The sequence below is a fragment of the Syngnathoides biaculeatus genome, chromosome 10 (genome assembly GCF_019802595.1).
Source record: "Syngnathoides biaculeatus isolate LvHL_M chromosome 10, ASM1980259v1, whole genome shotgun sequence".
In the NCBI taxonomy this organism is placed as follows: domain Eukaryota; kingdom Metazoa; phylum Chordata; class Actinopteri; order Syngnathiformes; family Syngnathidae; genus Syngnathoides; species Syngnathoides biaculeatus.
In genome coordinates, this window is record NC_084649.1 from 11,695,814 (window position 1) to 11,832,500 (window position 136,687).

General features: G+C 42.1%; 1 protein-coding gene across 2 annotated transcripts; it reads right to left on the reverse strand.

Annotated features, from left to right (window-relative positions):
• Window positions 1-7,632: 7,632 nt before the first annotated feature.
• foxp4 (forkhead box P4) lies at window positions 7,633-104,757 on the reverse strand. 2 transcript variants are annotated; one of them, XM_061832964.1, is made up of 18 exons: window positions 104,257-104,757; window positions 73,625-73,804; window positions 56,073-56,162; window positions 44,237-44,359; window positions 39,013-39,156; window positions 33,743-33,878; window positions 30,972-31,173; window positions 29,300-29,398; window positions 28,079-28,177; window positions 25,301-25,388; window positions 23,100-23,183; window positions 21,025-21,250; window positions 20,811-20,887; window positions 20,620-20,721; window positions 17,658-17,779; window positions 17,048-17,114; window positions 14,984-15,156; window positions 7,633-12,404 (listed from the first exon to the last, which is right to left on the reverse strand). In XM_061832964.1, exons 2-18 carry the CDS (start codon window positions 73,793-73,795, stop codon window positions 12,257-12,259), a joined length of 2,151 nt encoding a protein of 716 aa, XP_061688948.1. In that variant the 5' UTR covers window positions 73,796-73,804; window positions 104,257-104,757; the 3' UTR covers window positions 7,633-12,256. The 2 variants fall into 2 exon arrangements, with proteins under 2 accessions (XP_061688948.1, XP_061688947.1); XM_061832963.1 differs by having other exon boundaries at window positions 33,743-33,881.
• Between the last annotated feature and the right edge of the window lie 31,930 nt (window positions 104,758-136,687).

Sequence of the window (136,687 nt, forward strand, 5' to 3'; positions counted from 1 at the left end):
GTTTCCCCCGGCCACTCCGGTTTCCTCCCACATCCCAAAAACGTGCAACATGAATTGAACACTCTAAATTGCCCCTAGGTGTGATTGGGAGTGTGACTATTCTCTGACTCCATGTGTCCTTTGATTGCCTGGAAAATTGTAGGTGAGAAGAACCCCAGGAACATTATGCATCCACTGTCGTGCAGTTCTGTTATACCAACACAACTGATGTTGTTCACGTTTATCATGGCATACATTTTGACCATTGGTGAAGTAAACAATAAAGTCAGTCCCAGTCACTGTAATGGTGTAGGCTCTCTCTTTGAAATTAACATGTTGTTGTAATCCCCTTTGGGAGTCTTCCTCTCTTGTTCCAGTAAGAGGCCGTAAACAATGGTAGGTTCCAGAAGATTACTCAGCATTTGTCTCCACTGAGTCAGACTGTATTTTGTTTACATTACTAAAGGTCAGCGCTGACAGTTGCTCTGAACCAAAAACACATAAAGCAAAATTACTCCTGGCAGATGTTTTAGGCATTCCGAATAACACTACAATAAAATAGAACCCTATATGTGATGGAAATCAACAAAGCTGCTCTGTCTTTTTGAAAACCAAAAAGAACGACTGTTAGTGATTGTTTTCAAAACCGATTTGGTTGCATTTGCTGATCAGGGGCAGGCCACCTCCTGGATGGCAAGAGGACCGTTCATCGTGTTCATGGGTGAGCTGAAAACGGTACCAAATAATTTTGGGCAAGAGTGGCAAGACGGTAACAGTCATGATCAAATCTGCCAAAGAAGAAAAGGACTTCTACTACCAACTGTGGGGGAAAAGGTGGAGAGCTACAGTATATTTTGTTTGCCCGTCTGTATTTTAGCATTTACCATTGTGGTTGATGGAGAACAATTTAAGATGGACTACAATTACATGCACTGTGGAGAATTGGGAACATCTTCAATTTGACATGAGCACTTCTGGTATGCACCATTCCTATGTTGAGCCTTTTTTCTAGCCATTTTGCTCACATCCGGCAAGATGGCAGCACCTGCAATCAAAAGAATCCCTCCTGCGCTTTTTTTTTTTTCTGCTTAGTGGAGGCAAACAAATTGTTCAGTTTAAATGGAGATCAGTGACTTCAAAGAGGGGTTGGGAAACAATCCAGTTTGTCTGCAAATTCTGATTTATGAGTTACAAATATATTTGTGTTCATCTTTTTCTGACAGTGATGTGCAGTGACAGGCAGAACAATTAATTCAAATTCTTCCCAGTTGGCCGTCTTGTTTTTGTCCTGTTTAGATTAAAAACGAATGGGCCTTTTTTCCTGATAGACAGCATAGAGACGTCAGTCACATTATGAAAAAGATGGCCTGAAAACTAAAAAACAGACATTCTCGGCTTTCTACTGTTGATGGCGGGGAGAGTACAATCTGCAAACATGTTGCATATAATTGCAGTGTTTCGCACAAGCTTGCACAGGACATCAAACAAAAGAAGCAAGTCGTAGTTGCAGGCCAACCCAGCGCGCGACAGCCGGCTCATGTCGGCTCCTTGAGGTTGCAGCTGTGGAGTGTCCGCCGTTTGGTTGATGTCCGAAGGCGCGCGTGTGGCAACGTGCTGCAGCAAATCTTCGCAGGCCTTTCAGGCAGCATCCATTTTTTTTTTTTTTTTTTTTGTTGCTAACCCGATGGCCCACTTTTAAGTTTGGGCTCTCGACGGTGAGCTCTTTGAAAAGCCTTTTGACAAGTTTGTTTCTTTTTTCCATTGACGAACTGATCCACACAGCTTTTTTGGGTTCAGTATAATTGGACAGAACATCTCTTAGTTCTAAACACAGGTTTAATTTGAGATAAAGACAATTTGGAACAATACGGGAAAGTTAGATGCAATGCATGGGGGGGAGACCATTCACTTTCACTTAATTTGTCCCATGATGATTTATTTACTGCAAATAATGTATCTCGGTCCAACTATCTACAGACTAGAGCTTTGTTATTTCTGCCAAGTCAAATCTGCAGCCCAGTCATCTCTTTCTCATAAATTCAACAACGCAACTGCCATGTCAACATTTTAATCTCAAAACACATGTCAACAAAGACTTCCTGTGATGTTTGCTTCATTCAGGGCGTGAGAAAGTTGTGGTGGGACAACTTGTGGCTTCTTCATCACGACAACGCGGCTCAGCCGCTCACAACAGCCTGAATATCCAAGAGTGCCGGGCCAAGGGGAACATGCCGGAGCAAGCTCCTTACTCACCAGATCTGGGATCTGTGTGATGTTTCAAGAGGAGACATTTTTAAGACGTGGACGACATGATGATGGCCGTGACTACAAAGCTGCAAAGGATTCCAGAAGATTCCTTCCAGGAGTGCTTGAAGGCCTGACAGAAGGCTTGGAAAGTGCATTACACTCAAAGGGGAAAACCAGCAGGTTTCACTTAGGATTCGAACTATAGCTTTTGTAACACCAGTCCTGGAACTTTTCTGACTCACCTCGCATTCAAGTGTGGAATGTTTGCACAGGAGTTCTTCTTCGTCGGACACGCTGCTTGTAAAGATGTGGAACGCAATCCGATCCACCATATTGTTTGATGTTGGTATTTAAAGACATTAGACTTGGGGGTGTTGTACTCCAGTGTGAACGCCTTGTGTTGCAGGGGGGGCAACTTTTGGTCTGGTTCAGAGGCAAACAGAGCTGAGCTGTCCTGCGCCTGACTGCACCAAGCAAGCAAATATAACAGCGTCGTTACACATTCCTCACTTCCATCACTATCAAATCAATTAAGAACCAGCAGCAGCTACTTGTAGCACAAATATTATTTTAGTATTTTACAAAATGCAACACATAGTATGTGGATTGTGTGCCAAGAGCAAAGAGCTATAAACGAGGAAGTTTAACTTAATCGAGTAGCTTAGTATGAAGATTTACAGTAAAGTGAAGTAGCTCGGCGGCACGGTGAAGAACCTGGTTAGAGCGTTGGCCTCACAGTTCTGAGGACCGGGATTCGAATCCCGGCCCTGCCTGTGTGGAGATTGCATGCTTTCCCCATGCCTGTGTGGGTTTTCTCCGGCCACTCCGGTTACCTCCCACATCCCAAAAAGGTGTATTAATTGGAGACTCTAAATTGCCCCTAGATGTGATTTTGATTGTGATGGTTGTCTGTCTCCATGTGCCCTGCAATTGGCTGGCAACGAGTTCAGGGTGACAATGACAGCTGGGCTCCGGCACTCCCGCGACCTTCGTGAGGATAAGCGACTCAGAAAATGGACGGCTGGATTCATCTGAAGGTAGTATTTGAGAATCCGACTGGTTTTGATGTAGATAAAACTGACTTGTGATCTCCCTCCCGTGCCAGTTTTGACTTCAATTAGCATTTGTCAGTGAGTAAAACCAACCCTTGCTGAGCACTTGCTATCAAGTACAAAATACATATTAAAGAGAAGATGTTGCGTTGCCTACTGTGCACAAGGGCACGTTGTCCTCACAAAGGGAGCCCCGCCATGCTCGGGAACATTTAAAGCAATTCTACCTGCCGCGTAGGACGCAGACATGCTCGTTGTTTGGCTTGGGACTCTGAGGCTTCTGCTGAGGCTTTCCACTGTGCTGAGAGCCAGCACAGTGAAAGAAAGAAAGAGAGAGAGAGAGAGAGAGAGAGGAGAGAGAGAGAGAGAGAGAGAGAGAGCAAGAGAGAGAAAGAGACAGCAAGTTCACCTCACCAGGAGGGGAAGTGAAGGAGAGAACTGCTCCACTGCCCTACTACTTCTACTTCTACTTCAACTTCACCAGCGCAGGGACTGACTGACACGCGAGAAGAGAGAAAGTTTGTTCGTGCGAGAGCAAGTCAAACCAGACCCACATGCACGCACGCAAAATGATTATAAACTTTAGACGTGGATTGTCCGAGTCGTTCAGAGGTCTGATGGGAGAGAGGAGGAGAAGGAGAAGGAGGAGGAGGTTGAAAATGTGGTTCCAATCACTCACAAAGATGCTTTTGTTCTGCAGATGTGGTCTTCTCTCTCTCCCTCTCAGAAATAGTCAATGTGTATTCGCAAGAATCAGTTCTCTCCTTGTCTTGACCTCTCTTAAGTATGGTTTTTGTTTTTGCTGCAAACGCTTGCATTAAAAACCTTTACAAGAACCAGGTAAAATTATTCATCTTCCACACCCCTGCTATATCGCACATTTTTAAGCGATTGTTTTCTATGGGTTTGAATTTAGAGTTGCGCAATTTTGGTGTCGCATATATTCTCTTCTGACGTAAAAAGTGCAACATAATTAAGACAGAGAAGAAGAAGAAGCTGCCCCTTCAGTGCCAGACACGGCCACATTTTGCCTTTTAGCATTGTTGTTCCCACTGTGTAGAAGAGAATATTCTGTAAGGCTGTGAGTTTGTATGTCTTGCTCCTCCGTGTGTTCAAGCATTAGTTACTTGAAGGTTCATAATTATTGATGCTAATTTCCATTAATCCGCCTATGGCCTTTCACATCAGATGCATTATAAAAGCCAGTTTTCGTAAGACAATATGATGTGGTTTGCATGAACTTTTTAGTTTAAAATATACAATGTTTGGTTCTCATTAGGTTTATGCGTCAGTTTTACAGTCCACTTCTACTGCAAGGGAGAAATATGCAGCTTGAAGGAAGCACACTGTGCCTCTTCTTTGGAGAACTGGAACAAGTGAGTGGCTTCTTTTTTCCCCCTCAATGTGACGTTTCTTAACTAGCAAGGGAGTGAGAACATGTACGCTAAGGAATTATTTCAGAAACAAGTTTGAATCACTTTGTGTTTTAATACATTTAAATATTGTGGGAGGAGGAAAAAAATTTTTTTTTAATGATTTTTTTTTCAACATAGTCTCTCAATGTCCCAAATTCTCACCTATTATGAGTCAACCTTGAAGGTATGCTCCATAATAAATGGCCGTCCACGGCATTTCATTTTCTGTCTCTTTCTCTCTCCCTCCTTGTCTTGCTCTTTGAAGGTATTCACAGAGAAAACTAACATATTCGTAAAATCTATACAAATAAATTAAAAAAACACCTTGCAGGAGAGAGTCTTCGCATTGTTACCTTGTTTTTCTTCTTCTTCTTGGAGCACATTATTGTAAAATACAGTGTGAGGTGAGGAAGTTATTGATAATGTCTGAGCTACGTGAATGTCATTTATGAAAGGCATTGTGTGAACACGGCGAATTTGAAATGATTGCGTATCCTCCACTGATGGCCTCTAGCAGCAAAGCGTGGACCTTGCCACTGAAGAAGGAAACAAGAAACACAATCATTAGTAAACCCTTTCTTTGCTCTAACCCGCTGGATTCTTTTTCTGAACGCGGGTTTGTTCTCCTTCCATTCTACTGAGTCTGCCCTGGAGAACACAGTCTTCCTAAAAAAACAGCTTTATTCCTAAAAAAATCAAACATCAACACATGGCTGAATAAGAAACATTTTGCTAAATGAAATGTGACTGACAAAACATACACCGGCATGCATCTTTTTGGAAGGGCAAACCTGAGAATACATAGTTGAAATCTTCATCAACACGCATCCTTAAAATTGCCTCTACTTGAGCGTTAAATCTTGTCTTTTCCTACTGTAACTATTTTGTTTCTATCATGCAAAATATGCGTCCAAAAATAACAACAGTGGATTCCCTCTCCTGCTCAATTGCTGATACTGTTTTCTAATATTTAATATATCAGAATGAGGGCAGGACGATGAACTAGTGGTTCATTTAACACGTCTTCATCCCAGTTCAGATGTTTTAGGGTTGAATCTTGAACCTCGTGTGTGACGTGAGCATGTTCTTCTTGTCCTTGAGTGGGATTTCTCTGGGTACTCCAGCTTCTAAAAACATGCAGGTTAGCATACGTAAAGACTCTAAATTGTCCATAGGTGTGAATGTGAGTGCAAATTTCAGGGTGTACCCTGTCTCTCACCTTCAGTTTAGCTGGGATGGGCGTTAGCATGTTTGCAACCCTTGTGAGGATAAGCACAACAGAAAATGGGTGGCTGCATTGAACGGTGAGTGAAGTGACACTTGATCAGAGAGGGAGACGTGTGGACGCTTGCAGGCGTAGTTCTGCTTGGCATGTTGTGTTGTTTTTAGTGAGTCAACATTCTGTTTGGAGGACAGCCCACTGTGGCGGGCCACAGACATGGGGTGACGATGGTGCGGGGGGGGCGGTGGGCGTTGAAAGGAGTGGATGACAGGGTAACTAAAAGGGGGGGGGGGAGTGATGTTAGCAGGGCTCTACAGTATTACACTAAATGTATTTAGTGACTCATAGGGTCTGCCTGGACCTCAGTGCTCTGCATGATGCTGGGCCCTTCTCACACAGTCATGCATATGCAGTCAGCATTGAACAGGCAAGCTGATGTGTAGAAAATGCATAAAACTGCGCAAGCAGGACTAATAAAGTCAAAACTCAGCCATACCCACACACCTAATATTTGCTCAGTCCAGATGAGCATTGAGAAAGAAAGGCAGAGCAAAACTGCCAAACAGCACGATCACACGCCAAGAACAACCTCTTTATGTTGCTTTGCACCCTGGCTCACCTTGTGCAAGCACATATCCTCATAACGTATGGTATACATGCCACTGTATATTTGCACGCAAGTCTCCAACAGACTTCTCCCTAAAGCAAAAGTCACCTGAATTTCAATGCCAGGAGTGACTCAGTTTCCTCCCAAATGACTGAGAGAAGTTCCCTAAAAGCAAAAGATTAAAGAATGTTTCAACTCCTGCCCCCCCCACCCCCCAAAAATAGATACAGAATGGTAAAAAAAAACCAAAAAAAAAAACATGCAGCCAATTCCAACACCATTCCCAGTGTGCCGACTGCAAGCGCTGAGATTCAAAGATAAGCTGGAGGGCATGTGCCAAACCTGCAGCAAGAAAAAGCACAAGGAACGGAAGTGTCGAGCAAGGTGACAAGAACTGCAGTAGTTTGAAGCAGCTGGCAAGCTCCATCAGTGTTTCTTGCCTGCTTGACTGTCACTCCATCAGATAGCGTGGAGCACCCTCACCGTTGTGAACTCTGTGGCTCACCCTGTTGGCAGCATCGTGTCAGCGGCTGTTTGTCCCACTCTGCATGTTTGTGACATTCTGCTTGTGTTGTCCGGTTTGTTTACTCCTCCTGGTGGCTGCTCTCTGTATCACAACACGCCTCCAGAGTATTTAACTGCGTCGCCATTACCGTCTCCTTCCAAGACATTTTTCATCATAAAAATGACTTGATATAAATGGACAGGTCGACACTTCAGGCGGAAGAATTCTGACTAAAGACCTCACAGCAGTCACAGAAAACTGCTCCAAGCCAAATGATAAGTACACAAGAACGATATTGCGGAGTTAGTACCTCTTTGATATGTTCACTATCTTTTCAGAAGACGACCTATTGATATAACTCTTTTGACTCAGGGTTACAGACCAAATAAAATCATACACCTTGTAATCTTGTATGAGCCATTTTTGGTTCCATAATAGTTTTCCATGATAGTACAGTAGCTACATTAATTTGAATAGCCTTTCAATATTTAATAAATGCAAGAATCATGCTATACTACTTCCACAACCATTACTAACAATGTATTTTCATTCTGATATATAAAAATTCCTGAAGCAACAAGGACACAAAATGGGACAGTGTAATAAGTATTTTATTGCATTTTATAATGCCATTGTCAATAATTAGTACAGATTACATGCAACTAGACCTACTGTACAGTTTTTTATTGTCTGCATGGACAGACACAAGAAGTTTCAGGTTACAAATACACAGATATATGCATGTGTGTGTATGTGTGTGTGTATTTGTGTTTTATACAGCATGAAATAAAGGGCAGTGACTGGCATCAACATGGCTACGCAGCATGGAGGCTCCACTCTGTGTCTTAAAGCCACCACCCAGCCCCCCCCCCCCAGCCTCTAACTCAGGTGACACTTGCAAACAACAAGAAATAGCAACAAAGTAAGCAAAGCAATAAAGTGAAATTAAGTAACAATGCACTGAAGAATCACTGCTGAAAATGTACACGTATTCCTAAGGTTTAACCCGAGGAGAGCTGAAGTGGTCATTGGGACGTGTTTATTACCGTCAATGCTTCACTTTGACAGTCCCTTCTCCCCTTTAAAAGACGCCTGAGAACCGTCCAATCACAGGTCCCGATCGGGGTGGGGTTCTCACCACTGAGGCGGCCCGGTCCTACGAGGCCATCCGTCGCACACACGTACAAGAGATAACAGCTATCAGTGAAGGTGATCTGTGATGTCAATGGAGACTTTTGGAAGTAGCTCGCTTTCGGTTTGGTTAAGGTATCAGTTTGGTTATAAGTTCAGGAGTTTGGACTTTGGTAGTCAGACGAAAAGCTGCATCTCGGAGCGCCAGTCCACATTTTGGTACCACGACCACGCAAAAAAAAAAGAAAAAAAAAGATGAGCGTCAACAATGCAAGCATTTGATCTGCCCCTATGAGATTAAGAGAGGAACTGCGTGACCAGTCGCACCCCATCCCGCCCGCGAATGATTGACACCTCTGCAGGCCAGAGGTCAGATAAGGAATGACAAAGGGTCAGGGGTCAGAGGGACTCAATATTGGCACCTGAAAGGACCAACAGACAGTCCGAATTTGTGTAAAGCAGGAAAGAGGCTGAATATCCTTACACTCGTTTTTGTTTCAGAGGTTTTGGTCCTGTCATTGAGAGAAAGAAAAAGTCCTTCTGAGGTATCAATACATGATGAAGGACATTTTTAGTTCATCCATTTGTGTTTTTTCTCCTTAAAAACGCATAAATGCAGTAGAGACAAAAAAGTATCAAAATAGACCTAGCTAAGATAAATATACAAACAGATCTTACCTAAAACCACTGATCTAACTTTTCTTCTTTAAACTTTTTTTTTTTGATAATACACTTAAAAAAAAAATCAGCGTCCCAGACGTTTTGATGAAGAACTGAAAACATGGAAACAAAAGAAAACTATCAAAACCAAGATACCTGCAGTACTTAATATGATAAATACATATAGTTCAGCATTAGCAGTACAGTATAGGAACCAGCGCTGCAAGCTTTACAATACCTAAACAGGTGCAGAAAACACACACACGCACAAAAAAAAACAAAAAACAAAAGCAGAAATGAAAGGAAAGAATGCCCTGGAGAGATAAGTCAATCATTAATATACAAGAATACATCATGTTATGCCAAGAAATGTTACGCGGTGACCTGTGAACAATCTTTATAAAAGCGACTCGTTTACAGGTGTACCTTAAAGCACAAGTTCATCTACATACTCGACTGAATGCAGCAGTTCCTCTTGTGTGGACTGAAGGAGCCATGATGAGTGTGTATTTGTGTGTGTCTTCTTGGGGAGTGGTTACTGCTTTTGGGGGTGGGGTGGGGGTCTTTGGATATTTGGTCAGAGCCTCTGTTTGCACGAACCCATGTAGCCCTGCTTCAATGCTTCTGTGCCACCCTTGTGTGTGTGTGTGAGATCAATTCTGCCACTCATCACACCTGATCAGAGTTTCCCTGCAACAGCACATTTTGGCCCAATCGTCTCCATCACGCTTCTCCATCCTGGTTCACTCGAGTGAGACTTTGAGCTGCAGAGCACGCTTCAGGTCGCAGCTAAGGCGAGGTAGACTTCACAGTTCATCATGTTTGTTTTTGGGCTGAAGCACACGCGTCAAGGAGTCCACATATTGTTATTATTGAGGAAGGATGTCGAGGGGAAAATATTGAAGAGAGTTCCAAAAGGAGGTAGTGTTCTTTTTGGTCTGTCTTTTTGCTTCTCTTTTTTTTGTTGTTTTTGTAAGAAATATGTTGCTATGTGAATGCAACGCTTCTTCAATTAAATAAGAAAATGGTGCGAAGTGCAAAAGTTAAGAATGATGCTTTTTTTTTTATACATGACGTCCCTTGGTTGTTGTCCTCTTCCATTGGTATCATTTTAGTATTTCGTATTTGTTCCCTCTTTCTGGAAAGATTCCTCACTACACGCATTTGGAATGACTTAGTCCTCGGATTGTGTTTGGAACACACTTCAGCCTGAGCACGGCAGAAACATGCTTTCACCTCTAAGTGCTTTTGCCTTAGTAAGAGGAACTGTGCATGTTTAATACTTATTTGTACCAAGGAGTATTAGGGCCACATTGAAATTAGAGAAAAATATACTACGAGAACAAATCACAATGTTACGAGGGAAAAAAAAAAACGTTGCAATTTAGTATACGTTTGACAAACAATGCAGTGAATTGTCATACGAGTTTAAATTTTGTGTCTGTTCCCGAGAAAGAACTTAACACAAGGAAAAGATTTTTTTCAGTTATCAAGTAGTGCATTAACAAATATTAAATAATGCATGAATATGGCATCTAATTGATGAAATTACATTGCTCTACCTGGAATATGACTGAATTTGATCCCCCCCCCCCACTTACTTTCGTGTAACCTTAATACTCCTTTGTATATTTGGCCTCATACCAAATAGGAGCAGTTTGTATTTGAAAAAAGCTTTCAATTCAAATTTGTAGCTTGCTTCTCACACTTTGGTTCGCGGGATTGGTCAGCACTGTAATTCCTTTTTTACTTTAAAACAATACTTAAAAACAACACAAAAAAATATATAAAAACAGATCAAACTACTGATTTGTTGTCTTTTGAACACTTCTTTAAGAATAAAAAGGAAACTGAAAAAAAAAAACGAGGGTGAAACAAAACTACAGGGTTTTTGGTTTTCTAAATACTTCTTTGGTTACCTGTAACAAAAATAAGATGGGAGTAAGAAGCAGATAATAGATTTTAAAAAAACCCCAAAACAAAACAAATGTTAAATTTGGTATGGCAGAGTGGAAAAATCAATGCTTTGTTGCTCATGGAACAAAATAAAACCATTAAAAAAAATCTCACGTGATATTCCTTTAACACATCCTGACACACTGACTCATAGACAACGTTGACACGGTAACTAATCACGAGCACAGAGCTTTGAATCGAGTCACGTTTTGGTATCCCATGCAAAGAAGACCCCTTGTCCTTGATGAAATTGGAACCTTTGTGGGATGAGGTATTCTCCGACTGCAATAATATATATTTATATATCTTTTTTTAAAGCATTACTATATCTCTCAACTAAATAAATCGAAATAACAGAATGAGACAAAATGTAAAAAAAAAAAAAAAAAAAAAGAATCCTTTTAAATAATTTGCTTGAATAATGGTCATTTTTAAGTGCTATTTCCAAATTTCTAGGCTGCTACACCTGGGAGTGAAAAAGAGGGTGGGGTGGGGTACTGCGCTTTCTCTTTTTTTTCAGACTCGGAATGCTGTGGAAAACAGACAAACAAATCAAATGCAAAAATAAATCAGCGTCGGCAGAAACGATACATCGAAACAGAAACACCACTGCAGAAATAATGCTCCTAAAAATAAAGAACGAAAATAACACCAAATTTAAAAAAAGGAAACGATAAAGCTACCACGTTTTTTTTTCCATGTCGCTGACAGGTTCCTTTTTTTGTTTTAAAAGTCACAATATTTCTATCGACACTTCCCGGCTGTTTTCATCTATGAGTGTTCCAAATGCATCCCTCCATCCCAAACAAAGGAGAAGAGATAGCACTGGATATTCTTTTTCTTGCAGTCTTTTTGGGTGGCTGGGAAAATGTCTCCTTTTTAAATTTTTTTTTAATATCTCACAAGCAAAGAGGTGCCACACCTCACAGGGATTTGGAGACGGGAGCGCTCCAGATGTGTTTTGCAGTCCGAGGTCTTCTTTGAAAGCATCTTCCTGTCTTCCCATCCTGAAGCCCAAACGTTGGGTTTGGGTGTGATGGAGAAGACTTGAAAGTGTGTAGGGAGATGGAACGAGATACTGCACAGACTCCTGGCGATTGCTCCAAATCTATATACACATCGTTGCACACGCGTGGCTAACCAGCAGCCTGAGTGAGGAGGAAAAGAAGTTACATCCAAACCTCGTCGGGTCTCCACAGAGAGGCTGAAGGAGTGCACCAGTGTGGCTGCATGTGTGTGCACGTGTGTGTTTGTGGAAAGAGACGTGAAGTTAAAGCAGTGCTCCACACACTTAAAGTAACGGAGGTCTTGAAACCCAGTTTGGAGTTTCTCAATGTCGTCCTTGGTTGCTCGCTCATAACGACAAATAAAAATAAAAAACGTTCTCAATTTTTTTTCTATTCGCTCGTTTCGCTCAAGTGTAGCTATCGTTTCTTCTGCCGACTAAGCCCCGCCCCTCCAATCCCGCCTGTCGGCTCTGTCTTACTCCAGCTCATCGGCGGGGAGGTCGTCCTCCAGGTCACGGTCGTCGCTCGGCAACGGCAGGTTGTGGCCGATCCCGGCCAGGAGGGAGACGGGCCGGCAATCCTCCTCGATCTCGGTGGGCTCCTCCTTGACGTGGACCGCGTGGCTGCAGGAGGAATGGGCACACGATTATGAATGACAGCAACACTCTCTCCTTATTCGCCACGCTGGAATGGCGTCATAACAACAAGTTTGAATTCTTCTTAATGTTGAAATGTAGAAAATCTGCGTCCGCCAGGTTCTTTCCATTGCCGCCCAAAATGTGGACTTCATTATATTTGTGCTCAGAGCTGCCTCTTCTGTAAATATTTTTTAAAAGAAGTTCTAAAACTACATTGTAAGTAAGTCCATTAAGACATGATTTTTATTAACTGCATAATGTTTTGTTTTGTTTTTTTTTCAAAACAATGAAAAGCACTTGGTGAGGCCGCTCTAATTTATGTGCATACTATTATGTATGGGTGAGTACTGATAACAGGTATTTGTATTGGGCATATGGTGGCCTTATTTCTAGGTATTAAGTAGTAAATAAAAGCAGACAATACCAGCCACTGATACTTAAGGCAATAAAATCTGAGAACAAGTAAGTACTCCTTGCCAATAAAAACTGCATTTTGACATATCAAAAGATCACGTGTATCAGGAAGAAAGACAAGTCTTCATTTGCAATTACATGTAACTGAAATTTTATGTATCAAGAGTACAAATGGCTGCAATTGGCTGGGACCAGTTCAGGTTGTTCCCCGCCCAGTGATGCCGTTCACGCGTTATTCGGAAATACCATTTTGAGTAACGACCAAAACCATGCATTATTTTTCCTGGGAAAGTAGTCAGACTACAGTTACTTCTTTATAAGAAATATTACTTTTGAACCATCTTTTTTGCCAAGTTTGAATTTACAGTTGGTGTTTAAAGGAGTTTGGGAAATGATTGTTTATTCTACAGTTTCAGTGACCATGCAGAACCATAACAGTGCAAATAAATGCGCAATTTCACTGTCCTCACACTATTTTTATTTTCCTTACTAAAAAGTGTATTTGATTGGTGTTAGTTTTTTATTCACCCATTAAGAAAAAAGTTGCCCGGCGTGTTAATTGTCCCATGCATTGTGGATTCATTATTCATACCGAAGTGTAATACATTTTCATACAATTAGGACTGACTCACAGAAGGACTTGCAATAATTATCTAAACAATATTGACAAAAAGTAAGAACTTTATACTTGGTCTGTAGTCCAGACTGTGACCTGGATTACGCGGTGCACGGTTGACGTCACGTCAAGCAAGGAAGTGCTCCCCTTTATCTATCTATCTATCTATCTATCTATCTATCTATCTATCTATCTATCTATCTATCTATCTATCTATCTATCTATCTATCTATCTATCTATCTCTATCTATCTATCTATCTATCTATCTATCTATCTATCTATCTATCTATCTATCTATCTATCTATCTATCTATCTATCTATCTATCTATCTATCTATCTTTGGAGAAGTGTACTGAGACCGGTGTGATTGTTAACTGTATTTGGCACGTGAAGTCTGCAGTAATTTGCTGATTTAATGTGGTTTCAAAACTAATATTTACGTTATTGGTTCATATTAATGACATCGTTCTGTAACTTGTGTGGCATACATTACCAAGTAATAGGTTAAGTTTAAAATAATGTTTTTTTGTACTGTAGATAAGTGACATTCATGCCACTTGACAGATGCCGAAAGTAACTGAAAAGAAAAAAAACCTTTTTTCCCACTTAGTTACTTTTGAAATCATGTAATCAGTTAGTTTCAAGCTGATGTAATCAGTAAAGTAACAAAGTAATTTTTTTGGTATTGGTGGCAATACTGACGACGCCTCTCGGCCAGAGTCAGCTGGGATAGGTTCCAGCATACACGTGACCCTACCCTGCTAATTTTTTTTTTATAGAAATTCGATAGAAATCTATAGAATTCTACAGAATTTGTACAGAACATACTTGTTCTATGGAACGTTGGCTGTGATTTGCTACAGAATTTCTACAGAACAATAGAATTTCTACAGGACTTGGGTTCTAAAGTTCTATAGTTCTGTAGAAATGTTCTATCGAAAATTTTTTGCAGGGTAGTAAGGATAAGCGGTGTGGAAAAATGGATGGCTGGAATACAAGTGGTACAGGTACTCGGTGTCGGTTTGTAGTCAAGAGTGTATTCTCATATTGGTTTGAAAAAAGTGGTATCTAACATCCCTACTTAGTATGACTGTTTCCTAAAATATCAGTGTGAAAGCATGCATTTACATCTTCGGAAGTTCAACTCAAAAATGACAGTGCTCAGAAACTTTTTTTTTTTTTTTTTTAATATACCTGAATCACGATTTCCCAAACTTTTTCAGGTCAAGACAAACAAACATTAATGGGGGGGAAAAAAAGACGTGTCCCTAATTGATGATTGGATTGTCAAGACACACAATTATACGATGTTACTGGAGGGTTATGTTATCTTAGTTTATGGTTTAATGTAGGATGATGCAAAAAAAAAAAAACATTGTTCAGTAGTTATTAGTTGAGTGCAATTGTTGTAAATTAACTAAACATAAATAAACAAAATTCTCTCAGATAGGCAGCCTCTCCAAAAGTCGCATACAGTGTAAATGTAAAATTCGTAAAACAACAGGACACCGTGTGTGTGTGTGTGTGTGTACCTGTACTGCTGAGGGCTGAGTGTGGGACTGCAGCTGCCGTTGCTGTTGACCTGCTCCACGGTGGAGCTGACATCATCGTGGCCCACGTGCAGCATGTTGAGGCTGGCTGCAGATGGAGGGGTCACCAAGGGGGGGCTGTTGAGCAGGGACAGACTACTCTCTGCCAGGGCAGCCTAGACGAACACACATCATCTTACATGTCATCCACATAGCTTTTATTTCTTCAAGATATAGGAGGGATTCATTCACAGGTCACTATTAATATGCTCGATCTGGTGTGTCAGAACCACGGCCATTTCTGGCTTGTCTGTTTTTTAAGCAACCCGTGGCTTGGACTTAAATTAACACTTGACACGCTCCACACTCTTTGTCTGGATTGCACGATTTACTTTCAACGCTGAGCGGCAAGGCAAGAAAAGAGAAAAGGTGTGTTCTCTTCCCTCATTTCCACCAATCAGAGATAATCTGGTAAAATGTGCTGTTCGGTCCATCGGATATGACTATTCAGCGCACTACTTTTGTGCATTTAATGTAGATTTTGCAATTACGGTGATGTGTCTAAAAAAGGGGGTGGAGGAGCAGCATGACAAGTGCGTGTGTCAAAACCTTTCATCAAGTTACTTACCCTTACTAGTACTAATTTTACAACTACTAATAATGATGATAATACTGCACTGGTGTTACCGTTGCTGAGAATGAATAGTATGGAAAATGGATAGAGGGATGAATATACATCTAATACATGGAGGCCTATAAAACAAAAGCAATATATAATTTTTAGTATAGTATAGAGAATTTTCGTGGGCAGCGTTCCATTTTTGGGACATCATGATTTTCACGCATTATATCCTTCATTATATCAAAATATGTTTTTATCGGAAGCCATAATTTGGCATCAGGAGAGGATGACTCATCGGTCAAAGTTAGCACAGAGTTATTTCCCTTTCCTTCCTGACCCAACATGGCTGCCTCAAGTACACATGGAGTGTTTTCCAAGAGCAGAAAGGGAGAAAGGTCAGTAAGCAACCAAGTTTGTCTTCAAAATGCTAATCCATCAGTATTATTAAAGCGTAAGTGTTATTCTAGAATAAGAATTAATTAATAAACATATCTCTACATACATAACATACCTGTCCCAGTTCTTGGGATGCTGCCCGCGAGAGGGTACACCTTTTTTTTTTTTACCTTTGTTTTATACGTTAAATGAAAAAGTGTTAAAAAGTGTCATTTCCTTGGGTTAATTATTAGTGATTGTACAACTACAATGATGGATTGATTGTAACATTAAATGAATTACAGGGGACAACTTTCCAAATGTGTCATTTAGAAGCAGATGTTCGGACACCCCCGTGCGAGATCATCTCTGAACGAGGCTTTTATGCTTTTGAGGCTACGACTTTGCAAACCACTAGGGGGCACTTATACACAGTACATTCCAGATTGTCGTGTGCACGCACATGGAAGAGGCTGTCAAAAGTCTGAGCGTTCACCCGAAAGCCTCAACAGGCATGTTGAGGGAGACGGAGCCACAACCGCAATATGAACACACACGCAAACACGTGAAGCGTCAACTTCAGGGAGAGGAAACAAGTGCCCCAACGGAGGGCAGCTTCTGTCACCGCTCCAAACACACTGGCATCCAGCTGCTGGTGGAGGAGACAGACTGGATAATCGCATCCACCCTCCTGCCCTCTTATGTTCCTAAAAAACAAAAGCCAACAATATGGGGAAGTCTCATTGGCTTAGGGATGTTGTCGTTATTTTTTTTGCTGGCAGGGGCCATGATTTTATGCAGTAACCTTAATTGACAACTACTTAACGCCTCGTGGCAAATTGCATGTGGCTGCGTGTGTGGAAGCGCGGGCGGCGCCTGTGTATGAGGGAGCTGGGAGGTGAGGTTCATGTGGGAGAAGAGGGAGGTGGTGCAAACGTCGTTAGGGAATCTGCTAATTATAAAAGGGAATTGATATTAGTGTCCTTGATTGTGATTGGCTAGTGTGTGTGCACGCTTGCGTGCGTGTGGCAAAGAGAGAGAGAAAGATGGAGTAGGAGGGCATTTCTTACCTGGTAGCTGGCGTTTAGGGATCCAAAGCCTAGGCCTGAAATCATGTTTTTCACCAGAGTGGGACTCCTACACACACACACACAGACACACAACGGAAAAGAAAGAGAGAATAGGAGAGCAGTGAGGATGCCATATTGGGCACATATGTGAAAATGTCAGGTCATCATCAAGCTTAAAATAAATCTCACAAATATGTTGCTATAAGTAGAAACACACACAGACTGTAAACAGATGCTTAAACACATACAATAGCAGACCGTCTGATAGCTGATGTGCAATTGTGTGTGTGTGTACGTGTGCAATTAATTAACCCCAGTTTTTCTGGCAACTGGAAGGAACATCTGGTTGCATTCACTAACAAGGTTTATCCCTCCTGTGCATCTCACACAGCTGCTTGATAATGGTGTTGACTAACAGGGAACACACACACACACACACACAGACACACACACAGTCGACCCCCCCCCCCCACACACACAGACAACATAAGAACAGTAAATGTAGGTCTATTTAGGAAATCATCCTGCCAGCAGCCATAAGCTCATACTCAGAGTGTGTAAAGGACACCTACGTGCACAAGAGTGTATGTGCGTGTTTGTATTTGTGTACCCGGTCATCTTTGGTGGTCTCCTCTTTTGGTATTCAACTTCATCCACAGTCCAAACGGCCCCCTTCACGTTTTCGACACGAACAAAGCACTTGTGCAGGCTCAGGTTGTGGCGCACTGCATTCTGGGAAAGGAGAACAGGAGGAGATGTAGCTCATTTTGTTTCAGTTAAAACTGTTTTCTCTTCATACAAGTAAAAAATCTAAAATGACAAAACCATAAACAACAATTTAATTGGACCTCAATGATCAAAGTTTGAACCGGAATGTTTTTTTTCCAGGTAAAAAGGCCAAACCTTGCACTCCACAAATTTCAGTATTCCAAAGTGGTTTACTGTATTCCGAAACTTGCAGTGTATTAAAAAATGAATCAAAGCCTTTTCTGCGATGAAAAATTAAATTGTTTACATTAATTGCACTGTAAGCTATTTCAAGATATGAAGTATTAGTGCTACATTGAACAAAAATCCCGCTTTTATGAGAATTATATAGTGTACTTCATTTTAATGGAATATAGTTACAGAGGAGAAGAGCTATTTTTTGAAGAATTTCAAAACATTTTCCAGAATCGAGTATAATTCTTAGGTGAAAGAAGTCCTTATGCAGGTGGCATTTTAGTCCCATTATTAGCATGATTATGATGATGCTGGGAATACATTGCATTATTACGGGGAAAAAACAATGATAGTAATGAATAAAATCACAGTATATATAAATAATATTGTGTGTATATTAAAATATTGTGTGTGCCAGGCAGCATTATTTTATCTCACTCTTTTTTTTTAATCTGTCATCAAGCACACACACACACACACACACACACACACACACACACACACACACACACACACACACACACACCGCTATCTTGCCCCCCACCCCCAAGCCCCCCCCGGGACAGGCCTCCCTTTTCATCTGCCATTTGTAGTGTGTTCATGCCCAATTTCATTACCAATTTTAATTCGTCTATAATTAAATCCTGCATATTCTCTCTGACATGCTGTTCTAAGCCGAGAGGGAGGGACAGGCCAGGCATGCATCACTCGTTGCCATAATTACACACACATTCGCACACACATTCACACAAACACACGTAATTACACAAGCCATAATCAGCGGCGGAATCCTCTCGCCCCCGCATCCCTTCAACCCCTGAGCCGCGATGCTAAGTTTTGTAAATGAGTCTGACCCCAATCTCCGCCTGCCACCCTGACGACGCACTCTCACTCAAACACACACACAGGCGTGCGCAAGGAAAGACACAAAAACACACGCACTCGACAGGCCAGCGCTCTGAAGGCGTTATTTGCATTTGTCTCCGTGATGAAAGCCTGATTCTCCCAGTTAAAATATTAGGAGTCATTTACAGAGGGTCATAACACTCATGTCACTCACCCATCCTGCTCAGAAGGCCCAATTGAAAAAACAACAACATTTAATTGTCTACGATACAAAAAAAGGAATCTGGGTGGAAAAAAAAAAACTGACCTAAAAAAAACCGTATGAATCCTGATCCTATATGTCTTGGCTTTGTGATTACTTTAGTAATATGTAACGGAACAGGCTTCTATTTCAAATCCCGACCTGGCAAAAAGTAAAATGGCAGCATCTTCAATTACGTTTTAAAAAACATCTTTACTGTTTGGGGTCAAAATGCAACAGTTATGGAATAAAACCAATTCTCTTTGGGCTTGAATTCGTACTGGAACGGCTCGTATCATTCCTCTCATCGCCACTCACTTTCCCCTCTTTTTCGAGTTCCCTTTCTCCGGTCCTGCCATTTTCTGATCAATGTCTTCCACTCACTTGACACCTCAGCACTCCTCATGAAATTTAACAGCTTATTATGGGGCAAACATCTCCATGGCCCTATTTGACTCACTGGGCTGCTGTATAAATACATGAGGCCAAAGCAGCGTCATATTTTAAGGCCTATATATTTATACAGTAAAGTTATATTTAAAGATGAGGATTTATCTAGATATTCCAGGCTGTGCCCATCTCTTTACCCTTTCTGTGCCCCCATCACTTGCTCCCTCTCGCCTCCGTTTTGGTCGTATAAGGAAGGAGGTCAGGGCCTCTCCGCAGCCCTTTTTCTCCACGTTCGTACTCTCACTCTCTCTTGGGGAGCTGCCGCTCACATCAGTGAGAGGTTTCTGCTGAAATGGGTCAGCACCTACAATGGTGGAGATGTGTGCGTGCGTGCGTGCGTGTGTGTAATGAGCCACTCACTGGATGTGCAACGTGAGGTGAGACGATGGCAGAGACCTGAGAGGACAACTTGGATGAAAACGTGAGCGTGAAGTGTCTCATGAAAGGCTGAAAGAGCCAATAACTGTCCAATCGGTCATGTCTTTGAGGAGCCGAGCTACATTTGCGCCAAAGTGCCTATTGTATAATTTACTACCATGAATAGAATCAATATGCGCTTTAAATTAGGGCTTAAAAAGTGCATTTTGACCATTTCTCATGTTTCAATAACACTAGATGCTGCACTTGGACGAGGATTTATTCACTGCGGTCCAACATTTTTCCATTATTTTGACCCTTTTTCTATTTTACATATTAGAGCTGATAAAAAATCTTGCAACCGCACCCCATTGCTAGATTTCAAAATAACGAGATTTATGCCGCAATGTATAATTTGGAAATTGAGTTAAAAGTGTCAGACGACAAAATTATAATTTTATGTAAATAAAGTCATGTGAAAATAAATTTTATTGAATGGTGAGTGAGGTAAAAGCATGACAAGAATGTTGTAATAAATCTGTGAGGATAAACATGTTATAGGATTGAACTTGAGAATTTACAGGAATATAGTTGTCATTTTGACGCTTTATTAGAACTTTCTTCCAATAACTGTTTTGAGTCAACATTTCATGATTGTTTTCTTTTCAGTGCGCTGATAATACGCCGCTACATTGAGTTAGAGAAAGTGTAATGTGTGCGTTTCATGATCCCTTACCTTCCATGTGGCCGTGTTTCTCCTAAAGTAGGCAAACTTTCGCGTAAACCAGTTATAGATCTCGTTCAAAGTCAACTGTCTGTCAGGAGACTCCAGAATGGCCTGTAGGCATGGAAAGACAAGTGCAAATTAAGTGGAGAAAACAGTCCGAGATGGAGGCACACAGGAGGAGGAGGAGTGAGGAGACTTACATGACGGATAAGAGAGGCGTAGGTAAAAGGAGGCCTGACATCAGCGTTCTTGTAGAACTCACAGTTCTGAGCCAGCTCTGAATTCATAAGACCCCCCCCCCAAAAAAAAATACATTAGAATTTGTCTCAATACATACAATCGAACACCTCTTAAAGACGTAAACATGCACATGACAAGTCAACCAACCAAAGATAGTGGAGGGTGTCAGCCTACCTGAGGCGATGGGGGTGCAGTATTTGTCGGAGTTGCGCCTCCGAATGGGCCCGACACCGTGTGTGTGGGAGTGGGAGTGTGTGTGAAGGCTGGAGGAGCTGATGACCGAGGGTCCCTGGCGGAGTGGAGTGATGGGGGTGGCAGCTGAGGTGGGGGGGTGGGGAAGACCCTCTGGGTAGACGTCACTATCCCGCTTTAACAGGGAGCCACTGGAAGCCAGGTTCAGCTGAGTCGACACAGACATGTGGGTCATTTCAATAAGAAATCAATCAGGACTCGGGCAAGCTGAATTCATTCATTCATTCTCTCTGTATCTTAGATCTTTTAAAATATTACTAAAACCTTTACGACAATGCGGTGGGAACAGTTTAGAGGACACACTCCCCCAACTCCCCTCCCTCCCACCATGAGTTTACACCTGTGCAGGCATGCTTGGATGAGTTTGGTGTGGAAGAACATGCACAGAATCCTGACCTCAAACCAGTCAAACAACTTTGGTTTTGCTAGAAATTCTGACGATGGCGAACCAGCCGGCAAGCAGGAGCAGGACAAACTCTTGAACCTGAATACGTCGACTGTAAGTTGAGTATTTGGGTGAGCACCCGTTTACTGCACAGTGACAAAAAAGGTACCTTGGACATGATTAAAATGAGGTAAACTGATGCCATGTTCATTCTTTTCCTTCTCATGTTAGTTAAACATATTTCAGTCATGTGCAACCAATGTACACGTTGGAATTAAGTTTATTCAAAGGACTGTTTTCACTATATCTAATTGAAGCTTCCTCTATTTGTTTTAAATCCCAACACACACATACACTACATTCACATATATTTATACACAAAACACCCCTGCAATTAACCCCGCTTGCAAAAACAAAACCGCACGACAGCATCTTTGTAGGAACACAAACACAAGCACTCTGTGGTGGCAAATTCTTCACGGAGGAATACGGCCCAATTAGGGCCTTGCGTGCACACGGACATACACAAACACACATATAACCACTGCTCGCGGTCTCTCTGGGACAGAGGTTAGGACGACTAGTTTAGGACTAATTAAAACCTCTGTGCGCACGTATGTGTGCGTGGAAATTGCCTCGGCTTTGCTCCGTTCCCACTTGCCACCATTTCAGCTGACTCGAGGGGGCGGGACTGTTTAACAGGTACTTCATTAACGCTCCAACCCTGCCAAATCACCACGGCAACAGTCGATCCCTGTTAATTGAGGCCAAGCTTTGTTTCCATTCTGGGGCCCCGCCCTCGCCCCTCCTCCTCCAATCCCTGACACAGAGGCTCGTCTCTAGTGGTGACAATACACGCCTCTTACTGATTTCCCATTAAATGGTGATGGCGAGAGATCCCCCCCTGCCAACAACACATCAGCCACACACACACACACACACACACACACACACACACACACACACGCCACTCAGCTGCACCATTTACATCAGCTCAAATTATGACACCCTTCCTTTAATTGACAATTAATTTCAACATCTTCATATTTTAATAGGACTCTTCGTAAAACTGAATAATGAAATATTCATTAGACAGATGACTAATAACAAGCTCGGCAAGCACTATGGTCAAATGTGCGAGGACACACATACACACACACGCACAAGCACACACACACGCACACACACACACACACACACACACACACACACACACACACACACACACACACACACACACACACACACACACACACACACACATTTTCAAAACCATTACAGCTAATTTTGAGGCCTCATCAACCTGTCTTGGCATTTCTCTCTCACAGCAGATGAGAAATTGTACTCTTTAAACATCGGATAAAAATAAATGTAAAACCCTACTTGAGATGTGGGGGAAAAAGAAAAAAAAAAAAAGAGAACGTAAAAGAAGTAGTTGACCTCTATAGTCAATAGAGGGCGCAGATGACAAGCTACATACTATATAACAGAGGCCCGGCGTTTGGATTCTCAAGCTTGAGGGAGGAAACTCACATTTTCAATTCGTTTATTGGTGAATGATAGGTGGTGAAAATGTCATAATCATAAAATAGGAGTGCCAGTGGGAACTCACAGGTTGGTTAAAAGGCTTTGGCTCTGAGGGGCGCATGTGCAGGTGGGTCATCATTGCTTGGAGTCGCTCGCTCTCCTTTGCCAACTGCAAAAAAAAAAAAAAAAAAAAAAAAGGATGTAGCCTACGGTCATGTAGGTCTCTCTCAGATAAACAGAATGTTATACTGACATAGTAGTTCAAGTGTAAGTACACTTTGGGCCGAGAGAAGAGCACCCGCAGCATTCTCACATATTCACACTAGCCTGGAGAAACACTTACTGTATTCCCATTTGACCTCACTGACTGCTTTTAAATGGGTACCAATGTAGCCTGTGGATATTTTTTCTGAGTCTGTGTGTGTGTGTGTGCATTTGTCCACGTATAAGCTTCTGGATGTATCTTTAGCTTTATTAACAACACACAGCAATGACGTGTCGTAATATTAAATGTAAACATTGCCGCAAAGCATGTGTGTGTGTATGAGTGTGCGAATGTGGTGGGTGACTGTTGAGCTTGGAAGTGACACGTCAGTGAGCTAAAGATGGACATCCCGATGTGATGTGACGCCCCCTTCTCCTCTGTCACTTTGGATTTCCTTGCGGAGGTCTCAGTGTCCCAAATAAATGATGTTTACCACCAGTGTCAGAAGGTACCTTTTCCATTTTCTGTACCACAGTTATATAAGGCATTACTAATGAAGTGTGTATTATATTGTGTTGTTTATTGTTATTATTTAATAACCAATTTACATCTTAATCTCATTAAGTGGAGAATGTAAAATGCCCCTAGGTGTGATCGTGAGTGCAGCTGTTGTCTGTCTCCATGTGCCCTACAATTGGCTGGCAAACAGTTTAAGGTGTACCCTGCCTCCTGCCCGATGACAGTTGGGATAGGCTCTCCGACCCTTGTGAGGATAAGTGGCTTAGAAAACGGATGGATGGATGTTTTGGTTTTGCTGTATTGTTCACGAGAATAAAGCACTGAAGTTAAGTTTCATAATTATTTGCATTTGTTCTGCTTTAAGTTCCCCTTAAATACTTAAATAGCATAAAGCATTGCATTTCAGATAGAATAATATGAGCGAGAAAATCCTTTTAATTGACAGAAAATAGTAAGAAACAGTTTAATGTCATCGACCTTTTTGAGGTTGAGGGCTACTTCGCAAGCACCAATCGTATAAAGGGCTACATGACCTGCTTGCAGCTAACTTCCAAAATAACAAAACTCCATATATATTTGATAAATATATAAATGCTTAATATGATACGACATTATTTAAAAAAATCATTTATCAAAGCAATTCATATTCAAAATTTAAAGCAAAAAAAATAATAATAATAATAATTTTTGACGTGCGGTCCTCGCGAGCGATCATGTGCCCGCGGGCACCGTGTTGTGACCCCTGGTATAATGTGTCGCATTGTGGACTTAGTGCCATCGCAGCTAACGGACATATACAAATAATACTCACACATAGCATAAGTAATTAAGTAATAATTAATAAGTAGTGAATGAGTAATAAGTAGGTAATTAATCAATTCATCAGAGGTTGGTCTTAGACTGCAGCGAAACCGCTGAATCTCAAAATTTGGGGAATTAAATCTTTCCAACTTATTGAAAACTGTTTGGCGAATGCCTTATCTGCTCCTTCAAGGTATGCTTGGATGACTTTATAGTGAAAGAACCACATCAAATAGCTTCTGGATAAGCTAGAAAAAAATACCTGAAAAGGGCACTGGAACGTGACATTTTCTTTCTTTTTCAATTTATGAAGACCGCATGCTTCTATATATTTGGCCATATAGTACACATGTGAAAAAGAATGGCTATGACAAGTTGTGTGTTTCAGCCTTTGCTGGAGTATTCAGAAGTTACAAGAGTGTGGCATAAATGAACCACTTTGAGGCGGGTAGAGGCCACGCAGCATGCCCCTTTGCTTTCCTGCTCATGTCTCTTTTTTCCCCATTTCTTCTTTTCCTTCCTTCCCTTCACCGCCTCTCTCGCCGGTGACCAGAGCAGCTTCATAATTGGAGCGGCGATGGCAGCTTCCCCGCCGACTGCTCCTTTTAAATTACAAGCTCCACTGCTCTGCATAAACACGGCTGCTCAGCCTCAGACGAGTTAGTGCCATTGAAGGGCTTCATAAGCATCAGCTCGGGCCTTTGTTTGGGAGGCGGTGACAATCGAGTGCGTGCGACGGCGTGTGCGTGCGAGCGGCCTACCTGTATCTCCAGTTGCTGAACCACCTGCATCTGGACTCGGCACTGAGCAGTGCTGCGGTCATCTAGGGCGTGCTCGTTGTTCAAGTGCCTAAAGAACATTGTACGGTCACAGGGTTAAGTCATTTCTGGAATGGACGCAAAAGCCAACTCTTCATCGCTGATGACTTTGGAGAGCTCACACTTTATTTAGCCACGAGTTACGAACTGTCTCAGAAATGTACTCTTGGTTTATTTTGTCTAGCGAAGGACGCAGCAGCTGTGTTTTGTGTGTGTGTATACTTCACTGGTGCTAAGTGAGCCATGTTCCAAGACAACCACCTGGATATGAGCTCATGTGTTATCGCCTAAAAGCTTATCTTCATTCGCGCTTTCTTGCTAAACTTCACTCCACTTCATATGAATGTGTGTTTTTATGCAAGTGAGTAGCAGGGCTGTTTGTTTCCTCCACTGTGGGAGGACCTGGGACCTTCTGATCTTTCCCAGTGTACCCCTCCCTGTCTCCCTTCCTCCATCCCTTTCTCTCCTCTGTCATCACCAAGGTTATTCACAGGTTGCTGCTGCCCGCCCACTGTGTGCTTGTGCCAGTGCATATCCGTAAAATGTGTGTGCCAGTGTTCCGGAGGGACTTTTTATGATATCATGTGGTGTTAATCCAAAGGAAGCACTCTTCTCACTGTTTTTGGGCAAGTGAAAGTTGCACATGAAAGTGCCTGCCTGCATGTGTGTGTCCGTGTGCGTGCGTGTGTGTGTGTGTGGCACAAAAGTCTTCGACTTGGACCTCGGAAAGTTAGGCAATATCAGAGTGAGGCTTGAAATGAAACAAAAACAATGATGTCATGGCATGGCTAATCCATGGCTCAACACAAGTGCACGATAATAATAACAAAAACATGATCTCACTCCTCGCTCCCTTTATACTCTCCTCACTCTTCCGTCCACTCTCCCCCTTCCCGCTTCTCCCTAAATGCCCATGAATCACTCTCATCCCTAGCAAAAAAACTTCCCGTCTGTCGGTAGATGGGACATAAACAGTAGCAGGTTTTCTTTTTGGACGTGGCCCACAATGAGGCTCTGTTTACTCCTCTGAGTGCTGGCAGACAAGACTTTAACCCACATCATACCCAAGCCCTTCAACCACAGCCTGAATGTTATACCAGAGGACTTTGACAAGGGGGAGGCAAGGGGAGTGGGGTGGGAGTGGGATGGGGCTGAAATAGTGGAGCGTCTTCCAACTCGGCTCTTGCCTTGCCGCTACCCTCATGGGGCGATGACAAAAGCTGGCTGGAACGGGGGAGCATTGTTGGACTTACGGGCATTATCTGTCACTCCCTCTTTTTTCCCATCTTCAACTCTCTCTCTCTCTCTCTCTCTCTCTCTCCTCTCTCTCTCTCTCTCTCTCTCTCTCTCGCACACTTTCACTCTGCCCCCCCCCCGCCCTCCCCTTCCATCTGCCTGGGGCTACGTGAAATGAGACACCAAACAACAGCTTTCCTCCCCAAACTTTCCCAGCCTGCTCGCAAGCTTTGATGTGCTTGTCCGATGCCATCACAATCACCAAGCACACTTTCATGATAAAGCCAATTTCATCACCTTGGCTAATTAATATCCCTCCTGCCTTTTCAAATAGCTTAATAGTTCCATAAAAACATAATGATGGCGAGTTTGTTCTGGGGGCTTCATTATAAGCTTGTGAAGCCGTCGTTAGCAGCCACGGTGCTACGGGAAGGCTGCTCTGTGTGCAAGTGTGACAGAGCAGGGAGCAACGCTGTATCAAGGCCGGACTCGACATCCTCAATTGACTTGGCTAATAACAAACAGATTGAGACGTGGACAGGAAGGATTGGAACACAACTATTCAAACACAATTATTCTATTAATGTTGGCATACACACCGATGCTACTGTGTTATTCACATTCACAGTTCCACTACTGTATGTCAAAAATATTTTTCTTGTGTGAATGCTAATAAGTATTTATCCCATTTTTTTCCCCTCTATTGTGTGTGAGTGAACTTTGATAATTTTTCACATTATTACTTTTATCAATCAAACATAGCCTCTGTATTTTCGGGGTTCTGAGAGAGAACTTTAATCAGAATGCCTTTTTCAGATTTATGTGGAACATTATCACATTGTGTGGCATTAAAAAGGAATTCCCATTTCCTCCACCACTTCGATCAACTGCTGCAACTGCGCTTATATTCACCCATAAAGCGTGAGCAATTTCAAAAGATTTCTGGGGTCGCATTGTGGTCTTTTATGACCACACATTTATTATTTTCTATACTGTTTCTATCGACTGCCAGCAATGCGTGTTAGCTGAGTGAATGCTAGAGGTGTGATTGTATATATGAGTGTAGCAGGTGTGCAAAGACTGCAAGTGAATATGATGCAACCAATGGCAAGTGATGACTTGAAGAGGTGCTAAAATACATCAGTGACTGACATTCTACTTGACAATAAAGTTTTACTTCATCTTCCTACAAGCGATCTCAATCATATAAATTATAATTTTGCTTTTAATACAGGTGTGAAATTGGGTTCCTGAGGCTTTTAAATGGCAGGCAATGTGTTACAATTCAAAATGGAACTGAAGACTGTTTTGATGTGGTCTTAAACAACATTTGTGGTTGATGAGAAAAGAAGCGAGGAACTGACTAATTTTAAGGTAACAATCAAGAACACTTGGAAAGAGACGTCCGTTGTGGCTGAAACTTGGATTAACACCCGTAGGTGCTCTAACGAAAAATGTGGGTCAACATGAAATCCAAACACTTACTTGATGAACTGTCCCATGTCCTCACACAGTGCTTCACAGCCAGGCCACTTGCACTCTCCATGGCCATAGAGAGGATGGGAGCCGGCATGCTCCTCGTGACTGCGAGGAGAGAGACCGGTTAGGGCTCGCAACGCAATCCGCGGTCAATAAAAGCAAGAAGAGAGAGCAGCAAAGTGTCAATCGACCACACAATCACACACATGAATAACTGTTTGCAGCAGTAGCAACAACACAGCCATCTGAGTGTGGTTAGCTCGTGCCGCTTTCCAAGCCAAGTACAGCGAAAGGATGATAGAGCAGAGTGGGGTCAGTTACAGAAGCCAGGCCAATAAGGGGATCACTCCAGCAACCTCAGAAGCGCATTTTCAAGTCCATGACATGTCTTCTTGTCCTTGGCATGCATGTGGTGCACGTGTGTGTGCGCCTTCATTTTGCTGTCGGCTCTTGTGTTTCATGCCTTTATGCAGAGTCGGCGCGGCACCAACTCCTTCCAAGACTGATTAGCAGCGGCCGCCATCATACGATGGTAATTCTGGTGAGGGTAAGCTTACTGTGTGTGCGTGTGTGTGTGTTTGCATGTGTATGCAACTGGGCCAGCTTGGCTTGCGCTGATGGTAAAACAAACACTTTATACTGCACGAGTAGAATATGTATGTATAAGGGTGTGTAGTAGGTCCAGTAGCAGATGTGGATCTAAACTTTCTCTGGCAACTGCTGTCTCCACATCGATGTAACAGTACATGATTGTGTGTTGCGTGGGTGTGTGTGAGGACTGGATCGAGGATCCTGCCAAATCAATATCATAAGGTCGTCTAACAAAAAACATTTGTTTTGCAGATGGAAACGTCTCACTCCGTCTCCCGTTTTTTTCTTTTTCACCTCTTCCTGATCTAATGTGCATGCTGAGGTTCAGGGCAGTGTGTGTGCATGGGCGTGCGTGCGTGTGTGTGTGTGTGTGTTGGCTGCGGTTGAGTCAACTCAGAAGCAGCTAAGACAGCAGCCGTGACAAACTGCTGGCAACCACATTTTCCTCCACATCAGCCATGCATTAGCTTAGCAGGCTAACGCACTAATGCCGTCTGCTTTTGCATCTAGTGTTGAGGATGCATTGATAGCATTTCCTTGAGCCCACTCATCTCGATCAGTCTTGGAATATTGTACCATCCAAAGTGACTAAGTAGGAGCGGGGCCATGTGTAGTATGAGTGTGCATGCTACTCACTGGCTGGTGGGGGGCTGGCTGCCTTTGGAGTATGGGGGTCCATGGTCATCGCCACTGTCTGCCTTGGTGAAGGAGGATATCCACTCAAACAGTCTGGCTCTTGAAAATGGAGAAAAGCCCATGAGCAGCTTGTACAGCCATAGGACCACATCGGCTTGATATCATGTACAGTATACATTGTATTTGTAGCGTGTGTGCACTGTGAATACGACTAGGTTCAAGACACTACCATCAAAATAAAAGCTGTCAATGTCAATATTTAAACCTTTCTTCCTTCCATTCATCCTCCCCTGTATATCATATTAGCGCGTGGTTGACAGCATAGTGGGACTGCATACATAACTCAACTGACACGCTCTATCAAATGACTTAACATACTGGTGCTGTGTGGTGTGTTGCGCGCGAATGTTGCTTTTGTCGTAAGGGAGGAATGGCAAAAAAGTGAAAAGGAAGGCAGAAAAATTGAAAGAAACACAGTGGAAGGACACAAACACTGACCAACCGCAACATTCGATACACCTGCCCAATATAATTTTGGATGCCTTTGCTATAATGGCAACCACAATAATCAAGATGTTCTGAAATGAAATCTTTGACACAGTCAATCAAAACTGGGATTTATTATGCTGCCAAAAGAAAGCACAACATAAATGCATTTATGTATGCTTGTTTGGTTATTTGTTACCAGTGTCATTGTCAAGATTTAGAACATGATCTTATGCATTGTAATTCAAAAAGTCCCACTAAATGCTAAAGATATAACACATTAATTGACAACGATTCAAACATCAAGTTATTATCAATTACTGGTAAGGATGGTTCGGTGATGAATGTTTAGCACATCTGTCTCACACTTCTGAGGATTGGGGTTCAAATCCCAGCCCTGCCTAAGTGGACTTTGCATGTCTCCCCGTGCCTGCATGAGTTTTCTCCAGTTTCCTCCCACATCTCCAAAATAAACATGATTGGTAAACTGAAAACGCTGAGTTTCCCGTGGGTGTGAATGTGAGCATGAATGTTTGTTTGTTTAAATGTGCCCTGTGATTGGTTTGTGACCAGTTCAGGGTGTACCCCGCCTCTCCCTCAAGATAGCTGGAAAATGGTCCAGCATGGCTGTGATCCTTGTGAGGATAAGCAGTACAGAAAATGGATAGATAGAATTACAGCCATTGTTTACCTAAATCTTGTCCTCTCTCCATCAAATATTCTCAGATTTCTGTTGTTCTTTCTTCATGAATGCGGACTGATCATCTTTTGTGTTAAATCAAATGAGACATTTGCAGACACTTTGCACTTTTACTTTGGAAAACAATGATAAACGCTTTTGCCCATTTTCTGACAAGATGTTACAGACGAAACCAGTCACAAAAAAAAACTTCAATTATTGTGAAATTATCCTTATTTACAGCCACGGTATGAATAACCTGCATTTGACGTGAACCAATCTCAGAAGTGTAAATAAAACTAGCAGCCCTTCGCTTTAATCAGTGGCTAAGAAGTATGGTAGTGCTCACTAATATTTTGAATTGTTTGTAATTCTTGTCTAATTTTATTTGTTGTTTAGAATCATTAAACAATACCAAATGAGTAAACAGTTTTTGTATTGGATCTGATTATACAGTGCAGGTGTATCAAAGGTTGCAGCCGGTGAGTGAGTAAATGGTGCCAGTACCTGTCTCTCTTTGGGGTGTGGCTCTGTCCATTGGGCAGGCTGTGCAGTGGCATGTGGGCGCTGGCCGCTTTGGGGAAGGCTGAGGTAGAATTAGAGCTGTTGGTACTCAAGTCCAGGCCTTCGGCTTGTTTCAAGGCCTCGTCGCTGCTCGGCACCCCCGACACCTCCTTCCACAGCTGCTGGAGGTCCGACGGACACATCGCTGCATATACAGACGCACCCCAGAAGGATGTAGGAAAGATGATCAAAATGAGGGCATTTAATGTAATGTATGCTTATGAGAACTAAATTGAGAAGAAATGCAGTTAATATAATATTGATGATCTCTACTAATTAAAATCACAATGCAACTGCTAGGGGCCCCTGGGATTTATTACAAGAGGACAATAGCACCAGCTGAGGCTAACCCAAAGTTAACTTATACATGCGTTACAAACACTAATGGCGATAGCTGCAGTCCAGAAGCACTGTGGCGGCTGTCACTGGCACTATTTTTCTCAAGTGGGTCAGGGTATACTTTGAGCACAGCTTTGTTATTTCTGCTCCAATTTCAAAGCAAGAGAGATGCCTTAAATGCCACAGCGCACACAAATGTATCTTAGTGCACACATAGTTTTGCCTGCGTGCAGCTGTACGCGTCCACACATACACACCCAGCGACCTTGCAGCAATACAAATATTATGTCTGCTTTGACTGCATTCTCCAGTGGTCCCGCCAAAACAAAAGTTCTCAAAGTTGAGGAATGAGGCTTCTTGCTGGTATAGGGTTCTATGTGTGTGCACTTATTAGCCAAGAAACCTGATCAATCTATGGCTACACCCACACAGTAAAAATGTGAAGACTTTCCTCCTGTTTAACTTATCAGGCTGGCTTAAAACTTTAAACAACCACTTAATGAAAATAAAAAACATTCCAGTGAGCAATTGATGAGTGAAGAGCAAGTTAACGCAGTCAATGCTGAGGCCTGAGCACATTTGTAAAAATATGATTAGAATGACTTCTTAAAAAAGATCAGAAAGCAGTATGCTTTCCATCAGGTGGGCTGGGACAGCACAAATATAACGTCATACTCATGAAAACACATATACAAAGAGGAGGACATTTGTTGTTGTTTTTCCTGGAAAACGTAATAATTATGTGTTTTGTTTTTTTTTTTTACTGATATAACAAATTGTGCAAAACCATTTCATCATTTTTCAGATTAAAAAAGAATATTGTGCATATGTGCTTTCCATTGGACTGCAAAGATCAGAGAGCGCTACACCGTAGCAGATAATCTCCTAAATCTTCATCCAATTTTCCGAAGCAACATTCTTATGACTTTTATTTGTGAACTCCATATTTTGTAAAGCGAATAAAAAAATTCCCTAAGGTTAGGGTTAGACCTTTAGTGTCACGGAGATGGCTGAATATTCATCTGAGATGACACGCTGTGGCGACCCCGAAAGGGACAAGCCGAAAGAAACTTACTATTCTTTAATACGAATAACATTTTACGACAACCCATCATATGTATTCTCTCATGATTCCACAAAAAATGCATATGCTTACTGTAGCTGGATTTAGTCCTTTTAGTTCTGCATACATTGAAGTGAGCGATGCCAATTGCTGGGTACAAATGCAAATGAATTTCAATGAGATATACTATCATATATTGCCATATTTTAAAATGTATAGTTAATTGTAATTTATTTTAACATTATGAGAGATAATAAAAATAAAGTGCTGTAAATTAATTCAATATTACTGCATTCTGTGAAGGGCTTGTGTCGATGCGGAGGACCTAGTTGGCTTCATCGGAAAGTGTTCAGCGTATTTGTTGAACATTTACACTGGTGAGACATCTGAGGAGCTTTTCTATCTTATTACAGCTCTCGGCGGTGCCCTCTTGACACCCCCCCGTCCTCCTACACCACCACCACTTACCAGCCGGACACAACAGCCTGTTGAAGCAGTTCTCTAGTGTGTTTCATTTTGTGTGTTGTTGTGTGTGAGTGTTTAATTATGCGCATTTGTGCGCAAGTGTTTCTCTGTGTGAAAGTGTGTATACGTGTGCGTGTTGTGTGTGTGTGTGTGTGCGTGTGTGTGTGCATGTGTTTGTGTGGCATGGCTGGTCCGAGGAATGCTCCGGTTCACGCCTGGCTGCGCCATCACAATAGGCCGGCTCTTTCACACTGCAGGGAAATTCCACTTGGATACAGAGAGAGAGCACAAGAGAGGAAGATACCCAGTGTCCAGCCCAGTGTCGTAAAAATTATTCTCTCTTTAGCACAAAGTGTCTCTCGCACCATGTTTTTTTTTTTTTTCTCGTCAATCAAGTTGTAACATTTAGTTTCTGCCTCTGAGATTAAAAGCAGCAAAAACTTGCAATAGTGAGATATTTTGGACGGCAAGGTAAGAAGTCTTCATTTGTGAGTAAACCATAAACAATTGAATGAACAAATGAATGTGTCAGTGTGGGCGGCGCAGTCGACTTCTGTCGAGGAACCCATCAGATAAATAAAATGGATTGTGGTGGACTATAAATATGCAGTGCGCTGATGATTTTCTCCACCGTGGCTAATTGTAAGGAGACAGGCACACACCTCCAACTTGGGAATTAGGGGCACATTTTATCCATTATCTCAATGATAATCTTCCTCAATCTCACCAATAGGCTTTTCTTTAATCTTTTTTTGATGAATTTAACAGGCAACATGTGACATTGGGTGCAGGAGGCCTTCCGTTATGACCTTGTGTAGACAGTAAGATTGCTTACAAGTGTGCGTACCTTGCTGCAGGGACTGCATGGCGGCGGTAGGCTGCAGGGGAACCAGGCCTTGTCTCTGGAGGTTGAGGATGTGCTGCTGCTGAAGCTGCTGCATCTGGATCAGCTGTTGCTGGAAGGCTAGCTGCTTGCTGCCGAGCTGCTGCATGTCAAAGGAAGCGGGGTGGGGGGGTGGGGGGGTAACACCAAAGGAAAAAAAGAAATTAGCTTCTTGGTCTGTTTTTACGAGGATTTTGTAGTAATAATCACATCCAACTTCTTCTTTGGAATCAATTTATGGAAAGCAATGTTAAGCCAAGGCAGATTATATCTGTCATGTTATATTTGTACACCCTTCTTGTGATACACAGTGACATTGTACATATTCTGGAAATAATGCCTCTTGAATTGAACACAACTTCTTCATAAGAGCTCAGTTGAGAGACTATTAGATATTTTAATCAAACTTTGTGACTTTGTGAGCTTTTTGAAACAAATTTGACAAAAGAAAGGCAAATTTCAAGCTGTCTTAAAAAGAATATAAGCGGAAGGTTGTACAGTAAAATTCAAAGCAAAAAGATGCCCGCATCGGCACTTTAGAGGTGCGATGATTAATCGATTCATCTACAACTAATTGATTATCAAATTAATAAACAACTAATTGGCTAATCATTTAGAGACTGAAAATTTTCCAAATCATCGATTTTCAGCCTCGCAACAGTAAATATTGTCTAATTTCTGTAGTCTTCAATTATATCTTTTGTGTTGAACAGATTAGGTTGCGCTTCTACTTACGAAAAATTCACGTTACAAATTGACTTCCGGAAAGGATTAATTTTCGTAAGTAGAGGTACAACTGTATTTGGCAAAACAAAAAGCATTCTACATAGAGCCAAACTTGCTTCCACACAAACCACATTTTCGTCTATTAGCGCATAAAATAAATAAATTGCCTGCTTTAAAGTTTGAAACTAAATGTCTCACTTGCAACACATTGCTTGGGATTTGTTTTTCATTTGTGCAGCCATTACTTTTTTCACAGCCAATAAACTCAAGGGCAAAGTCACACGTTTAAACCAAAGAATGACAGTAAAATATGATTTTACTGTCATTAAAGGGCTATCACGATGACGAACAGAAAGGACTGAGAGAAAGGTCTCATGCCACGTTTGTGTGTGCACACGTGCATGTGTGCGTGTGTGTGTGTGCAATGATGATAAATGCCCTCTTTCCTCCTCTCCCAGGCTAGACTAGAGCAGGACTGTTCTGAGTTGTTTGAAGTCCCTGCAGGCTAACCCCAGAGAGATGAGCTTTATCTCTTAGAGATAACTTGTGAGGAGGGAAAAAAAAAATGACTCGAGGACCTGCTTATTGTGTGTCCATGAGAGAGAGAGAGAGAGAGAGAGAGAGAGAGAAAGAGAGACAGAGAGAGGGAGAGATGGCAGCATGAAACCCTTTGAACAGGGACCAACCCACAGGAAGGGCAGCGAGGTCACTTCCTTTCAGACTGAATGTGTGGTGGCAGTGCAGACTGGATGTGAATGGCTGAAGTAGGTAAGTGAAAGGACAACAGGAAACGCACAATGCTGTGGAGTCAACGGGATTCATACTTCATCCTTTAGCCTCTATCAGGGGAAAATGTTAGTCTGCTTTTCAATATTTATGCTCATTGTTTTGGTTGAAGAGATGGCAGTAGATGTCCAACACTGTCAAAAAGTTTACCTTTTTACTAAAATGGCAACATTTCGATGTGGATACCATGATAGCAGGAATCCATCTGTTATAGTAGCATATCTTGCATAGTGCAAATGCAAAGAGGAATATGACACACAATTCACTGGAATTTGGAAAATTCTATTTTTAGTACAGTAGAAGTTTTTTTTGTCAAGCCATTCATCTGTGACAAAGGAGTTGGAACTCGGAAGCACTTATTCTTCACAGCTCATGAAAGCAACTTGCAAGATAGAGTATGTCAACAATGTCTACATTAACTTTAGAAGCAGTAAGTTTGGATGCATCTAAAAACTTTTCAAATATTTTCAAGCTTTTTTTATATTCATTTAGAGTAACTTTGTACTGTAGTGGGTGTTATAGGTAGTAAAAAGTGTGTAAAAAATTAGATTTGTACTTTACAGTAATACAGGTGCATAAGCCTCCAGAAAAAGTGTACTGTACTGTATATATTTATACTCGCATGCATGCAGATATAGCATACAATGAAAAGTATTGAAGAAAGGTATGTTGAAAATGATTTCTATGGTTACAACATTTTAGACTTGGAAAATGGGAACTCATGAGTGTATGGGAATTTGGAGGAATTAAAATTTGCTCAGTTATAGATCATTCCATGACAGAGCTCAAATGCTTTTTATTGGAGGGGGGGGGGCAATACATGCAGCATAATCCTCCTCAAACCAACAATTTTATGCAAATTCAGTTGTGGTTCTAGCATGCAGAGTTACTTTACTTTACTTTACTTTAGAGTTACTCCTAGTCACACCCTCTATGGAGAGTCATAGGGGGTGTCCAAGTTGGAATATTTCCAAAATTCTCTCTCATTAAGCTTCCCATGGAAAGTTTCTGGAAGGTTTCCAGAAATTCACTGACAATTTTACACCCCCGTTGCAACCCTAACAGTGCATGACAGAGTTAATCATTTTTACGAATTACATAAAATTAAGGAACCCCCCTCTTGATGTCCATTCCCTGCCCGCAACCCAAAAAAAGAAAGAAATAGAGCTTAAGGTTGCCTCTTTAAAAGCTAATTGCATTGAAACCTATATGATACACCTTTTCATGGTTTTGTACACATTATTGCTTTGTAATAAATTGGGCAGATGTTCATATTTAGTTCATATATTTGATGTCGCCATTGTTTTTTTTTTCATAAGCAAACTCCTCTCTGTCCAGCCCTACTATCACTCTTTTTCTTCGATGTCTGTGTATTTCATTTTCACCCCCCCCCACCCCCACCCCCAACCCCTTGTGTCCCTCAGTCTCTCCTGAGATATGTCCTTCTTTAAAGCGCCCGATGCATGCGTGCGCGTTGGTGTGTGCCTGTATTCTGTTTACATTAGCTGTGGCTGAGTGGCCAAAGCTAGCGCTGTAACAGGCTGTCAATGTGATTTATGAGCACATCACACACTGTCTGAGCCTGCCAGTCACACAAATGCACACACACACACACACGCACAAGCACGAAATGGACAGTCGCCGACAGACACACGCGTGCACACATCTCTTGCGATGCTCAGAGTCACTTCATTAAGCTGACTCCTGACCAGTCCCAAATGTGTGCTCACACACATACCATACACAGAAACACTGACACTTTCATAGTGTTGCAATGCTCCACTTCCACGCAAAAAAGCGACAGGAGAAAATGGGGAAAAGGTCAAGAAGTCACAGCCACTTGAGCACAAAACTCTGCAGTGATTAAAGGTTGTACCCTCCCTCTGCTTGCGCTTTTCTTCCTCCTACTGTCTTCTTGTTAGCTTTTAAAAATCCCTCTTCCACATGTATGCCATGATCTGAAAATCAATGCTGTTACATAACATTGATTATTTAATAGACCTAAACCTCACAACCGATGGAAACACACCCTGTTTCAACCTTTGGAAGCAGGATATTGTAGCAAAGATGTGTTCTTTGAAACATTTACCACAGTACAAGCTTCATGCAGATCCGCAGGGAGCTAAATTCCCCCAAGTAAGCGGTTGCGCAGTGACCCACCACACATCAACCGTCTGTGTGTCGTTGTTGGACCAGTGATTGCACTTGTCTACTTGTTACAGGACAACAAAAAACCTGAAAAGTGGAACAGTGGCAGACAGGAGGGAGGGAAAGGGAAAATGATTCAGATCGGTCTGCAACATGGCAGGCGAAATGCAACTGCTTTGCTTTGGTCACGGTCGACGTGGTCTGCTGCTCTCGGCGAGGGTGTGCTAGTCCGGCTCCTCTGGGAGACGAGTTGGAATGGAGGATGTGTCTGCTTGTGCTTTTGGCAAAAAGTCTCAGGTTAACTGATGACTCGTTGGTGCTTTTTTCTTTTTAGTGAATGAACAAGTTTAGCAAGCAGCGCGGTGCTTTGCATGCTGTCTCACAGTTTTTGAATCTGAGCTGTGCCTTCCCATCTGGAGGTTCCATATTCTCCCCATGCTTGGGTAGGATTTTGTGCTGGTATATTTTATGTTTTCCAAAAACCTGCAAGTGTAATACTTTATATTGTTTTTCTGACTGTGATCGTGACTGGCCGTTGACGACGGGACCAGCCCACGGTATACTTCGCCTCTTGTCCAAAGTCAGTCAAGAGCGGTTCTAATTAAGAGGTACACCAAATGGATAGTGAATGCTACAACACAATCAGTTAAAAGATGCTAGTCAGTATCTTTATTAAATGCAAATCTATTCATAATCCCCATGTTTTAGCAATCATAAAACATTTTGCATTATTTAATGTCAAGCTCAAATTTTCGTTTGTGTAAAACACTAGCGATAATAGCCAATCCTAAGAATAGCAAAATATTTTCATGGCCCTGATCATGTTTTCCCTCTTTGCCATCACTCTTACTTTTTTGCTTCGTTGTGTAAGGAATAGTATCACGGAAAGAAAAAGGGAAAAAGTCCAACAGTTTGGGCTCTGGATTTTTGCGGGGATGTATCGTACGTTGCTCAAGAATATTTGGAACAATTGTTAGATCTGCAAACATGGGCAAAGAGAAGGCTAACGAGTCCAACATGTGCGTCCATTGGTTAGGACAATCTCGTTGCAGTGACAAGCAACCTCTTTAATTGGGCTATGACGAAACCCTCAGGAGTGATTTGGAGTTGTAGTTTAAACAGTGCATTTGTATTTATCTTGGCAGTAAAAAAAAGAGAAAGCTGGAGAGGCCTCAAGCTCTTGGCGAGGTTAATTGACAATTAAAGGAGAGGAAGACCCCTCCTACGTCGAAATCTCACCTCAGCCCCACAGTTGAAGGCATGTAAATGAGGGCTTTGGCAAGGTAGCGAACGGCTTGGAAGTGCACTGCTTCAACATGGCGGGCTTGTGGAGAAAATGACAGTGTGCGCTCACTAATGCTCGTCTCCAGATGAGCTGACCACAAACCACAAAGGAAGACGAGGAAAGTAGAAGACGGCCAACATATGTATCGCACATTCAATACTTTGGACACTTGATGGATTTTTTTTTTCCTTCTGTGAGCTCTGATGTCAACCACATTTTGTATGCATTTAAGAGCACTTGTAAATTTCAAAGTGTACTTGAACTAAATGAGTGTGTACTTTATGTTCACCTCTTTTGCTGCTTGCTTTCCAGCTTGCTGCTGCTGCTGCTGCTGCTGCTGCTGTTGCTGCTGCTGCTGCTGCTGCTGTTGCTGCTGCTGAGTCAGAAGCTGCAGATGCAACTGCTCCTGCTGTTTCTTGTAGTACTCCTGGAGCTGCACGGAGGTGAACAATACGACATACGAGCGAATCAGAACTTTGTATCAATGATGCAAGAAAAATTGGGATGCCAAGGTTGCCTTCCTTAATTGTTGTGGCAGCATGTGGTCCATTGACAAACCGCACACAACAAGCCATGGCAGGCTAATGAGTAATATTATGAACCGACTCTTAAGTAATTTATGTTGACTTGTTGAAAGGAAATTGTAAATGTCAGAGCAATAGGAAGCAATTAAACACTGCATCCAAGGTTCTGACCGAAAATGCACCTGCACACACACCACTGTGAGGGCAAAATGACATGAGGGGGGCAGATGTCTCTCATTCTTCACATACATCCAGAGGGTCTGTAACACTGAGCTGGACCACATCCCTCCGAGGGAATAACTCACAGAAAGTCATTATCTCCACCACTTATTCATAAGATCACCGCAGGGGGCTGTAGTCGATCCCAGCTGACATTGAGTGAGGGCCTCTGGTAAGACTGCAACACACGTTTACTTAAGCACTGTACTCCAAGCCCAAGTGTCATCCCTATAAACATTCTAAAATCGATATTGTGATGAGAAATACATATAACATTGTTCACTTCAATGTCTATGCGAAAAAATAAATATGAGCGGAGAGCACGTCATCCATGCGCAAAGTTGCAGAAGTGTCATTTGACATCCAAGTGGTCACATCTCCTGCCCATGACGTCACCCCAGACAGTCACCATTGAAAACACGCTGTGGCCCCTACTGTGGGAGACGAACACGCCCCTTCTGACATGGAAGCTCTTTTCGAAGAAGAGAACATCTCACAACCGAGTGAAGTTACTGGGGCAATATTACCCTATTGTTGCAAGCCATATTTAGATGATATGCGGATCGCGGCCAAACCACATCCCCGCCCGATCCACCTCCGAGCGGCGGTGATAAAAAATATGCCGCCCGCAAGCGACGACGCCGCCGCAGCCAAACTGCCTACCCGTCCGATCCACTTCCATGGCGGAGATGAGCCACCGCGTCCTGGCGCCGTGACGAGCAACCCCGGTTGACAAGGCTGGCGGCCAGCTCGGCTTTGTCGACAAGGCTACTGGCGATTCACAAGTCTGGGTCGGCCTTGTCAACAAGGCCGGTGGCGATCCACAAGGCCTGCAAAGGCCGTCCTTCAGCGGCTGCTGCACGGACGCCTTCCGATGCGCACATCGACACATTTATCACGCCTGACTTACAGATTACGCCCCCCCCCAACTATTGTTTTTTTTTATTGGCTCTATACACACCTACCTATCATTTGGAACCCACAAAGCTCTCATCCTTTGCACTGTGCAATCCATTTTTTACAACGAACCGGATCTTTTAGAAAAGTATGAACAACGAATCCATCCCCCTGAGTGTTCGAGCAATATCCACCAATACAACAAGCCGGCATTTTGGCTAACACGAAGGAACAACGAGCTACCTTCCAGCAGGTAAAACTAGTATAAACAGACAAGACCACTTGAGTGCGCTACTGCCCTGTACGTCACTTCCTGCTTCTTCTTGAAAACAAATCCCTCTGAGAGGATTTTCCTGGTGGGAGTTACTAAGAGCCTTATACGTCAAAATCATGTTTTGTGGTGAAAAAAACTGCTGGGTCTATACCGATGGTCGTTTTTTTTTCTTAATAACATACTAAAAATCATGCATTTCCTGACAGTGGACCTTTCAGGATCCTATATGCACTGTACTTCCATTCGACAGTGCTGTTGGGGAAATATTGAGTGCCACTACAGCTGTACACTGAAGTAATAAAAGTGACACAGTTCTTTGGATTTGGAAACTATTTGGACAATCACGGCATGTTTGTGGTTAATATATAATGCAAGTAAAAACAGTGTGAGTTTCCCATCTGTGGCGTTAAAAAAGTGGAACGCCTTAAAGTCAAAGTTAATGAATTCAAAAGTCATATAAAAACCTTATGAGTAGGATGATTTGCTTGCGTCTAAGAATTATCACTGCTTAACCACGAACATAATCCAAGGTGACTCTATCACGTCATGCCATCATTTATTGTACAGGACAGAAACAAGGTGTCTAAAACGCAAAAATAGTAAAGTCATTCAAAAGGGAAATCTGTTAACCAAACGGTCAGTTGAGAACATCCAGACGACACTGTGCGGGAATTGAGCCCACGGCAGCTGCGCAAAAGTGAGCTCTGTGAACCACTACACCACCCCCGGCCTCCCCGCTGGGGCTATTCTTTCATTGAAAGGCACAACACAACGCAAACAGCCGAGCAGTGTCTCCTGTGACCGACCACAGCCTGTCTGTGCGTTTGTGTTAGCAATCATTCATTTAAGCGGCCGGCTCCATTAAGATTGCAATCTCGCACACACGAGGAGCAACGCAGGCAGGGAAACTCTGACCACAGCGTGTGCACAAGTGTGCAGGGGAGGTTATCCTCTTGAGACGTGTGTGCGCCTCTGCAGTTTGTCTTTGTTTCATGGTGCATCAAATGTTCAAAGAGGCTTCTCAGAAGGGAATGACTTCACAGAGCAGCAGTTGCTGCAGTCTCTCATCCGTCTGACCCGAGAGCCAGTCGACTAGACACCAGTGAACATCCTAACTGAGCAGTAAAATGCTCCTGCTCCCTTTGTGCAGTACGCCATTTTACATTTCCAGCTTCAATCTTATCCTGGCCATAGCTTGAATTTTGCATATTTTCATATTTTACTTTGCATTTCAACAATGACAGACTTTCTTATCTTTAATTTGTCTGAATGGAAGACGCAGTCCTATTTTGGACTTTCTTTCATTCCCATCTGCCTTTCCTCTTTTTATTGTTCCTTAGGCAGCGTGAATATCTCTTTTCTGCCTCAGTACTCCTGATCCCCGTCTTCGTCACACATGCAAATGCGTATGCAAGCACACACACACACACACACACACACACACACACACACACACACTCGGCTGTAGAGTGGTGAGTTGGGGGAATAATTAAGTGATAATTAAGGTCTTTTAATGATTTGATTCAGTGGCTCTGTGCATTAAGAGTATGGAAGTGAGGCACTCACCTCTTCAGCCTATTACCATGACCTTGCCTTCGTGAACAAACCAGCAAAGAAAGGCAGAGCAGTTGTAGCGTAAGTAAAAGTAAGAAGAACCTTAAAGGTTAGCTGACATACACATTCACACAAATATTAAGTGTTAGTGGACCGTAAACGTTCCTTAGACTCTTATACAATGCTGTATTACCTTGGGATTATGCTATGCTCCGCTGAGTGATATGTCATCTGATGGTTTTTTTCCTGTGTGTGTGTGTTTATGGGTGGTTTGTGAAAAGTGCTGGCTTGCAGATGTAGACTCAAACCAAGTCCATGCTGCAGTTAATTAACTGGGAGAATGACGTTAAACTCAACAGTTTTAATAGTCTAACTTTGCTGCCGTAGAGGTGGTCCTTATGTTCATAAAGCGTGTGATTTGTGGATATCCATTGTGATAGATGTTATTACCACTTTCATTTCAAATTCGTCTGCGAAAAATGATGCAGATACAGACAAATTAGTTAAAGACCATAGAAGGTTATAAAATAAATCATAAAATGACCAAGCCTTTTTGAAAAAATATTCCTTAAAATCCTAAACAGCATGAGCAAAACTCAGCAATCATCTTGTGATTTTATTCATGTGTGCTTTTACTTTTTTTTGAGACACCACTACTGAAATGTCCACGAACAGACCACCAGCCATGGCATGGCAGGCGGTGAGACTACTACATCGTGCAACTACTATTTTGTGTTCACATACTACTACAATAAACGATTTAATGTGCACAAAGTATTACAATAAACTATTTTGTGCCCATGAACTACTACTTTGTGTGTACAAACTACCCTTTTTGTGGGCACACAAAAGCAAACAGTGACTCCATACTGGATAGGAAGGTAAAAAAAAATTGAGTGCACCCTCTTTCCGAAGTTGAAGGTCGAGACGGGGCTAAAGCTCGTAAACTACACTATGGGCAGGGATGTTGATGAAGACATGAGAAGAAAATAAACTTTCCCAGAAGCCATCCCAAGTGTCTTGTAGTTTCGGCTGCGTTGTTTGAGGCAATTAGATAAAAGTGCGTTGGATTTAGTCACCCTCCAGTTCAGTATAGCCACGGCTTCTTCATGCGCACACAGTGGCTATTTCATGTGCACGAACAATGACTTTGTGAGCGGGCTGTAACTATTTCATGTGCATGAAGAAGTAGTTTGTATGCATGAAATAACAGTTTGTGCATACAAATTAGTAGGTTGTGTGCACATACTTGTATTTTTTCCCCCACATGTCATGTCTGGGGCTCCGCAGGATTTGTTTAGTTCCTCAAGAAAACCCACACAGGCATGGGGAGAACATGCAAACTTCACACAGGCGGGGCCGGATTTGAACCCCGGTCCTCAGTACTGTGAGGCAGATGTCATCCACAGTTCCACCTGGTTGCAACCAAGTTACTTAAAATTAAATAATAAGAATCATAATGATAACAATTATAAATCAATTCATTATGAATTAAAAGTTTGCCTATTCATTTGATCAAGGACTTTAAGATGGCATTTCTTTGAACTTCTTCCTTGTTCTTTCTTCGCTGTACCAAATGTCTGTTGCTCTTTTGTAAAAATCGACATTACAGTACATCTTGACAGCAATTGTATTTCATGTGTGTAGGCAAAAAGCCACATGTTGCGTTGACAGATCTTTTGAAGATGTTCAGTGTTTGTTTGTTGGCTGCATGGCAACACTGAATACCTGAAGCCTTCCAAAATCACTGTGAGTGATGAGTGCATGTGTGTGCCTACAGGTGCGGTCATGTACAGTTATGATAACAATCATGAACAGTAGTAATAATGCTAAACAGGAGGATCTTTTTTAAAAAAATGTGTGCATGAGTCAGAATGTTTGCCTTTCCTTCAATGATCTCTCAGCATTAAATGAGATACAGTCACACCCAATTTGTGTCATCGCACATTGAGACACCAGACACATCTAAACATGTTGGTGAGTCCAATCAGGCACACTAGCACAACACTAGTGTGCGTGTGTTTGCTAAGGCGCATGTGTTTCACCTGCTGAAGCATGAGAGCCTGCTGTTGCTGCAGCAAAGCCTGGAGTTGAGGTGGTGACAGGATCTGTTGCATCTGCTGTGGAGTGATCATCTGGGGGCTCATCATAGCCATGGATACAGGGACCTGGGTAAAGCACGGGAATACAAACACATTTCAATCTTCATCTGCAAAAGTTGAAAAACAAAAAAAGCTTTAGATTTTTTTGCATGTGAAAAGACTCATCCAAAGTCCTTATTTAGTTTCCCTCATAGGATAAAAAAAGAAATTACACTTATGTATGTATGTATCTGTTCATCCATCTGTGTATACATTTTTAACTCAGGTTGTCCAGTGAGAGTTTTAACAGCAAAAAAGACCACCCAAAAAAACCCAGAAACAAATCATGATTGATAATAAAACTTTCCAAATGATGGACAATTTCTAACTTGAGTGGAGTTCACAGAGCTCAACAGCAACAGGCCCATATACCAACTAAACCAATTGGCGTTGCATCTCAGATAGACAGACAAAAAACAGACTATAAATGTTTCTATGGCAGGTTTATTTATCTACAGTAATCTGACAATTGAATCAGCAATCGCTAAATGTAAAATAAATAGAAAAAAACTGGAATGGTTAATTAGATCAACATCACAGAAAGACTAAAAAAAACCCACCACTTTACACATCTTTTGTCGGCACTTTCCTCCACTACACTGGCATTGTTGAAAATAATTGAGACGATTTATGGGACAGCAGCAGATATACAAGCTCTGATAGGCAATCTTCATCTGAAAAATAATAAATAAATCTTATCTCCCTCCATAAACACACGATTAAGGTTGCCTGCGACGTACTTCCCACATATTCCAGTCTGGCTAAGGAAAGACATAAAACAACATCTCAGCTGTCACCATAAGATGTCTATCTCAACAAAGCAAGCGGCAGGCAAGCAAAGACGAAAAGCCGTGTGCATACACTGTACACAGAGATAGGCCGGGCTGCTAATCTGATTACAGACAACATGACTGAAAGGAAACGAATCACACGATTCAGACAGACATAAGGCCTGGGCACGGATGCCACATTAATGTGTGTTTAAAAAAAAGATTTGCATATTAAATGAGTAGACAAATGCTAGAGGAAAACAATTAAGGGAAATAAAGACAAAGCGGATGACAGATATTTAGTGAGACTTGCGGTGAGAGTGCGACTCCCAGAGTGGATATATTGTCTCTCCTAACAGGCTGAGGGATGACTCGCGTTGCCTTCACTGCCTACACATCAATAAACTCCACTGCTGTCACAATACAAATAATCCTGCCTGTTACGCCGTGAAGGCACTTTAATAGAGAAATACAAGCGTGAGTTATCGCCTCGCAAACTGGTCATTTATCTACATCCCCTCCGCGTCAAACTATTTCTCACCATCATGGTCATGAATGGTGGAGGACAGTTTGAAGAAGTGCTTTGATCTTTTTAAAGAACATAATAATAATGGAATTATAATAGTACGTGCTGCCACAAAATGAGACCTGGCATTAAAATTAAGACCTTTTTGTTTTTTGTTTTGTTTTCACATTGAACCCCTTCCAATGATTACATTCTTTTTACACTTGCACGACAAGCAAGAATATTGAAACATACATATAGCCTGTACAATTGATAAAGTTAGCAGCAGTTTTCCTCTTCAACAAATAATTTATTCTGCCATTATTTTCTATGAAAAAAAATAGCCTTTGAAAGTGTTTTATGCACGTAACGGTCACTCGTTTTTATTTGAGAAGTCAGTAAGTTATGGCAATAATGACACCAAAGACATGGTCAAGTTCACTTTGAGTGGCTGCATATTTGACTTAAACATCGAAATGTCTTGTGTATTGATAATATCGATATTTCATACATGTTGCATTCTTGTTGTTGTTCTGAGCTGAGCTTTTCGAAATGTGCAACAAGCACGGCTTTGTATAGCAATGTGAGAAGAATGTGAAAAGTAAGATGGCTCAATCACAGGTGAAGATGAAGAAGCTGTGTTACAAAATATGTGATGAGCTCAGGCACAGGTGGCATAAATGATAAAGTGGAGCGAGGGAGGATGGCGTCGTGGCAGTTGGTAAAAGGAAAAGGCACAAGAGAGGACACGGGAGGTGCTGAGCAAGGTGGGAGCGATGTTGGCCGACCCCTGGCATCATGCCAGCGTGCCCCCACGGCACCGCCTCGTCATTCTGGGCTGCCAAATGAAAAGCTGTAATTAATTGCTCCTGTGCATCCCATTCTTCCATGCTGACAACTCCTACCTTCTATTTTATCCACACTGCCATTGACATTTTCAAGTCTGAGGCATAATAATTATTGGAGTTATAGCACCTTTCCACATGTTGGCTAATCCGCCGCGTGAGCGTGAGTGTTGATATAGGGAACTTATCTGTGAAGAAGCACTGAATGCTGAACGTGTGTGTGTGTGACAACCAGAATGCTGATTTAGTTACGGTTTGATGCCATTAATTGGCCCTATAATCTAATATCACAAAGCGTGGTGATTATGGGGCACGTGATGGCACCGCCATACGACACCGCCAGGCGGTAAGCGACGACACAAAACAATAGCCCTGCCATTAATGATTTGACGGGCCAGGACAAAAGCGCCTCACAATGCAGAATTATATTTTCATTCGGCTTTGTCTCTCCCTGTGAATGATTTCTCCCCTTTCATTGGGCTGTTGAATAGGGGGAGGCTGAAAAACTGGGTGATTTGAAGTCAGCCATTTATTAAATGCATTTAATTTTTTTCTGCTTCTATCCCCCCCCCCCCCTTTTTTTTCTCGTTGCATGTTAATTTAAAAGAGGGAGATGTGTGTGTAGATTAGTGCTAGAAAGGTGGGGCTTGGGTGGCAGAGGGAGAAAAGGAGGATGTCATTATGGAAAAATTAAGAACCCCCCAATAAAAAGAATAAAATGAAATGCGGCCACCAGGTCCTGGATGAAAAGAGTGTCACCGCCGCATGTTTATCATGCCGTTTTGGTATTTATATTTGAGGGAAGATATTTTTGTGCCTGTGGCAAATTCCAATCACACGACTGTCCAATCCGTTCTACTGTAACATGTATCATATATACCATAACTCATAGAGATAAAATAAGATCCAACCTAACACATTTCTGCTTTCATTAACATGCAGGAATCAGTTACAATGTACGTGCACGCACCCACGTGCGCAGGAGCACATTGCTGAGGGCCTGGTGGCTGACAGAGGTCAACCCCTGCCTGCCATGGAGAGCCGGAGCTGGGGGAGGGATGGAGAGGAGATGCAAGAGACAGCCCTGTCGTTTACAGAGAGTGGAGGAGTAATTAGAGGGGTTGTTTGAAGAGGGAGTTTAACTGATTAACAAAGGAAGAGAGGGAGCGTCTGAAAGATGGGAAATAGAAGAAGGAGAAAGGCAGCCAGTCCCCAGAGAAAAGGAGAGAGAGGAGAAAGGGGGGATGTAACTTGCATTTCAATAAGGGATTCATCCCTCTCTCCTCTTCTCCCTTGATGACTTTTCATTCAAACCAGAATGAGGGAAAGCCCCACTTTCCATCTCGGATAAAACCTCAGGAAGACGGTGCGGAGGACTATCTGATATTAAACCGGCGCCTTAGAGATGGACAAGGCTCCATGTTTATGTGATATTCAGAAAGGCTGCTTAATTGACTGCATTATTTCCAAGGGCGGATTGAGTTTTCTTCACCTTTCATCTCGTTGCGGTGTCTTGTACTCAAAGATCAACTTTCTCAAAGGAGTGCGTAGCACTTCAATCAAATTCCACATTCATTAGACAAAGAGATAAACATCATGGACACGAATGGGGAGAACATCGTTCCATCCGCATTTTACGACTGGAGGTGAGCTGAAGCTAATGCCAGCTGACTTTGGCCAAGAAGGTAGAGTGGATGCTCACGCAGGGCAAATAGAGGACGGACAAAAAAAATCATACATGCTCACAATCATACCTGCAAACAATGTAGTCTCCACTTAATTTATGTACATAGCATGTTTTTTGGAATGTGGGACGAAACAGGGGGACAACATGTGACTAAATAGAGAATGGTTGGAGTAGAAATTTGAAAGCTGTGGGACTCCTCCACGCCGCATGTAGAAACATCCATCCATCCACCACACCCATCTATCCATTTTCTATATCGTTTATAATGTTTGTGGTTGCCAGTGAGCTGCAGTCTCCCCCAGCTGTCTGAGCATAAGGCAGACCACACCCTGAATTGTTTGCAAGTCTGTCGCAGGGCACGTATCAAGACTGACAACTATTCATTCTGACATTCACACCATTCCTGAGCGTGAACTGATCCTGCGCCGAAGTGTGGTACTCAATAATTTCATCAATTAGAGCAAGGCCCTTTTCTATTTCTCCAAAGTAGGGTGTATAAAGTCATGGTTGGATGACTTTCGTGTGGAAGAACTTGGCTGTTCCTTTGAAATAATGCAGAAATATTAAGAGACACATTCTAAATCTTGAGTATAAGGAGTGGAAGCTGTTATAAGTGCAAAAAGAACATTTGATCCACAGGCAAATAAGAGTCAAGCCCGAACTGGCACCCATGTGTCCGTCTGTGTGTATGTGGCGCTGAGAGCAGAGAAGAAGAGCTGCTGCCATAATCACAATCCAAACAGCCTCTCAGTCTAAATGATGTGCACCTTGCCTCTGGGTCTGCGGGGACACACAGGAGTGAGGGATAATTGAAAAAATGACAAGGAAGGAGGAAGAGAGAGGCTGACACACACCTCCTTCCTCTCTTCCTCCCTTGGTAGAAGCCACCACTCCCCCTCCCCCAGCAGCACTGTTTATCCCTGTCACTGAGCATTACCACCTCTCCCTGCAAGGGGCCGACTGGCGGGGGGAGTGGCCTGGGAGTCATGTACATACCGGCCCAGTTCATGCGTGCTGTGGCGAGCCAGCCAACCGGAAAAATAAATTTCATGTCACCTGATAATTAGAATTAAAAAAAAAAAATACAATAAATGAGTTTGTTGAGTTTTTAGACCATTATTTATGGAGTCATTAATAACCTAAAATATTTCAAATGAAAAACAAAGACAAAAAGAACAGAGTAAGGACTAGGATCAACCCACCAAGGAGAATGAATTCATACGGTGTGAGTATACACGCCATTCACTCATTCCATCTCATTTAGATTTCCCTGCTTTTACTGGTCCCAGGACAGATGTGAGGTACATGGAACCAGCATGGCACGACAGTAACTTATTCACCATTGTGTTGCTTTTAAAAGGAGGAGGGTGAATTTAAGTGGTGGATGTAGATTAGTACTTCTCGTATGATTCATACAAAGTACTGTTGCGGACCAGGCTGACCGCGGCTTGTGCTGGCAAGGAACGCCCGTGCGGGGGTGGCCAAACTCGAACATTTGCCAAATAATTATTTGTATTTTCCTATGTGTGGGCACCACTTCCAAAAGGGATTTATTATTTTTTTAATCCCTCATCTTCGCAGCAGCACATTTTCGGAATTTGCTTTTTTTCTTGTCCATCTCCACTCTGGTCCCGGTGGCTATCTAGCTACAGGTTCTTGTTCTTTTAGCTGAAGATTGATTGACAAGTGATAGTCAGCCTCAATGGCCTGGGAAAATGGGTGGGACATAAACACGTGGCCATAATTTGATTGCCTTAGCATACACAGAAGTAGGCGAAAACAACACAGTACAGTCATGACAATGGGCCCTCAAGTCAGGACTTTTTACCCCATATTTTATCTGCTTCTTCGTCTTGTGTGTGGCAGGCTCTCCGGCCCATCGGTATATTCCTGCTCTCCCTGTTCGACAGTCCGCCCTTGTCGCACTGCAAGAGTGGCCAGCCATTTTGTCACACATAAACCTTGAGGTGCCTGAAAACTCGACACATGCATACAACATTGAAAGTTGCGGTGTTTGCATGCACGCATGACCTTCCACTGCCACTGAAAGTGCTCACAGTGGGGGCTCCTCCATTCCAAATAAAGTCTGCACCGCACTTGGACAGAGGTGGTGTGTGGTGAAGCCTCATGTTTCTTCTTGAACTTCGACTTGTTTGTACAAAACCTATCCTTCCCCAGGTAAACAACCTGTCTCTTCCTCTTGCCAAGTAATAAGAGGAGGGTATGGAGGGGGCGGGAAGGTTTCGAGAGCAAGTGGGCTCTACAAGAGAGGACTGAAGTAGAAAGGCGATGAGGAATGAAAAAAAAAGTAAGTGAAGGAGTCCCTACTGTGTAAAGAGTATTTGGAGCTCAGGGTCAGACCACTACTGGAATTAAAAGGGCTTCCATTGTCTGCACCGAGTACCCCTACTCACTAATCCACTGTGGGTCCAGGGGCCACATTAGGCTGGAAGGGGGGGAATAAGCGACTTGGCAAGTAAGGTAAAAGTTGAGCAGAGTTGCAGGTGTTCTGATCATCTCAACTCCTCGGATACCAATTTTTTATTTCCCTCAGGAAGGCACAAAAAACTCACACTGGCATCTAGCAAAATAAGTCAGTCCCAAAAGAGGATTGCGTCTAATGAACATCTTCGACATTGTACGTACTACGTAGCATACAGCACCGAGGATTTTAAGAAAAATAAACAGTTTAAAAGCTGGAACAATTGGATTATCGAAAGAATGCCACTCTGGAAAGCCTTAAAGTGGCTGTTCTTCCAGGTTCCCGAAAAGTTTACATTTTTTAAATATTTTCCAGGAAAAGAGGGGGTATATGTGAACTCTTCAGAAATATGGAATGTTTGTTTGAAATTGTTACTCTATGGTTCCTTATTAAATATGATCCGTAGAATATTGCCACATTTCAACTTCCAATTTCTTAGAAAATCTTGCTGAAGTTCTGTCAACATCCTGAATGGTGCAAACATGCAACAGAAGTCAAATCTTTTTACATTAAGAATACACACAGCTGACTTTGCAGCCATTTATTTTTTTTTTTACCTAGCAGCCAGGACAGATTCATACAGATTGTCCTGTTGTGCTAATTTTCTGTTCTATGGTCAGCATAAGAGTTTTGTTCTTCGCCATCACAGCTACAGGTGGGGTTACCCTGTATGCATGATAACATTTGAAGTTCAGCCCCGAGTTTTTGAGGAACTTCATTGTAAGTCGGTTTCCATATTGTACGACCTTAAGGGCCTTTCATGTTGGCGGCTCAGCTATACTTCTTTTGAAATGGCATGTGGCTCATAGGTGGCAGCCATGTGTAACACGATGACGTGAGTTATTAGTAAGTTTTCACACACTCATCATGAAATATGGTGCATCTGTGTATATTAAAACACATACAGGTGTGAGAGGCTCGCCATAGCCAGGTCTCCAAGAGCACTGAAGAACCTGGAGAACGTGGGACGAGTGGACCGCATGGATGAACGGATGGAGGGCTTATGAGAGTGAAGAGAAGCAGCCCTGGACTGCAGTCTGCTGGGACCTGTGTCAGGGCTCCAATGTTGTACTGGTCAATGTGCCCATACACACAGACACACACTCATGGCAAATACTCTGCTTGACAGGGCACAGAGAAAATGAAAAAAAAAAAAAAAAAAAAACAACAACAAAAAAAGAAACTTTGAGGACAGTGACAGACCATCAGATTGAAGTAAAAATCTACCCACTCTCTCCCCCCCACATCCATCTATAACGGCCCAGTGCTTCAGAATAAAAATGACAACACACTTCGAGAAACACACACGCAAGCACACGCTCAGGCCACTTGATTGGGAAGTGTGAGGAGTGGCTGTTATTGACCATATTTCATTATTGATCTCACTCATGTTTCAAATCACAAAATAAGAGTTTCACACTCCAACGGTCACAAGCGGCCCCTTCTCTCAAGCCCGATCCCAACCTCTTCCCATACACCCTTCACAAACTGTCAGGACCCCGCGCACCCCCTGCTTTGTTCTATCCCCGCCTGTCTGACACAGACGCACACACATACACACCCTTGCAATTCCCTGCACATCAAATGAGAGAAACTGTCGACTAAACACTTCCAGTGAGTAGACAAAAGGAGTGCTTTGGGAAAAACACTTTAAAAGGAAATAATGGAGAAGAGAAGAAGGGCTGGCTTGAGTCCCACTCTGCGGGGCAAAGCACTCATCTTTTCACATACTTTTTGTTGGTGACTATAAAGACTTTTAAACAATGCACACTTGAGTTTCTCGCACATGTGAAGCCGTTGAAACTAGAAACAACACAGAAATCAGAAACGCTTTCGCCGAAGTAAAATCTTGGCTCCGGACTGACACGGCTCTCCCTGCAACCTGCTGTGCTGGTCCCAGGCCTCTTCAGGCCCCAACTAATTACCAAGCCTCTAATGAGTCTTTTTACATATTCTCCTAATTAAACACGCTCCTCAATAATACATGAATACAGGACACCTCGCTATTCAATTACACACGTATGGGCCTCCGCCAAGCACGTGCAGTAATCTGTATGTGTGCATGCCAAGTGGCGGCATGTTAAGTGTGCCAGGCGAGAAGTGCCAAGTGGGTATGCGGTATATGTGCGCCCTGGGAGCCAGCCGCCTTATGAGCGCGTGCCAAGCGAGGCCATTGTGCACGCGTGGCAGGTCACGGAGGCGCGCATCACGCTGGCTAATCCGCCAGTTGCCACTGTGTCAGCCAATTGGGCTCCCGCCCACTCGTGCCACCAGCAATTAAGATAACTGTGACACTTAAGCCCAACATCGACTACATGATCTGTTTCCGAGGCTGCGAATATTTTCAGGTGGTTCCTCTTTGTTCTCACATAATGACTCACTGGCCCGCACTCATTTCCCACAATGCTGCATTCTTAACATCATAGAGCCATCACGCATGAGGGTATATTGGTTTACCTTAGAGGCAAAAATACATGTACCATTACATAAGTTTAGCATTTGAAACTGGTTACAGTATTTGGAAAAAAAAAAACTAAAACGGTGCTTTAACATAGAAAATGATCCAGCTCAATGATTTAAGAAGCTTGAATTAGGACTAAAACTATGTTAAGGTCTCCATCCCGTTGGCTGCAAGAGAAACTCATGCAGTGCATTGAATAACTATAAGAATGCATTTGTTTCTACGATTAATTTAATCTTATCATCCTGAAAACATTCAATAACACTATTGTACTTGTAGTGTAGCTGCACTTCCACTGGGCACATCAATTATTCCTGCAATTGCCCATCGAGAGACGTAAGCTATTGTTAAGTTTCTCCTGGATGTGACACAAGACAGCGACACACACGCACACACTCACGCACACAAAAACACACTCACATGCGGACACACGCAGTGGAGTGATAATATCTCACACAACGAGTCAAACACAAAGAGCCCCTCAGAACAACCAATCATAGAACAGATTCAATCTTTGTGAGTTTCTTTCGCTTGCGGTCCAGATCCTCCCTTCCATTACAAATGAAGTAAAAGAAGAGAAATATTATGTGCAGTGGGCGGGGTGGGGGTGGGGTGCAGGCGAGTCTAAAAGGGCTTCGTATTGGAGTTGGTGTCAGCAAGAACCCTGACTTCAGAGAAGTCAAGATGCGAGAAAAAGTCTTTCCCCTTTCTCTGTCCCTCAGAGAGGGAGTTGGGGGCGGGGGGATCTAATTATCAGGCTCCTAAAGATCTAATTATTGTCTGACACTCATTTGCATGTAAGAAAGCACCCCAGGAACAACCTGAGGACGGCCATTTTGTGCCTAGCGTGGACCACTGCACCAACCGCCAGGCACCTTAAAATATTGGTCTGATTCAATTCTATTTACGGGCCTTCCTGAGGTAGATTTGTATTATTTTATTTATTATTATTTTCAGACAAATTCTGAAGATCATTTACACTGCAAGTGTTATTATTTAGTTTAACTGACAACCCATTTAAAAATGTACGTTTTAATATTACTTCTTTATTTCAGTAGTGCTGATGTCTAGCCGAGGCATCAAATTTCAGTTGTCACACAACAACATTCTTGAGATAAAGGACATTTCTATTTTTGTGGGTAGGGGGGAACACCCTCCAAATACAGAACTGGATGAAGAGGACTGGTGCAGCAAAGAGCATGGATGCAAAACTTTATGTATTTTGAGGGTTTGTCTGTTTAAAGAAGCACATTAAAACAAAACTTAGAAGACAGCATTTAAATCACAAATTACAACCTTGGAAATGTAGTTTGGCGTGGTGTCTAGAAAATAGTACAATTTTTCTTTTTTATTTTACATACTGTACCTTGTTTTTTTGCGCATGAGAATGCACACACGCACACACACCCTGCCAACACACATCCTAGAGTGCATTGGCAGGATGTGTGTGACCATTTGAGCTGACAGCTGAGACAACAGAGATGTAGCTCGGGTGCCCTGGATAGCGCAGGGAGGCTAACAGGCCAGGCACCAACAAACAAGACAAACAAGACAGAGATGGAGAGAAGGGAGGAGGAAGAGGGGCTTTTGGTGTGTACGTCCATGTCTGTGATTGTGTGTTGGGAGAAAAAAAAAAAAAACCAGAGGAAGGAAGTAGAAGGTAACACCCCGCATCAGAATGTGCACGAGGCAGGTCAACTCGATGTGCGCGCTGTCCATGTTTTTCCATCGGAAACTGTCACTCTAGGTTAATGATATCACTTTTTTTATGGATATAACAGAAAGCAAAACCTTTTGAATGACATTGGATCAACATTATTCTTCCCGTGAGGGTTCAGCACCCCAGAGCCTTCATTCATACTTAAATATAAGGAAAAATGTTGTCATTTCTAAGGCCACAAACTAAAAAAATGAGTTTTGCAGCGTCCTATTATTTGGAGGATCCTTTTAAATGAAGCAGCAGTACAGATTGAAACCATGTGTCGCTTCTGAAGGGCCGTGTTGAGGAAGACACCACTACACATGTATGTATATCATCGGTTATTTTGTGATGATTTACACTTAGCAAATGTGCATTTTCTTCTCATGCGATTTGTTTTCTCACCTTCACTTGTTGCACTGATATTATTTCATTTATTTTTGTGTTTTTTATTTAACTGCACATCCATAACAGACAACTCAACTTAACTATAGTTTTGTTTATTACTTCTTTCTACTTCCTTTTAAAACATAAAATGTGCTTAACAAGCACTCAATTGACATTTTCTTTTTAATTTCCTTTACTTTCCATTGTATTCTCTTTTGTTGTTTTGTTCAACAAAAAAAGCAAATCACCATTAATTTTTAATCTAGAATTCAGATACAAAACATGATGCCCTTCTGCCTTAAAAGTCTTGTCATTTGGGTTTTTCAGTGTTTTTCCAAATACAAACAGAAGTCTTTATGATTGCTTTTAAGCATTTGATGAAAGTCTATTCCTCTCCTGCAGAGGCATGCCATTCTGTTTTATTTGTTTATACATATTTTTTTAATTCTGTCTTAAAGTCTGGGTGTTCTTTATATTTTTCACTTTTAACTGAAAATGCTATAATTTTATTAAAATTTCTCATCAAGATTTTTGCAGGAGAAATGAAATGCATCTTATGTGGGTTCTGTTGACCCCTGACCCCTGCACAATCTAAAATAATAATACTAAGAAATGCAAAAGTATCCATAAGGGTATGTTTTGCGATAGTGTCAACTAAATCAATAGAGTTTACACTCAAGCAAAGCTCCAGTTTTACCTTGTGCCTCTTCATTTTAGTCTGAAGACCCTCATATGAACCACGGCTACAAATTAAACTGCCCCAAAGTGACAAAGGTGATAAAAAGGAGGAAGCTCAAGCAATAAGGAAGGAAAGATATGTACCTATATCACACTGTGTAGTTGACATGGACACAGACCTCTGTACATTCTGTGTGTTGGTGAGTGCGTTGATGTGTGTTCTGACCTGCACGGGGCTCTGTTTGACCTCATTGCTGCCGGGGGAGTTGAGTCCGGAGGCCTGCTGGAGGAGGAACTGTCTGGCTGCCTGGAGAGCCTGCAAGAGTCAGAGTGGACATGATTCAGGCAGGACAAGCAGGGCATTCCAAAAAAAAAAAAAAAAAAAACTTCTTAAACAGCTAACTTACAATTCAACTTCATGCTGGCAAATTTTCATCTTGAATTTGTTGGCACATTTTGATGGGCCAATTATTATTTTTTTATTATATATAATACATTACTCGTGCACTCGCTGTGGTAATCTCACCACGCTGCATGAACCTCTGCACATCTGTTGTTGACCAATACGAGCCTCTCATACCTGAGTAGCATCTGGACCACTTGCACAACCGTCTGGGGAATATCTGCAACACTTGCACACACTCGACACTGTCCCAAATTACCGCATGACTAGTCACTTTAAACTGCATACAGTACATTCCTTGAAGTCTCAGCGCCCTTTGTAGAATGGTCTTTGTGCTGGACTATTGCTTTAGGAGGCATTCAAACTGCTATAATTGATGTACGACTCCGCATCTTTTTGCACAACTGTCAGAAAAACAAGCAAAAAAGCCATCACTGCCAGATTACTAGCAACCCTTATTGCTCCGTGACTGTTACAGCAATGTCATCATGTCTCAATTGACTGTCTGTCTGTTCTCGTACTCGACGTGTATGTCATACTCGAGCGGCTCCAACTAGCAGAGACAATTTCCTTGTATGTTTCTGAGATACTTGGTGAATAAAGATGTCTTTGATTCTGATAGTAACATGTACATGTAAGGGTGAATTCAACCACAGCTACCTGGATAAGCGTGCATTCCAAGTCAAATAAAGGAGGAATTTAAACAGTATCAAATGTGTTTTTTTGTTGTTTCTTTGGTTGTTACACTGTATTTGGAATCTCAGCATACTTCACAAGAAGCCAGTTCAGCAAGTGTCAAACATTTGTGTGAAACTTAGGCCAAAAGAAGGAGGAACCAGAATATGAAAAGAACCGCAGTGACCAGACTCCCATTCAAAACAGTCATCATTACTTCTCACCAACGTTACGGTAGAATGTTTTATTTTTTTCAACATCCTTCATCAAAGTCAAAGCGGTTCAATTTTTTTTATTCTTTCCTGTTAGCAGAGGAATATAACTTACTTTTACACTTGTATGGGAGTTTAATTAAAATGTTACCTACAGTAAATTAAGGTTTCATAACGGTGAAAGTTTGGCTTGTCTCAAAATACCAACACATCAGACCACTTCTTTTGGATATTCTTTGTAAAACATTGCGCTCACAAAATGACCTTCTGTGTTTTTAGCGTGTTCGTGCCTGCTCAACGTCACAGCACAACCTATTTTTCAACTTTGGAGGGAAGAAAATGCAGTCAAATAGCCGCCACTCCTTTCTACAGCATACTTGACTCTAACTGTCCTTTTTAGTTACTTATCTCCTCCAAACTCCTTACAAATGTCCTATTTCCATTATTTGATACTGCCTCAATCGTGCCTGCACCCCCCCTCTCTTCTGTCTCGCTGCTTCCACTGTTCAAAATGGCTTGTCCACATCCTCTGAGGCAGAAGTGTGTCAGCATATCGTCATGTGTGTCACTTGCACAGTGTTTATATGTGTCACAGTGATGTAAGTTGACCCTGATGCGCATGGGAGTCTTGCTCCACATCTCCACTATTCTTCCTCCTCCTCCTCCACTTCTCTGCCCTCCAGTGCTGACCAGTCAAACCAGTAACACCAACTCCAACTGACTTTTTTTCAACTTACATCACTTATTTGTCCTTATATTACTTAAAATATTACCATTTGAGTATTAAAAGTCCATAACGCGCTTTTGTCAAGACTAATCTGTTTCAGAGTCAAAGGTGTTTTGCTGGAATGTTTGCACGGTGCCGAAAACAAAACAAGAAAACACCCATTTCCAAACACACTGGCTGCGCGCACGCACACACATACAAACACACCCTTGTGATGGAGGGTTAGAGAGGGGAGACAGCAGGATGCACATTTGCTTCCTCTGGCTCAAAGGGGAAAGGTTCCTTAGTAAATATTGATTCACGAAAGTATGTGCGTGTATGTGTGGTCACCACAAATTAACGGCCACAGCTCTCACTTATGTTCTTCAGCGTAAAAGATTTTACGCAATCGCGCGTGGCCAGAAACGAGTTCTTATGCATCACTTGACAACAAGTGGGAGGAGAAGAATGCTGTTGTGAAAGCGTGCAGCAAAGAGTTACTGTACAATGTCACCTATTTAATGAATTGTCAAATTAGACGCTCTGGCACATTAAGTAACGTTTAATTGCAAAAACAGAGCGGGAGATTAGAGGGAGGCCGAAAGAGACAGAAATGCTCTGTGCAGTCGCAATGATGAAAACCATCTGGATGGAGGCACTTGCGACTTTTGCTGAGACCGCAATTAAAAAACACATACACAGATGTGGCAGTGGACGTGCCTGTATACATACACACACACACATGAATTTTAACACTTGAAGAAAAATTTCGGGAACCCCCTCCCATTTACTGGTTTGACCTCAGCATTAAAACAAGCACAGACACAGAGACACATATACACAGAACCGCCCAGTTTGTTGGCATGTGGTGTGAATTAGGCCTTGAACACCATGTCTGCCCAAGAGCGAGTGTGCGCTTTTGTCTGTGTGTGTGTGTGTGTGTTGGCAGGAGTTGGGAAGCCATGTCTGGCAACAATAAAGGACAATTCCACCCAAATTACCACCCTGATTACCACTATATTAAAGAACCATTTATGGCTTTCATAAACGCTAGAACAGAGCAGAGGTGATGCCTGTCTCCGCTCCTACGCCTCTATTCATAGATGTGCTTTTGTGAAGCATGTGACGAATACATAGAACAAAATAAGGGAAACAGTTTCTTTATATACGCAAAAAGCTTTATGGCAGTGAGGTATACAGTTTATGTAAATCTACCACAAATGAAATACAAATGCATTTTCCTCATGGCAATGAACTGAAATGCCATGAATCCACTCTGGTCCACACCCCTGAAAAAAAAAACTCCACAATGTTGTTGGTAAAGAAAAATACTACTGTATTATACAGATGATAATATTGTAATGAAATAAAATTTTAGGGAACCTAAAACAAACTGGTTCGGCAAAAGTTTAATTACTAGGGCTCCGACTCAACCTCTAAATCATGATTTGTTATTTGTGTTGACAGTAACAAATGACTTCCAAATCAGAATCAAAACTGTTACATCTTGTACCCTTCCAAAATAAAAACGTGTCGTAGTGTAACAAATAAAAACTAGAATTTGATATCATTAACTGTAAATAATTCCCTCTGGAAACAGTACTTTAAAATGGCATACATCGCTGTTCCATGGTCAAAGAAAGAACCCGGCTAGTCAGCTAGCCTCTCGGTGCCGTAAATCATGGCTGGCTGACCAGCTGTCTACTTTCTAGCTAGCTAACTAGTCGGCTAGCTCTCATTATCTGATCATCATGATCACCTGCATCAAAGAACGACAACTGAGCACATGCACAGAAAACTACCGTAATTTCCGGCCTATAAGCCACGACTTTTTTCACAAGCTTTCAACCCTGCGGTTTATGCGGTGATGTGGCGAATTTGTGCATTTTTTTGTAACAGCCACAAGCGGGCACTCCAGCGGAAAAGGTACGAGTGAGACCGGTGGAAAATATATGCCGAGAAAGTGACTTTTACCGGTCTGGCCCTGTTAGCGCTGCGTGAGTATGTTACTGCCGTGTCTCATTGATTTTTACTGGTATGGTTTTTTTTAACCGGCCCTGTTAGTGCGCCGCTAATGATAAACTCTGTGTACTGCCTTTCTTTGTAAATATCTTGTGTTTCAATGTGGGTGTCAATGTGGGCACTTGCGACTTTTACACAGCTGCGGCGTATATAGATGTACCAAATGGTATTTCCTTTACAAATGTACTGGGTGAGGCTTATAACCAGGTGCGCTCCGTAGGCCGGGAATTACGGTATTTACAGTGAGTCCAAATGGCGTCTGCCGTAGAAACGGGCTAATACTCATCAACTACTTTGCATTTTATAAAGTCAATGCGGCTTGAATCTTATCAGAATAAAGTAGCATGTTATACTTAGATTCATTTGAGACTTGGGAAATTCTAATTATAGCAGTTGCACTCGAATCACACTTCTGCTCAATATTCATAGTCACCACCGATTTGTGCCAAACCCGAGTAATTACTGTACGTACTGTAGTGTTTGGGAGTTGTATGTGAACATTTAAGGCAGTGATTCCCAAACAGTGTGCCGGGGTACATTAGTGTGCCATGAGTGCTCTTCAGGTGTCCCGTGGGAAGTTATCCAATTTTATGTAATTGCTAATAAAAACATATATTCCAAGAAATAAGGTATCTTTATTCATCTATTTATGCCAGTGAGGCACAATGACAGACAGAACAAAAAAATCATCTTCTATTAGATGGCAGGAAGTACATACAGTAATTAATCAATCCATTTTTGGTGACATTTACTTTTGTTGGTGTGACATGGGATTTTTCAATTGTAAAATATGTGCCTTGTGAGCGTCGACACATTTTTTTTTATGCCTGACAGTGCTTAAAGGACATTAGAGAATGTGCCTATCCTGGTCCACACATGAGGGAATTACAGTACTTTCATTTCTCCATTTTGTTTTTCACTTCACATGAGCGGCAGAACTCAATTTTGACCGGCTGTACAAAACAAAAATTGAAGTTGGGGCACGCTTAAATCAAAGTACTACTGTACCATTAAGTGCTATGTTGATTCAAATTTAAAGTTCTCTAAAATATGAACACCCCATATAATAATTACTGTACAGACATGCAGATGCTCAGAAAAACACATTTAATTTATTATTATTATCAGGAATCATTTCTTACATATTTTGTTCAGTGTAATATTATATTGCGTCTTCTTATCAGTTGCAGTGGCTATACACTTAATCGTTCCACCACAATTCTGCATTGATAGTAGCTTCATTTGGATTGTTACCAAGTCACCCTTTTCCATCATTTGGCAAATAAATTATAGCACGAGTCACATTTTTCCACACAGAGCAGGAAATGTGTAAAAAAATTCAGCATCAACTGGGAGTGCACATCTCCTAGATTCCGCAGTTGGTGGAGGTGTGAGAGTAAACACCAGTTGGCTGGAGATACAGTGGATGTGTCTACACTTTTAGTGTTGGCAAACAGAACAATGACGCACTGCTCGGTGACTTATTAAGAGCCCATGAATGGGTTGATTGCATACAAACAAATGTAGCTCTCCTGCAATGTCATTTTAACCTTTCGAAATCTGTACAGGACACTTGTTATGCTTTTGTAACCTGATATACGGTGTCAATTATTGCACGACCTTCAAATGTAAAACACCCTAAAGGTCAGACAATATAGACACCGACAATTTTCGGTGAAGAAAACACCTCCTCACATGGGAACTAAGACTTTTTTTTCCTTTTGTTCTTTCATCTTTTTCTCGTTTATCTCACCACAGAATGGTAAGAGTGTAAAAAGAGAGCAATATGATGATGATGCAGTTATTTTTCACTGCGTCCATCAAATCTCATCAGAATTTGTGCGAAGCACACAATTTATTTTTATGATAAAGGGCTTTAGGTCTTGATACACTTTGTATGGAACTGCTACTTACAAAGTGCATCTTCAGTCACATATTATCCAAGGATGAGTAATTTTAGTTTTATTAACAGAAGATAAATTATTTTTAAACTCTAACAGGTAAAAATGTAAAAAATGTGACTGGAACTTTGTCACATGTAGTTAATAAGTAATGACAGTTTGGCTCTGGAACAGATTGATTTATATTATTTCCTTTGTGGAAAACATCGGCTGTTAAAAAGCTTTCCGGAACAGATTGTCTGTGACCTTAAAAGTTCCACTGTTGAGAAAAATTTAAACATAGATGTTGTTTTGTTTTTTTAATATACTCCCCTTTTTTCAATCATAACATACTTGGAAAGCATCATTGTTGATTTCGTTTCCACACTTGTAGTTTAAACTATAAATTTGCGTTTTGGTGGCAGCTAAGTCATAATCCCATATAGTGCTGCGTAAAGTTTTGTGGAATGATGTTCGCCCACTGTCCCGAACACACACGCCGCCGAGCAATTATACATGTGCACACGCTCATTCTGACATAGTCAAGAAGCTCTCCTCGTTGTTGGCCCTGCTCACTCATTCCTCATCTCTCATCTTCACCCTCTCTTTTTCTCTCTGTGACCCGGGTGAGTTGTAGGATTGTAACGCACGCGCGAACACACAGACACACACAAGCAACTCCTCCAAACCGCACCCCCCCCCCACCTCCCCGAACCCAACTCTCTGTTCCCCCTGTGGCATTCCTGGGGGCGCACTGCACCTTTAAAGAAAATATGAGAGAGGCCTAAGAGGGAGGCCCAACAACAGAGTCTTTGTGCTGCCGAGGAGCACACACACGCTCACAAACATGCCCGCACACACACACACACACACATCAATGGTGTCAGACAGGTTTTATTAGAGTGAGAGCGGTAGGAGGAGGAGGAAGGGGAAGGAGGGGTGACGAGGTCAGCGCTCAGCTTGGAGGCCCGAGAGCACACAGTGCGAGTGTGTGCGTCTGTGTGGGTTCTTCTGACTTGTCATCGCTCCCCTCTGTAAATCATCGCCTCTGACACAGCCTCTAATAACTGCGCATTTTTTTAATTCTGCGGGGTCACCCACATACTCATGTGCGCACACATACTCATGGCAACGGGGAGGACCAATCACACATCATAATAAGGTTGGGAAAATACGGTTGATAACTAAGTTCTGCTTAAGCAAGGGTCCAAAGGAGGGCCGGTGAAGAAGACGCGTTCAGAGTAAAGGAGAGGCACATGTACACGTGTGTCAAGCAAATGATGATCTCAAGGAATATTTCTGACACTTGTCTGATTTGCATACTTTTTTAGATGCCTTTGTGCAGCACAGAACTTGACATTGTGCCTTTTTTACTCTGGACATTTTGGCTGTCGTACATGAGAAAAATACTAGGTCGAGCTCCTTTTCACTTCATTAGACTGTGTGTGTGCGTGTGTGGTGTATGTGTGTGTGCCTAGTTCAGGTTGCTAAAGCAAACAGGTCTGCGTGCATGTGTGTGTGTGTGTGTGTGAGTGATGAATCTGGCCTCTAATGCATCCAGTGTGTTTGGGTGAGACAGGGAGCGAGAAGCAAAGTAATCTAAACAGAGTGAAGTCTAGAATAGGGAGGGAAAAGACAGGTGGGTACCATATGTTGGAGTAATCCATCAGCACTGACTGAGGTCCATTGTTGATGGCCAAAAACGAAACAAACCTGCCCCCCACCCCTCACCTCCCCTACAGTCCAACCATCCACTCCCTCCCTTTTCGGTAAACAGTCCCCGGGGCAAGCACTGGGTCGCTGTCCTTGGGGGAGAAGCAGGAGGGCAGGGAGGAGGCAGGTGGGATCACATTTCTTGACTTTGACCAAGAAGAATGTGGGGAAAGAAAAGAGGAGTGACAGGCCCATTGTTTCATGACTGAGCTAAACGGAGCAAGTGCGCAAAAAACATTGCGTGGACAGTAGGTCTGGAACGGAGAATACACTTTACTTGCTGTAATACACTTCCAGACATATAGCTCTCCTCCTCCCCCAGGGGCGTGCGGGAGGAAAAAAAGGGATGGATATAGAGGGTGAAGATGCAGAGAAAAGCCCGTCACACTCAACTGCTTCTCTACAGGACTGCATGCTTTCTGATTTTGGATCGGCAGGAGACACGGCTTCACAGGGAGAGGCGGGACTTATTTTCTTCACAATCCTTTCTTTAGTTTTCTTCACTTTTTTCAGGAGTTGTTATTGAAGCTGAAAGCCAAGCAAGAAGAGCTTGTTGAGAGCTGCCCTTCCTCCTGGGACACCTCCGTGATCCCGAAAATCCTCTGTGCACTGGGCACAATCACTGGCGCACCTCAAAAAACTAACCACGCTTTTATTTGGATTGATTGACTCGGACAATTAAAGTTCTACTCGGGCTAATTAGTTCATTTTACTACTCCAAAGAAGGATATCTTATAATTCCATCCACTTTGTAGCACAAGGTACAACTTTGTGATTTCATGTGAATGCAATAGCTCGATCAGGAGTCCTTTCCAAAATGATCTATTTTCCCTTAATTAGTCTTGAAATGAGGTCACTGATGGTGTAGTGGTACACTCTCCTGACTTTGATGCAGGCAGCATGGGTTCAGTTCTCACTCAGTGATAGCGTGAATGTGAGTCTGAATGGTTGCCAGTGTCTACATGTGCCCTGCGACTGACTGGTGACCAGTTCAGGGTTTAGTCCACCTTTTGCCCAAAGTCAGCTGGGAAAGGCTCCAGCATGCCTACGACGCTAGTAAGGAAAAGCGGTTCATGAAATGGATGGATGGATGTCTTGAAATGATTTTGAATGGATTACAATAATATGTTGGTCCATCTGTGCCAGTGACATACAGTGACGGGCAGAAAAAAAGAAATGATCTCGTACAATAAATGGCAGAAGCTACAGTAAACCTGTGCATGCATCGGTTGCCATTAGTCCAACAGTATAAATCAAGACTTCTTCCCATGATGTCATCTTCCTGTTCTACTAAACAGGCCCGCACTTCACATTCACTCAATAAAAAAGTTATTCTATTGACATAGGATTATCAATGCTTCACTATTTATACTTTTCAGACAGAATCTCATAAGACTGAGCACGTCTACCAAAGTTATTGAAGTACCAACCAATGATTTAAATATTCAGAATACTTTTTAATTCAGGGATTTTTTTCTGATTTTAAAAATCAATATCAATACACTTGAATAATAAAAATCAAAGGGTCCCTCTCAGTTAACAAGAGGTGTGAAGAATTTATTTAATCAAATATGGTTCATTGACCTTGGGATATTTTCTTACAGTGCAAGCCAGTGTTGTTGGTTTTTTTTTTTTTTTTTGAGGTAGGGAAAGCATCGGAAAATACATTTGCTAAACAGCTGGCAGCATCATTAGATGTGATACTTGATTCATTATGTCAACTGTCAGAACGAATGCGTCAACAAAAACTAACTGCAATTCAATCGTCACATTTTGTCTTGTTATTGTTGCTATGGTGCAAACTCCACAGAAAACGGTCAAGTGGATCAATGTTTCCTGGAGGTAAACACATATGAGCAGGGTGCAGACGGAGCAAAATCCTGCTAAAGCCTCCCAATTTTACAGTGAGTTACAAACAGACCAGGCTCTGCCAAGTCTTTTTGCCCTGTTCCTCAGTGTTGCCCTCACACAGGGCTTCTCGTTCTCTGGAATTAATCTTCTCCCTCACCAGCTTTGCAACCATTTGTTTCCACTCAGAGCGACTTCAAACTGGCTGCCCACCTCTCGAACGAGAATGGCAGCTCAATCTCTTGCTGAGCGGCCGCTATCTGGGACACCTACAGAAACACTAGCCAAGTGCAGCGCTCCTCGGCTGTTTAATGTAATGTTTCCGCAATATAAAGGCTCAGTGAGAGAGCTGAGGTTTTAAAATGGCTGAAGCCAACTTCTTTGGGCCCAGACTGACCATTAAAGAGAGGAAAGACCGTGCTCTTGTGCCAGCGCAATAAAAACTCACAAACTCCAAAAGGAACATCAGAAAAAAAAAAATGCTGTAATGCTTGCCGATTTTAGATTTTTTTTTTTCCACATCTTATTTTTCACAAAAGTGACCCGTTTGAAAATCCAGGAAGGGCCTTGTTTTCCAGATGGTTCTCTTCAATGCAGTGGCGGAATGAGAAAACCTCGCCTTCCCGACAATCCTCTAACATTTCTATTGATTCGCAGGGGTATAGACCTAGTCATAAAGCTTTGATGACTGAATACCCAGGACTGTTTTATATCATTACATAATTTACCATCACACTCACATGTCACATCCTAAGAAGTAGGAACAACAAATAATTTCTCGACATTTAAATATTCCAACGAGGTGAGAAGGGGCCAAGAAATAGAGAAACTCCCTTCCTAACTGTATAAAAGGGGCTTCCTCTGTACTCTGGTCCCCAGTGCAGAATCGGGGCGGCTAATTGATGGCAAATAGATGCACACACGCACACACGCATACACACACACGTCATACGTTATATGGACATACGCCGTTTCCCTGTGGTTTCCAAAACAGCTCATTTGGCAAGAGAGGAAGGTCTTATTCCAGACAGACTCAGCCCACAGCGGAACACATACACACACACACACACACACACACACACACACACACACACATACATTGAGCCTACTATTAGTTTGCCCTCATCATGTACTCTATAAGCTAGGACAGTTTAGTAGCTTGGTCATGCTCCAGGGCAAAAAAGGCCACTTTGCTCTTATTTGGTTGACCTCCAGAGTTGAAAGCGCTCCTCCTCCCCAACGAGAGAAACTCCTCAGAGGGGAGCCTGTGCGGGCCGGGCCGTGACGAGCATAGTTCTAACCTGGCAACCGGACCGCACATATGGAAGCCGTTTAACTGTTATTATTAATAACCAAAAGGAGAGAGTAAAAAAAAAAAATAAAAATTAAACAAATAACACATGGAAGAAACTGCCAAGAGCCAGCTCAGGAGACAGTGAAAGCACACTTAGATGTAAACAGAGACTGTCTGTCATGTGCTTATGAACGCATACATGTAAAGATGCACAGGAAGACAAATGTGCACACAAAAAAACATACTGGGTATTCAGAAAAACCAGTCCCTCGTCGTTGGCCTATCAGAGTATTACCTGCATGCCTTGATAGAAGAAAATGTCTTTCATGTTTTTGGTTCTGAGAGTTTTAACACCTGTTGTGGCTGTGGGGCACGACACAGCCTCACACCCAACCCTTCACCACACACCCACACACAAACAGCAGAAGCGGTTGAAAGATCAACAGTGGCTGACTGCTGACCAAAAAGTTCTCCTGATGGACAAGCGTAAGACCTTGAACTTCAGAAGCAAGGGCGGGACATCATTTGGAGGAAGTGGTCACATTTCATTTACATAATCGGTTTTAAAATGGTTTTATCCATTCATCTATCCATTTTCTTTGCCGCTTATCCTCACAAGGGTCGCGGGGAGTGCTGGAGCCTATCCCAGCTGGTTGGCTACACCCTGAACTGTTTTCCAGCCTATCGCAGGGCACATTGAGACAGACAACAGTCGCACTCACAATCACACCTAGGGGCAATTTTAGAGTGTCCAATTAATGTTGCATGTTTTAGGAATGTGGGAGGAAACCTGAGTGCCCGGAGAAAACCTACGCAGGCACGGGGGGGAACATACATACTCCACACCGGCAGGGCCGGGATCGAACCCGAGTCCTCAGAACTGTGAGGCCAACGCTTTACCAGTTGATCCACAGTGCCGCATTATTATTATTACTATATATATATATATATATATATATATATATATATATATATATATATATATATATATTGAGATGTAACAATTTATATCAATTTTGTGTAATTTAACGTAACTATACTTTGAATTTCAATTCTAACAGATACAGATATGAGATGACAAAAAGAGCGCGACAAAGTGTGATCATAAATATTAATTTTAAAATTTCTCAAAAAGTATATATTAGTTATATTATGTTGTTTTTAATTGTGTTTATTTATACCCTCTGAATACATGCAGAATCAAAGTTTTACATAAATAGAAGATTAGAAAGTTATAGCTCGTCTTAGATGTTCCCAGAAGTGTTTGCAATAGGCCAAAAAATGTATGCATTGACTTATGGTTTTAAAAATCAGGATTTGAAATAACCACCATAACCAAACTATTTTTAGAAGATTTTATCCAACCTACAAATTCTCCTACAAAAGCTCAAGGATGTTGGAAGAACTACTTTCTTCTTGCTGTTGACGATAATCTTTGCTTGAAAATTGCCCCCACAAAGAGCCGAGACACACTAGCTAATTAGCAACCCTTCAGTCCTATGGAAACTATTGTGCGCACGCTGTGTACATATAAGTGTGTGCATCTTGGGTTGTTTACTGTGCCACTTTTCAATTGTTCAACTTCTTTCTTAAAGAACGTTTTCCTCTCGATGTCCACCTCTTTGAGTGATGGTACAGTGCCATAATCAGGGACTTTGGGAAAGGAGAGGTGAGACAACATGTGACCTCTTTGATCAACTTGTATCAAAAGAACTTAAAAAAAAAGTCTGAAATGATTGCTACAAAAATGTCCCGACTAACAATTACATAGGAGGACAAACCAGAATCCAGCTTTTTTTGCAGAAACCTTAAAGTATTTCCATGGTGATCTCATCTGCAAATTAACTGAACAGTAAACCCCCCCCCCCCGCAAAAAAAAAAAAAAAAAAAAAGAGGAAATTTCGGCAAGTCTGCCTCTTCTTGTGTGTTTAATCACACAATCATTGAATCACATTATGCTTGCGCATCCGCATGAGCATTGGAGTCCCCGTTGGATATTGTTGTGTCGTGCACTTCCCTCGTTATGCGCGCGCGCATGTGAGTGTTATTTACCTGACAGTACAGGCGGGACCTCTGAACTTAAGTGCTTCTAAACATTCCCATGACAACCAAAACTGACCTCAGCACTCCAGGTGCCCGCGCAAGTGTGTATAACTCAGTCTCCACAACGAGAACGGGGTAGACACACACAAAATGCACACACATATTCTGTTTAACTGGGCCGCTATCTGTCTTTTCGTGTCTCAGAGCTTCTCGGCTGACTGGGTCAACCAACCGTGACTGTGTCCATGCAGGCTTATCTGGCCCGCTGAAGCATTTCCTCAGTCGGTCTACGATTGATCCGTGTAGCCTTGTCGCTGGATTGTAGACTCACGACTGGCAGTGAGCAAGTTTAAGTATATTTTATACACTTTTGGGCAAATCGCAATTTCTATGATGGCAGTTTTTGATCACCTTAGATACGGATAGAACCACGGCTCCCCCTGAAAACCATATATGCCTTCGACGAAGCCAATGGAGCCAATTCAGTCTCTCTCAGACTCAACACTCAATGACCTACCAGCAAAAAAGATAATGAAAACTATGGAAACTCACTTCTCTGAATGAATGAGTATCTTTTAGCAAGAAAAGTGAAAAACAAGAGTGGATTTAGGCTGCGAGATGTGTTCAATACAGTATTATCAATTGTTAATACTTTAGTTTTTTGAAAATGATTCATATAACCAATCTCATGAGCATTCTGGTAACTCACACCATATTGTACATTTTAATCAATTCTAAAAAAACATTTCAAAAAGTAAGAAAAAGAACCAGTTGCAGCTGAAAAATTCTCTTTTCAACTAAAGAAAATTACATTTAATTCAAAAAAATGTTTAAATAGATTTTTACTTAACACCTGAATATGAAAGAAGATTTGAGGACTATTTTGGCCATATTCTAGTGTTGTTAGGGGAGCAAAAGTCAGAAAACAAAAATAGTGTCCCTCGTTCTTTGGAAACTCTTGAAGGAAGTTGGTGTTCTATAGTGTTCTTTGTATTGTGTCCCATGCAGCAGTGGGTGTTCTGTGATGCTTGGCAACCCAGCCTGCCCTCTGGTGACCTTTGAACTACACTGACCTCAATCATAAAGAGGAGAGCCAGGCTGAGACCAATGCAAAGCTTTTAGGGGGTGACAGCACTCAGAGAGAGGCCCGCCACTGATTTAGTATCCTGCGCATATGACAGTGGGAAACAGGCATGCACATAGTGGGGGGGGGGGGGTCTCTCCCTCAGACACATAAGTGTAGACACCAATGTGCAAGAGGACTCCACTGCTCATGTAGATGCGCAAGCATAATGTGATTAAATGAAATCCCACTACACTAAGAAATCAGAACATGTTGTCAGGAAATGTCTCGCTATCTGTTCAGCGGTCATCCCATCATCTCCATCTCCTGTGCACCCCTGACCTGCAAGTGAACTCCAGAGGAGAGCTGGAGGTCACGCAGGACATAAGTGGCCCAGTGACCACCATTCACCTCCCATTAGTTTGCAAGTCTTCTCTGAAGCTGCATCCACTCTTCATACGTGCGCAGAACACTTATCGTATTATCAGTGTTTGTGAATATCTGAAATCTGGATCAGTTCACCCAAATCTTGAGTCATCACTGCGGCTACTTAACTACAGCTTTCATTAACTTACATCACCCATACGTGTCTGTTGTCGTCGTCTAACTTCATAAGGATCGATTTCAGTTTGAGACCTCGAGTGTGACACCTTTAAAGGACTGCTTGAGATTTAAGACTTGGGTTTAGGGGTGGGTAAGGTTAATGCGAGTTCATCTTCGGGTAAGCCTTATGTGTTGACACTTTGAGACGGTTAAGGGCTCTTGAAGGGATAATGGCAAGATGTTATATGCGTTCTTGCGAGTGTGTGTGAAGGGCTAAAACAAGGATATACCTCCTAAAAAATATGAAAAAATACAACATGAGAAAGTGGAGTATGAATGGAGGGTCTAGAAGAATTTCTAAAACGGCTTTTTTCCTCATCCAGTGCGCCTTTGATAGCCTTGGGGAAGGCAGAGCGTGACTGCAATGGGCCCCTCACGTGCTATTTGCTTGCTGGAGTAACCTAAGGCCAAAGAGAGAAAAGCCCCAAACTGATGAGTGGCACTCCTAAAAGGAAACGGCACCTTTTTGTCGCTATTTCTCTCTCCTTCCTTTCCCCTCTTTTGCTGTCATCGCCAGCTGCTCTTACTACTGTGGCGGCTGGAACACCAGAAGCCATTAATTGATGGCGAGGAAAAGAGAGGAGACAGCGATGTAGTAGTTTACTGCAAAAAAGGGGAGGAGGTGGATGAGAGATGTAAGGAAAAGGAAAGTAGTGAAGACACCTGGTTCTCGTCAGAACACGCATACCGTTTTGAGGTATAGTATGTGAGGATTTATCCTGCTTACATTTCTGGTTGGCTATGCATCACCGCACGTCTACACTCGAGCACCTCACCAAAGTGCAACACACTCTCACTTTTCCACCTCTCCTCACTCTCGGCCCGTAGCGCCGCCCTTTGTTCTCGCTGCGTCCCTCCTCCCTCTCCCCAACATGATGGGGCAGAACTGGTTTTTCACCCCCCTCTTCCCTTTCTCTCCGCTGCTCTGTTCTTTCTGGGGAGGCAGACAGGCCACATTCCACAGGGGGGCCCAGGCGCCCTTTTTCTGACACGTCTCAGCGCTACACTCCTCCCTCATACCTCTATTTCTTCTCTTCGGCCCCACCAGTGACCACCACCTTCCCTCCCAGCATGTTTCCCTTTTGCCCCTCTATTTACCTTGAAACCTAGCGGCAGTTTTGACCATCTCACTGACAGCCCACCCCATGCCAACCTCTACACTCATCAGACAGAGCATTAGGTACACCAGTCAAATGACGTAAAAATGACCTCTGTCTGTCAACTAAGAACAAAATGTGTTTTCACAGCTCTTTGATGGCATACCCTACCTAATGTTATGGCCTAAGAGTGCATATGTACCTAGATCAGTATTTACTGTAAATACATGTTTCTGTGGAGCTATGGTGGGAAGACCGACCCCGAGAGGCCGTATGAAGGCTTTGACAGTGCAGGACATACTGTAAATGTGATTTCTCCCAGGGGCCCGAGGCAAAGATGACAGTATGCTCCAGCAATACCTTACAGTCAAGAATTCCCAGTAGGAAAGTGGGCAGTGTAATATTTTACACAACACTGCACAGCCCCAGGAGAGGTGTATGTTGGCATGTTTTTTTAAAAAATATATTTTGGTGTTAAACTTACCGAGTCAATTGCCTCATATTTAACTGCGAAGATTATATCAGAGTTGAGACACGTCATGACATTTTTACAATAGCTATGAGCTTATACCATTGGTGCAATTGGTAGAAATGCACGGCAGCATACCAAGAGGTGTGTTTAATATTTTAAACCCATTTCCCTATTTAAATCGATTAGGCCAAAATATTAGAACCCCTTGACAGTGTGAAATGGTGCATTTTCAAACAACTTTAAACAACAATTGCTGGGAAAAAAAAAAAAACATTTAAATAAAAAGCTTAATGACAGTGTTGTCAATTGTGAGACCAAAAGACTTTAAATATATGACTCCTGTAGGTGATCTATGGGTGTAAAATATGCTTATGTTGGATAATGTACTTTTGATGATTCGTAATGTACACTTAACTCTAAAAAACATGTTCAATCATAATAATTCTTATTACTTTTACAGACTAATCAAGCAGAAGATGCCCTCTAATTTTCATTGTCTGTGTGTACTGATGTCAAACTAATAATTTGTTTAGTGCAGCAAATTACTGTGACTTTATTACTAATACATAGATTCAACCATTTTATTTAAGTGGGTTTACAATGTAGAGGAAAGGTTGCGCGTGTCTTCCACTGAAGTAAAAAAGAGGTTCAGCGAGTGAGAGGAAGCGAAAAAGATGGAAAGAGAGAGGGAGGCATGTTTGTGGTTGGTAACCCGCTCGAGAGAGGAAATACCAGCATACGCACACACACATACACACACGCAGGTGCAAAAACATCGAGAGCAAAGACCCGTCCGAGAGAAGAAAGACTTGCTTTGTGTGTGCTACAGTTTGGGTGTTTATGTATGTGCATTAGTGCATAACTGCATGTGTGTGTGTCCTGGGTGGAAGGTTGCTGAGGAAGCAAGGTGAGGATGTAGTGAGGGGAAGGGTTGGCCAGGTGGGGCAGAACTGAAATGGAAGGGCCTCCGGTTGAGTGTTCATCAAAAAGCTGAGGTTTCGGCCTAATAATTAGGTGGATTATTTTAGCAGGCAGGGTTTGCCTCAATTACAACATTAGAAGGTGTCATGGAGGATTCCAAACCCAACACACACACTTCCTCAAATTTGTCATGTGGAACAGCTAAAATGCCACACAAAAAGGAATGTCCATCCAGTCCAAGGTACAATGCCTTGGCTTGTGTCACACAAGATAAACGTATCAAATTAGACAAAATCACAAACCAGGAACCAGGATGTGGTTCCAGTTTATGTGTCTGTCTGTGTGTGTGTTGTACAGAGCGTGGGGCTTCTGGGTGGGATGAGGGGACTCTGACGCACTGGAGGCAAAATAAACAAGCTAACTGGAGACACAACTTGCCGATGTGTCATACATACAAACACTGACAAACACTTCATGCATGAGGGATTAAATAAAATAAATGAACATGGAAGACTGACACACACGACTTGCGTGTGCGTGTGTGTGTTTGTATGACACTGTGGGGATCTCATTGCTGTACCTAGTAGGGAAAAAATGGCCCCATTGGCTCTAAATGCTGATATGACTTCAGTGGAAACTTATTAAAGGGCAGACAACCCAGTTTGTCAAAAGGTGTCATATGTGTATATTATGTAACAGCCCAGTGTGTCTGTGTTGTTGTACGCAACATACAGTACATGTGACAAACAAACAAAAAACAGCGAGATGCTCTTCAACTCGACAATCACGATAAGACAGGTGGACGGGAGAACGGACGGACACCCACCTGTTGCTGTTGCAGGTGCAGTAGATCGACTGGGCTGATCTCGCCATTCGTGTCACCGTTGGACCCGCCCTCTCTCCCTCCCCCTCCGTCCGATTGGCTGCTGAGGCTGCTGACTCCGTTCTGGCTGGACGGTGTCGTTCGAATGGTCTCAGAGGCTGATTCCACCATCATCACTGGCACCTGATGGTAGACACACAGGACAGGATGGGATGAGGAAGGAGGGGAGGCAGGGAGGAGGAAAACAACACGGGTTGAACAAAAGCGACTTGGGCAGAAATCCTGCTCCTATCTGAGAAGGTAAACAAGTCGGGAAGCTAAATCAAACACGTGCCGAGATAGAGAAGTAACTTGTGTGTGCTCATGTGCGTGTGCACCTTTTGTGAAAAGGGCGTTTGGTCATGAACCACCCACGCACAAGAGGCCACAAAGCGACACCTGAAACAGATTTTTGTCTGCATGTAGATGTGTGGGTCTGGGAGCGTACGCACGGATTAGGATCAGACAGGCAGCAAATCTAAACTGACAAGGCTGCTAATACCCTGCGATATAGTTAAATAAAACACGCATTTCTCCAATAATCAGAGGTGGCATGTGTGCGCTGTGTGTACGCCATGAGCAGGTTGGTCTTTGACAACGCTTGTTTGAAGAGCCTTCATAGGGCCTCTCTAATTAGAGCGCCCTCCTTCCACAAAACTAGACAAAACGCGCCGTTCCTGGATGTGTTGTTGTTTTTTTTTTGAGCAACAACGCCTTGCAAACACACGGGCACATTTGCCATCGTTAGGGAGTGCGAGCGTGGGAGTTCGGAGACGCCTGCGCGCACACATACACAAAAGCACACAAGTACGCTCGTGTAGCACGGCTAATACAAACACAAAACAAACCTTCATGCAAGCATGCAAGCTGAGCACTCCTAATGACAAGCTCAATCTCGCCTTTCTAGTTTATGCAGTTTTAGAAATTAACACACAAGCGCTGAGTTTTAGATGGAAACTTCTGATGCATCCATTTTTGCAACCCACAGTGGGTGCACAAAATGCCATCGAGACATATTCTACCCACCAGCTCTGTGGGAGTGTGTGTGTGTGTCTTTTAGAATAACACAACTTGTGCCTTCTGTGGAAATAATAAAAGACATTTCATCAGAGACTCCAACTTCTTCTTCTTTGCCTCTTCGGAAATGTGTGTGTTTGTGTGCATGTATGTGTATATTTTCAAATGTGAAAGTGCGACAGCAGGTGAGTTTGGGATAGAACAGTGGCGGCCCCATTAATGGGACGTTTCCAAACCCTTGCTGGGGGACAGAGGCCTGAACAAGTTGATGTTCAGGTAGAAAAGATGCAAATTTAAAGGATCAGCGCTTCCAAATCCCTCAGAAGCTTTTCCCTCTTTTGCTGTCTTGCGGTTCTGGTGCATATTATTCACACAATGGATACAGGTTTAACTTATGTATTGCCACATCAGAAAAATAGGATTTGCTGATAAATGGCAGTACTGGGATGTCATTACATCAAACAAGACACCAAATCCCACTCAGCACCAGAATAAATGACAACTGTGAGCTTTTTGATAAATAGTTCAAGCTCATTTTTGAGCCTGGAAACGACTCAGTAGACTTTTGCGGTGACATTAATGCTGCTTAACAGCTACAACATCTGTTCAGGAAAAATCTCCGAATTGAAGTCTCGATTACAGACAGATTGTGCAACCATAAGATGAAGTCACCAGTCACGGTTTTATAGAAAATTGATCAATGCCAGCGAAATGTGTGAAGCGGCGTTGCAATTTTGTATTGCTGTCACCACTCCAGCTGCCAATGCCTTTACACGTGTGACACAATACTGTTACTACCACAATAACTAACTTGGTTTACAGAGCTTTTAAGTCTTCAGCAATGCTGTTTTTTCACTAGCCTTCTTGCTGTTTAGAAAATCTTGAACAATAAGACAAAAGTAGAAATCAATGTCACATTTGCTGCTTGAAAAGGTCGCCACATACCTCATTACCAGGCAACAGAACCTGGTGATTTCTCCCAGCCAATCATGGAGAAAATGTAAAAGTATAAATGTAAAAAAGATTGTCCAAAATGTAAAAAAAAAAAAAAAAAAGAAATGTAACAAAAATTAAATTTAAAACATGACTTTGAGAAATTAGTAGCATTAAAATTTGAATTACAAAGAATAGAAGTCGCAGATGAAGATTGAAGCAGATTTATTAGTGTTGGAAAAAAAAATGTTTTCTAGTCATATGTTTCTGTGATATGTATGTAATTGCTCCTTTTTAAATTATTATTTCAAATGTCAGGTGTTGAAAATCATTCCACGCAATTGTTCAGAATAATATTATTACTGCTGTTATTTAAACATGAAACACAATGTCATAGTTTAAGAAAATTATCCCATCATCCTGATTCTGATTGTGACTATTAATATGCTTATGGTGGTGATGATGATGATGATGATGATGATGATTAGTACATGAAGTTACTGAAGTAAAAATGTGTAGAAATGTGCTCCAGTCATCTTTCGGTTGAAGGTGCTACCAGTCTGGTCAAGAATTCTTTCGTAATAAGCAGCCACTTGAAAAGCATAAATCAAGAGTGCAGTACTTCCTATCACCCCCCCCCCCACACTCCTGGCACCCATACGCGCGGGAGGTTAAGACTGAGAAGTAGAGCGTTATTGTGACATTTAAAGCTCGTCACTTAATCTCCAACCTCACTCCTCTTCCCAACCATCTCTCCCTCCTCCACGCAGACCCCTGCTAGGTCAAACTACTCCCCGAGGTAATATTATGAAGCCATGCATAGTGCTGAGTGATCAACAGATCCACTGACTTTGCAGCGCGCTACAAACTCTTGGCGTCATCACACGTCTCACTGAGCATGAATCACCGGCCGCCTATCAAGCCCACACTGTGCCGTAATGTACTGCTCGCCCATCTGCCGCTAACGTTTCCTCATTGACCTTATTAGCGATATGCTGCGGAGATAGAGCTCGCAGGTGGACAGGGACCTAATGGGGAAGTGAGCGCATAACACACACACACACACACACACACACACAGTCAATGTGCTATGCGGCTCCAAAGGGTGTGCAGTCTGTCATATCCTGTAATGGGTGTATATAAGCTGGTGTAATGGAGGTCGGGGAGAAGGCAGGGGCATAAATCTAGCCTGAAGTCTTTGATTAGGGCTATGATGCACACGCACACACACACACACACAGCTCTAGGTTAAAGTTTTCCTGGCAGCAAAAAGGAGCGGCTTGTGAAAAGGCCTGCCTCGACGCGCTACACGCACTCTGTCTGTGCATCTTCTTCTTCATCGCTCTACAAGATCAGACCCCCTCGAGCTGAACCTCTGACCCGAGAGTGTGTGCAGAAGAGGCATTCCCACTGTAGCCCAAGGGGACATCGCGAGAGGGATAGAGGGATGAGGGAAGGCTGATCGGGGAGATAGAGAAAAAGGGAAAAAAGCCTGCGTAATTGGGATTGGGAAGACACGAAATAGGACTCAACATGTTCCCGATGACACCTGTCTTTGTACTCTAATAGATTAGCTCACAGCCAGGCTGCAAATGTGTATATGCATGGAAGTTACGTGATTGATGAGCACAGACCAGTCCTGTTTTGACATGTAGCTTGTTCAGATGTTCCCGAAAAGATTCCCCTCATAATCGGCCAAACTCTTGACTGTTCCTTCCCACTGCGCCTTTTTTTTTTTGGGGGGGGGGGGTGGGGGGGGGGAGTTCAAACAACTTCAATGCCCAGTGAGCGGCTTCACTCTGTGGCTTTGTTAGCGGGATTGGCTCTGTCAGATTCCTTCTGGTCAGCGCTCATCACCACTCCTAAACCAGGTTCACTACGAGTAGACTGCATGTGTATGAGTTTGTTGTGAGAGCCGACGAGCGAGCACGCAAGTGAGAGAGAGTTGTGTACAGAGACTATTTATGTGTGCATCTGTGTTTACAGCAGCTTAGTGAGATAATAAGTCTTTATCATGTTATGCCTCATGTGGGAATATTTCCAAGGGTCCCAGAACGCCTGTTCTGTTTCCTCCGCCTTGCATCAGCTCACAGGAACGCTGCTTATTAGGCAAAGAAGTGAGGGAATAAGTGTGGGAGGGAGAGAAAGGGGGAGGAAAAAATGTCTGTACCAGTATGTGCACTCCATCCAATCTGCTTTCATCCTGCTCTTGAATCATTTGTCTTTCCCTGCCTGTGGTTGCGCCTGGTAACTAGTGGCAGGTTCAACCCTGGAAAACATGAAAGTTCTCCCCTGAAATAGACTCCACATAGGTTATTTCTATGATCTTACATTGATCAATCTTTATTTCTGAGCAAGTAAGATGAGAAATTTTAGAAAGATTGGAGAGATGTTGAACGTATAACATGTTTCGTCTTACGCAAACCTGACAGGTGCTTATTATTATTATTATTTTTTTTACATCCTGCCTGCTGTCAGTGTCCACTAAAGTCTTCCCTTGACAAAAACACATTCGGGTTTTCGCTTCTTGAAAATTCCAACTCAGTTTTTTTCCTGTGCTCTGCAGGGAGACGAACTTCACACACATCATCATTTAGAGACATTTTACACACCCATAGTCTCACACCAGCTCAACTAAATAAACCATGACACCTCTCTCCACCCCCCAGCCATTGTGCTCTCGCCCCAATCCCCAGAACAAACCCACCAATCGAGTCTGGCCTCTTGGGCCTCCATTGATATCAAATGTGACAACAAGTAGGAAGAGTGAGCGAGCAAACAATAAACTTGTTGACTAAAAAGATTTTGGAGTACATTTTCATTTTGTGTCAACGGCATAATCCTGGTTTCAGGGCTGAAGACAGACCTCCGGTGTTGTGTATTCTGCAATTGAACCACATTTGACAATTTCAATAACATCCACATAGATTCGGACTTAAAAAAACAATTATAGTTTAGTCTTTAGTGCCTTACACCATTTCAATTCACTTTACACACAATTTAAAAATATGAATTTTAATGGTAGGTCATCACGTAAAAGTATTTTTTCACAAAGAAAATATCTTGTTGTTCCATGTTATGCAAGAAAACTGTCCTTTTTTTCTAAGTGATTGTCCAAAAGGTAAATTTTTGCGTATTAATAAAATGATAAAACAGTTAATCCAATGCCTATTATGATTATTACATATTATTATCTTACCAGTACCTGGACATGGTCAATAAAACAGTAGAAACCTTATTTTTTAGTTCTTTTAACAATAACTGTAACTTGGTTGTAAATATTTAATCTCAGTGACTTTACTTTCGGTCTAATAAATTGTATTCTATTGTATTTATATTGGTTTAGGGACCTTGTGGAATAGCACTCGTTATCTCGTTGTATGCCATATAGTGAAAATAAAGCCTTTTTGAATTTGATTGATGTATTAAGACAACTCATATGAGAAATTTAATGAGTAATTTATTAATATTTCTTTTAAAAACCTCTGACAGTGCTGATGCTTCATGTGATGTCATAGTTGAAAAAATAATAATGTGCCATGCCAAGACACAGTCAGCCCAACACTAAAATTTTTTTCATGGAATTTAGATTACTAAAAGATAATGATATCCTATTTATCACCATTTAAAATGTAACTGAATGAAACACAGAGGGACAAAAATCGCCGAAGACCGGGGATACGATAAATATCTGGAGTAGCATTTCTGAGCAGATTATTAGCTTTAATATGAAGAGTAATGAGATCATGAAGGCAGCAATAACACAGTCAGTGAAGCGTACAAACATGTAGAGCACCATATCATGGGTTGCTTCCTCTGCAGCTGGTCGTGGAAACAAATTATGCACACTCGCGGCAGGTAAACTTCAAACGCGAGCTAAAGCTAACAGGCTAACAGCGGTGCTCCAGGCAACTCTGGCTGCCTGCCAGTGCTAACAGGTTGGCTAATAGCAATGAGCTCGGGTTGGATGCCTGCGGTTGCCCTGGCCCAGCTCCAGCGCTAACAGGTGAGCACTATTATCCCACACGTAGTCGCGTCACATGTGGGCCAATATCTTCCGGGGGCTGGCTGGTTTCAAGAGTGTCATTGGGTACGAGAGAAGCTAAGCTGGAATTTAGTCTGGCTTTAAGTGTGCGGGTAAGATGCCATCGCCGTTGTGGCGACGGAAGGGGAAGCGTATTGAGAAAGGAATCAGACAAGACGCGGGACTCAGCGCAGCCCGGCTTTTCTCTGTGGATACGTGTGAATGATTGCTAGTGTCCACACGTCTGCGTGGTGTATTTTTTGTCAAGACAAAGTCCGTGTTTACAGAGCCCATAAAGATTAGCCTCCCTTGGTCAGGTGGGTTCTGGAGCCATAGGTAAACACGCAGAGCATTCCGCACCCATGAGATCGTTCGGCGAGTGCGTGTATGTTTGTGTGACCCGGGCAAACATGCGCTCTTAGGCCCTTCCTTCAGAGAGCAGTAAGTGATTTACCAGGTTGCAGGCCACTGTTGGTTTAAAATAGTGAATACAGACACAAAGGTACACAAAAAATATTTGTAGAAGGAGCGGACTTCATGCACACCTCATTTATCTGAGCCTAAAAATCACGGGTTGTGCATTCCTCCAGAGGTAAAGTTCACGTGTAAGTGATCATGTGGATGAAAATGTGTGTGTGTATGAAGGGGGGGGGGGGGGGGGGGGTAAAAGAACGCTCCCCTTCATCTCTCCCCTCTGTCCAGAGAGGTAAATGGAGGTCAGGTTTATGATCAGAGTGGTGGAAGAAAGGTGATGTGGCGGAGGAATGAAGGGCTGAGAAAAAGCCAGTGTGCCTTTATTTGGATGTGAAAGCAGCTGAGCAATTAGCAGCCGTGTCCTGAGAGAGCGCTTTATTAAGATGACCTTCAACTGTGATGGGAGGAAGTGACAGAGCGAACGAGGCTGGGGCCGAGCCAGAGAAATTCGGATCAAACTGTGTCACTCAGGAATATGAAGTGAAACGGTGGCGCGTGCGTTCCGTGCTACAAATGACTGTGATGAGTCACAGTAGCTGTTTGAGCCTTTGGACACAAGCACTAGGGAGAGCCAGTATAATCCATTAATTGATCATTAAGATTTCTGGAAAGGGTGATTGATCGAAATTTGATTGGTGATAAATCTTGTCTTGAAACAACACGGCGGATAGCACTACTCGGCTGCAACCCGCAGGTACAGTATAGCGACGAGTTTATGCAAATAAGCTCGAGAGTTGAGCAGAATCCACTTATTTTGCTCCTTACTAAATTCAAAAGTCCACTTTTTATTTTGCCAACCTCTGAACATAAAAAAGTATTCCTACCCGAGCTACGAATGTAACTGAACAAAGGCACACTTAATTTGGGTATAAAAATGTATATTTCACTCTGTGAAAGGACTAAATTGCGGGAGAGATAAAAAGAGGAACTTTATTTGCCAAAGAGCTACATTGCCTGCCTTTAGGTGACACAATTTATGATCATAATTTGCATTACAAGGACGATGAGTTGAGTAGATTTAATATTACCTGGGAACGGGCGACGGCAGTCATAAAGTGTTACAATGGATTTAAAACAGTGCAGTGTATATAAATAAATAAATATCAAAGTGGACATAATATAATATTATACACGGGCTTTCAAGTCGGGGCACTTTGCATTTCTGAGTTAATTAATAGATTGGATCGGAGCAAGTTTCATCAAATATAATTGAATAAGAGCACAGTAAAAACAGGCCAGACGTTAAAAGGAGACATGGGGAGGAAATGATAGCATGTCCACTTTTCAAATTAATTGAATTTCAGTACTTTTGAACTTGGTCCAAGCCGAGGTAATTCATTTACATGCTATCCAAAAGTACTAAAACAAGATGATATCCCACAGTGTCCACAAATACACTCAGACGAGCGTGGAAAGTAAAAAAACCAACACCAACGAAAGACTATTCAAAATAACTGTTAGTTTTCGGCTCCTCGAGGTCTTTTCGCTACACTTTTTTTTCATCTCATACCATAATGCATTATATTATCACATGAATAATTTCTTCGCCGTTTCTTATTGCATTGAAAATGAAATCTTTATAATTTATCACAGACAAAAAAAAAAATCGTTGCTACATCGTGACAAGCATGCTAATTAATAAAAGTAGTAGAAACACTGAGACTAGTCGCGCTAATTTGGAACATACCAATATTAATAGAATAATTTATGGTGCAGTATAAATAAATTAATAGAGTAATTCGTTTGAAAAAGGAATGCCTTCCATTCAATTTAAGACAAAAAAATAATGTCTGCCTTTTAGACAAGGACATTAATAAGTGCTCTATCACCAGAACAGAAAAGGAAGCGACAAACTAAACACGCACTGCTCACTTTTAAAATACATCAATATTTCAGCTCTTCCATAAAAATTTGATGAGCAACACTTGTATTTCCTGCCTTGTTATTTTCATGTACTGTTTAAGGACTTTTGATACACTTGTGCAGAATCTGCAAAAGGCATTATATATATATATATGTATATATATATATATATATATATATATATATATATATATATATATATTACACATCAATGTCAAATCCCTGATCCAAAAATAGATGTAGCTGTATGAAGAAGAAGAATGAAAGTTTTAAAAAAAAAAATGAGAACGCAAGACACAGGCAGAAGTGGTTTGGGTCATCACGATCCTTATTACACCTCATTAGAATCCAGCCCTCACAAAGACATTCTGCCATGTGCCCTTTGTGTACGTGTGTGTGTGCATCCTTTCGGTGTTCCTGATGTCCACATGTGCATCAATATCCAAAAGTGACAAAAAAGGATGGTATAATTGGAGAAATGTGCGCAGTAATAATGGGTATTCAGAAAATGATAATTCATATTAAACAGGGTGCACAAAGTCAGCCTCATTTGCATGTTTTAGATTATATGCATTTCAAAAGTAATTTCCGCGGGGCATATGAATGACATTAATTCCCGGGCGGGTTCTGCTAGAGACCTCAAACTATCAAACACTCAAACATTTAACGGATGAAAAAAAAAAAAAAAAGACGGAAGCTTGAGCCTGGGCGAGGGGACATTTGAAGGTTAAAGTGATTATTTTGTTAGTTGTTTTTTTTTTTTTTTTTACTTGGGGCATTGCTTTATTTAAAGTTAGTGCACGACTAATTTGGAGAGTTTGGGTATTTGTGCAGTTGTACATGTATGAGTGTGCTTTCCTGTCCCAGTCTGAGAAAGACACCTCTCTTCCTATTCAGCACCATTTCCTCAGTATAAGCCTGAATGGCTGTGAGTCACAGTGAGTCATGTGCCTGTGTCAGCTCCAGAGCCAGACAAGCAGAATCCAGCTAAGACAAGACTCCAGTCGCCCACCAGAAGTGACCCGAACACAGCGAGGGGAAAGGAAAAGTGATGAAAAAGGATGTGGTAAGCGCGGGGTGGGGGGGGGGTTGCAGACGAGCGGGAAGAGCGGGAGACAGAGGGTTCCCTCTCCTCGCCTGCCCGGGCCGAGAGGAAGACCCTGGGGCAGGAAACGGTGCTGGATGAATGGATGATTCCAGTGGAAAACTCTGGATGCCACAGACAACATTTTTGTCTGTTTGGGAGTCTGGTCTTAAGCCGCATGACAACACTTGCTGGATACGTGCGTCCATCATATTGACGCGCCGAGCATGTCAGGCCTAACGCGATGTGAAAAGTGTTGAGCTGTGCATGTGTGCCTATTGTTTGTGGCTTGTCTTTTGTCTGTAAACAGAGCTGCTACTGCGAGTCGCTTAGCATGTCATTATCCCATTAAGAATTGATGCTTTCTCTACAAAGGCTTCAAACTGTTTTGTTTCCCAGTGTGTGACGCTCTACAAACATAACAACCACAAAGCACACACATGCTCGAGTGCCCCTCGCAAACAATGCATGTGTAAAAAAAAAAGAAAGAAAAGTATATACACATATATGCATACTTTTAAAACAGACTCACTGGTGCACCACATTAGTTATTTGACTGGGAAAAGATGATCATTCACACATACTATAGCCACCCATTCATTTTCTATCGTGCTTTTCCTCATTAGGGTCATGTCATGGGGGAGCTGGAACCTATCCCAGCTGACTTTGGAAGAGTGGCAGTTTACACCCTCGACTGGTCGCCAGCCAGTTCACTGTTGAATATGTCTGAACTTGCGAGAGGCTGTCGGGTATGAAAGGACAATCAAGTCTTGGCATCTTCTCAAAGTGCTTGCTAAGCGTCCCCTCGTGTTGTTCTTATGCCATCCCCTATGCTGCCACTAGGGGCAACATTTGGGAACTGGAAGTGATCCAATGCTGTGAGCATTCTAGTCTTTCGTGGCAATATGGCACTTATGCACATTTAATACCATTCGTAGCTGATTTCATGGAATGTGACTTCAGAGAGTACAAAACGGGAAGGTGGAGGGCAAGAGAACAGAACTTAGAGTCAGTGAAGAAGGGATAATGTGAGCCTGGGAAACATGTTTGTTTCCTCACTTTTTCTCTTTCATATTGTTCCCAGCCAGTCAAAGCAGATCTGCTCACCCGACACACAAGGGGAGGATGTAAAGAGGATTAGCGTGTGTAAGACACAAATCATTACACACACACACACACACACAAACTGTGTACACAGTCAAAGCTTTAACGTGACTTGTGGCAGCCATGTGGCGTATGTATTGAATAAGATGTGTCCATCTTCCCCAAATGACCAAAGGGGTGCGGGGCTCGCAAGCAGGCCACTCTACTTCATCGATACGCTGCTGCACGGCCTATTCAGCGGCAAAGAGCTTTCCTGCAGCTTCAACTCTCCATACTCGATCGATGTTATGAGCACTGCGGACAAACCGCTGCTAAACAGACAGCCCTCGCCACGAAGGCCCACCGCTGCACTGGCTCCCCCTGGGTTAGATCGTTCCCCTAATGGAGGTCTCTGCTGGGGCCCCCGATGGCCCCTAACCACCAAACAGGCCCCGAGGACCGGCTTGCCCATTCACTTTTCAATATCTTTCACAGTCATCCTTCCATTGTTTCCCCATCCACACAATTGTATTGACCTCAGCCTCTATGGGCAACTGACGCTTCCTCATTGCGTTTGTCAAAAACAAAGGGCACCCTCGGAACTCCACCAGTATGTACTTATATATACAGTATGGTATAAGTACAATATGGTACACAGTAGAGACTAAGTCTCTCGGCTTGGCCTGGGAATGCCTCGGGATCACCCTGGAAGAGCTGGATGAAGTGGCTGGGGAAAGGGAAGTCTGGGCGTCCCTGCTAAAGCTACTGCCCCTGCGACCCGGGGTCGGATAAGCAGTAGAAGATCAATGCATGGATAGTATATAGTATAAGAATATAGAACAAATCAGTTCTGTGTCTCTCCCACCTATCGGTGCAAATTTGCATGTGAAATTAAGTCATGTAGAAAACTGAAAATGACAGCACACACAAAAAGTGTCACCAAAACCATCCATCCATCCCATTTTCAACACCGTTTATCCTGGTTAGGGTCGCGGGGAGATGGACCCTATCCAAGCTGACAGCTGACCCGGGGCGAAAGGCGGACTACACTCTGAACTGGTCGCAAGTCAGTCGCAGGCCACATATAGACACGAACAACCGTTCGCAGTCACATTCACGCCGTCACTGAGTGGGAACTGAACACGTGTCACCCGCACCAAAGTCAACAGAGTGTAGCACTACATTGCCAAAATCACTACACATGAATACTAAGGTTTTCTAAATGTTTTATTGTTTCCAATTAAAAATAAATAATTTAACATTGCATGTGCGTGACCATTAATCATACTGAAATAGCCAAAAAAATATATATATATATATATTATATATATATATATATATATATATATTATATATATATATATATATATATACTACTGCGCTGAAGGAAAACCAACGGATCAGAAAGACAGGGTGTGACTTATGAGGTGTCAATCATTTCTTGCTCAATTTCCGGTACACTCATCATTGGCAGACCCTCACGGCCTCGCGCAGACCTGTTATTTTGTTATCCCAGAAAAACACCTCATTCGTAATGATGTGTTTCTATCAGATGAAAGGTTGTGAGGGTGTATCCGCAATGAGTCTGCCCATGAGTCTCCGACAAAATGATTGAAAGCTTGTGATTCACATTGTTTGTCTCTAATTGGTTGTTTTTTGTCATGTGGGGTGATTTATTGAATATCAAACTAGAAGGATAAGATGGATCAAAGAGGGCTGACTTTTTTCACAGATTATATATATTCAATTTGTTCTTCACAACGCTCCTGATTAGTCACTCCCCTCGTCTCTGCATTTGTCTTATTTAATAACCATGAAAGTAGCGAGAGGGGAAGCAAATAAAAAAAAACGCAATGGAAAGAATGGTCGCATTTGTCATTTCCGATTGTTTACCTTCTTCACTGCAAATTGATTTTTACATCTCCTCTTACTGGAATCTCTCTGCCCTGGACCGCCAGAACTGTCTGGCTTTGGCCTCAGCTGCCAAGTCCGTCCTGCAGGCTTTATGAGCGAGCTCTGGGGAGGACATTTCAGCCTTTCAACTCACAAGTCATTCCAATGATACAATACTGCTTTTGTCCTGACCACCTTTGTTGTTTTTCTTTCTCTCTCTTCCAACCACCGCTTGCCTTCTTTTCTTTATGTCACTCGCTTTCATATCCTTCCATAAACTGAGTCGACTTTGCTGTCTGTGAGCAGACGAGGTAGACTTCACAGATCAGAGGTGCCGTAGGACACACACATACTGAAAGAGTATCTGACAGTGGAGCTTCAAGTACAGGCTAGGGTTACAATGTGGTGGTGGGGCAGTGTGCTGTGGTTCGGTTCCTCCTTGGTTCTGGTAGCACTGAGGTTTGCCTGCAGGGACCTCCAGTGAGTCAGGCAGCAAGGCTTGAGCTAAACTGAGGTCGAGGCCAGGAATAGTCGGCAGTGCACGGGGCAGCGCTAATGGTGTGTTTGTAAGGGTGAAGCCAAACAAACAAGGTGACGTTTGAAATGAAGGAGGGAAGGGCAGGCAGGCCAGATGTTGCTCACAGACACACACACACGGGATGAAATATACTTGTGGTGAGGGAGGTGTACCATGTAGTGTATATCTGGTACAGAGTCATAGCATCAGCTGAAGTCCTTGCACAACGCTTTTCCGTGTGTGTGTGTGTGTGTGTGTGGTGTGTGTGTGTGTGTGTGTGAGAGAGAGAGAGAGAGAGAGAGAGAGAGAGAGAGAGAGAGTGCGCGTGTGTGTGTCTGCTTGTGTGTACAGGTGGTAAACAATCATTTACCGCATTTACCTCGCAATTACAGCCTTCTCAACCTCGCCTACACAAAGTGCTTGAACTCACTCCAACCCCTGACAAATCCAGATGGAGCTCTGCCACACAAAATACCTGCCTCACTATGTTAATCTTTGTGCAAATGTACGGTATATATATACATGTTTGTGTGTGTCAGGCACAGAGATCATTGAGCACCCATTCGGTCAATAGTTTTTGCGAAATCGCCATCTTTGTCACACGCTGACTATTCTCCGCATAAAAGCGATTTTAATTCAACCGGCTGGCTCACCAACGATTTGAAACGCAAATATGTGTGACAAAATCAGGCAATCACTTTGTCGGCGTAGAAGCCAATGGCTGGGCAAAGTGTCACCCAAAACACACACGCACACATTCACACGTACACTCTGCCGGGCCAGTGATTGTGGTGGTGCAGCACATCTGGTAACATCTGGATGTATTTTACAAGTGTTTACATTTCCAAAATGCTGAAAAAGTAGACCAAAAGAGAGAATGAAGAAAACACTCCAGGTACCAGAAGAATATTGAAGAAAGCAACTTTTCCCAGATGTGGAGAGTTTCCAACCTACCACAGTAGACATATACACAGCGTCGCAAATATTTGTTAGGATCTTGGGCCAACAATAACTGACGTTTGTGGTTCGCTAATTGGCAAACTATAGCCTCCTTTTTGGGGAATTTTGTCCCATCAAGCCTCCCTTACCTTAAATCAGACACACGCATTGCTGGTTGACAACTACTCTTACGCACTCACCGCTGCACATAACGCAGCAATTCCTGCAGACACACAAAACCACCCATGCAAACACACACTCACAAAAACAGCTGCATTTCAATTTTTCTTCCCCTAAATGACGAAAACACGAAAACAGTTGGACTTCATTCAGCCTAATCAAAGCTGACATGAAGTACAGGCTCCGTCAGATGATGTCAGCAATGAGGGGAAACACACACACACACACGCATTCACAGTCTGTAGGATGAAATTTCAGCGACTGGGTGTAATTTACCAGTGTAAGTTGAAACCAGACAGGAAAACATGTGCAATTCTAGCAACAAATAAAGCGTGCAAACTGAGACTGAGGATGCTGCGCATTATTCACACACACGCATACACACCAGGCATATTGTTTAAGTATGCTAAAGATGGGAGGTAGCTGTGCTGCTACAAAACATGCTTGAATTCATGTGGCATGACTTTTTGATTGGGGTCCCACACAAAGTGTCCTTGGGATCGTTCTAATCCTCTCAGATATTCTACTTTCCCATGGCCCACTATAACCTCCTCTCACTGACACGCACACGTATACACACACACACTCACACACACAAGAGAGCTTATTAAAGCAAGGTTTCTGACGGATTTAACATCAGGAATGATTGTTAACTTTTAGCACTAAAAAGACTTGAAGGAGGGAAAAAAAAGGAAAGAAATTGACGATCCGGCCAGACGCTCGTATCACATGACAACTGGACTGCAGCTGCAAGGACCCCTGGGAAAACGGCCCACTGCCATCCCTCAGATCACGCCGAGTCGGGAGCCAAGCGGTAATGACGCCATGCTTCGACATCGTACGTCCGTACGAAGCACAGAGTGGAATCCGAGTTTAAAAAAAAAGAAGGTATCACAGTCAAGTGGTAAAATAAAAATAAAAGTTAATCACCGTGAAATAGATTAAACCTATTAAGAGGAACGTATGCTGAAGGTGACAGAAGAAATTAATTTGGCTCAACTATTGAGACCCTTACCTCCACCCCGCTATAGGATTTCCACCAAACTAATTATCACGCTCCACTTTCAGAAATAATAAGGAAAGTGCTTAATAGGTCTGGATTTACCCCTGCATTCATATGTCCATTTAACATCCCCGCTTTCATGCCCACACACTCCTTCCTTAATGCAATTTCACATTCACGTTTTGAAATAGGGGAAGGAATTATTTTTTCAAGTGGTGTCAGGATTAGAATATACAAGCAGCAATATTAAAAGACTGTTAGGTTTGCAGCGAGCACGTCGAGCCTGAGTGGCTGAAGCGAAGGTAAAGATGTTAATGTTTTTGTCACACTTGAGGACAAAGGAGAAAATTACAATGAAAGCGCAGCTATCTGATTAATCTTCCCTCACTGTATATTAATTTTCTCCCCTCTCTGATTTATGCTACTTGAGATTTAAATTTTTTAGCAGAGCACAGATAGGAGAAAGCTCTACCAAGCCAGAAACTCACGTCTGTTTATTTTGTCAGCCATTTGCTCCAATTAGAACAACATCGAAATGCAACTATTTTTTTCATCTCAAGCATTATTTTAAATGATTTTTTTTTTTTTTTATGTTTTTCACTTGGTTATGCGCCACTCATTTGCATTGTAGCGCCCAGGGCAGTGCAGCGAGTCTAAAGTGAAAAATGCAGGTTAGGCCAGTTTTGTTCATTATCTGTGTGATAAAAGTAGAGCCATAAAGTAGAATAAATAAGGAGATTGACCAAGCTCTTAAGTTGGAATTTATGTTTTATTATGTTTTTCATCACTTATTTATGCAATTGAATTAATCAGATATTGTTGGAGAATGAACAAAATCTCTTGTATTTTTCTTTTAAGACGCACTTCTGTTATAAAGTGTAATTATTCCACAACGCAGCTATGATCTGGCGTTTGCCTGGCCAAATCTCAAGAAAGCAAGCACAAAGACCAAAAGAATAAGCATCAGACATCAGCTGCTGAGCTCAGAAAGAAGTTATCAATCGCTTACACAATTAAGTCATCGCACGCAACAACTTAAGTCATGTGCGTCTAGCAACAAGTCTCAGACCTCACAAATGTCGTTATATTTTATGACTCATTCTCACTTAGTAATATTTTTTTTTTCATGATTTATTTTGTTCGACCAAACTACAGACTTGTCTGTCTTTCATTTTATGCACTCAACAAAATAACTTCTTGGATATGCAGTATAAAGTTTTTGAATATCACCGATGACAGTTTTCTTTGTAGCTTTCAGCTAGATAAGGGGAGAAAATGGGAAGATGATGTCACATTTGCTTTCCAATTTATGAAATAATTAGCGACTAAAATAGCTCCAAAATCCCAGCAGTGACACGACTGAAATTCCTAAATAACTCCCAAGTCACACACACACAATTTGAAACGCAAGAATGATCACGTATGAAATAAAACGTGATGACTAAATGAGCACATGGATGAGCTTCTCTCCCTCACTGGTCAGTTGTTCCACTGTTAAACAGATGAGGCATACTTTCACACTTTTTCCAAAACTTTTTAACGGTGGCTTCTTGGCCTCTGCAGTCATGTCAGCATAGCGTCTATTAAAACCGCATGTGGGCCCGGCCCGCCGACACACACATGCACGCACACCCTCTGCTTTTATACGCTGAACTTCTAACCTCTTCCTACACCGCCACATCTGGGCCTCGGTGGTAAAATGTCCCGAACCTTCCTGCGTACATAACGTCTGAGTAGATAAAAATACAGATGGCGGCTGGCATCAGTGATCTAGATTTGATTAGATGTCTCCTTATAGTGACCAATTGAGATTGGCTAATAAGGCAGAGATAAACTCCAAATGTCCATAGGGCTAAAAAGTGAGAGCCAAGATCCCTCTGTGACAATTTGCGGCTAATTCATCGACTTTTCAACATGCGGAGGGCAGACTGTTTCGATAAGAATATGCACAGACTCACACACAACTCGAGAGAAGGCTTTAAATAAGCAGAGATAGACATCAAAGATCTGATTTTAGCCTGCCACCCGCACAAACACGTGTAAAGTAAGACACAGTGGCACATTATTTAAATAAAGCCCGCCCTGTCACCCGCTGATGCGTATCTGGACAAGTCAGCCTGAGATAAAGTCACTCAACAACTACAGCAATCGATGGAAGTAATTTATTTACCTCACCGGGCAATATCTGCTCTGTCTTCAGGAAGCAGAGAAAAGGGAGATTTGGCAAGCGTGTGTGAGTGCTGTGTAAATTAATCTAGCAGCAGCCACATTCAGAGCCGTGCATAAATCCATAAAACAAGCAGAGGTTAAAACAGCTCACATTATACACACACACACAGACACACAGCAGGCAAAGGTCCAACACCAAAACCACTCCTAGAATCACAAGAGACATGAAACGTCATCTCGCTTCCATTACTATGATGTGCCATCCCTGGATATTACTAAAAGGTAAAAAAAAAATAAAAAAAACAAAGTTAAGAGTTCTTTATTTCTCTTTCTTTCCATTCAAAACCAACACGGTGAAGTGAGACCTGTCCACGGCCCTTAACTTTAACTCAATGAAATAAAAGGCACTTAACTAAGCCTCAATGGCGTGCAGCACACACATGCACACGCATGCACTTATCCCCCCCACCTCCTCCGATGCTCATGCATATGCATTTTCATTGTGATTTATGCACCCTGGCGGGGGTGTGGGCCTATCTGAGCGCAGGGCCAACATACAGGTCAGCTCATTTGTAAATCAGTTGCCTATTTATGGATGTGTTTGGAGTGTTTCTGTGTGATGTAGGTGCACGTTTGTGAGCATGTTTGTGCCAATAAATTTGTGCTTATTGGAAGAGGTCACGGTTCTAAACAGGCTCCTAATTACAGTGGCAGCTTCAATCTCTATATTTATTGGCGTCGTTAAGCTTCTTAGCGTTGTGTAAATCACAAGAGTCCTGCACAATCTATATGTGTCTGTGTGTGTGTGTGTGCTTGTGTGCGTTCTGCTGAGCCCTGACTACTTCTGCCAACCGGTGGTCTAACCCAGCACTTTGAAGCAGGAAGTTGCCTCACTTTCTGACCTCTCATATTATTCCGAGAGGGGGGAAAAAAGCCTGTGGAAACACGCCTTCCTATCAGGAATAGATCTGATCACGTGCAATGAATTATGGGAAAAAGTTTGACAAAAAGTACACCCAAAGACGTGTTAGGGTGAAATGCCCATTACGGTGTGCTTCCCTTTTGTGAGCATTCAGTGCTTGTTGCTCCACCTCCTCCCACCTCCTCTCGACAACAGATTTTGGGCTAATAGGGCAGCTGCTGGTCCCCCTTCAACCCCTCCCCTAAAACCCTGCTACGCTGTTCCCTGCAATCCTTCCACCCCAGCTCCCTTCCAAGAAAAAAAAAAAAAGCCCAAGAGGACGCCTGTTGTTTTCAAAATGTTATTGATGCGCCTGTGAATGGAAACGTTGAAACTGTTGCTGATGAAAAAGTTTTTCTGTCCAGTGTTTTCCCAGAGCTACCACATACATTCCCGACTTTTCCAAGATCAGCCAAACACTTTAAAGGCTCAGCAATTCTTGTATGATAATGATCATATAACTATTCTATATTATATGTATAACTAGAAGGACACAAAGTAGAGGAACCTTTACTCAGGTTAAATTATTAAAACAAGTGAAAACAATTCTTAGAACTTTGTATTTGCTTTTGTTTGTCCTTTTGTTAGTTAGTTAGGCTATTTCCTGGTTAATGGATGATGAAGGACAGACAAAGGGATGCAATATGATCCAGTGCTTTGGAAGGACACAACAGTACATATTGGCTAAATTGATGAGAAAAATTATTATAATAGTGTAGATCAGAGCCAGATCGTGACCAAAATGAATTGAAAGGTTGTCGAAATATAATAACCCTTTTCTTCCTACAATTTTTATGGACATTGGTTTTGTATTGTGTAAACTTCCTGCGTCCTATTAGTCAATGTTTTACAAGTCATAGTGACAGCTGTAAGAGGTGGCGTTGTAAAAACAAAGTTGGTGAAGATGGGAGGTTTTTGCTCAGTATTGCATAGATATCCTACAGACAAAGCCAGAATGCTAACGCTTTTGCTTTTGTTAATCCATTGTTGCAGCGTGTCCCAAAATAGTTCAGCTCAAGACCCAAATTTGGGATTTTATTTCTCACCCTAACTTAAACTAAACGTACGTATGCACTGTGTTGCTATAAAATATACATATTGTGGATGAAAATGAACTAAATAAAAAAAACAGACAACAATTAATGTAAATCTGAAATTCCTATGAAAATAAATTGTGCGGCAATCACTGAATATCCTACAATGCCCTTTTTCAACTCATTTTGGGTTCTGAATGGCCGCCTTAAGGTCGACAGTGTGAGCTGTTGCATAACACTCCAACATGATCCAGATAAACACAAACGTGTCAATCTATGGACGCGTGTGTAAGCGAGCTCATCAAGATGCGTTATAATTCCCAATCACACAGTGTTTGAACACGTGTGTTTAGGATACTCCTGTGTGGAACAGGAGCCAAAGTGTGGTTGACCCCCCACCCAACCCCCCGCCCTCTCCCCCTGTACGCACACATTCACACGTACATGCAAAAGCCTCATAAAGACGCTGACTTACTCACACGGTTCCCTATTTAAAAAAAAAAAAAAAAAGGCCCTCCACTTCATTAGGAAAGTAAACACAAGTGCTGTCTGAAGTGGCTAATTAGAGACTAATTACTCCCCGCTCGTTACTAATGCAAATTAGATTACGCTGCTTAACTTCCTCGTGTCCACAACGCTGCTGTTAATTGAGGCCTTTTGAAATTAAATTACCCGCTAATTAGCATATCAAAACCATTAATTTTGCGCAACAAGGAGTGGAGCGAGGGGTTGTGTGGGGGGAGTGGGGTTGAAAAACAACAACAAATGCCAAATTTTCTTAATGAGTTCTACTAATTGAATATGTATGCTCAATCCGGGGAGGGGGGGGGTTGCACTAGGAATACCTATTTGTTTGATGCGCACGTGTGTGTTTGTGTATGTGTGCGAGTTGCCGAATGGAAACAGCATGTACCATAAGAGCGGCACATAATTAAAGCGACCAAAGACTTTGTCAGTCACTGAGTGCGAGACGCCGCTCAGGCAAGGATGAGATGGATGTTCATCTCTTGAGAGGGGAAAGAGAGGAACCTTGAGAAGGTGTGTGAGTGCATGTGCATACGTGTATCCGTGCAAGTGTTTGTCCAGGCATAAGATGTCTTTGAAGTAAAGAACTTGGAGCTCTTGTAAAGGCCCCCGACCCCCTGCCAGCACTTTCTCTGCATCTAACTGGCCCCTCTTCACCTCATTTACAATACCTATGCAACTACACACACACACACACACACACACGCGCGCACACACATGCTCACAGTCACATTTTATGGTCACTAGCAGGTGAACAGCGCAATCTTTCATCCAAGCTGGATCAGATTTTCCTTTTTCCTCTCACTGAATAGACGATTTAAACTTTACGTATTAGAGAGGAGGAGTCAGTTTGCCTGCTTCTGAATAAGCGAGCGCATACACGTGCACACACCACGCGCAGGCAGCCAAGCCAGTGCCTATAAACGGCGTTCATCTAAAGATCCATCTCAGCCTAGTAATGTAAAACCGGCAGAAATAAAGTTATTGTCCCATTTCCTATAATATAACTGCCTCTGCAATCAAGGTACATAAAAGGCCGCGTGTCCCTATGAAAGTTTCATCTTTTTCACTTTTTCTCCCATTAGCCCTTAGAAGATAAATGAAAAAAACAAAGAATGGTAAGCATGTGCAAAAAGAATGCCACCATTAGGTGTAAAAATGTTAGGATTCTTTTAACGGGATGCACAGATCCTCCAAAACAATATTTACCCTAATTTCTACAATTATCATATTAACTGGTTAGAATTGGAGAATGTTGATTAAAAAATTGATTATTCATCTGTTTCCTTTCAGAGTTTCTTCTTAATCAAAATCTAACATCCTTGAAAAATTAATTTGAAGCCATTTCTTATCAGTTAATTAAATCAGGTTGGGTTTTTCTTTTCGGCGCGGCATGATTAGAACGGTTCTGTTCTCCTCTGTTCAGACAGCATGACGTTGGAGGGGGAACTTTTCACTGTCTCATCAAACATTCACCAGCACAAGAATAGTACTTCTTTGAAGGGCCCGCCGCCGATGTCTTTTCTTTCTCCCCTCTTCCGAACCGGCGCCGCACTGATAAATTGTGTTACACCCAATAGATCTTTCTCTCTCGTTAACACATTCTCATTAACGGACAGAGAAAGCAAAACGAAAAAGGGGAGGGGAAGAGAAAGGGGGGGTGAGGGGTGTCGGTGGAGAGAACGAGAGGAGGGAATAAATGGGAGCCAACGGGAGTGATGAAGTCACGTTCTAACATGCAGCAGGTTATAGGCATCAGAATCGATAGATTGATTAATATTAATTGATCGTGTGAAATTGAGGAAAAACTGTCGGGTACACTTCAAATCGTTGGAACTGTCATTTCCCACTGAAATAAAAAAAAGATAATTGATGAAGTGATGATTATTGTCTTCCTAGTCGAGGACAATTGGTTAATATGAGGATTGCCTGGGTTTGTTTAGTCAAAAATTTGAATGCGCCAAGCATTATAAAAATAGATTTCCTTGACATAGATTCCACTTTGTATCCTGCTGGATTTATTCATCAGAGGGTGACTTCACCTGAGAAAACTAGTTTTCTATTTCTAGAGGAATACTAATTATAAAATCTCTGCCCCTGGCAAAGGAAAGCCCCTCTTGGAGAGCGTGAGAGAGAGAAAGAGAGCGAGAGAAGTCCATTCAGTGCCATCAGACGAAGATAAGTTCTCTCTCTACTTGAGCGATCAGCAGAGCAGAACCGAACAGATACAGCGCACTCGGCTCATCTGTCCATCCGGCCTCCTCGGGGAGGGAGGCGGGGAGGAGGAGAGGGGGAGATGAGGAGGAGAATAAGAGGGAAAAATCAGTTGGATAGAGAGGAGGGTGGAATATTTCTGTGATTGGGTCATCAATGGAATGAGTATTAGAATTGAGCGATATTTCAAGATCAACCAATCAATGCGCCCCCCTCATCAGACAGTCAGCCCCCATTAAAGCTCCAGGGCAGAGTTGCTCGTACTTCCATCTGTCCGGATTTCGGTACCCCTGTTTCTTCCTCTCTTCACTCCAGCTGTCCTCCATCTTTCTCCGGGGGAGAAGGGAGAATTCTTAAAGCCACAATTACTGCATACAACTATCAATTTCCCCTTCAATTAACCCTGCGGGAGGGGTTGTGGGGGGAGGGGAAGAGACATTCAAATTTGGGGGAGAGAGCGCTGCATGGGCCCACTCCTCCCGTTCTCAGCATTTTCCCCTCCAGGGTGGAGTTGCGTTTAGGCAGCGAATTACATCTCAACAAGACCGGCTTGACCCTTTCACTAAAGGTCAAGCTGCACAGTACAGCCCAGGTGACCTGTTTTATTACATTAATGGCAAATGGGCCTCCTCTTCCACAAATAAACACTGCATAACACGGAACCTTTGCAACAGTGAGTGCCTAGTGGGGGAAAAGGAAATACAGAAAAGAGAGAAAGAGGGCATGTCAGTCATGTGATGTTTCTTCTATCAGTCAATCCGCAGCCCGATGGTGAGACCGATTTTTTTTTTTTTAAGTTTCATTCCGTCCGCCCACTCTGCGGGCAATCTGATGACAAGCCCAACAAGCCTGTCGGTCAGCCTCCTGTCCCATCTGTCCTCGTTCTTCCACTGTAGTCCCCTCCCTGCAGATTCTGTTGACGACAGGCCGGGCCTGATCAACTGTTTCTCAGTGACCTTTAGACAATGCAAAACTGCAGCAACACATGTTGCAGATTAGGACTGCGGGTCGCATGCGGCAGCGCTGACCTTCACTAGCCAACAGGCGCCTTTCCACGTGACTTTCCTCTTTTACTTACTGACGAAAAACCTAATAGGAGGAGTACAGCAAATTTAGCACTCCACAGTCAGTGGCATCTAATTTATTTCAGGGACGAGCAGGTGGAGTGACAAAATGTTCATTCAGCCAGGAGTGTATTCAGACCACCAAACACAATTTGTGACCTTTTTGTACGATGAAAGCATACACAAATCTGCGAGCTTACACGGCAGCCAAATGAGAAATGTGTGTTAATCCACGGCGGCTGAGCATGAAAATATTGAGTTAACAAATGGGACGGGAATGCTTCTGAAATGTCTCCATTTTCCGTGGTTCACTTGTATTGTGTTGAATTTGCTGAAGGGTCTGATTGATTGACCTTGACGCACATTCCTGTCAAATCACTGCTAGAGAATTAAATGATTGCTATTGAACGAGCGCGACGAGAGGTTGCAAATGTTGGAAGTAAACTGTGATGACAGCCGGGATGTAATGAAGAGGCTGAGAGGGAACGCAGAGCCGCCATAATTAGAGACAACGGGCTTGACAGCGAGACTCGGAGTGAGCCCGAGAAAGAACAAGAGGAAGAAGAAGAAGAAGAAAAATAAAAGAGAAGTGGAAGTTCTTCGACACGCAGGTGGCCTTACGCAGCTTGGACACCGAAAAGAGCGCATGCCCATGAAGAGCTATGTTAGAAATATCTAAATGCACACAGGGATTTGCTTGTTTGATTAGCACAAATAAGGAGGACAACACGTTCAGACTGAAATAAATGAACTTTTGGATCACAAAATAAATATTAGATTAATCGGCTAAATTTTGGGAAAGAAAACATTTTTTTTAGAATGCGAGTGATTCTGTTACAGCAAAGGAATACATAATACACAGAATAATAATGCACAATTTGCCTTTATAAAACAAAAACAAAAATCACACACTTCATTTGCTTCCATTTCTAAAGAGCCCTTTGTCTTTTTTTTTTTTTTTTTTTTACAGAGCCCCCCCTCCTATCGCATCCCCAACTCTGCAAGTCTTCAAAGCCTAACAACACAAACACGCACCCTTCCCTCCTTAGGCTGGCAAAGCCACTCTGGACGGCAATCTTGATCTGGCAGGATTAGGATACTTTTATTTCCCCGAGAGCCAAAGACGGGGAAGAGGTGAGGAAGGGCCAAGTCGGAGGCATGTGTGTATGTGTTTAAATCCTTGGATAAATGTCAGAAAATGACCGGTGACAACGGCAAAATACGACCATGTGCTTGCCAGGCACGACATCAGCACAATGTCGCAAGTTCTGATCTAAAAATCAACTTATAAAAAGATAATAGACACATTTTAAAAAAGATCATTAGTTTATGATCTAGTCGTCTTGTGTAGGTAATCTGAATCCAATTTATCGAAAAAAAATAAAAATGGTGCAGCTCTAGCTTTGACTGTTGCTAAGGTGTACCTAATGGAGTGGCCAGTGCATTCACACATTCATAATCAAGTGGCTCAGAAAGGAGGCTCATCCCTCCCCGCCGTGATGGAAGAGGGGACAAGAGGCCGAGGAAGGTGGAGGAAGGGTGTTAGGGAGGAGGGGATTACACAATTATTCAGATAACAGCTGGGAATAATCTAGTGGCAGATGTCTCTCGGCCAACAATGCCCACCGCACACAAACGCGCATGTGTAAGCACATGCACGCCGACACCACTTTCAATGCCCAGCAAAAGAGCACAAAGTGGGGAGGAGAGGGAATGAAGAAAAAAAAATAGCCTCCGATGGGTCGGCACGAAAGATCTCAATCCCCCCTCCAGGACTGAAGCGCTTCAACCTCATCTGTAACCCTGACGAATGAAATCATCTTTAAAAATAATATCCAACTATCTCTTTGCAATGATGAACTACCCGAAAGAATATATACAAGTTTGGAAAACTGATGATCTCTTTGCTTTTTCTTTTCCGTCACAGCCGCTTGAAAAACAGAACCTAAAACCAGAGGAATTCAGTCCCGAGCGGAGAGAGAGGTGGAGGGTCACGCGGTGATTGACAGCTAATTGGATGTGGACATACACACACACGCACACACACTCGCACAATAAGTGTATCCACATCCACACATACAGAGGAACAGCATCTCCTCCACTCATGATAGCAGCACCCCACTAAGGAGGATGAACCCCGCTCGGGTAAGTAAAGCTTGCTCAGTGTCTTTACCTCCATGGCCAAAGCCGCGCACAAAGCAGGAGTTCAAAAACAACAACACCAAAAAAACAACTATAGCCTTTTGTCATTTTTTTTCCTCTGGAGAAGATAAGCAAACTATTTAGAAAAAAAAATCAGCGTTCCTAAGCACCGGTCTCATCTAATCTCCCCTGTGAGGTTACATGCGGCAAGAGGAAGGAAAAGGGCGGGCCGGCCGGGTGTCAAAAGCTCCGTCAATCCGTCAAGCTGGGCCGCCTATTGTGATTTTGTCGAACACTGGCTAACAGCTCATCCTGTCAGGGGATTGATCATCCCGCACGGCGCCTCACATGCTAATAGCTTAAGTCGGCATCCCGTGTCCCCCCCCCCCCACCTCCTCCGGAACTAATACCACAAATACTAATACCATAAAAGAGCTTCAGCAACACTTTCGCCAACATCCCGATACTTGACGGATTAGAAGACGTAATGAGATGCATTTAAATGGTTATTACCTCCCCGGTCCACCACGACGTAGAACACAAGCTAAAACTGCCATGTGCGCTCCTGCTGAATTCTGATGCACGGCAAGCAACTACAAATGCAGGAAATCCAATTAAATGAGAGAAGAATAAATAACTGTTTGTTTAAAAGTTTCAATGATGCTAACTTTATGAAGCAGGTTGTCAATCTGAACACTGCAGTGAAAGCATTTGCTCATCGCCGCAGCAGCGCGTAGGGCGAGCGTGCGCTCGAGAGGCCTGTAGCGCGTCTCCTCAGTCAGACGATTTATGAAATGCACGCCTCGGCATCGCCATAATGCCGCGAGACGCGCACTTCGCAGCTGTCACCTACCCTTCGCTACCATCCTTTTCAAAATACATTAAAGCGACGGCGCACAAAGTTGAGTCGCATTGTTGTTCCGAGCAAAGCTTTTCACTGATCTGCTCCCTCGCTCCTCCGCTGGATTGACGGCCGCCCTGTCAATCTGTCGCGCCGCTTTCCAAGGCGCCAACGGCTCTCTGATGAAGCGCTTACAAAAAGGTCAGAGGGGTGGAGGCGAGGGGAGCCGACTGTGGCGATAGGAAGGGGAGGAAAGGGAGTCGCGGGACGGAGTGAAGGAAAATCCATAACACAAATAAAGCTGTCAGCGGCATTGCGGAGTTAGCACGAGACTGGACGACCAACGAGTGATTGCTCATCAAGATGCTCCATTTGAAACACACCCTATAAACACCAGTGCATGTTATTTTTTCATTGTCATCAAATGAGTTTTTCCACAAAACAGCCTTTAAGGTCACTGAAAACTTAAGTACAAGGTGAAACTTGTTCACCTTTGTCCTTATAATTATGTGTCCACATAGTCTTTTCTGGCTGATTTGTTGTTATTGTGCCTCGTCCAGATGAGACGAGAAGGAGCACGAACCATCTAGTGCGCTTCCGATCTCGTGATCCTTTTGAAACTGCTTCTCTCGGTCGTCGATACTTGAAAAGCGCCGCCACCTCTTTACTTTCCGATCTGCTCTCATTCCTCCAGACTTTACACTGACGGCACCCCCACCCCCACCACCCTCAAGCGTGCCCCACCCCTCCAGCTCTCGCTCTTTGCTCCAGCCATGGCCTCAGGTGCCAAACGCACCCTGGAGAGGCTGATCTAATGCTTCCTCAGCTGTAATGACCCACGCCTCAAGAACTCTTGGACGCTCCTACCAGCCTTTTCACTCATATGTTCTATCTTCCTCTCTGTCCCTCACTTCCCTTTTCAACACCCCCACCCCGCTGACACCCGCTCATAGGAAACAGCCCCTTCCGCTTCAAACTGTTGGGTCACTCCTTCCCACATCCATCAGCTGTTAATGGGATGGTGCTCTGCGGAAGTATTGAAAAGACTCAAAATGGGCCCGGCCTACATAGAATTAGGATACTCCGCGTGTCAGACACTTGAATCGAAAACCAATGAGTCATCTTATCAATTAGTAAAAAAATACAATAGTAATACATGATAATTCAAGAATATGGTTTGAGACCATGACAGCTCCTTTTAAAGACAAAAGGCAACAAAATGGAACACACGCCTCGCTCACAGGTGGCCAACATCTATTTAAGATACGTCTCTGGGCATCTTTCATGCCTTTCTACTCCTCCTCTTCCTCATCCTCCTGTTCTTCCTCGCCCCGCTCTCCTGCAACATTACAGTACGACGCTCTCCTCCTGACCCGTCAGGAAAACACGTCTCATCTTTGAAAAATGTGCAGGGATTTATTAAACGCGTGCGCTCACACACACACACACACACACACACACACACACACACACCACACACACACACATTGAATCTTCTACTTCTCCTAAATAACAAGCTCAATTTGAACCACATGTATAATCAGGACTCAGTCAAAAGCAATGTGGCGGCAGTTTCGCCATGCCGTCAATCACTCCAATACACTACCAGAACATATTCCCACTTGCTGCACTTTGATTAATTTGTCAATTATATCGCATTAGTAATTTTAGGGCTCCAACACTCAGCATTAATAATTGTACATTGATAATTTTAGGGATCCAACACATTTTACAACTGAAAAAAAAAGCATCGGACAAAAACACAACTATGGAAATGAAATGCATTATTTGAACAATGTTAAAATCATTCTTATTGATTACATTTTTCTGCCAATGGTTTTATGCAGCGCATTAATGATCATTTCAATGGCGATTTTTTTTCACTGCCCTCGTGGAAACGTTTTCTCGTTCTCTGACGGCGGTGAAAATTTTAACAGTTCAATTATTATTACAGCTAAATGGCACCGTAGAAGAAAAAAAAAAAAGCCGCCGGTATCTCCCGCTTGTCGGAGCCCACATGTTTACGATAGCAAAGTCATATACGGGCACTCTTCAACATCACTTTGCATCCAAAAGCCCACTCAGACTTGTGGGCTGGGGTGAGCAGCATTTTACGGACACAGCCGACGCACAGGACATTTAAAACTTCTAATAGTGTCCATTTTCACTGGAGCAGCCCCAGTGAATTTTGAAAAAAAAAAAAAAAAAAAAAAAAAAGCACTTTTGTACATACTCCTCATTGTACACATACTATCAGCAGCCCTTGTGATGGAGGTGAGAGGACCCTCTGAGTGACTTTATGGAGTAAAACAATCATGCCGGCATGGCTTTTAATTCTTTCTTTTTTCAGCATATGAGCATTATTGCAATTTTTACCCAACTATAGAGGATTTCCCATGCATGCAGTCACACGCGCACAATGCTTGGACATCAGACACACACACACACACACACACACACTTAACTAGCCGTTGGAAAGTCTCGGACTGATAGTGGTCGGTCAGAGCATCGCACGACAAACAAAACGTGACGTGGAAAAGACACAGCTGTCGGGATAGATGAGATGAGAAGGGGGGGAAAAAGAGCAAAAGTGGGGGGGGGGCAACACTGAAGGGGGGAAAAAGGTGTTGATTGGGAGACAAATGCACAATAGTGGGGAAGGGTAAAGAGAAAGAAAGGCTCACACACAAAGTTTCTTTCCTACTTAAAATGTAACTTACACTTGCCTTTTGTTTCAAGGTTGTTGAATTTCATCAAAAGACACAAAAAAACATCTTAACGTGTTAACCTTGATGCAGTTGAGGAATGGAATTTGACTAAATGCAAAAAAAAAATACTCCACAAAGCTGCTGTAAATGTATTTGTTTTGAGATGTGACTGATGGTCCCGTAAAATGCAGCATTCAAAATCCACATTATCAATCAATACTTTTTTGGAAAAAGAAAAAAAAACATTCAAGAAGAGTCTTAAATATGCTCTTGTGATATTGTGAGGATTCCTGTCATTTTCTTTCAAAAGAGTGAATTTTAACACATTTACTTCTCTTGTGTCAGTTCATTAAAAGTAATGGTAATACATCGTTAACATTCTTATTTCACTTTCAAGACTTTTACAGGAGGCCTATTTGCATTTGACAGCAAACGGGTGTGCATTTTTTCCCCTTCTTTTTCAATCTACATAAAATTCCAATTTGACGCTAGGCAGTCGCCACCAAGTACCTGTCTGACACCACAAATGTGACAAGGTCATAAAGGATGATTGAAAGCTTTTGCATCTTTTTTTAAAGTGCAATTAAGAGAGAGGGGGAAAGAAGCCAGCGAGGAAGATGGAGTGGAAACAATACAGAAGGAAAATTTTGAGAGATAGACGAGATGACAGATACAGTAAATAAAACTAATTATGACAAATGTCCCGAATCCCATCAATCAAGTGGAAATGATGCAGGTGTCAAGTTGACCATTGACACACAACAAACTATAGCAATTAATTGTCTTAATTATTCCCCCCGCCCCCCTTTTTTTTGTCCACATCCGTGGGTCATAACAACTAATCTTCTTAATGCTTCACGTGGAAAATGAACATTTAGGGTGTCAGCAGGAGGTGGCAACTAAGTGGTTACGTTCAGTTAAAAATGTACATTCAACTCCACCCTGAAATGAATTTTGTTTATTATTTTCTAAAATTGTGGAATACATTTCTAATTGTTATTTTGCATTCAAGAAAACATTTTCCTTTTTAAGTATGTCCAACATATTTGAACGAGTTCAACTTTAACTGTTTTGGGTTTTTTTGCACTCAAATGATGCAAAATTGCACAAAATCATCACTTCCAAGAAACCCAGCGAGGTCACACACGGCGGTTAAAATTTCAAAAAGTCAAAACAGGTTTGAAAAGAAGGTATTGTTCCTTGACCTGTTCACTAGAGCTTTTTTCTTCTCTCTCTCTCCGTCTCTCCCTTTCTTTTTAACACAATGAGTTTATTATCAGCAGCGAGGGGCTCATTAAAAAAAACGTTGTAATACAAAGATTAAACAAAAATTAAAATAACAACTAACCTAAAGAGAGGTGGACTTTAAAGTAAGGTGTTGTAAAATTACCACCACATAACTTCACGTCGGCGTTTATGGTCCAAAGACGTGTGGGGATTCATTAAGAGGGAAGTTACAATTTGCTTGTAAATAAATGACAAAAGCGGTTTGACCGCTGAGAGATAAAATAACGACAGAAAAAGGTCACCCCAAAGCTTACAAATACTATTGAGAAAACTTTTGGGGGGAAAAATACAAAAATTGATTTTTAAAAAATGTCTTGATGCCAAGCAGCGGGGGGACGTTTTGAATTTTCCGAGGTAAAAAAAAACAAAACAAGAAAAAAACAAGTTGACTTTTAGGTTGCCTATTGGAAAAGTTATGAGACAAAAAATGAGCGAGCAAGAGCACACACAAGAGAGAGCGCGTAAAGTGGCCACATTCGAGCCAGGAAGAGACACCTTTCCACGTGGTTACAGCGATTTATAAGTTACAAAAGCAAAAGGAAAGTGGGGAAAAGTCGTGTGTTCTCGCAGCGCGGACAAGACAATGCAATAATGGGAGTCCGCGCGCGTGCGTGTGCGCCCGCGTGCGTGTGTGCATGAACCTGTTCTCTCGTGTTGGGAAGAAGTCAACTTTCACGCCAGCGGTTGGAGCATGTGGGCAGCCCGGCTCCGACTCCTCTCGGCCCCCCGCGCGTCCACTCGCTCTCTCGGCGACAAAAACGCCACACGCGCCGGTGTGGGAGTGGGACACGCACACGCGGGGGAAAAACTTGAAAAAGTAAAAATAATTTGTAAATAAGATGAAGAAAATAAAGGAGCGTGGAAGAGAAGCGGAGACAGGGGGGGGAAGAAGCGTGCTCGGGAGTTAGTCCTCTCCTTGTTGTTGGCTTCTTTTGTGCGCCTCTGGAGTCAAGTCACAACAATTGTAGCGCTCAAAGTGTGCCAACCGTGCGCAACTTCTGCTTTGCTCGCCTCAGTCTAGCCTCTCCCGCTATCTCCTTAAAAAAAATTTTAAAAAAAAGCCTCTCCCGTTTGTCTTTTGCTTTTTTTTCCCAGCGCCACAAACTTGGTTCGCCGCCGCTCCGCTCTTTTTTGCCATCCACTCTGACGCTCCCTCGCTGGAAATCAGCCTTGAAACACCAGGGCAGCGTGCGTGCGCGCGCGCGCGTGTGTGTCTCTGCGCTACGTGTGTGTGCGCACGCGTGTTTGTGTGTGTGTGTGTGCGTTCTTCACAGGGACAGTTTTCGCGCTACCGTAATGCCTCTAAAGCAGGTGCGCCTTTTCAAAACTCCACCACAAGAGGAAAACAGCGCCTCTCTCTCCTTTTCCCATCATGTCAGATGATTTGATTTCTCATCGGGGAACTTTATTGTACACTTGCGCGTTCTCCACTTCAACATTTACTCGTGCTGCGCGTTTTGAGTGATTCTTATTGCATTCTTCATCCCCAATATCAAAAACGACAGATGGTCTATTCATTGACTTTTTTTTTTCATTAAAGTGTTCAGTGAAAAGAGCCCACTTGGTTGAAACAATGGTACAAAGAACATTAAATAGCAAGTAATGTCAAAGAATTAACAACAATGGGTCATGTTGGCATATTGGCCTTATAGTTCTGAGGTTGCAGGTTCAAATCTCAGCTGCAGCATTTCTATATCCATCCATCCATAATCCCAGCCGCTTATCCTCACAAGGGGCGCGGGAGTCCTCCAGCCAATCCCAGCCATCTTCAGTTTGCACCCCCCCCACCCGCCCTCCCAATGTTGACATGGGCTTTCCCCGGCTTCCTTTCACGTTGCAAAAACAAACATTAAGTTCATTGAAGACTCTTAATTGTCCACTGGGAATGTGACTGTATATGATTGTTTGTGTGTATGTGATGTGTAATTGACTGGTGACCAGGGGCGTGCAGAGAACTTCGGAGGGGCAGAAGCTCAGAGTAAAAAAAAAAAAAATAAAAGAGTAAGGGAGGGGGACATGGAACAACAGTTTAGAGCACCTTACCGCTGCCTGACCTAACGTTTTCATACATTGTCAACATTATAGACTAGAAAGATTGTTTTTCCAGTTGAATGGTATGTTTGTTGAACATTTGATCAATTCTGCTGTTAGAATACATTTTAGCAACTACACCACAAGAGTAGCTAAAAAAAAAAAAAGTTTAAAAATGGCTGTAAAATTGTGTGCATGCATGACTGTGTGTGTGTGTGTGTGTGTTGGGGGGATAATCAGAGGGGCAACTGCTCAGTTTACCTACCCTACAGTGCCTGTCACAAAACTTTTATAACTTCCATCCATCCATTTTCTTTGCCACTTATCCTCACGAGGGCTGTGGGAGTGCTGGAGCCTATCCCAGCTGTCAACAGGCAGGAGGCGGGTACACCCTGAACTGGTTGCCAGCCAATCGCAGGGTACATGGAGACAAACAGCCACACTCACAGTCACACCTAAATTAATGTTGCATGTTTTTGGGATGTAGGAGGAAGCCGGAGTGCCCGGAGAAAACCCACGCAGGCACGAGTACAACTTGCAAACTCCACACAGGATTGAACCTGGGTCCTCAGAACTGCTTTACTAGCTGATCCACCGTGCCGCCCTTTTTAAAACTTAAATTTCTGATTTGGGTAAAGCTCACAAAAACACATGGAGAAACTCTCACTATAGCCCCTCCCCTTTCTCATTCACACACACCAATACAAATCCTTTCTTGCAACCTCCTTGACCCATTAATTGCTTATATCTTAATCATTACTTTTCTCACTTGGGATGCATTACATTGTAATGTTCTAAGGATACCAACTGGCACAGCCGCATGCAAAACAAAAATCATTGTCAAGAGGGCACCTGGGGCATCAAGGGATAAGTGGGGCAGGGGGTCAGGCACCCCACCTTCACCAGCATGTTCCTGATGGCAACCAGTCTAATGATAAGTGCAAAACAAAATGAATGGATGTCTCCAAAAATCCAGAAATATTTTTTCAACAAAATCAGGCAGGCATTCCCAAAGTTGGGGTCTGGGCCAGGCTAGGTCAGTGTTTAGTGGTTTGCGGATTGTCGGAGTAAAATTCCGTTTTATTGAACTCACAGTTTTATTTATTGCCTTATGATCATTTAATTTATGTACAATACAGTAGTGTCACAAGGCCTGGGGACCAGATGTGGTCCGCCACATTATTTTAAGTGGCCTGCAAAGACAAATCATGTGTCAGCTTCCATTAATCTTGTTAAAATGTGTACCGAAATGTCAAATACTCCTATCACATTGAGAAATTGCAACCATTTTTGTTACCATCTTGAAAAATAGTTGAACAAACTATTGCCCTTGACCTTTGATTCCAAAACTCCATTCATACATCTATTTTCTCCACTGCTTATCCTCACAAGGGTTCCAGGCGTGCTAGAGCTTTTTTTTAGCTAACTGGGGGCAGGATGGGGAGTGCACACTGAACAGTTTGCCAGCCAATCACAAGGTACATAGAAACAACCAACCATTCGCACTCACATTCAAACCTACGGAGAATTTAGTCTTCAATTCAACTACCGTGCCTCTTTTTGGGATGTGGGAGGAAACTGGAGTTTCTGGAGAAAACCCACGTAGGCACGGGAAGGACGTTGCAAAGTCCACTGGGGAAGGCCAGAACCTGTATTTGAACTCCCGACCTCTGAACTGTAAGGGGGATGTGTTAACACACACATACACATGATTCAGTTTCACATTTGCTGATGTCATGTTCAATGATGATTTGAACTCAAGTTTTGTTTGATTTTTGAGGGCTATTTTTTTTTTTAACAGGTGTGTTGCCTTTGCTCCTCTGACTGCAGTAGATTGTTTGAATCAACTTAAAGTGAGACATACTTGAAGGTGCATAATTTAGAAAAAAAATACCAAGCATATTTGGTGTGTTAATGGTGTCAAAAAGGCAAGCTATCTCAGTTTATCTGCAACCTGAAAGTTCAGTGGTCATTTTAAGAAAGAAATGGCTTTTGCCAAAGTGCTCCAAAGTCATCAGAAATTTGAGCCATCAGAATGTGGTTAGAAAAGAAAAATGTGGTCGTCAGTCTGTGGTGAAGTGTCTTTGACTCAGGTTATATGAACAAAATCCTCTTAAGTAGTATTTCGATACTAAGCGCTCTATTTTTATTAATTATGTTTGGAGGCTGAGCACATTCTAGGTTCTGCCCCGTCAATTCCATTCGTGTTGGAATTTCTTTTCTTAAAGTGAGTATATATATATATATATATATATATATATATATATATATATATATATATATATATATATATATATATATGTGTGTGTGTGTGTGTGTGTGTGTGTGTATATGTATATATATATTTTTTGTTGCTAAAGTTCTCTTTTACATGCACAGTGCTAATAAAATTGTATCTGGTAATTCCAATATCTGACAGGTGAGCTTCTATACAAGATGAAGTAAAGCAAAGGTTCAAGACATCTAAATCATGATGATCGTATGCCCAAAACTTGGTAACAACATCCATCCATCCATCCATCCATCCATCCATCATCCATCCATCCATCCATCATCCATCCATCCATCCATCCATCAATCCATCCATCCATCCATCCATCCGTCCATCCATCCATCCATCCGTCCATCCATCCATCCATTTTCTTTGCCGCTTATCCTCACGATGGTCGCAGGGAGTGCTGGAGCCTATCCCAGCTTTCAACGGGCAGGAAGCAGAGTCCACCCTGAACTGGTTGCCAGCCAATCTCTGGACACATCGAGACAAACAGCCGCACTCACAATCACACCTAGGGGCAATTTTAGAGTGTCCAATTAATATTGCATGTTTTTGGAATGTGGGAGGAAACCGGAGTGGCCAGAGGGAACCCACGCAGGGACGGGGAGAACATGAACACTCCACACAGGCGGGGCCGGGAACTCAGAACTGTGAGGCCAACGCTTTACCAGCTGATTCACCGTGCCGCCTTGGTAACAACACTTAAATTTTATTGTTAAATACACACTAGTCTACTTTTTTTTGATGGAGATGCTGATTTTTTTTTTTTTAATTGACGCTCTTTGGATAGCTATCAGCTATGGATTGCAGTATACGGCACTACGAGTCATAAAGAGTCTAAGGTTTCAATTTAGGAGACTACATATAAGGTAAAAATCAAGTACAGTAAAAATCATGTTCTACTTTAAATGCCAGATAATCAATAATATGCATGGGTAAAAATTTTGGAACCCTCTTGTTAAAGAAGAAAAATATCACAGTGGTTACTGAAATCATATGAAACTTCTGTGAGTGAAATTATTGATATTGACAGGCCTTTCAACTGAGGAATACAGACATGATTTTACTACAGCGATTGCCTCAAAAGTTTGTGCAACACAATCTTCATTTTAGGATTGCTATCATTTTGGTCCACACTAGTTTCATTAATTCCAAAAAAATAAGATGTGAAGGACCACGCAAAACTGTGATTAGCTGGCAACTAGTTCAGGGTGTACCCTACCACCTGTATGTAATTAGCTGCAATGGGCTCCAGCATTTCCACGACACTTCTGAAAATAAGCTGTACAGAAAATGGATGGATGGAGCACACGAAAGCAATGCCTAATTTCCATCTCTTAAATTTCAGTTTATTTTTTTTATTCATTTTAATTTTGTCAAGTTATTGCACTGGCCATTGCTGCTCTTTCTTTCCCCCTATTGTATCCAAGTGTATACATTTGTTATTACGCTTGATGTAAGTAATCAGTTATGGAACCAACAAAATACACTATTTGCGTGCTGTGTTAAGAGTGAAAACGTTTATATATATACATATAAAGAGAGAGAGAGCGATAGAGAGAGAGAGAGAGAGAGAGAGAGAGAGAGTCTAAATACAGTAATACACAAAGCCAATGCAACTACATATCTGAAAAGTCATTTGGGGCAGAAATAAGCAATAATTTAAAAAGTGTTTTAATGAAATGGGGTTGGGTAACGAGTTTGAAAATTTGAGATTTAGATTTATTAATCAAATGTTCAAGAACCTTTGTCATGTGTATTGTTGTTGTATTTATTTTTTAATTTTGAAGGAGAAAATAGCTAATTGATTAAATGAAGCACTGTCATGACTCAAAGTCATTGGCGCTGTGTGCACGCACACTGTGTGTGTGTGTGTGTGTGTGTGTGTGTGTGCGTGTGTGAGGGGAAGTCAGTGACCTTTTGACATCCTTGCATCCAGCCCAAGTCTTCCTATTATGTAGTCCGAGAACAACAGATGGTTTGCCTGCGTAGAAGCTCAGGAAAAATAACCCACACACACACACAAAAAGATCCAAACACAACAACTTACATTCATGAACATGCTTTCTACTTTTCTATGCTGGCATATCTGCAATGTTTTTTGTTATTTTTTTAGACACGTACTGGCACATAATTGCTTCAACGCAGCGCAATCCAGCAGTTGCGAGCACACATTAGCGGAAGCTAAAACTGCAGACAACTCGAATCTCTCTCACTGCATATTGATTTAGGTGTAAAGGACTGATGTCAGTGTTTAAAAAAATAAAGTCTATTCAACAAATAATAAAGGGAGTTTAAGTGGGTTCACTGGTGTTATATGCTTCCCTTGCAAATAGACAGTTGTGTGATTGGGCAATTTTTACTGTCTGCATAGTTCACCACGTCCTTGATGTGTTTTGGAAGCCTGACAACTCCTTTTGCAGAGTTATTACCACCTTTTTCTCCCTCACTGCCTCATTCATTTACTAATTGACAGCATAATCAGTGTTGAGATTACTGTCTCTGAAGAAATTTGGGCATTACATCATGCAGTCTGTCGTGGCAAAAGGGGGAAAAAATGCCAGAGGAGTGAAGAAAAAAAAATGTATAACTCAAACGGGGTTCTTGTAATAATTTGGCATCGGCTATTAAAAGGAATTCGGTCTCCTAACATTCGTCTATCGAAGCTTTTACCATTTGAAAATGATGGCGGTCCATCAGAGCATCACAAAGGGCCGCCGCTGCAGTAAATCACTACACATTCATTAGTACGATCAATACGCTAGAAATATGCATACTGTACATGATGTGTATGTGTGCGCTACTGTTTTTCGTGTGAGTGAGTGTGCGTCCAACTCGATCATTTGGATCATTTGAATTTGAGAATGTTTAGAACTGCTACACAACCTGCGTCATTAATGTGTCAATCTCACTATCGAGTGACCATTGTGTGCCATGAGAAGCAATCTGTCATCGGGAAAATGTAGAATAAAGAAACACTAAGATATCATTTGCACATTTGCACACATCCCAGTTCAGTGATAAGTCTCTCAAAAGATGTTTCCTTTTTTTTTTTTTAAATACCATTTTCTCATCGCATTTGTCCCACATGTTGCTCTGCTAACTACAACGTGTAATCATTAGTTAAATAATGAGCATTTTCTTCCATGGCTTTATTATCCAGAATTATTTGATTGAGCCAAGTTGTTTTACTCCCACATTTTCCATTTTTGGAATCACATCGAACATTTTGCTGGTGTCCTTGAAGTTGCTCCCCACCACTGTCATTCTGGTAATTTTTCCATTCAAGAAATATAAGAATATGTTTTGCCTTTTTTCAAAGTAGTGAAGAAGTCAATCATTGCAGAATTTTTCTAATATTTCTATGTTTCTCAAATCTCTGAATATTGCGCATGTAGTTGGTTGAGCTTAACGTGCATTCTTTCACTGTAAAATCAATTCATACAATAACATTTCAGAAGTGTGAAATGTCAGTTTACTAACAAAATCATGTTGCCAAGTGAAGGCCGAGCACGAACTCATGAAATGTTAATATTTGCCAAAAATGTTCATTCGTCCTTTCAGCAAGAGCACTAATTTTGCTGTTTGCATTTATACTGCTTGTTTGCAGTTAAGTAAATGAAGAAAAAAACAAAAACAATATGCATTTCTAAGGGCATAACATATAACCAATATGAAGTTAAATGGGAAATATAAACCCAACCCTAACCCTACTTTGTTGGGGTGAAATTGGGAAGTGTCAAAGGCATCTTAAGGTATAATTGACTTTTATGAAACAGGTTACGACAGGAACTGTTTGATCGAAGAGATCAAGCTGATCAGGTAGAAAAGAAAAAAAAAAAATCGGTGTCCTTTAAGCAGACACGAGTTGAAACCCAGAAGGAAATCCCAGTGACGGCCAGTAGTTGCATTACAAGTATATTAACTTTTCAGTAGTGAATCTACTTGTGTGATCACATTGTGATAATGTGGTAGTGTTTACAGAAGCTATATTTTCTCAGGTAGTTCTAAACCTCAAATGTTTTTTTTCTTCCGTTCTTCACATTAAAGTACCCGTCCTCATGCCTAGTTTACACGCTGCCTGCAACGGTTCTGTGCGACATTTGAGCCATATTTCCCCCGCAAATTGTGGTCAAATTCCAATGTGTACAACATTTCAGGCATTTGAATTTCGAAACCACTGCAGATTTTTGCCACTGGGTTTTAGTCCTTCATGAATAGATTTGTGTTTAATTCCATTTTTTGTGTTTTTTTTTTCAAAATGCTTGCGGTAATTCAGCTAATGGCTGATTTTGTCATAAAACTGTCAAACGTTGTGAGTAGAAGTCAAGTTAGGGGTATGCATCTGACGTTTTAGGGGCCGTAGGCCGGCCCTACTTCTTTATCGTAATACTGCCCCGCCTAATGTGTGTGACAGATGGAAACAAGGCTCTTGAAAAATATCATGAAAAAAAAACAATCAATTTGGGAGACAAGGTTTGATTTAAAAAAAAAACTTTAAGAATGTTGCAAAATCTGGAAATTGCAAAATTTGTAGTACCCGCATAAATCTACAGTCGAATGACATGAAGTTCCCAGATGTATGTCTCCTACGGTGGGGTGACTGTTGAGGCGAGAAGCACAGTTTGGGTCTTGGTGATATAAAATGACAAATCCTCAACAGGAGCTGGCTGCAGAACTGGAGGGTTGTCATTTCTCCTATTCGAATCTCAGAAACCTTGTGCCCCATGTTAATCAGGGTGAATAATTATCAAAGTGGACAGGTAATTAAATTAAAACACACGTAGCTTCATGCACTAGGTTGGCTGTACTACACCCCCCCCACACACCACCACCACAAAAAAAAAAAAAAAAGCTTAATTAAAGGGAAATATGACAGCCCTCACCTAATGTGTCACAGAGCTGCTGATCCCTCCAGTATGCAGTTGGGCTGATTGTGACATGTGTGCAGGAACCAAATTCCGCTACGTTTCATTTTCTTGTTAAAAGGGTTTCCCTTGTTGCATTATTTGTTTGCATATGAGGGTAACAGCGTTTGAGAGGCGAGTGGGAGTGCGGCTTGTGCGTTAATAACAAACTGTGAGCTTTAGCAGCCTTCTGGGAATAACGCTGTGGTAAACTAAAGCTGCACTACAATACAACTTGCTGCAGTTGATATTTACAAACAAGCTCCAGGAAAGTCCCAGGATGCCTGGAGAGCTCAGGAGACGCCCGAAACAAACACACAAGCAAGACAATTATCCTGTGCAGAACAAATTATATAAAAATAGAGCAAACTAAATGTCCACATACATGCATGTTTTACAAATAACGACAACAAAAGCTGCACATGCCTTATTGTGTTGCATGAGTAAATACAATGAGGTTGTCCTTAGAATAATACATGAGCGAGTACAAAGCTACAGTATTCATAGTGTGCTTACGTGGCCTCAATGCAATGGCATTGGGAGAAGTAAGAAAAAGCAGTGAATGATCACTGTCATGCGATGCGTCGTCACACAACTAAACAACACTGGATGGCCTTACGGTGGGATTGTTTGGATTCGCAGTGCACGGAAGTCGTAGATGGCTAACAAGATGTTTGTGCACACGCTTGCATGCAGGCAGGCAGGGAAGGAGAACAAAAGAAAAGTGAGGGAAGGTCTCATTCAATACCTCAAGGACCCCAATCATTTTGTGGGAATTGTAACCCAAAATTTTGGGAAGCTGTGTGCAGCCTGTGTGTGTTTGTGTTAGTGACAGGCACACACTCACACTAACCCAAATGCAACAGTCGAAGCTGTGTGTGACAACTTGCAGAGGCGAGAGACAGAAATTTGACAAACAGTTGGATTGTCACACGTATAAACGATCTCTTTTTTTCATGAAAGTCGCTCAGAATAATTTGTTTGAATGTGTTTAATAACAACCACATTTGGTTTTGATTGGTGTAATTCTCAATCTGTTAACCATATACGCATGTTTTCATGTACCATTTAGCTCACATCCACCGTAAGGGTTTCTTTTCTGATGTTTGGATTGAAAATTATCTGAGGTAATGAGATGGAAAACATTTAGAAGTGATGGAGGGGCCAGATGAGGCTACATGATAAATGTTTCATCTTGTTTGTTTTGATTTTACAACAGATTTACTGTAGAAACATTTTGTATAAAAGGCAGCCGTACGTTGACTTAAGAGTATCGTAAGTTATCGGTCCCAGTTTCAAGTTTTAAGAGTTACAAGATGTCACTTGGTCAACAATTCAACAAACAAAAAAATGTCTGTTTTGAGGTCTCTGGAAGGGATTAATGCCACTTTAATTCACATTTATGTGATGAAATATTGTGCACGTACATTGAATTCAACGCTTGGTCATGGAATTCAGAATCAGAATCACCTTTATTGGCCAACTGTGTAAAAACACACTAGTAATTTTTCTCCAGCAGTCGGACATTCAAAACAAAGAACAACAAAGCAATAAAAACAAAGAACAAGACATTTCTGTTTATAGGAACTATTCCTTATAAGAGTCGTGCAAGATGTAAAATCTTCTTCATTTAGAATAGATAAGAGATAAGTGTGTTAACGTCCCACCATTGTGTTAAACTTTTACAGAGTGCCTCAACCAGTGCATTGTCAATTGTGTAAAGGGAGCAGTTTAAAGTGACAAATTATTTATTAATTAAATGCATCAATATACCGCTGTACATCCGTAAAAGTGGACCAGTACAGCCAAGATGATCAGAGAAACTGGCAGGTACTCGGTGTGTCTTCTGGTGGGAAAGCGGAAGAGGCTGGGTGGTGGAACCTCAATGTACAGTAAATTATACAGTGAAAGAGGTTAGCAATGAAGAAGTGGAACACTGAGAGGACCGAGGAGAGGAGAAAGGAATACATTGAGATGCAAGATAGAGTAAATAAAGATAACAAAGCCACTCAAGGATGGATGCCAGGTTGGATGGTCAAGAAGGAGTGAATGATCTATAGAGGTTGGCCAGATGGGGTGATCGAGACGGGAAGGACGTGGAGTACATTAGGGTATACAAGGGTAGAGATGGAAATGTTTTGACTGGTGTCAGTGATGTGCCAGATAGATGGAAAGAATAGAAAAGAGGATGAAAAATGGAAAGGCAGTTGTTCCTGATGACATTCCTGCGGAGGGATGGAGGCATCTAGAAGAGGTGGCTGTGGAGTTTTTGACCAGGGTGGAGGACTTTAAATATTTGGGGTCAACAATCAAGAGCAAGTGTGTGGTAAGGAAGTGAAGAAATGGTCCAAGCAGGTTGAAAGCAGTTTTAAAGCAGATCCTTTTTTCCCTCTCTTTTTCTCTTTCTGCATGGTACTCGTAACTCCAAATTTGCCTCACAACTCAAGACAAAAAAATAAGATGAGCAACGGGTTGTTTCTCTTGCAGGTTGGCTGACTTGGAAGTCGAGGAGTGGCTGTAGGAAATAAGGTTCAAATGCGTGTGCTGTGGCCTTAAAGTTTGCAGATGAGCCACTTACAACCTATCCTGTGGCGAGATAAGAAAAGCTGCAGCTGACTGCATTTGAATGTTGGGAAAAGTCGGATTTCAGCCTCGAATGGGTGTCAGTCAGAGGATAAATGGAGATCAAATCATTCTCTGTCATGCAATTGTTCAAAATACTGGCTGCCCAACATTCAGCCATGCGCATCGCTACAATACCGGTGATCCTAATTTTTGTCTGACTCCCACCTAAATTCTTGTGAGATTGCACCGTGAAATGTGGAGATCTACAAAGATGCACAACCCACAGGCATACATCCGCACAAACACACACACACGCCTTCCAGTCCATTCCCTTGTGCGATCCTGTATCAAAGCAAACAAATGACATGCTGTCTTCTCCTGTCGTACCCCCCGCACTGTCACTTTTGATGTGTGCTTGTGTAAAATGACACGGCGTATCTCTCCAGCTGACATTATCACTCGCCGATGCGCTCACATCTTCGGCCGCAAGCCTTTCCCACAGGACTCCCTACAGCAGGGGTCTTTGTCTCCAAAAGCTTCAAACACACACATACACACACACACACACACACACATTGAGAAACACTACTCTGAATTTACCTCAGAATTGTGCGCCGTAAGTCTGGTTCAAGGCATGAATGAGGCTGCAATCGAAGTATTGAGGGGAAGGAGGATGAGAATGGCTTGCTTTAGTAACCTTTCTGGCATGCGTGCATGTGTATCTGCTTCACAAGATGAATTATGAACGTACTGATGGTTTTTTTTTTTTTTTTTTTTTTTTTATAATCCAACAGAAAGAGATGTAACCCAGAAAGCTGTGTCACATTAGTGTGGCCATCAGTGTTAAGCTGACATCTATAACAGCCCTCATACAATAACCAGCTCAAGACTCTATCAGCATGTAGCGATGAGTTGACAGATAGCAGGAAGGACTGTTTATTTAACAAGAATGAAACAGAAAAGAAATTATTTATATAAAATCATTGTTTGACTTATTAGGAATTTGAAAAGTTTAATGTAATTTAGTGGCCTGCTCTTGGCTGGCAACCAGTTCAGGGTTACCCCGCTTCCTGCCGGAAGATAGCTGGGATAGGCTCCAGCACTCCCACGAATAATTGATTAAAAATTCATTTATAAATCAAAAGTAGTGAGTGCCTTGCAGATTACTGTAACGGGGTAAAAGATTTGTTTCGTCCGAACATTACTATTTAAGTAAAGGTAAAATTAAGATGCATTAAAACTTCTCTCACAAGTACAATTTGTCCTAATTGCTACTTGAGTGAATGTAACAGTGTAAATGTAACGCATTCCAACCCACCTCTGGATACAAGCGACATGGCTAATGAGTTTATTTATTTTCTGCTTTGAATTACGAGCAAAATTTTAAGAGATAAATGCGTAGGGTAGCAGTGAACTCAATACAACTCATATCACAAAATGCAATGGTTTGGCAGAAATGGAACAATTCTTCAAAAAAGAAACTTCAAGCTATTTAATATCAACCCACTTGAATTTTACGGTTAAACTAAACATCAAATGAAGAGAAGTCGCTATATGCAGAACATCACGCGACCAAACTCAGGTAACTGGTTAATGGGAACAACGGACATGATGGTTTGAACTCAAACTTGCTGGGGCAAAAAAAATCTTGATGTCTTTGGAAATAATTACATAATGTGATGTGATATGTAAACAAGTATCAAGCCTAAACGTCATATATTTTCAAATTTGGTACCTCAGTGGTGACATCTTATGTTAAAAAAAACACTTTGTAGACGTTTTTGCCATAGAACATAAATAGTGGATCAACAGATGTAGACAGACACGTGGACTATTTGAAAGGAGTGAGCTGAAAAAATACTCATCTTAGTATTTTGACATTGAAAGAAAAACATTTCTTTGTGTAGCTTCATTTATTGCTACTCTTATTGCAGTTGCGTGTTTTGCGGCTTTATGTTAAACTACAGCTGTCTTTTGAAAGAAAAGAAAGAAAGAAACATTCATGTCCAGTAGGCTTCATAGCCTTGGAGGTTTAAGATCATCAAAAGCAATATACTTTTCACAAAGGTTCCAATGCGGAATTTACTATCGACACATTGACATTTTGGGAATGTGTATAATACGCGGCCTAAAAGCCTCAGTAAATTCCATTGCCTTTCACCTCAATATCCTCCTGGACCATTCATCTTTTTTTTTCTTTAGAATTACAAAGATGCAACTTTTTACAATAATAACAAACGTTTTTGTGTTCAAGAATTTCAATTTGATGTGCCTCGCACGAACACGCACGAGCAAATTCATTCATTCAGCCTCTCTCCCTACTGTGAGTTAAAGCTCATTTAATCATCATCGTGAAAATGTACGATAGCTTGAATATATAAGAGCAGCAGGATTCGAACACTTATTTGGAGTATGTCAAATATGCCCATCATATACAACGCGTACTAGTATACATCATTTGCTTTTATTGCTGGATGTGTGTTGTTGTGTTCACCAAAAAGGGGATTGTGAAAGGCATCAGAGATCACATCACAGTGCTTTTTTTTTGTCACATAAAAATGTTCATGGAAGGCATTGTTGAGTGAATTTCAATAATCACCCTGAAGGACTTTTTTTTTTTCTTGGGCCATATTCTGCTAAATGTATCTCTCTCCTTCTAATTCCCCTTCACAATATGTCTGTCTCTGGCTACCCATCATGTTATTGCCTCTCTTTTCTATTCCCCTGTGTTTGATTCTGACAAATACATGGATTATCGACCAGGGGGGATTTTTTTAATATATGGCTAATGTGAGCTTTCATGCCTGTGCTTTAATCTGCTGAGTATTTAAAACCAATCTTGAGAAAGGAGCCCGAAAAAAGAAAGAAAAAAAAAACGCAGAGGTCAGGCTTTTTCTGTAGGAGAGCGAGCGTAGGAGATTGGGCGAAATCACCGAGGTAGAAATGGGAAGTAAGGAAAAGACAATGATTTAGCTTCTATTTAAATTCTAACTAGGATTAACTGTGGAATCGCAGGTATCAAACCTCAGAAGTCTGTCAAAGAGAAAAGTTCTTGCTGCACTAAGCTCGGAAGATTCTGCAAGATGTTTCCGCGTGCGTCTTGACTCACCTTTCTTGGTTTAAATCACTCCTGAAACGTGAAAACATATCTCTTCCAATCTGTTGAAAGGAGCGAGGACACAATACAGTGAGGGATGAAAGCCCAGCACTCACCCCGAGTGACGTCTTCTTGTTTTAAAATTCAGACTTCCTCCAATAACTGTCTTGATTTCTTTCACTTCTGCTTTCATCTGTCTTCTTGTTTCTCCTCCTCCCGCATCTCTTTTCCTGTATGCGTCTCTCCTTCTGTCATTTTTCGGGTCCATCCGAAAGCAAGACAGGCCCCTCTGGCAGGCGCGTGTATGCGAGGCCAAAGAAGAGAGTATGATTTGCTATGTTACTCCCCTATCCAACTTTTTAAACTGCATCAAGATACTTCCAGACCAAACTTAGTTTTTATAGCTGGAATATGAGGTATTTAATGTATCGTCGTGCTTGGGGAGGAAGAGAACACATATATAACCAACTGGATAAGGTAATCAAAAAAAAAAAATGGAAAGAATGGATTCCATCACAGTTCCAAAAGAAAAACGTAATCAGATTACAGGTGGAATTATTACAAATTTGGATTGTCTACTATTTAAACACCATATAACCCATTAAAATTGTTACTAAAAATAATAATGGAAAAAAACCTCTCCTGCCCAAAGACAGCCTGGTGAGGATCAGCAGCTAAGAAGATGGATGGATGGATTGATGCATTCACAAGTAATGTGTCGACGGTAATAATGTCCATATCCAAAACGCCTACCGGTTATGTCTTGCATATAATTATTTTTTTCATTTTTCTTTCCCCTATTTGACTTGCTACAACTCACACTGAATTACGTGGATAGTTTTAAAAGCTTTGTCAGGAAGATGGACATCATGGAGAGCAAGAGGTTAGGATCCCTGCCTTGCTTAAATCCTGGGTTCAGAAAAGACCAGACGGAGATGTAAAAAATATTTATTTTACTCCTATTTAATTTCTTTTATCACATTGGATATTGGAGTAATCCAAAAGAAATTGAATGTAATGAAGTCACATTGATATTACGGCACCTGGTTTACATGACAGACAAAATGTTTTAATAGGTAAGTTGTAACTGTGTCAGAATACATTTTTAAAGTAAACCTCCCAACCCAGCATATCACTGCCATAAAGTGCAACAGATGCGTAGTAGAGAAGATTTTACACACACAAACACACACACACACACACACACACACGAACGTGTTCTTTACAGAGGACTGAAGTTTAGCAAAAAACGTATGCAGAAGCGGAGTGAAGTTTACACGGTCTGCCGCGTTTGCACGTCTCACCCGGTCTAGTTAAGTAGGGCACGGCTGATACCATCTGATACACTTGTTTGCTCACCAGCCACACAATCACAGTCTGTCCGGGCTGCTGAGGAAGCATTCAAACAGCTATTTGAACATCAATGCAGCATGCAAATAAAATTCACCACCCCCTTTTTTCGCATCAGATAAGATAACCACCAAGGCCTCATCTGGCAGCTCTGAGATGCGTTTTGCATCCTGAGGCTATGCTGCAGCGACGAAAACATCATATATGAGCCCTCTCAGCAACTTTACTCCAAAGATGGAAGAAGTTGGTGCAGGCGCGCGTGCACGCCAAAACGCGCACGGGCTAAACAGTAACAGTAGAGAAGGGGCACGTTGGGGAGGGGATTAGCCAGCAGAGTACAGTAGAGGGGATGAGGTGGCTCTTTAATTTGGAAAGTTTGATGTGAATGACGCATATAATGGCTCCCCAAGATGATGGATTCAGCTACACATGCAATATGGAAAAGTGATCCATTCACCTTATTCTCGCTCGCTCTCTCTCTCTTTCTCTCTCTCTCACTTCCTCAGGCTCTCTGACTTTCCCCATCCCCAATTTCTTACCTCAATCTTCCATATCATGCACATGAAGTGACTTTTTTGTCTCGCTTTCACACACTCACTCTGACTCATAGTTGGAGCCTTCAGTCAGTCTCCGTTTGTCATCAGCATAAGAAACAGTCACAGGTTGTCCATACATACTCGCCCGTTTTGTTTAACTGATTTGTCCGACAGTATTCAGATTGTTTTGCGATATATGTGCACAATATACTACAATACACGAGTTGTTGCAAAAACCTTTGTAGTGGTAGAGAACCTCAGTGTATTTCATGGGGCACTCTCCAATTGTTTGTGATTATGTTGAACCAAATCACTTCCATTAATATGTTCAGCTCAAATGAAACAGTCAACTATCTTTTAAATGCCACAGAAGATATGAGGCAAACATTTAATAACTTGTCTTGAAATCTCGTGAAATGAGATGTACAATTTTTAACTGGCGACAGTTCTGAGGACCCGGGTTCAATCCCGGCCCCGCCTGTGTGGAGTTTGCATGTTCTCCCTGTGCCTATGTGGGTTTTCTCCAGGTAATCCGGTTTCCTCCCACATCCCAAAAACATGCAACATTAATTGGACACTCTAAATTGCGCCGAGGTGTGATTGTGAGTGCGGCTGTTTGTCTCCATGTGCCCTGCGATTGGCTGGCGACCAGCTCAGGGTGTACCCCGCCTCCTGCCTGTTGACAGCTGGGATAGGCTCCAGCACTCCCCGCGACCCTCGTGAGGATAAGCGGCAAAGAAAATGCATGGATGGAGAAATTTTTAACTGTGACAGCAGATGACTATAAATTCAAAGTATCCTACAAGTTACACTCATGATCAATTTCAGAGATATTAATTGATTTGACATTATGATTATGATTGCGCCCGCTAATACATTTGTTTTCATCTTAAATTAGTTCCAGGCAAATCTAGGAGGTACAGTAGGTGTGTCATTTAGCGGCAGAAAACAGCGTTCAGTGCTGTCGTTGCTTTTAGGCGGTTTGCAGTGGTTGAACAACTGTACTATATGTCTCCTTAAAATTCAAATTGAATAATTGAACAAAATACTTCAATTTTATGCAGCGCAGTACTCTGCCACATACAGTAAAACTGAAAACAGATGAACAAATGTTATGAGAGTACTGTGTGTATTACCAAAATAAAGTACAACTGTTTCAATAATTGCGCTGGAGGTCTGGTCAAGGTTTGGACTTAAAAAAAAAAAAAAGATACTTGCTTTGAAAGATTTTGAAACTATTTTGAAACGCTGCAGCAACTTACAAGCAAGAATAGCCTCCGATATTAGCCCAATGTTTGTTGCTGTCATTGCATTTATTTCTTTTGAACATCCAATATTGCCACATTTCTGTTTTTTTTTCAGGCCCTGACACAAATGCCCATCTAATTTTATCAAAATAACAAGATGGGTTTTGAATAAGTTACTTATTGTCTATATTTCAATTTTGTAGTTTACTTATAAGTCGGTGATGTTCGGGGTGTGTGTTTGTGTGTATGTGACAGAGATAATATTTATTTGATAGGTAACAGTTATTTCAAGTAAACGCACCTGCATGACATGACTGTGAAAAAATTCTGCTTGAGTGCACATATTTTTGGAGACATTTTCATCGTGGGCTGCATTGTCTCCTCTTGTTCATAAACAAGTGAGACAGCGCATTTTTCGACATTTTTCATAATGTTCATGAATGTGATGGTAAACCCTAAAATAGCAAGAGATTTTCTGATGAATTGTAACTACTCCCACTCTAGTACATGAATAAATAAGTCCAATTTGAACCAGTTCGAGTAATAGTATAAAACGATTGTCAACATTTACATAAAAAAAAGTTAACGTGTGAGGCCTATTGCCAAGTCAAACAGTTCTCTCCAGTCTGGTGTGTGCTCAATTATTTCACCATTCTGTCTGCAACTGCAGTTGTTACCGGGGGCACTGAAAGGGCCCATGATGAAGCGGAACTCGTGAAAATATCATTTTTAATGAATTGAAGTGGTGGGGCCCAAGTGATCATTTTTCACATGGCCCCAAATCCCCGGTGGCACCCCTGGCTTTTAGGGTCTCACGTTTGAGGCTTTGTTGTGCCCTGATGGAGGATCCAGACACTCCTTAGGCCGCTCTTTACCAACACTTAACACAAGTCTGTGGTTTGCTAGCATGCAAAATTACAAACAGACTTACCTTCGACTGGGTGGGTCCAGGAGAGGCGCGCTGTCAAGGGCAAGCCGTCGGGTTGGTCCTTTTTTGTTGCCCTTTTCTCCAGGGATTTAACATCGACATTCCTCCTCCACCTATGAGAAGCGTTACAATGAAAACAAAATGAGTTTTTAGGCTACTTGTGATTCCATTGTATCAACATCAACTTATTGGTGTACAATCTATCTAGTGACAGAACAACTAGTAAACTGTACTAACAGATGCCAGATTGCAGTACGAATGTACGGAAAACCTTATTCCAGGGGTCATCAACGCGGCGTCCGCAGGCTAATGGTAGCCCACGAGGACCAGATTAGGCGCCTGCGAGACATGTTCTAAAAATACCGTAGGCCACAAATTGTTACTATTATTTGTGCTTTAAATTCTGAATCTGACTTGTTCACGTGAATTTAAATTTTAAAATACCTGTAATGTCATTTACTGCAATAAATTAAAACAAAAATATTTTACGCACGTGTAATGAAGCAAGTCTAAAATTTGCTGCAAACAGGTCACGTAGCCTTTCATACGATCGGTGCTCACAAAGTAGCCCTTAGCCTCAAAAAGGTTGCTGAGCCCTGCCTTACTCCTTGCAGGGTTCAAGATGGCTAGCGGGTTAGCGGCCGAGGCTAAGCAGTCAGTACACTCGTCCTTCAAGCGGTGACATGCTGGAAGCAAGTGTTTGAACCCAGGTCTGGCTGCACAGGGCACAGTTGCCACCTTTACATATTTTACTTCATGAAGATACCCGAAAGAAGATTAAATGTTATCTATAAAAAGTTTTTGTTCATATTTAAATTGTGAAAGACTGTTCAGCTGTCTCTGTGTGCCCTTGGTGGCAACCACTTCAGGATGTACTCTGCCTCCTGCCCGATGAGCTGGGATTGGCTCCAGCACCCCCATGACCCTAGTGAGGATAAGCAGTTCAGAAAATGGATGGATGGATGGATGGATGGATGGATGGATGGATGGATGATGGATGGATGGATGGATGGATGGATGGATGGACTGGTCCTCTATTGTTTGATCTGCTATGAATCGTTTCAGACAGATTGGGTTTAGGAGTGCTGCAGGTTACAAGATTGAAATAAATGGAATCGTAGTTGTTGCTTATTATCTTAGTGTTGTGAGTTCTGCTCAGGCCCACAGTGCTTCTGGTTGGCAGGCCTATGGTGATAAACACGTTACACACAATACTAGGTGGCTCGAGAATATCAAGATCAATGAAAACAACCATGCAGTAACGCGCTGACACAGGTTTGTAAGCATAATTACTGGTCAGACCTGTTTGTTCTGTGCTGAAAAACATTTCTTTTCTGAAGCTTAATGGATTTAATAAAGCTGTTAGTGGTTTAAAAAAAAAAAAGACAAAAGAAATTGCACCATGGGGCAAAATGCTGTACATAGCGCAAAGGCCCTCAATAAGGACGTTGTGGTTTGGATCTGAACACAGACATCTTTCTATTCAGAGCCCACCTATTACGCCTGCAATTTAACCTATGTTTTGTTATATAAAAGTATAGTAGTATTATCCATATTCTCTGTAGTTTTCTGGCCATTACTCCTAAATGTATGCTCTCGGGAAAATGTCCAGCCCACATACTTGCATTATATCAATTGTATGTTTCTTTAAAAATTACTGCATTTAAAATTGAATTGTCAGACAGAATGACTAGCTCAAACACATCGTTCTGAAATGCCGCTACATCGCAGTTCTTGCTTCATGGTTCCGCTATATTGTAGATTTTTATTGCAGTTGTTACTCTTTAATCATTTACTGGTTTTTCAATATTTTCATGTTCTCCATTGCGGTATATTTCTCCATCAATATATCATTTGCACATTTATTTTGGAACAACGTATTTTCACAAAAATGTTCAAGATAAACAATGCCATCACAGATGTTATTATTATTTTCTTTATGCAACTAATATAATGAGATTAGAGCATAACACACATTACAAATTTTACCCTGGTAATTAAACATAGCTACAGCCGTGTTCTTTCATCTACTAAATACAAATTGGGCTGGGTTACACAATAAGAGCAAGTGAATAAAAAGTTATTTGTGTTCAAATAAAGTGCTGAAGTGAAGAAAAATAAAGTGACTTTCATTTTTCTGTTTAGTGAAGTGTGTTTCCTAATTTTTCTTTCTATTATTTTTGGAGACAGGGGGAATTTGAATTAGTCATTTTGCACTGGCTTGGCTAAGAGAGGAACCTGATGGAATTTAAAAATTGCCTGTTAAATGTAATACATGAAACAATTTCTCAGTCCTCGCTTGACAGAGTATGAAATGTTTGTTCCTAAAGCTTTTGGATGGCATGGGCGATAACCACCTTTCTACAGTATGGTGTCCCACCCAACAGGTGATGTCCTACATCTTATGCATTGGTGTTAATGTGCAGGTACAGTAGTTGACCTTAATATTATTGTCCATTTGGCATTATATACCAGGCTATTTGTAAACATAAGAACCAGCATGTCCACATGCATACACACAAATATAAAAAGTGCTGTGTCCAGATGATTATAGAGCAATAAGGTGCCCTCTGACTCCATCAGCACAAAGGTGCCCCTGACGCTCCTCAGAAAATACGACAGGCCTTTTCTTTTCTTGCACTCAAACATAATGCTCTCCATTTGGCATTTTGACATCATATTTTCACTCAACCCCTGTACTGGATTTTTTTTCTCTTCCCTACCTGGCAAAAATCATGGCCACAATAACATTATTTTATTTTTCTTGCTGCTCCAGTGCACAGCATTCAACCCCTAACACTCTATTCTTTTTTGTAATGTATTTTTTTTTGTACTCGTCTGGCTGTCTTCTTCTGTGACTTCCAAGGTCAGACAGGACAAACAATGCCACTGGTGTGTGCCCGAACGTTACTCACTTACCATCATCGCAGCCGCAATTGCCTTGGCAACACACCAACCATTAATTTTCAATTAAAGCAGACAAAGAGATGACAGCCCAGGGTCCATGGAAGATGTCAAGAAGCAGTATTAATATTCGACAAGTGAGCATAATTGTGTGTCCATTTTCCTCAGCTCTCATCTATGCTATCAGTGAGTTGTGAAAGCAGCAGATAATTTGAGGGTATGGGAGACACCGCTCTCTGTTTTCCTTTAACCAAGACATCGCCTGATGTAGCTCTCTGAGAAATATGGCACTCATCATTACCTTTATGAATATTTTGTCAGGGATGTTATTATTTTCATTATCACTCCATCGAAAAAGAGGTTATTTCAATGGCAATTCAAATAGGCATGCACACACAGATCCACACACCTGTAAGATGTGTGCAGGACACACGAGAGACTGTTATAGGAATGTATTTGATCCCCCCCCCCCAAGCAATCATCCAACTTGTATGTAAGTTGGTCCTCTGGTGTTATGAATGAAGACGACGCTGCACGCTTATCCACTGAGCTCATGCTCAGTTACATGATGTCACGGTAGGCCCTTGGCACACATGAAAGAAAAACAACACCCATCCAATGCACTATCGAAGCTTTCTTAAAAGTCCATTAAAGGCAAAAATATAACTTTAAAAATTTGACACACTGCAGAAAAAGACTATTGGAAACATACATGACAATGAATGAATGATTAAAAAAGATATGTCAAATCAGTCGATTCAAATTTGTCAAACTGAGGCATGCTTTCAGCTTCTCAATGTTGTGGGTGTGTCGCTGAATGCGCTAAAAAACCCCGCCTCCTCTGAATTTTCACTTATCAATCAAATGAAGGCCTTCTCTCATGGCTCCTAATTGAGGAGAGGAGAATTCCCAGCCACACACATTGCACATAGTCTTACGAGCTGTAGAGAGGCAGCTTCTGAAATGCGGGATAATGACCATCAGCTGCACTGCCAGGACATTTTCCCCTCGTTTGCCTCCATTGACATTCAGCGTGCATCACACTGTTGTGGGCACCGAAGGTGCAGCCACAGCAGTGCGTGCACCATGGTCCCCCCCAAGATGTTTTTTTCTCCCCCCTTCCCTTCCTTGACCCATAGCGTCACAGCTGCCAGGGGTGTGGCTGACGACACTATCTCCATTGCACCCGCAGCGGGTCTCATCCAATTCGCTGCTGCCTCACTACAAGGCGGACAGGCCTCACACCACGTCAGAAAAATGGCAGCCCGTCACAGACAACACTGACAGAAATTGATTTTATAGAGGTCTTTAAACTGTGGTTTGTCTAGACCTTCAACCCAGGACCTGTTTGCCATGGCTGACCCTACCAGGGGCATGAAGCCCCAGGCAATTTAACTACTAGGATCACGAGAACACACGAACCCCTCCACCAGGATAAGGTTACGGCATCCAGGAAGGAGCCATATAAAATAATTAAATTTAAAATAAAACCAACCAATCATTAATTCCTCCTTTCACTGCTTTGTACTATGTGGGATTAAAAAAAATAATAGATTATTTTGACTACATGAGGGACATTTATTGCTGTGTGTGTTTTGTATTTAATGGAATATTTTAGCTATGAAAAGGTGGTAAAAGAAATGTCTTGACACAATTCCATGCTTTTGCTCCCACAATCCTCCAATCTCTCCATCACTACCGCCCATCCTGTTATTCCACCATAACAATCCACACTCTTATGCACCCACAATCCCTTTCCCTCAACTGCTGCTCTGCCCACCCCCACACGCTGTTGAGTGTGCCCCTTAAATCAGAGAGTCCCTAAACTGCTCCATAAAAGATGGCAGGTTCTCTCCTGTCCAACCCCCTTCTCCTTTCCCCACTCTTGCCTCCTTTCTGCCTCCACACATTAGTGCTTTAATTAAGGTAATTACTTTGAGAGTAATACTAATCGGATCCCCTTCCCTCCTGGCACATATTCAGGCTCATGCACATGTGCACACACGCTTTCATCGTAGTATACAACTTCTATCACCAGAAAAGTAAACCTAATCCTGGTCTGGTTAGTCTGGACCCTACTCGAATACAGAGGATGCTTGAGACTCAACACCTGTGCGGCACAGTCTGTGCACATCAGTGGTTTTACATTGAAGCTTAAGTACAGCAAATACTCATTTTGAAAGGTGGAAAAAAAGACACTACATGCCATCAGCAGCTCAAAAGATGGAGAACAGGGACAGGAGTTGAACATAAATAGAGTTAATCATACCTTGACTGGATTGCCATCTGGATTAGATCCAGATTGCAAAGCAAACTGGCTGACCTGTGATTGATCTCCATGCAAGATCATCAAGGAGACCTGTTGGATTCCCAAATATTTTTTCCAGGTCTGGATGAAGGTGTGGTAGAGAAGACTGGGAAAGTTTGAAGAGGAAAATTTGTAGTATGGATCAGATTTTTTTTTTCATGACACTATTCAAAGGATTTTGGATTTTGTCGCAAAGTGCAACACAAAAGTTAGTTGATCTGGTACTTCATCCATATGAGTATCACCGGTACAGAACACTACACTTGGTTTTCTTGATATTCACCGCAGGGAAGGGCGCAGAGAAATATGGGCAAGCTTGCCCATATTTGGATGTGGTTTAGAGAACACCGACGCAATATGGATTTCATTCAACGTGGTTGAGATCTCTGTCCATCACTATGCCTCCTTCGCCACATCACAGTCAGTCATTTCTCCTGTGTCCGAAAGCTCCAGAACCTATTATTACTTTCAATTTCTCCACGCGGTTTACTGTACAATTTTACCAAAATCATTTACTCTTCCCACTCTGAAATCACTGTGCCAGCCCCTCTCCTCAATAGGAGAGGATTGACAGTATGCTATACCCAAACAGAATTTCTTTAAATTTGAGTTGACATGTGCCCACCTTGTGAGTGGCCACAGAACGCGACGTGGCTCTGTTTTCATAATGTTGCTGCACATTCATAATTAATGAGCCCGTCAACAGAGCATTATGCCGTGCTGGTGCAAAATGCACGAGTGTATTTATGAATTTGTGCTGTTGTCTTGAGAGAAGAAACAAAGGCCTAAGAACAATAACCCACTGGATATGGAGCGTTTTATAGTAAATTGAGAACGGCTGTGACTCAAAGCAGCTGTGTCTTGGCTGTCCACCTGTACAAGGTCGAGGCAGTGTGATCCGGATCCAGGAGTCCGGTGTGCTCTTCCAACAAAAAGAGTCTCACAAACTGCACCTGCAGTACTTATCCGTCACTACCTTAATAACATGCATGAAATAATCATTTGTTGGAGGCATTTCCACAAGATGGCAGGTGTCAAGGAAATGACACGCAGCTGATCCCATTAATGTTAGGAGAGGTCACAGCAGGTGTTGTTCACGCAAGGATTCATGGATTCATGTTTGGCTCCAGGCATCCCTTTTCTTCCCTTTTTATTACTGGGGAGATAGAAACCAAGTGCTAAGTTGAATTCACTGTGATCTGTACAACTGGCCTGTCACAGGAGATTCTGAAGTCCTTTCTGTCACCATCCCCCTCCCTAGTGCTCCCAAAGGCACCTTGGATGATAATGAGAGCAGGAATGCAGGTACAGCTCAGACTCGGGGGTTTCAATTAATGCCCTGCAGATTAATAAAGAGTAATAAGGTGGGCTGTGCGCTTGTGTGTATACGTGCAAGTGCATACTTTTGTGCATGCACGAGTGTCATTGTGTGTGTGTCCGCGTGCGGTGAAAAGACCCCCGTGGCTCACCGTGATGGGCACAACGGAAAAGGGGAGAGGACTGTGAAAAAAACAGTGGTGTACTGTGGAGAGGAAAACTCTCACAGTGCTGATTGGGTATTTGCCAAAGGATTTTTAATTGGTCATCTGCTTCAAGCCACCATAGATTAACAGCAGGTGTTCCTGAAGTCTAACTAACTAGCCGTGTGGCCAAATGGGACTTAAATCATCACCAATTCTTACAAAAAATAAACGTGGTCCACTGACAAATTACAAGACTTGAATACAATCAGGCCGTACAATATTTTTTATTTTACATGCCTGCTAACACAAGTGGATTCCACTAACACACATTGTTGCAAGCAACTGCATTTGAGAGCGATTGGTCCCAAGGCATAAGTGTAAAAGTCTCAGAACCCAGTATTTTCTCAAAGTCACCAGTGGTGTTGACACAACAGCGGAGCATACCAGGCATTTATTTGCATGATGATGCCCTGTGCATGATTGTAATGTCAGTTTACGATTGGAGCCAGAGATACTGTTGTCCATTGGATGGTCAACAGACTATTGTAACCTACGTGTTACAATTGGAATAACGTGTTGAACTAAATCAATCAAGTTTTTGTTCTCAGTTGCTATCAACAATGCAGTGCAGTTACAGACAGAACCAACTGTTCCCTGCTGAAATATTTAGTTCACTAACCTGAACTTTGCAACCACAAAAGTCTGTAATGTCTATTGGAGTTGGCAGTAAATGCACAGCTGTGAAAGGATGATTATGTGTATTTTGTTTTATCCATCAATTCATCCATCCATTTTAAGAGCCACTTATCCTCACGAGGGTTGCAGGAGTGCTGGAGCCAATCCGAGCTGTCATCTGGCAGGAGGCAGGGTACACCCTCAATTGGTTGCCAGCCAATCACAGGCCACATGGAGACAGACAACCATTGGCACTCACACCTTGGGCAACTTAGAGTGTCCAATTAATGTTGCATGATTTTGGGATGTGGGAGGAACCCGGAGTGCCCGGCGAAAACCCATGCAGGCACGGGACGGGGGAGAACATGCAAACTCCACACAAGCAGGGATGGGATTTGAACCCAAGTCCTCAGAACTGTGAGCTACTTTGGGATGCTATAAAAAAAAATTATTTTAAAAAAATGCTGCGAGTTGGAAAAGAGAGTGGATTTAAATACCTTTTTGTCATTTATCATGTGTCCTGCAGTTTGAAAACTTTACAGGTGAAACTGTAACTTTCTTTCTACAAGGATTTTAAATGTGACTGACTGACGATGTGTGTGTTCGTCTTCGACTACATTTTCTGTTTACTTCAAACGTGTATGTTGAGATTAGGTTGCCAAGGTCTTCCCCAGCAATGAAAAATCTAAATAAATAATAAAAATAGTTTTTTCATTGAGGGAAAGGTCATTTGAAAACAAAATGCCTTGAAATATTGCCCGATGAATAATTTAGGATCTCAATATTTGGAACTCTTTTTCAATCATTTTGTATTATTATTTTACAGATGAGGATTGTTTAGAGGGAAAACTGACTTCATTTCCTCAAGTAAAGCACAAATATCAAAAAGGTCTCCCAGACCCTGCTGCCTGTCACTAAACAATGTTTATTTTACAATGTTGATTTATCTGAGGTGCACCAGTTTCACACTGACCCCAGCCTCTCTTTACCTTGTGCTATTTCTCTCGCCGTTTTTATCACCAACCACCTCCCACACCTCACCCCACCCCTACCTCCTCAACAGTGCGAAGGAATGCACCTACAGCTATCTGACAAACAAAAAGTTAAGACTCTTTTTTTTTTTTTTTAACACTCCAATCCCAGGTTGTGTACATGGCATCTGAAAAATATTGGTTTCGGTCAGAGACCGACTATCGAACCTTGAGGCTATTGTCTTCGACACGTACAGTGCCCTACATTTCTCAACCGTGGCAGTATAAATATTTACATAAGCAAAGGCTGGATTTGAGGTGTGTTGTTGCTTGCAGATAAGAAGGTATTTGTTGTATTTACTGTGTGTGTCTGGGTGTGAACATTCTTCTACTGTACATGCAAGTGTGCATTTGCAACTGGCAGAGAAAACTCAACAAAGTCTCCAGGAGATTTGAAAAACAGATAAAAACTGACTTGTGGTGTGTGCATGAGAAGGGCTTGTCTGCATATGGCTTTGGCATGTTATAACCTTGATTTATGGTTTCTTGTGCTATTTGCTGTGCTGTATGCCCATGAGTAAGTGTTTAGGGGTGAAAAGGTGGCTTTCAGGTACCCTGCGGCATGCACATGTATGTGAAAACACAATACTATCTCCCCTGGGACAAGCAGCTACAGGAATGATTGAGTGACAAATGGCTAAAACCTGATGCATTTCACACCAGCATATACAGTTAAGGAAGGATAAAAAAAAAAAAAAGGAATTTATCAAGGTTGACTAAAATGTCAATAAATACCATTCATCACACCAGTATGAAAAGCTGAAAGGATGATTAAAACTAAAAAGAAAATACAGGACGTTGTCTCTGTGAGCCCATCATTGAGTTATAGTGAGAAAAATCGATTGTATGCTACAGCATGAAAAAAACTAAAGCCTTATTCAAATGTAGTTAAATATAAAGTCAAACAAATCAAAGCATCTTCAAGACATAGCGGAAGAGTCACGTTAAAGAAGGATAAAAGAAAAGAGTGCTGATAAGGATCAAAATGAGATTTTGGATTGACCTTCAATTTAATCTCCGTATTTTATATTGGTTTTAAATTAATCTCTGAAAGTTAAAAGAAAATGGAACTAAACATTTTTATTACAACTGTGTAAAAATTAAATGTGTATCCACCTGAACTTAACCACGACCATATATACCTGTTTGGTTGGGATTCCCTTTGAAATAGATTGTGTCCTTGTTCATTCAATGGACAAAATCTCCTGTTTAAATGTGTGTAAAATACTCCAACAAAGCACAAAAGTAAGAGACACATGACAGCATCTCATTTCCTATCTTGTTTTTTTTTTATTCCTTTTTGTGTATGTGTCCTGTTTGGCTGTTCGATCAAGCAGAATAAAGAATGTGCATCTCCTTTTATTCCAAAACATTTAATTGTGTCACAGTGGAGTTTCTGAGATTTCGCTGTGATTTCTTGGTATTTTTATTGAAGTTTTATTGAGGATCAGTTTCGATCAGTTGAACGGAACAATTTCTAAAGGGAGGAGAGAGACAGAGCCAAAGCGTTAATTATAAACATGATGATAAAAGTAAATCTTTCCATATCTGCAACAAAGAAACACAACTGTGGCGCTACACCCTGTGAAGGAAGAACAGGATAAGATAGAACAGGACAAGGACAAGACAAGAAGCATGTAAGACAAGGCTCGCGGACGTGGCTATACAACTGGAAAGTGGTGGGACTGACTTAGTGAATTATAGAAGTCTATAGAACGAGGATTTAATTGGGGGGTAGGGAGGGGATACATATGCACTTAGCGTGTACATAAATTATTTGTGGCAATAAAGTGAGTAATCCCACAGCCAATGGAAAAATCTCAGGGGTGTGTGCCTATGGACACATGCGATTGAATTCACACAATTGTGCATGCAAAAGGTCTGACAGAAGTGTCCTATAATTGCTGTGTCAGCAACACGGAGGCAGAGCACCTCACCTCATCAATCGAGGACATAAAATTTTGCTTTGAAAAAAAGCACACTTTACAGTTTCTGCCCGACTACTCAACGCGTCATGAGTCGCCGATCAATCCTTGTTATCCTTGTTATTCATGCAAACTTTTTAAAGATCAGGGTCCTTCTTAAAGACATGGCGCTGCGATTGGTAACTGTGGAAATACTTCACACTGGTTATACCACTCATTTTAATCAATCATTCACAATGAATGGAGTTCTTTGCATGGATCTAGACAAATAATTCCCAAAAGTTAGGTAAGCAACTTTGAGAGGGACAACAGATGAAGCAAATGAAACGCTATGTGGACAAGTAAAAAGACTAGACTGCTGTCTGCACACAATGTCACCAACACTTTTTGAATGTCTAGATCTAAAGCCACTCACACAAACAGTGTACAATCTAAAGATGAAAACAGAGCCAGGACGTAAAGGTAGAAGCAATTTGGAGATGAGAAATGGAGGACAAAGCATGATAGGCCACAGTGTGGAGGAGCAAGAATCAATCAGTCTTCAAGGGTCTGTTGATTAGACATTCTACAGCCTCCTCCATCTTTGTTAGGCCTTAATTAATTCATAATACCGAAACAAATTACCTTTGCATGGATGAAAATTACACCTAAATGTGGCGTGGCAGTTTGGCATTTGGTGATTAAATTATCTCCGGAGATTGTGGGAGTTTGATAGAGCAGCGTTTTCTTGATGGAGTCGTGTAACATTATTAAGTTTGAAATAACAATCCTCTCATTTCCTACGTGCGACCATTTGTAACGGGGAAGAAAACGAGATCAACCGAGGAGAACAGTGAGTGCTCGGGCCCATCCCCGCAGACAATATTTATCTTATGAGTCCTCTAAAAGTCTTTATGTAAGGAAGGAACATCGAATATGCTGCATTTTAAAGTCTTCCTTATGTTCCTTCTTGACTCTCCTGTCGACAACATTCCGAGAGCAGTCACAAATCCACTTGGTATTGAAGTCCCATCAAGGGCAGATAGCGGCCCATTAAAGTGTTTTTATCAATCCCACCCTCATTGGCTTTGTTCACCAGACCACCATTCTGAGGATGTCTTCCCAGACAATAAAATATGACGATGAAAAAAAAAAAAATTCTGAATAAGAACACTTCCGATTTGCAATACAATAAAACAGCCTTGAAGCAGCGAAGAATGCAGGAGACAGCTCCACTTTGAAAAATGATAACAGGTTTAAGGAATAGAATGGCCACAAGTCTTTTCTCCCTCTATTTTTTAATAAAGTATCTAGATTATAGTAAGCAGATAGCACCTTGGCGTTATCTTTGCCTCCAGCCAACCCGGTTGTGACTCCAGTTTGAGGGTTGAAAGAAGAAATGCAGCACCCTCCTGCATAGCGTCATTCCGGCTTTGTCGCAGGAAGTAAACGTTAAATGAATATGGACGAAGTAATATTACATAGATAAAGAATGCAGCCCTATGGGGGCACAAACCAGTGCAATCTGTAGGCCGGTCCCAAGCCCGGATAAATGCAGAGGGTTGCGTCAGGAAGGGCATCCGGCGTAAAAACTGTGCCAAACAAATATGAGCGTTCATCTAAAGAATCCCATACCGGATCGGTCGTGGCCCGGGTTAACAACGCCCGCCCCCGGCACTGCTAACCTGCAGGGCGTCGGTGGAAATTCAGCTACTGTGGGTCGAAGACAAAGAAGAGGAGGAAACCGGATCCAGCGTCAGAAGAAAAAGAGGAATGCACAGAGCCTACAACTGAGTGTAGGGACTTTGAATGTTGGGACTATGACAGGAAAAGCACAGGAGTTGGTTGACATGATGATTAGGAGAAAGGTTGATATTCTGTGCATCCAAGAGAGCAGGTGGAAAGGTAGTAAGGCTAGAAGTTTGGGAGCAGGGTTTAAATTATTCTACCACGGAGTAGATGGGAAGAGAAATGGAGTAGGGGTTATTTTAAAGGAAGAGCTGGCTAAGAATGTCTTGGAGGTGAAAAGAGTATCAGATCGAGTGATGAGACTAAAATTTGAAATTGAGGGTGTTATGTATAATGTGGTTAGCGGCTATGCACCACAGGTAGGATGTGACCTAGAGTTGAAAGAGAAATTCTGGAAGGAACTAGATGAAGTAGTTCTGAGCATCCCAGACAGCGAGAGAGTTGTGATTGGTGCAGATTGTAATGGACATATTGGTAAAGGAAACAGGGGCGATGAAGAAGTGATGGGTAAGTACGGCATCCATGAAAGGAACTTTGAAGGGCAGATGGTGGTGGACTTTGCAAAAAGGATGGAGATGGCTGTAGTGAACACTTATTTCCAGAAGAGGGAGGAACATATAGTGACCTACAAGAGCGGCGGTAGAACCACGCAGGTAGATTATATTTTGTGCAGACGATGTAATCTGAAGGAGGTTACTGACTGTAAAGTAGTGGTAGGGGAGAGTGTAGCTCGACAGCATAGGATGGTAGTATGTAGGATGATTCTGGTGGTGGGTAGGAAGATTAAGAAGACAAAGGTAGAGCAGAGAACCATGTGTGGAAGCTGAGAAAGGAAGAATGTTGTGCGGCCTTCCGGAAAGAGGTGAGACAGGCTCTCGATGGACAACCGAAGCTCCCGGAAGACTGGACGACGACAGCCAAGGTGATCAGAGAGACAGGCAGGAGAGTACTTGGTGTGTCATCTGGTAGGAAAGGGGAGAAGGAGACTTGGTGGTGGAACCCCAAAATACAGGGAGTCATACAAGGAAAGAGATTAGCGAAGAAGAAGTGGGATACTGAGAGGACTGAGGAGAGGCGAAAGGAGTACATCGAGATGCGACGTAGGGCAAAGGTAGAGGTGGCAAAGGCTAAACAAGAGGCATATGAAGACATGTACACCAGGTTGGACACGAAAGAAGGAGAAAAGGATCTCTACAGGTTGGCCAGACAGAGGGATAGAGATGGGAAGGATGTGCAGCAGGTAAGGGTGATTAAGGATAGAGATGGAAATGTGTTGACTGGTGCCGGTAGTGTACTAAATAGATGGAAAGAATACTTTGAGAAGTTGATGAATGAAGAAAATGAGAGAGAAGGAAGAGTTGAAGAGGCAAGAGTGAAGGACCAGGAAGTGGAAATGATTACTAAGGTGGGAAGTCAGAAAGGCACTACAAAGGATGAAAAATGGAAAGGCAGTTGGTCCTGATGACATACCGGTAGAGGTATGGAAGCAATTTGGAGAGATGGCTGTGGAGTTTTTGGCCAACTTATTCAACAGAATACTAGCGGGCGAAAAGATGCCTGAAGAATGGAGGAAAAGTGTTCTAGTTCCCATTTTTAAGAACAAAGGGGATGTTCAGAGCTGTGGGAACTATAGAGGAATAAAGTTGATGAGCCACACAATGAAGTTATGGGAAAGAGTAGTGGAGGCTAGACTCAGGACAGAAGTAAGTATCTGCGAGCAACAGTATGGTTTCATGCCTAGAAAGAGTACCACAGATGCATTATTTGCCTTGAGGATGCTCGTGGAAAAGTACAGAGGTCAGAAGGAGCTACATTGTGTCTTTGTGGATCTAGAGAAAGCCTATGACAGAGTACCAAGAGAGGAACTGTGGTACTGCATGCGTAAGTCTGGTGTGGCAGAGAAGTATGTTAAAATAGTACAGGACATGTATGATGGCAGCAGAACAATGGTGAGGTGTGCCTTAGGTGTGACAGAGGAATTTAAGGTGGAGGTGGGACTGCATCAGGGATCAGCTCTGAGCCCCTTCCTGTTTGCAGTGGTAATGGATAGGCTGACAGATGAGGTTAGACTGGAATCCCCTTGGACCATGATGTTCGCAGAT

Bases quoted from the DNA above. Each gene is read 5' to 3' on its own strand.
- foxp4 (XM_061832963.1), bottom strand. From the start codon at position 73,795: ATGATGGTGGAATCAGCCTCTGAGACCATTCGAACGACACCGTCCAGC. The intron at 33,882-39,012 runs GTGAACATAAAG...TTTGACATGCAG, and splicing joins GAAAGCAAGCAGCAAAAGAG to CAGCTCGGCAGCAAGCAGCT. The intron at 15,157-17,047 runs GTAAGAAATGCC...GTGTTCGTCTAG, and splicing joins CCCTAAACGCCAGCTACCAG to GCTGCCCTGGCAGAGAGTAG.